The sequence below is a fragment of the Lissotriton helveticus genome, chromosome 1_1, assembly GCF_964261635.1.
Source record: "Lissotriton helveticus chromosome 1_1, aLisHel1.1, whole genome shotgun sequence".
NCBI lineage: Eukaryota > Metazoa > Chordata > Amphibia > Caudata > Salamandridae > Lissotriton > Lissotriton helveticus.
The window spans coordinates 115,745,511-115,867,406 of record NC_136057.1 but is presented as its reverse complement, the minus strand read 5'-3'; the positions used below and the strand labels follow the sequence as shown (position 1 = coordinate 115,867,406).

Below are 121,896 nucleotides of genomic sequence, written 5' to 3'. Positions count from 1 at the left end.
CTTCATCCATTCCCCCACTGCATCCACCCACCCCCTCCATCCATCCATCCATTCCCCCGACTCCATCCATCCATCCCTCCCCCGCCCCACATTCCATCCCTCTCCCACACTCCATCCCTCGCCCACCCTCTATCCCTCGCCCTCGCTCTATCTCTATCTCTCTTTGGCCCTCCCTCTATCTATCTTTCGCCCTCCCTCTATCTATTGCCCTCACTATGTATCGCATCACCACAGCATCACTAAGCACTACCACAGCATCACTCAGGGTCACCACAGAATCACTCAATGCCACAGCATCACTCAGAACCACCGAATGCCACAGCATCACTCAGCACCACTGAAGGCCACAGCATCACTCAGCACCACTGAAGGCCACAGCATCACTCAGCACCACTGAACGCCACAGTATTACTCTGTGCAACCATTCAACATCTGGTTCTAATATGTTCTCTCAATGTTTCAAGCTATATTACAAATGTCTCAAAAAGATGATAATATTTCACTGCTGTTGTTGGATTTTCATCACAATAAAATACAATGAACATAATCTTTGCAAAAGTTATTTACAAAAGTTTAAGCTATTCCCATTATAAATTACAATAACTTTTATTTAAGTATTAATTATTAAACAAAATAAAAGCCATTGTTATTTGAAATATGAATACATCTAAGTCATGTAAAAACAACCCATATTGCATTACAAATGCTATAGGTGTTACGTTTGCGAAAGTTAAAACTATTGGCATTGTAAATGACAAAGCTATTAATTTCGCAATTTTCAAAACCATCACATAAATAAAAAAATTGTCATTTACAATACCAATAGCTCAAACTTTCCTAATGCGAGACCTATTGCATTTCAAATGCTTGTTTAGGTTTGTGAGAATGCTAATGTTGTGATAGAGGGAAAAGGTAATGTGTCACTAGGAACGCAGGTGAAACAAAAGAGAAGACGTGAAGGGAAGGAACTTTAATCCATCCAGACTGTAGCACACATAAGAAGTAACGCGCTGACACTTCTAACTGTGTTTGAGGGACAATGAAAGGACTCAAGTAGACGCAAGGCGGGTGCACTGGTACAGACTGGAGAGGATCGACAGCATCACAAAGACAGCAGTGGGATGAGCTTCCCTGAGCCGGCACAGCAGAGCCCGCGCCGGATCCGGAGTCAGTCAGTGCAGTGAATCTGATCTGGGGGTGCGTGTCCTGGGGGGCAGGGGGGCACAGCAGGGATTCAAGCGCCCTTCATGAGCGAGGGGGGGGGTGCGGGGCTTTAACCACCAACAGAGGGGGCAGAGGAGGACACTGCAGGGATAGCAACGGGGGCACCGATGTAAATGTAAATGTAAATGTACAGGAATTTATATAGCGCAAATCACCAAGCGGTTTCTAAGCGCTTGCTTAGGGAACCCGTCCTGGTATTCCCCTGTGAGATAACCCCAGCAGGGTATCCGCAAGGTGAAAGCCAGGCATCCCGCTGCGATGTGAGGGGGGTGGAGGGGGGGGGTGAGAGGCAGGGGGGTGGGGAAACGCTCGTGAGGGAGGCTGGCTCTCGGTGCTGAGGCTCAGAGAGGGCTGCGTGGAGTCTATGACAGAGACCAAAGGGGGCGGGCCCTGGGAGAGCGGCACAGACAGGCGGTGATCCTCGGCAGCTAGCTGGGACAGTGTCCTCCCCCCCGCGGCAGGCGAGCTGCTCGGGCCCGGGGGTGTTCACATTGAAAGGAGGGCGGGGGTCGAGGGTCGGTCCGACCCGCTCTGGAGCAGGGAGCGGAGTTTGAATCTCGGCGCCTCAGCCTGCTGTGACCCTGGGCAGTCGGTGAGTCTCCCAGGGAGGGGGGAGTAGTACGGGCCGCAGAAGACATTTCAGTGTGGGGAGCGAGAGGGAGGCGCATGGAGGCCGCTGAAGATAAATACGGGTGTGATCACGAGGCTGAGGCCGGGCCAGGCTGCCCCGGTGGAGGGGTTAGAAGACCAGAAGAAATAAGAATGAAGAAAGTGCGTCGGAGGTGACGGGGCAGCGGCGGCCTGTGAGGCGACCCTGGGGCTGACCCTGACAGCTGCGTGGCCTGGATACCGCGTCATGACCGATGGACCTATCAAACGGGAGAACAAGTCCACGTCACAGGAAGGCGGAAGAGAAGAACCCGGAAGAAGCGGAGCACGAGGAAGCGCAGACAAGTCAGCTGTCCACCGCTGACCAGAGACGAGGGGCGCGCGAGGCCGACGCCACCAGCTGACCCCAGAGACAAGAGGCGCGCGAGGCGACGCCGCCATGCAGCGCTCCGCCACGTTCCTACAGGCGCGCGACTGACGCGGGTACGTGCGAGGCTGTCAGGGGGGGGCAGACTCCATCACCCTGGGGGGGGGGGAGGGGGGAGGGTGAGGGAGCATAGCGCCGGAGCCAACAGCGAGTCTTCAAATCTAGCCTTCCACCCAGGGTTAAGAGTCCTGGGTCGGGATGAGCCCCAGGCCCTGGATCCGAGCCCTGCTTTGGTATACTAACCATGCTTTAAATGGGAAAAAATAAGTGCAGGTGCTCTTACAATCAGGCTAGGAGTGTAGCAAGTGGGCGGGGCTAGGGGCGGGGCTAAGGACAAGACATATAAGACACTTCTACTACGTGGCCGATTATATATTCTTAAGTGCGCAATCACAGGAACAAGCAGCAATGCTCACACAAGCATTCATTCCCAGAATGTCCTTTAAAATACCTCCCTAGTGTCTGGATTCTCTCCCTCTTTCACTTGCTTTTTTCACTCACACACACACACACACAAACATGCAAACACCCAGACACAAGCAGATAGACACTCATTCAAAAGACTTTGGTGGGATAAAGGCCATTTTACACCCCTTATCTCCCACAGCTTTCTTAATTGCTGCTATTGCTGCTGTCAGCGGGATGCCTGGATTCGAGTGTGTACACACCATGGTGTGAATGTGATTGACAGCACAGGGCCTAAATGGACCCTGCTCTGTCAAACACAGCGTGGGGGGGAACACCGGACATTATGTGAATGAGCCCTGCCGAATAGTTTAGAGGTGGCTCCGCTTGGGTTACGGAGGTGCTTTGGCTGTCAGACAGCCTCGTTCGTGCTAGTGAGCACTAGCAAACATAAACGTCCTTTGATGAGTACCGGTACTCTCCTTGGCAGCAGAGAAGTGCCGGTACTCAAAGCGATAAAAATGAGAAGTGCCGGTACCCAGTACCGGTGAGTACCGGCCCATTTAAAGCACTGATAATAACTGAAATAAGAGCTTCACTCTGAGATGCAGTGAATCCCCCCTCCCCCTCAGACAGCCACATGTTTAAAATAGACACTAAACGTGCAGTGAGCTCAGAGTTAAATGTTTAGTCAAAGCTGTGCAGTCGCCCCTCTGGGCCGGGCCTGTATGAAGCTTAAGGGTCCCCATTGCTCCCTGAACCCCCTCCTCTGTAATAGGGCTCCCAGTGACCCTCTCTGCGCCTCCGTTACTTGAGGAGGAGTGACCTCATCCAGATATTCAACATGGGTCTGTCTCTTCGTCTCCTCTGTCGGGTATAAGGTCTCGCAAAAGTGACCAAATATGTGCGCCTTTTAGATGTCCGACACTGTAACACCTCTTGTATCCCCTCTAATTTCCACAATGTATTCCTTTTCCCTCTTAACCCTCAACTGCCATGCGAAGTGGGTGCGCACCTTTTTTTTTTTTTTTTTCCCGAAAGTGAAAAATTAATGGGAAAGTTAAATCCTCATGAAACCACTAGCTTTTTGCTGCGGTTTTCATGAAGTTCACGTGGCCACAGGCACGCGCTTTTGGGCCATAAACTTGCATTTCTCCTCCCCCCTCCCCAGCCAGCTTCCCCCAGGCCGTAGCAGCACTCCTCCCACACCAGCACCTCCCCTCTCTCTCCCCGCAAACACAGCCTTTACTTTCATTTCTCCTCCCCTCCACAGCCATGCCGAATTCTCCTCCCACCTACCACGGCCGTCCTTTCTGCCCGCACGAGCCTTCTCTTCTCTCTGCTCTCCCCTCAGGCGCCGTGACATACTTCAAAGTCTTATCACTTCACACGGCCGCAGGCCGTGCAACCAGAGCACTTCAGTTGGTGCGCAGCCCCCCTCCCAGCACTGCCTTGTTACTCTCGGCAGCCAACTTTCGTTTCATGGTGGAACAAACCTCACTGATAACTATCGTCTATTGTAGCGAACAACACCAGGTTCAATTTGTGACTTCAGGCGCTACACGCATCTTTGCAGGGTGTGTGCACAACCTAACGCCATTTTTTGTAGCTACCTTTACGAGTATTATTGGGTATTACGACCCTGTCTACGTGCCTTGAAGTAGCATCCTGATGGCATGAGGCGCTTGCTCACAAGTCCGCACTCGATGCACTCTCTTATCTTCTCCTTCCTGCTACCCAGGCTCCGCATTTCACCCATTGAAATAACTTTAGAGCAGCATAAAAGGGTATACAAACAAAGTAATGTAACTAAACAGAACATATATTCTTAACTAAATGTGGCATATACATGAATAATATATGGAACGTATGTAAGCATAACATACCATATGTAGAGTGCAGAGTGCAGATTCAGAGTGCAGTGTGCAGAGTGCAGATTGTGAGTGCAGATTCAGAGTGCAGATTCAGAGTGCAGAGTGCAGATTCAGAGTGCAGATTCAGAGTGCAGATTCAGAGTGCAGATTCAGAGTGCAGAGTGCAGATTCAGAGTGCAGAGTGCAGATTGTGAGTGCAGAGTGCAGATTGTGAGTGCAGAGTGCAGATTCAGAGTGCAGATTCAGAGTGCAGATTCAGAGTGCAGAGTGCAGATTCAGAGTGCAGAGTGCAGATTCAGAGTGCAGATTTCAGATTCAGAGTGCAGATTCAGAGTGCAGTTGCAGATTGTGAGTGCAGATTCAGAGTGCAGATTCAGAGTGCAGAGTGCAGATTGTGAGTGCAGAGTGCAGATTGTGAGTGCAGAGTGCAGATTCAGAGTGCAGATTCAGAGTGCAGATTCAGAGTGCAGAGTGCAGATTCAGAGTGCAGAGTGCAGATTCAGAGTGCAGAGTGCAGATTCAGAGTGCAGAGTGCAGATTCAGAGTGCAGAGTGCAGATTCAGAGTGCAGATTTCAGATTCAGAGTGCAGATTTCAGATTCAGAGTGCAGATTCAGAGTGCAGTTGCAGGTTGTGAGTGCAGATTGTGAGTGCAGAGTGCAGATTCAGAGTGCAGAGTGCAGATTCAGAGTGCAGAGTGCAGATTCAGAGTGCAGAGTGCAGATTCAGAGTGCAGATTTCAGATTCAGAGTGCAGATTCAGAGTGCAGTTGCAGAGAGAACTCAGCAGCACCACCACAGCATCACTCAGCACCACCACAGCATCACTCAGCACCACCACAGCATCACTCAGCACCACCACAGGATCACTCAGCACCACCACAGCACCACTCAGCACCACCACAGGATCACTCAGCACCACCACAGCACCACTCAGCGCAATCCCAGCATCACTCAGCGCCACCACAGCATCACTCAGCGCCACCACATCACTCAGCGCCACCACAACATCACTCAGCGCCACCACAACATCACTCAGCGCCACCACAGCATCACTCAGCGCCACCACAGCATCACTCAGCGCCACCACAACATCACTCAGCGCCACCACAACATCACTCAGCGCCACCACAACATCACTCAGCGCAATCCCAGCATCACTCAGCACCACCACAGCATCACTCAGCGCCACCACAACATCACTCAGCGCCACCACAACATCACTCAGCGCCACCACAACATCACTCCGTGCCATCACAACATCACTCCGCGACATCACAGCATCAATCTGTGCAACCATTCAACAACAACTGGTTCAATTATGTTCTCTCAATGTTTCAAGCTTTATTACAAATGTCACAAAAAGATGTTATTTCACTTCTGTTCTTGGATTTTCATCACAATAAAATACACTGAACATAATCTTCACAAACGTTATTTACAAAAGTTTAAGCTATTGCCAATATAAATTACAATCACTTTTATTTAAGTATTAATTATTTTAAAAAATTAAAAGCCGTTGCTATTTGTAATATCAATACATCTAAGTCACGTAAATACAAAACATGTTGCATTACAAATGCTATAGTCGTCACATGTGCGAAAGTTATAACTATTGGCATTGAAAATGACAAAGCTATTAATTTAGCTATTTTCAAAATCAACACATAAATAAAAAAATTGTCATTTACAAGACCAATAGCTCAAACTTTCATAATGCGAGACCTATTGCATTGCAAATGCTTGTTAAAATTTGCTTTTATTGCTAAAAGACTTAACAATATTGTTGACTATCATATCAATTTGTCTCTTCTGTTGTCTCTTCTGTTCCTATTGCATCTTCTCTTTTTTTAAGTGTCTGAGTATTTATTTAAAATATTTGTCTTTTTATTGGCATTTGAAATAATACTTACAATTTTACTGCCATGAACAATCATACAACCATTTGTGACTGAGTTTTACCCCAACAGTGTTCAAACAATACCAGTATTTGACTCATCAGCATTTGCTGTGACCAATTAAACATATCCTGTGGCAGCACATCATTTGATTATATTAGTAGTGACGCTAATCAAACTGTGTGTTAGTGGAAGCCAGACCTAGCAGGTATTGACATAGAGGTTCCCATATATCCCTGGGCCTTGACGCAGCCAGTAGCTCCTCTACATATAATACAAGATTTTCATTACAATAAATCATATCGTTTACCCAACACTTAGTCGTAGGAGCCAATGCACTTTCCCAGTGCAGCGCAACTCGGTGCTTGGCCAATAACAGCGCAGCGCGCACAAAATTTCCCATCGCACCCTTTAAGTGAGGTACATGGCATAGCAAACATACTGACGGAACACACTGCAATACAATCCCAGTCATTTCCTGTAGGTATTGCAATACCCCTTCCCAGAACAACATCTCTCGTCTGCACCCAGACACCAGATGTAAGAAGTCAGCTTCCGGCTGTCCGCATCTTTTACAGTTATTAGTTTCTCTAAGGCCACATCTGTGTAGTTTAACAGGCGTGTGGTAGACTTGGTGAATGTATTTGAAATGTTTGATGCGCAAGTTACCTTTGGGTGTGAGGGCACCGGTCAGCTTGCAAATATGGTCCCATTACGTTTCTGGTAGTGGTGGAGTTAAACTGCTATTCCCTCGGGTAAGACTCTTATCAGATCCAAGATCTATCCCATTTTACACCTCTGTCTAGAGTTTTGTTACTAGTTTACGACTAGTAGGTGCAACCAGTAGCGCTGGCAGCGCCGGCAGCACCGGGGGTTCAGTTCGGTACGTCGCATAGTGGGCTTTGATCGCTTGCCGCAGCCTATGAATGGTAAAATTAAACAACGGTGAGGGATTGGTTATGTAACTCAGGTCTTCTGTCATAAGGAAGTGCCCATCTGGGTATATGTCTCGCATAGTCATCATGCCCGTTTATCTCAATGCCCCTAGTGGACTTTTTCCCTCGTCACCGATAAGGCCGCATGATGTGCAAGGGGCAGTGCCCGGAGCATAAACCGGGAGCCTATTAGTTTTTTTGCCTATAGCTTGGCATGCTGCAATAGTCGTGTCTATAATATTGATTTCAGTTCATGGCGTACCTCTGTTTGTATGTGTGATGACCCCAGATAACAGGGTTGGGTGTACATCCCCATCTTCCACTGCGACACGTGGAGTGTAATTTTGCGGTCTAAACCAGTAGTACTGTGAAAATGGTCAGGTCAGGCGTGCCGTTCCCTGGTGAATGTGCACACTTTTTCTAGTAAACCAAAAAGGTTTTCCATCCAGATTTATACAGAACAATCATTCAATGAATTCAATATTCCAACCATGATTCTTCATTCTTTTCATGAATTTTATTTTTCAAGATCATTCATTTAATTTCTTCCAAAGCAACGATATAAATATCCAATGTATGGACCCAAAATGCATTGGGTTTGTGAAATCCATGGGTAAAATATTATTGGATATTTATATCGTTGCTTTGGAAGAAATTAAATGAATGATCTTGAAAAATAAAATTCATGAAAAGAATGAAGAATCATGGTTGGAATATTGCATTCATTGAATGATTGTTCTGTATAAATCTGGATGGAAAACCTTTTTGGTTTATGTTAGATTTGGGGGGTCTCTGGTTGGCACAGGTAGGTATTTGTGACACGCAGAGACCCTCTCCGCTAGTCAGGGAAAGGGGATTACACACCAAAAATAACCCCTGCTCACCCTCTAGGTTGCGTGGCGCGAGCAGTCCAGGCTTATTTCAGAGGCGTTGTAAGTTAAGCAGTTGTGACCACATACAGTAACAACACTACAAATGGACACCACACAAGTTTTATAAAAAAAATAAGTATACTTTATATAGAGTTACCACAAGACCATAAACAACAAAAATACACTCTGATTACTTTAAGTTGGTAGATTTAAGCTTAGTTCCGTTCAGTTCTTAGATGCGACACTCTGCGTCAATGTACCTTAAGTTGCGTTGCGCTTCCACGAAAGCAATGTCGCAGCGATGGGAAATGCGGCAAAGTTCAGATACAAAGAAATAAAGACGTGAAGATCTTCCAGATGTGGCACGCTTCTCGGGGATGCGAGAAGCTCTCGGTTCGATGCGTGGACTACAGCGGAGACATCCAAGATGCGACGGCAGCAGCTCCAGCGGCGACACTCTTCTCCCACGATGCGTGAAGCTTCCGCTCGATGCGACAACTACAGAGGCAAAATCCAAGATGCAACGGCAGCAGCTCCCACGGCGGCGCGCGTCTCGGGGGATGCGAGGTGCTCTTGATCGATGCGGTGCAATGCGGCAGTTCCAGTGGCGACACCCTCCTTCGGATTTGCGACGGCAGGCACATAGACGGCGACACGCTCCGACCTCGTTGCGAGATTCTTTTCCTGATGCCTTGCAGTGCGACAGATTCAGCGGCGACACCCTCCTTCGGAGTCGCGACGGCAGCAGCAGCGACGGCGACACGCTTCCTCTTCGTTGCAGCACGCTTCTCTCCGATGCGGTGTAGTGCGACAGTTCCTGCGGCGACACCCTCCTTTCTCTGGAGTTGCTACGGCAGGCACAGCGACGGCGACACGCTTCTTCTCGTTGAGTCGTGCTTCCAGCTCCTTGCGACACGCAGTTCCTCAGAAGGCCCAAAACAGCAGCAGGCACTTCCACAAGAACTCTGGTGAGCTGGGGGGTGAAGTCTGTTGTCCCTGAGACTTCAGCAGGAGGCAAGCTCTTTTCCAAGCCCTTGGAGATCCTTCACAAGTTGAAAGCAAAGTACACAAAGTTCCTTTCTCCTTCCTTTGGCAGTAAGGCCACCACTGCAGGCCAATCCCCCAAGCAGCACTTCAGCTTGGGAATAATCTCTCCTCAGTTTCTGCAGGTTCCTCTCCTCAGTAAAGGGTTTTTCTAGTAGTCCAAAGTGATCTAATTTCTTGGGAGCAGGGTCCCAATACTAATACCCCTAAATCCTTTGCTCTCTGAGGGGAGAGGGGCCTGTGCCTAGTCCAAACCAGTTCCAGAGCACTTTGTTTACCAGACTTCTCCTTTCCTTCCACAGTGCAGGGCAGAAACATCAGACGCCCCACAGGAGGTGGAGCCAGCATTGTGGAAGGCAAGTACAGTCCTGGAGCACTTTGTTGACAGGACTCCTTCTCTTCTTTCAGTGTGCAGGGCAGAGACATCAGCCGCTACCCATGGGGTGGAGCCAGCATTGTGGAAGGCAGGCACAGCCCTATTCAGAGTTCAGGTGCACTCCTCCCTCAAGATGCAGATCTCTCTATTCACCACTGGGTGACTCAGCCTGTCTCCTGGAATTCCCCAGCCCTGTCGCTTCATGAAACCAGACATAGGAATACACATCCTAGCAGAGGCAGGTTTGAATGGTTAGAAAAGCAAATACCTATTTTCTAAAAGTGTTATTTGCAAACACAGAATATTAAAATAAACTTCACTAAAAGGTGTATTTTATTATTCTGAGTTCAGGCATACTGATGGACGCAGTGCAACGAATGGAGCAGCACATGATATAATTTTGATAGTTTAAAAAACGAATTGAGGAATAAAAAAGTGTGCACAGAGTATCTACGTTTTTTCTAAACCAGTAGTAGGCATATTGTGCCTGGGCGGAAAAGTAATATACAAGGAGGTCCAGAGCACTGAAGCCTCCTCTAGCGTAGTCCAGTGTGAGTATAGTCCAGCTTACCCTGGCCTGCTTCCCCCCCCCATATCAAGCGAGTGAGAATAGAGCGGACATCCCTGAAAAAAACTTTTGTCAGCTTAATTGGGATGTTACAGAATAAATATAGAAAGCGTGGTAGCACAACCATTTTAATGATCGCTATTCGATCTACCAGAGAGAGTGGCAGCTTGTTCCATCTGTCTACCTGATGTTTGAGAGCGGCATTTGCTCTGCCATAGTTCTCCCTGATCACCAGTTAGGGGTCCCGGTGTATCCACACACCCAAGTATTTCACCGGGTCCGTAGTCCACACAAAAGGGTAGTCCATAGTTGCGGGGGGAGAGGGGGGGGGCGTGTTCACTCTTAGTGGTATAACTATCGATTTTCCCAATTTATTTGTTTTCCTGAGAAGAGTCCAAACCGAATATATTGCCTTTAACAACTGCGGCAGATACCGATCCGGCTCCCTTCAAAATAACACCGTATTATCTGTGTACAGTGATAACCTACCGGGCGATGTAAGAAATTCAGTGCAGATTCTCTGTGGCGCTGCCGTATGATGCAAGCCTGTGGCTCAAGTGCCAGTGAAAACAGTAGAGGTGAGAGGGGGCAACCCTTATGGGTACCCCTATATATTTGAAATGGGTGTGCTGTCAGTCTCCCCCACTCGCACCAGCGCCACAGGGCTGTTGTACAAAAGTACTATCCAACCCAGGAACAGTGGCGGGAATCCCATGCGGTGCAGTACATGGAACATGTCACTCCACTCAATGGAGTCAAAGGCTTTTGCTGCGTCAGGAGGACTACGGCGGCTGGCAGTTCATGGTTCAGTACAAGGAACATGGTAGAGATAGTTCTCAGATTATTAGACGTGGAGCGCTCCGGGATAAATCCCGATTGGTCCGGAGAACCAGGTTGGGCATGAGGGGCTGAAGCTTGGTAGCTAATATTTTCACCAGTATCTTAGCGTCAAGGTTTATCAGAGACAACTGCCTATATGATTCGCACCTGTCCGGAGCCTTTTCTTTTTTTTAACAGCGTAATTATCCGGGCTTGGCAGTACGTCAGTTTCATGTGCCTTTGCATACAATTCAAGCAGATAAGGCGCAAGCAGATCGATGTATTCTTTATAGAATCCAGCCGTAAGCCCGTCGGGCCATGGCGCCTTTTGGTTGGGCAACGTGCATACCACCGCCTTTATATCAGCTTCATCTATGGGTTGGCAATGATTGACGGTGGCCACCCGACAGCCACGCACAGGCAATGTCGGATAGATAGGCGTCCGCGTCCGTCGCACTCCCCCGTGCTGTGTGTAAATCAGAGTAAAATCTGCGGAATTGTTCCACTATCGCCTCAGGGGCGTAATGCTCCGTGCCCTGCTGGTCTGTGAGCTTAGTTATGTGGTGATAGTCCTCACAAATTCTTATTATAGTGGCCAAATTTCTGCCCGGGCACCCTCCATCATACAGATCTCTCCCTGTCTCATGGTGGGGGGTAAGATTCTATGGTCAAAGGCCTCCCAAAAAATCCACAGTAACGCCAGTGGCAGAGTACGGTCAATATAACTCAGGTGGAAGCCCATCTCCAGGGGCCTTAGCCCCCAGTAGCATCAGTTGGGGAGACATCGTTTACCGCGCATCCATTTCAACGTGGTACTATTACATCGTGGTTTTCACTAGGCAAGTCGTTACATCGGCTTGCACTGGAGGGTGTTGTAGACTAAGGAATAGTGTAAATTACTGTTTCCAACATCTTCCCTACAGTATGTAGACTGGAGTTGGAATAGTAATTCACACTATTCCTAAATCCAGCGCCCCTCCAGCGCAAGTCGATGTAACAACTTGCATTGTGAAAACCGCGATCTAACAGACCGCGTTGAAATGGCCCTCATTGTACCGTCATACATCCATCAGTAGTGCCTCCTGTACTTCCTCAAGAAACAGCTGTGAGTCCAGCTCTTTAGAGGCCAATGAGGGGAGGTGCATCAGGGTCAGTGTTTGCAGGAATGGTTTGTATCGGGTTCTCCCTGACCGCTGGGTCTGCTGCATAGACTGTCTGTCGGTGTCATTGGAACACCTCCAGGATTGAGGCCTTGGTGTATACGGTCTCACCTGTCGATGAGCAGTGTTCAGGGTAGGGGCCTGCTCCCTCTGGAGAATCCAAGCTAGAAGGTGTCCGGACCTGTGCCCCTCTCTATGCAGCTGGTGCTGTTAGTGACGGAGTGAATATTTAATCTAGTCTTTCCCACATGTCACTGATGCGTGTACGTACGACCCACTCCAGATCATCAGCAGCAGCTGGTTTGGTCAGATCTGCAGCACGTGCTTCCGCTAATGTCATCTCCTCTTCCCTGAGGACTTGTTGCAGCTGCCTGCGAACGCCGCATGTCAGTCTCATACAGGCCTCCCGTACCACCACTTTCAGTGCCTCCCATTCCGTTGCCCTAGTGGTGGTCGCACCCTCCCAGTAGATTGTCATTTAGTCTGTCAACACATGGGATGTGGTTTCCTTCCCAACCAGGTCTTCTAGAATGTCTGCTGGCATTTGCCATGTTCTGGGTAGGTGAGTGGGGGTGACCCAGCATGCCACACAACTGATCAGGGCATGATCAGACAGCAATCGAGCCAGATGGGTCACCTCCACGTTAGGAAGGCCTCCATCCCTGACACAAAGACCCTGTCCAACCTGCTGTGTGTGTTATGAGTAGGTATACAATTTCTGCGTTGGGTGCCTATCTCTCCCTATGTCCATTATTCCCAAGTCCTCCATTACCTCCCGGTGCCTCTTGGTCATCTGCGGCTTATTTCCCTGTCTAGGAGGGTGCCTGTCCAAGTTTGGATCCAACACTCAATTAAAATCCCCCATCCAGAGAAGAGGAGCGTCCAGGTCCGGGGCCAGTATGTTTTTTATGGACTGATAAAAGCCCAGATCGCCTATGTTTGGGGCATAGGTATTTAGGATAGTGATATCCCGTCTGTCAAGTATCGCCCTGAGTAGGACATAGCGGATGTTCACGTCGGCTTTCATGTACTGCAAGACAAACGGCGTCCCAAGAGCCACCCATATCAATACACCTCTCGCATAAGTAAAATAGGATGAGTGAAATATCTGGCCTCTTCATTTTTTTTTATCAACCTATTGGCTCCCACATCATCTAGGTGGGTTTCTTGCAAGCAGGCCACTCAGACGTGGTGTCGCTTAAGAAACCTAAGTACTCTGTTACGTTTTGTACCCAATCCCCTTACATCTCAACTAAGGAACTTAACCTCCATTGCCATAGCGATATCTAGCTTGGTGTTGTCCCAGTCCCCAGCTGTGCACTCCACCCACATTCCACATGTGCTGCATATAACAACTACTAACAAACAAAGAAAACTGTGCCATGCTCCCTCCACCCCCCAAGGACCGCTAACATGCAACAGCGCTATCGTCAATGCCCTCCCATGCTAGTTCCAGGATGTGCGCAGCTTCCCTCGCAGCCCAAAAGGGGCCACTGAACTTCCCAAATTAACCAGCCTCACAACCTAGCCCGCCCATCTCAATACCTACAAAATGCCCTTCAAGGGAAGTGTAGTCCAGCGGGGGTCCCCAATAAGGTTGCAGTACTCTCAATGTTAAATTTGGATTGTCGTTACCCTCTTGCCACTCCAGGCACCCCCCCCCAGTAGTAAATGTGTGGCCCACATGCACTTCATTCTTTAATTATTATAAATGTCAGAGCAGCCAACAGTAGTTCAGTTCCTGTGTGAATGTCCCCTTTTTCATGGAGCTTCCGTCGCTGGAACTGCTTTCAGGATGGTTTCAAGGACTATGTACATCGTCGGGTTCAGTGTTTCCGGAGTATCCCCTCTGTGTCAGGCCCAGATTCAGTGTTCGGTGAGGAGGAGGCACCCAGCTTGATGGTTTTCAATGCATGGTGCCGTCCTCGCCCATCTAATTCTCTGTTCATCTGGTGGGTCCCCGTCCGTCTCTCTTGCAGCCCAGAGGATACAGTCTCTATCTTGATAGATCAATATTTTGGCGATTATTGCCTGGGAGGGAGTCCGGGGGGAAGTACTGGTGGAGGGGGGGGGGAGGAGGGGGGGGGTGAAGGCACCATGGCTCTGTGTTCTCTGTCCACTGCAAAGAGTTCGGATAAGCCTCACGGACGCAACTGGCTGCATATCCATCGCTCCAGGAATTGCTTCTCCCTGTCCTCCTCAACTTGCTCAGGGAACCCTAGGACTCTTATGTTGCTGTGCCTTGCGCGCCTCTCCGCAACTTTGGCCCGGCACTCAAGGGCCTTTGTGACTGGACGTCTGGGCCACGTGCTGCTTAAATGCTGCCACCTCTCCATTTAAGTCCACTATATCTCTGTTGGACCTAGGGAATCCTAGACCACATAGGGTAGCCTGGCACAGTAGGGGGAACAGCTAATCTCCAAGGCGTTGGTTAAGTGCTTACAGAACCCACTCACAGTAACCCAATGACTTACCACTAAAAATAAAGGACACCACACCAATTTAGAAAAATACCAGTACCTTTTATAAAAGTTCTCTTTGGTCTTTTCTTGATCAAAAGCAGTATACATTCAGTTCAGCATAAGCTTCCATATACAATTCACAATCTTCAACACTTTTCTCAATTCAGCGAAGATTAATCAAAGGTACATTACATTTGAGGTAAATCACCATCAGTTACATCAGTATTGCTTCCTCAATTAGCTAATGTAGAAGGGAAAATTCACTGTATAAGTTCAATGTGCCACTTTACATAACCTGGCATGTACATTACCCATCTGCACTCAGGGTCCAAACAGCTCGAGCTCACAGCTCCACAGAATTCTACCCCCAGCAGCGTTCCTCACAAAGCTCGCAGCCAGCTATATGGCTAAAAGAAGACAAGGCAAATTAATTATGCTTCCTTATGTCTATTCTTTTACTCTACCCCTATTGGAGATGTTCTGACTCTTAGGGGTTAACTGCCTGGTGGGGTTTTCAGGGTGAACTCCGGTTGCTACTGACTCCCTGTAGCCTAGCTTCCAATACCCTTGCTTAAGGCTCATGTACTCGGTGCTCCGTTTCCCTTCTAACTCCCCCAATATCTTGGTGTTATTCTCTGAGCGTTAAAATCAAGTTCCTTAAGTTTCTGTTCCAAAACGGAATGTCAATAGACAGTTAATCTCTCTGCCGGTGATTCAGGGAACACCGTTCACCGGCTGTGCTGCCTCCCGCTTCCCCACAGTTCTCCCCCGCTTACTTCGTCTGAAGGGGCAATCCGACTTGAGTTGCCCACGTGCTCAGCTGACTCGTTCCAGCGCCGTCGATGAGGGCTCTGTGGGAGTCGGCGTCGGGGGGGGGAAAGGGGTTTACTCCCGTCTGTGTTGCTCCTCCGGCGAGTCCGTGGCGGCGCTTCTACCTCCTTCCGCGTTCCCTCAGGCCAAAGCTCCGCCTCTTCCGAACAGCTTACTCCGCCTCAGGCGCACCTCCTCTGACGCCGCCGGGTTCTTCCTGAATCCAGACTCCGCCTCTCCCGAACAGCTTACTCCTTCCGTCCACAACACGGGTCAGCTGGGCTCTTCCTTCACTACCGATCTCGCGTCAGGGATCGACTTGGCGGCAGCGTCTCCTATAGGTAGGATCAACAGCTGATTCTGCCGCTTTCCTCCTCAAGGTGTATAACGGTCTCGAGTGCTGTAGTGGCGGCTGGTTTTATTCCTTGCCCCCGGATTCCTGGGCCAGTCAGCGCGACACTGGGTCCAAATTCACCTGATCTGCACACGGCCTTCAGGGCGGGGCGGTCAGGTCACTCGAGAGCCACACTTCATAGAGTCGCACTGATTGATAACTTGCCACAGAGTCTCTGGTCACTGTTTATGGATGTCGTGACAGTGGAGTTTGGTCAGCCTAAAAGGGTGCACTTCCCAGTAGAGCGACAGCCGGCCCCACAGGTCGATCTTGTCACTACTAGTGCGCCAACCTCCTCTTCAAGTCGCCTCTCTCCACACTGGTCACTCCTATTAATGCACAAAATGGCTGCTGGTCACGGGCCTTTTATAGGCTGGCCTCAGACCCCTGGAAGCCACTAGATGGTTCTGGAACCTTCTTCATGTTAGCCTATGGATCTGCCTTCCTGGGATGTCCGTTATGGCAGTTGGTGGACACCATTTTAGGTTCCTGAGTGTCCCTAGATTTTCCAGAAGCTTAACTAGGCCTCACAGAGTATGAAGGGGGAAAATGGCGTCATAGTCAAGGAACACCTATCCCCTTGACCAACACCTAAAAAAAGTAGTAGACACAAAAATTATTAAGGGTATGAGGGGCAAAAAGGGGACAAAATAAATAATAATTGGGAGGGACTACGCAAAAAAATCCAGACAGGTCTAACACGCGTCCCCCCCAGCTGAAAGTGGGGAGAACTACCCAACCCCTTGGGAGTCCTCATCACTAAGGCGGAAATACCTGGAGAGACCGTCTGCATTGGCGTGGTCCACTCCAGGCCGATGTTCCACCCGGAAGTCCATTCCCTGTAGGGAGATGGACCACCTCAACAGCTTGGGATTTTCCCCCTTCATTTGCATCAGCCAACGAAGGGGGCGGTGGTCAGTCTGAACCAGGAAGTGCGAGCCAAAGAGGTATGGCCGCAGCTTCTTCAGAGCCCACACCACCGCAAAAGCTTCCCTCTCAATTGCACTCCACTTCTGTTCCCGGGGAAGCAGTCTCCTGGATAAGAAGACTACAGGCTGATCCAGGCCCTCTTCATTTAGTTGCGATAACACTGCCCCAATGCCATGCTCTGATGCATCTGTTTGGACAATGAACTCCTTGGAGAAGTCTGGGGCCCTCAGGACCGGTGCTTCACACATTGCCTGCTTCAACTTTTCAAAGGCTCGCTGACAAGCCTTCGTCCAAACTACCCGTCGAGGTTGTTTCTTGGAGGTGAGCTCTGTGAGGGGCGCTACAATAGTGCCATACCCCTTCACAAAGCGACGGTAGTAACCTGTGAGGCCCAGGAAAGCTCGGACCTCAGTCTGTGTCTTGAAGGGTTCCCAGGCCATGATTGCCTCAATCTTTGCCTGCAGGGGCTGCACTGACCCCCTACCCACCAAGTGTCCAAGGTACACAACCGACCCCTGCCCAATCTGGCATTTGCTGTCCTTGATTGTCAATCCAGCCTTTTTCAGAGCCTGGAGAACTGCTTGCAAATGTTGCAAATGGTCCTCCCAACTGCTACTGAAGACAGCAATGTCATCCAGGTAAGCAGCAGAGAAACTCTCCATTCCAGAGAGGACCTGGTTCACCAGTCGCTGAAATGTGGCAGGGGCGTTCTTGAGCCCAAAGGGCATCACACAGAACTGGAAGTGTCCCTCAGGCGTGGAGAAGGCTGACCTTTCCTTTGCTCCATCTGTCAAGGAGATCTGCCAGTACCCTGAAGTGAGGTCAAAGGTACTCAGATATTGGGCAGCTCCTAGCCGGTCAATTAACTCATCCGCCCTAGGGATCGGATGAGCATCAGTCCTTGTAACTGAGTTCAGTCCTCGGTAATCCACACAGAACCTCAGTTCTGGTGTGGTGCCTGGTGGGGCGGCTTTTGGCACTAGCACCACCGGACTGGACCAAGGGCTGTTGGAAGGTTCTATCACTCCTAGCTCCAGCATCTTGGCAACCTCGCCATGGATGCTAGCCTTCACCTTGTCCGACAGCCTATAGGTCTTGGACTTCACTGGGGGGTTGTCTCCTGTGTCCACATCATGGGTACACAGGTGGGTTCTTCCCGGGACAAGGGAGAACAGCGAAGAGTACTGCCCCAATACCTGGCGGCAATCCTCTCGTTGCTCAGGAGTTAGGGATGGGGAGAGAATCACTCCCTCCACCGACCCATCCTTCTCTTGGGATGAAAAGAGATCCGGGAGAGGCTCGCTTTCTGCTTCCTCAGCACCATCAGTCACCAACATCAGGATGACCTCTGGCCTCTCATGGTGGGGTTTGAGGCGATTGGCATGCAGCACCCGTAGGGGCTGTCGCGGGGTCTTAAGATCCACCAAGTAAGTGGCCTTACCCTTCTTCTCCAACACCTCAAATGGGCCTGTCCAACGATCTTGAAGAGCACTTAGCTCTCCAGGTTCCATCACCCATACTTTCTGGCCAGGCTCCAACTCCACCGGGTGAGCATTTTGGTCATACCATTCCTTCATTACTGCCTGACTGGCCTCCAAGTTGTCAGAAGCCTGCTTCCACAACTTGGCCATCTGGCTTCTGAAGGCCAACATGTAGCTCACCACATCCTGGGGAGGTTTTCTGGGAGACTTTTCCCATCCATCCTTCACCAGGCTGAGAGACCCACGCACAGGGTGCCCATACAACAATTCAAAAGGGCTGAAGCCCACTCCGTTCTGCGGCACCTCTCTGTAAGAGAACAGCAAGCAAGGCAGGAGGACGTCCCACTTCCTCCGTAAGCTCTCCGGCAGACTTCTTATCATGCCCTTCAGGGTCTTGTTAAACCTCTCAACCAGTCCATTGGACTGGGGGTGATAAGGAGTGGTGAACCGGTAGGTCACTCCACACTCCTTCCACATTGTCCGCATGTAAGCTGACAGGAAGTTGGTCCCCCTGTCGGACACAACCTCCTTGGGAAATCCTACACGGGTAAAGATTCCCATCAGGGCCCTAGCCACCACAGGTGCAGTAACAGTCCTCAGAGGGATGGCCTCTGGGTACCGTGTGGCCAGGATAAACCTGTGACCAGATGTTGTTGGTGGATCCAATGGCCCTAAAATGTCGATGCCCACCCTTTCAAAGGGGGTGCTAACGACTGGAAGTGGTTCCAGGGGAGCCTTTAGCTTCACCCCTGTTTTCCCACTGGCATGGCAGGATACACATGTCCGACAGTATGTGTTGGACGCCACTTTCATCTGAGGCCAGTAAAAGTGGAGGACAAGCCGTGCAAAGGTCTTGTCCTGGCCTAAGTGTCCTGCCAGTGGTATCGCATGAGCCAATTCCAGCAGAAAGGCTCGGTATTGCTGCGGGACCACCAAGGCCCTTGATGAGCCAGGTAGGGGTACCTTGGGTTCACTGTAGAGGAGGCCATCCTCCCAGTAAATATGGTGGTGTCCCGTAGCATCACCTGCTGCCTGGGCTTCAGCCTGACGCCTCAGTCCCTCAAGGGTAGGGCACTCCCTCTGCCCCTTACAGAATTCCTCTCTGGTAGGTCCTCCCTCCACATGCCACTCAGCAGGGATGGGTAAATCCTCCAGAGAGTCTACTTCCCCCTCCATGGACTCCTGGCCTACCACCGCAGGTGGCCGATCTGTCACATGGGGCGTGGAAGCCGAAGCAGGCTGTCCCTGTCTCCGAGTCTGTCCCGTTTTGGCAGCGGGTTGGGCCATTGTTCCAAGCTCCAACCCAGGCGAACTCCCTCTCCGGGCAGTCGCAGACCGTGTGCTTACACAGGCCCAGTCAGGTGTACCCAGCATCGCAGAATGCGTCCGGTATTCCACCTCTCTCCAAGTGTTGTGCTCCATGTCATTCCCCAACAGACAATCAACTGGCACGGCAGGGCTTACGGCAACTCGAAGGGAACCTGCAACCCCTTCCCACTCAAAGGGAACCTCAGCCACTGGATAGTGGCCCATTCTGCCGTCAGCCATCGCGGCGGGGTGGAGTACATTAGGAACAACCTGCTCTGGAGACACCAGTTGACTTCTCACCATAGTCATACTGGCTCCTGTATCTCTCAGAGCCTCCCCTCTTTGGCCATTGATGGTAACCCATTGCCCATACTTTGTAGTATTTGGGGGCACCTGGATCTTTGGAACCATCTCCCGCTCTCCCAGGGACACTAAGGTGACACCCGCCCACTCACCCCCCTTATCTAAGGGCAACTCCTCCCCGAGCGCTACACTAGCTACTCCCGGTGACTTTCCTCCGGTGGGAGGGGGTGGTCTCTTTGGGCATCTGACATCTCCCTTATAATGTCCAACACCACCACATTCAAAACAGTGGAGAACCCTTGGCTGCTGGCTTTGGCCAGGATTAGGGTTTCTGGGCGGGTTTGCCCTAGGGGTGAAACCTGCTCCCTTACCTTGGAAATTATTTTGGGGACCTTTGGAGAACTCCTTCTTTTTATCTCCCCCCTCCTTCTTCTGGGGGGCGCCCTGTCCGGCTTTTTGAGAATCCCCTCCAGTCCCCTTTGAGGACACCCGGGTACTTGCCCAAGTGTCCGCCTCCTCTGCAAGCTTCCGGGGATCGGTCAGCTTGCTGTCCACCAGGTGTTGGCGCAACTCGGGAAAACATTTCTCGAGGAGGTGTTCTTTCAAAAACAGATTGTACAGCCCCTCATAATCTTTCACCTCGCTGCCCTTGACCCAACCCTCCAAAGCTTTCTTGGCGTAGTCTAAAAAGTCTACCCAATTCTGGGTACTCAGTTTGTGACTTCCCCTGAATTTCTGTCTGTACCTTTCAGGGGTAAGTCCAAACTTCTTCACCAGTGCCACCTTCATTGCAGGGTAGTGGGTTTGCTCATCCTGCTCCAGAGCCAACAAGGTGTCTCTGCCAGCAGGTGGCATGTATTTATACAGCCCACCTCCCCAGTGAGTTTCTAAGATCCCGTGAGCCCTTAAAGAAACTTCGTAGGCGGCCAGCCATTTGGCAATGTCATCTCCTGGGGTGTAACTAGCGATGACATCTTTGGGTAAATAGGGTCTGGGTTCCCTGGTGTTCACTTTATTTTCGCTGCCACCATTATCTGGATTCGGAGGCCTTTGTATTAAGGCTTGTAGGTCCATCTCTTTGATGGTTCGCTCATGGGCTAACCTCCTTTCCTCCCTTTCCATCTCCATCCTAGCTAATTCCAACTTCATCCTCCTCTCCTCCCTCCTATCTTCTAGCTCGGCGTCAGTTAAACCCCTGTCTGAGACGCCCTCGAAGGTATCCTGGGACCTGTCAGCAGATTCCCCATTCCAGCTTGGTTCAACATTGCAGTCTCAAGGACAGTGTCCCCGTCACTCTCTTCAGTTTCTGGTTCCTCCCTTAAATGAGCTTCCACCCATGCCCTTATGCTTGTCAGCAACTCGCCTTTCTTGGCACCTTTATTAAAGAATACCCCTTGTTGCTGACACCATTCTCTGAGTTGGGCCACAGTATTGGCTTCTAGCTCTTTAAAATTCAATTCCATCTTTCACTATGGAATAAAATCAACACACAGGAGAAAACCAAGAAGTGACCTGAGGTTAACCTCCACCCACCACCAGAAATAAATTTGGAAAAACAAAGTTCAAATTAGGAGGGCCGCAAGGAGAAAAATCCTGGTGTAGGCCCGTGGTAAGCACTGCGTTACTACTAAGTGAGTGTAAGCACAAATCCGTTATCCCACCGCTGAAATACCAATATGTTGGACCTAGGGAATCCTAGACCACATAGGGTAGCCTGGCACAGTAGGGGGAACAGCTAATCTCCAAGGCGTTGGTTAAGTGCTTACAGAACCCACTCACAGTAACCCAATGACTTACCACTAAAAATAAAGGACACAACACCAATTTAGAAAAATACCAGTACCTTTTATAAAAGTTCTCTTTGGTCTTTTCTTGATCAAAAGCAGTATACATTCAGTTCAGCATAAGCTTCCATATACAATTCACAATCTTCAACACTTTTCTCAATTCAGCGAAGATTAATCAAAGGTACATTACATTTGAGGTAAATCACCATCAGTTACATCAGTATTGCTTCCTCAATTAGCTAATGTAGAAGGGAAAATTCACTGTATAAGTTCAATGTGCCACTTTACATAACCTGGCATGTACATTACCCATCTGCACTCAGGATCCAAACAGCTCGAGCTCACAGCTCCACAGAATTCTACCCCCAGCAGCGTTCCTCACAAAGCTCGCAGCCAGCTATATGGCTAAAAGAAGACAAGGCAAATTAATTATGCTTCCTTATGTCTATTCTTTTACTCTACCCCTATTGGAGATGTTCTGACTCTTAGGGGTTAACTGCCTGGTGGGGTTTTCAGGGTGAACTCCGGTTGCTACTGACTCCCTGTAGCCTAGCTTCCAATACCCTTGCTTAAGGCTCATGTACTCGGTGCTCCGTTTCCCTTCTAACTCCCCCAATATCTTGGTGTTATTCTCTGAGCGTTAAAATCAAGTTCCTTAAGTTTCTGTTCCAAAACGGAATGTCAATAGACAGTTAATCTCTCTGCCGGCGATTCAGGGAACACTGTTCACCGGCTGTGCTGCCTCCCGCTTCCCCACAGTTCTCCCCCGCTTACTTCGTCTGAAGGGGCAATCCGACTTGAGTTGCCCACGTGCTCAGCTGACTCGTTCCAGCGCCGTCGATGAGGGCTCTGTGGGAGTCGGCGTCGGGGGGGGGGAAAGGGGTTTACTCCCGTCTGTGTTGCTCCTCCGGCGAGTCCGTGGCGGCGCTTCTACCTCCTTCCGCGTTCCCTCAGGCCAAAGCTCCGCCTCTTCCGAACAGCTTACTCCGCCTCAGGCGCACCTCCTCTGACGCCGCCGGGTTCTTCCTGAATCCAGACTCCGCCTCTCCCGAACAGCTTACTCCTTCCGTCCACAACACGGGTCAGCTGGGCTCTTCCTTCACTACCGATCTTGCGTCAGGGATCGACTTGGCGGCAGCGTCTCCTATAGGTAGGATCAACAGCTGATTCTGCCGCTTTCCTCCTCAAGGTGTATAACGGTCTCGAGTGCTGTAGTGGCGGCTGGTTTTATTCCTTGCCCCCGGATTCCTGGGCCAGTCAGCGCGACACTGGGTCCAAATTCACCTGATCTGCACACGGCCTTCAGGGCGGGGCGGTCAGGTCACTCGAGAGCCACACTTCATAGAGTCGCACTGATTGATAACTTGCCACAGAGTCTCTGGTCACTGTTTATGGATGTCGTGACAGTGGGGTTTGGTCAGCCTAAAAGGGGGCACTTCCCAGTAGAGCGACAGCCGGCCCCACAGGTCGATCTTGTCACTACTAGTGCGCCAACCTCCTCTTCAAGTCGCCTCTCTCCACACTGGTCACTCCTATTAATGCACAAAATGGCTGCTGGTCACTGGCCTTTTATAGGCTGGCCTCAGACCCCTGGAAGCCACTAGATGGTTCTGGAACCTTCTTCATGTTAGCCTATGGATCTGCCTTCCTGGGATGTCCGTTATGGCAGTTGGTGGACACCATTTTAGGTTCCTGAGTGTCCCTAGATTTTCCAGAAGCTTAACTAGGCCTCACAGAGTATGAAGGGGGAAAATGGCGTCATAGTCAAGGAACACCTATCCCCTTGACCAACACCTAAAAAAAGTAGTAGACACAAAAATTATTAAGGGTATGAGGGGCAAAAAGGGGACAAAATAAATAATAATTGGGAGGGACTACGCAAAAAAATCCAGACAGGTCTAACAATCTCCCTCCGCCGTGGACACTTTATCTGCTACTTTACGTAAATCGGCTCTCAATATGTTCACATCAATAGACACGGTCTCAATTTGTCTTTTCAGGAGATTCCTGGAACCCTGGATGGCCGCCAGGAGCTCCACACATGAGGGTTTGCAAGTTGCGCCATCTTCCCCCTCATTGCCAGTGCCGGGTTGTCTTGTAATTCTTTACGGGGGTGTCGAGGGGTAGTATACTGTGTGATTGTGTTGGCCCTAGCAAAGCAGGCCGTTTAGTCCTTGTCCATCGTGTGCACACCAGGTGCCCCCGTGCTCTAGACCCGGGTTGCGTCAACCACCTCAATTCATCAGCCACCATAGGCTTCTGCGGGCACTGTAGTCACTGTATTATCCTCTATGGAGTGTGGTGGGGAGGAGAAAGACACAAGAAGAGGAGGCAGCTCTGTCTGACACCCCCCCAGGCCGACCTAAATGGCCTGCAGCAGTAGGACCAGACCACATGCAGCTCGACAGCAAACCCTTTGTGTCAAATGTGTTGTAATTGCCCGTGATATTGTGCAGCATCCCATGTGCCGCATACCACCCTCAAGGAGAAGTTCGGTCTCCAGCACCCCAGGAGATTTCCCCCTTGGCCTTGCTAGGCAGCAATCAAGGCCCCACCTCTCCTCCCACAGTCCAGGGGGCCACAGGGGTACAACGACAACTGTTCCTTGACTTCCACAGGGTCAAGAATGTGCAACTGCACAATCTGCAGCCACCGCTGAAAAGGGAAATCGCCCTCGAGCTACACGGAGAGCGATGTTTGGGACTAGACCGTCCGACTCACAAGCTCAAGAATTTGGGGACAAAATAGGATCCCTCAGATGCATGGACTGCCTTATTGACATCGTGCAAGATACTGAATCCCTTTGTGGGTTGGATAGATCACCACAAAAGAAAGGTCTTTATCAAAAAGGACATAGCCTTGGGAAAGTCGTGGGATGATTTCCCTTTGTAAGCAATGAAATACGTAATGGCTGTCTGAAACAAGACCAAAAGAATAAAAAAAATAATAATAATTGAAATAACTTGTGTATAATTTGTGCTTACATCGTGCACTTAACAAATTGTTGCTACACCTATGACTGTGTGCTGAGGATTTCTTTGTCTATTCAGTTTTTAGTATTTCACCCACAACTTGAACACCGAAAGACGTAATCTAAGATTAGCAGAAAGAGCCTGGAGATCCTCTCCATCCTTAGAACTTCTAAAATGATTAAGATCAACGAGGAACACATACAACAGAAGAGTAAGGCAAGTGAAAGCTAATTTCTTTAGAGCACAGTTTGACCAAGCCAGAAATGCAGTCAAAAACTATTTGAATTAGTCAAGCAGCAGTCACGCCGGAACCAGCACCCTCCCAAACTGTGAAGAACTGACTGCCTTGTTCATGGAAAATACCACAAAGATAGAGAATGAGCTACAACTAGTGAATGAACTACTACCGGTTTCCTCACTCAGTTTTTCACTCACCACCCAGTATACTGAAGGTAGTGATCCATCCAGGCACCCTTCCAAAAACAATGCCTCGTGCCACACCTTCTCCACAATCAACGAAAGTGACATTTACAAAATCCTTTCATTATTAAACCCATCTAATCACTTCACTGACCCTCTACCTCCATCTTTATTCAAAGAGATCAAAACCTTCATTCTCCCGATGGTCTAAGATAGTAAATGCCTCGCTACATCAAAACACTATCCCTGATTGCCTAAAAGCAGGACACCCCCACTTTTTTTTTTTTAAAACCAACGCAGACTGCTCTGATCCTAATAACTTTCAGCCTATCTCCAACATCCCTACTCTTGCGTATCTCTTAGAAAAATGTGTATAGATCCAACTCTGCAACCACATAGACAACTTTTAACTCCTTGACCAACACCAATCAGTTTTCCGTCAAGGTCAGAGCACTGAATCTGCACTTACCTATTTTGTGGATGACATATTAATGCTGGATCTAAATGAATCATCCCCCATGATACTGCTCAACTTTATGGCTGCCTTTGACAGTTAATCACGATAGACTACTGAAACTATTGGAACAAAGGATGGGCTTATTAGGGGTCGTATTGCAATGGTTTTCCTCATTCCACTAAAACAGATCTCAGAGAGTCCAAATGAATCCATCTCTGCGATCACTCTTGGCTTTCCACAGGGATCTTCTCTCTCACCCATTATCTTCAATCTATTCCTGGAACCACTGGCAAATCACTTACAATCCGCTACCATCCAGTATAATATGTACGCTGATGACATTCTGCTGTATCTCAAAATCACCTTCCCAGAGGACATTATATTCCTCAATTCCACCTTGCAAAATACACATCACTGGCTCACGGATAACAATCTTAAACTCACTACTGCCAAAACGGAATTCTTTCTCATCTCACCGCCGAATAACATCCCCAAGATCGATCTTTGGTTGAAACCTATTGTAGCCCTCAACTGCTCTCCTCACATCATACACTCTGCTAGATCCTTGGGTATTAGACAAACATCTGAATATGCAGGATCACATTAGCACAGTCACCAAAGGAGCAAATTAGGAGCTGAGCATTCTGCGGAAACTTAAACACTCCCTTCCACATGAAGACCTAAAACAAGCGATTGTAGAAGTAGACCTCAGCAAGGCCTACCAGTGCTAGGGGTTCGCCCTTCTCTGCACACAAGTCCTCAGACCAGCAAATAGAAGTTAGCACGGAAACTGAAACGTTAAGAAAACCATGTATTAAACCTCATGAGGTGAAACTTCATCCACATAACACCCTTCGACAGTGTAAGAAGGAGCACAAGGAGAAGGACCATGGGTCTTTTATACCCACACAGGAGCTCAAAAGGAGGCGGTACAAGTTCACATAGGAAGAGTTTCATTCGTAGGTGGTCATATAGAGAATGCACAGTCAACAAAGAAGGAGGGGCGATAAGTTGCTGATCTCGGTTAAAATAGCCTGACAGTAACAGAATAGAGCAGGTGCATGGGCAGCTACAGACTCTTCTGAGCATGTGCAGAGTAGCAAGGGCTAAGTATAGCCAGTTCTTGAGCAAAGCACAAGGGCAAGCAACAGCGAAGAAGGAAAGAGCACATGGTGAGCACATGCTCAGACAAGGTGGCTGCCGGAAACAAGATGGCTTCAGCTCAATGCTACTAAATGACGGGTTGAAGTGCACACCTTTAACTTGCTGTTTTCAAACTTGAATCATTTCATATTGCGTGCATCCCGGAAAAGTGGTCCGCCCATCGGCTAACAGCGATCTCTGCCAAATTTCCTCAGACGTCCCTTTTAGCAATAGCTGAAGACATCTATAATCTAGGAGAGTCTAAGTATACATCATGTACATCGATATGCATCATTTAATCAACTTCTTTGTCTAGTACACGTTGGGCATTCATTTGTTTAACATCACGTCTGGCAGGTGTACAAGCAGTGATACAGATGGAGTAAAGTATTGGACCACATTGTATACATAAACAGCATGTCATTAGAATTTCAAGCAATATATACAGAACTGTTAACAGTTTCCAGCCCCAGGTGACAAACAATGTCCATAGCCAACCGGTTAAAGTTCATGTTCCAGTATCGGGGTGAATCTCAGCAGCAATCTTATGTAGTTTAGAGATCGCATCAGAAACTGAAGGGGCATGATCTGGAATGTACACGCAGCAACTACTCCAGATGAAGCGACATGCACCACCTCGATCAGCCAGGACTACGTCCAGGACCATACGGTTTTGGAGCGCCACAATCCTCGCAATTGGTAGTTCCTCTGTGATGTTTCCAAGTGCCATAGCTGTCTGGTTGGTCACAGCCTCTACGACCCACGTCAAACGTGTGATTTTCCTACTGTTCTGGGCAGCACCAACAAAGAATAGCCTCAAATTAAAATCAACATATTGCTGTAGTGTGGTGTCAGTCTGATCCACCTCGTTGTGATTTGCGGTCCTCTTAAATCTGTTTTTGGAAATGTCATTAAACATTTTTGAGTCCTTGTGATATGATGCAGGAGCCAAAAATACAGGTGGCAATAAAAAGGACACATAGCAATCTCCAGACCATCCAGCAGGTAGATGGTAGTATCCCTTATTTCCACATATAAAATAGTTATTATGTGAAGACGTGAAGCTACTATTATTATTACCAGCAATGTTCATAACTAAAGTACATTCAGTTTTCCCCACTGGAATTTTCCCAACACTACTCACACATAAATCTGCTCGAGCTCCAGTTACAGCTATAACAAATGGTCCATTACCCTTAGCAGTTCGAGTATTTGGGTAAACATAATGTGTTGAAGCATTTCCTCGTCGGTACTCCTCCATCTCCCATTTAGTTCCTTTAGCTTGCGGATCACCTTATTCATCAGGATAACATGCTTTATTAAGATAATAGTTTAACCTCCCTACACCAATATCAGTAATATTAGTCACTTCAGAAGCCAATAAAAGTGCAAACCAGGCTTGACAAAAACCGTTATGAGAAAATGGAAGAGGAATAAAAGGTGTTCCTCCCTTTTTCTGATGAGCTGACATTCCATACACCGAGCAGTTAGTAATGTTCGTAGCATTGTGCGTGTGGTGCAACATCTGGATGAACGTGCTGTTCAAAGAGTGGTGTTCAATGGATGCTGAAGTAGTGGCAGTCAGCATTCGTCAAGCAGGAAACACTTCCTCTACAATCCAAGTTATCACTGCCATAGTGAATGTACCCAACAATACACATAATCCTCTTGTCGCAAATCCTCACAGCGGTTGATGTCTTCTCCATAGGCATATTCATCTTGTTGTTGAAATAACAAAGCAGTTGGAGCTCTAATGTCCTGGGCAGTCGTTGGTTTCTTCACTGAGGGTTAAGATGGGTGTCACTATGCAAAAGATCCCCCCTCTTCAGCGCAGTTTCTCACTAACCTAGGACGGTTGCTCAACCAGTCGTTTTCAACAATGAATTTTCTTTCCGGGGCCGCAGTTGATGTTGAGATGCACCAGGAATCGTATGGTCCAGGAAGACTTCCTCAGGGTCTTCAGGTGATATGGCTTGGCCTCTCTCTGTGTCCAGGATATCTTGATTGTCGATTAGGGCAGCAGGTTCCACCAGGGTAGACGGCACCTTCTTGCAGTGGGTAGAATGCACCCAGTTCCTTCTGTTGGTCACTCGGACTGCAGTTCTCGTCGCAAGGAGGACTTGCTCTGGGACGCGCCACCTAGGTTCCAAAATGCTCGATCTCTGGAAGGACCGGATCATCACATGATCGCTGGGCCGTAGTTTGTGGCCCTCACCTTTCGACCTGTCAGTAGGAAGAGCTTCTTGAACCTGTTGATGAATAGAAATCAAACTGTCAGTCAACTGTGACAGGTAGTCACTCATCAAGACACAAGGTACATCATGTATGGGGCGTGGCTTAGGAATCCCCCAAATATTCATAGGCCTTCCAAATACAACCTCCATATTGTGTAAGACCAGATTGTGAATGTGGCACTGATCTAATGGACAACAATGTCAAGGATAGTGCATCAGGTCATTTCAAGGGTGTGGAAGCCTTGATCTTAGCTAGCTTAAGCTTGAGTAGCATTGTACCGTTCCACTAGCCCTGCTGATTGTGGGTGGAAGGCAGTATGAAACTTCTGCTTAATCCCTAATCCTTTCAGGACATACTCAACAACTTGCCCAATAAAATGGAGTCCGTGGTTACTCCACAAAAGTTTGCAAACACCAAATCTGGGAAATTATTCCTTTAGAAGTACCTTTGCTGTAGTAAGAGCTGTATTATCTTTCGTAGGGTACGCCTCTATCCACTTACTGAAGGCACATACCACTACTAGAACATATTTTAGATTGTTGCAACGTTCAAGCTGGATGTAATCCTTTTCAAAACTTCAAGAGGTGCAGTTGGTGTGGCAAACCCTCCTGTAGGAGTTTGTGTCCCTTTTCCAGGATTGTACTGGAGACTATTCAAGCAGGACTGCACTATCTTTTTAGCTGTGCTGGCAATTTCTGGATGCTCACAAACTTGTGTAAGCAACTTCGTTATCGAGGCAGCTCCAACATGTGCTGGCCCATGTGCCACATGAATCATAGGCTGTGGGCAGTTTCCACTTGGTCATGTCTTTATTTCTCCAACAACCCTCATCATCCAATGTTCCTTCATTAAACCAGTGCCCAAGTTCTTCTGCAGAAGCAGATTGCTGCATGTCTAGCATTTCCTGCCTGGCATCATGCTAACCGTCAGCCTGTGACTTCACTACGTACATAGATGTGGTGCTTCGCTGCATTGCAGTCTCATGGGCTGTGTGATCTGCGGAGGCATTACCTTGTTCGATTTTATCAGTCACTTTCTTGTGTGCGCTACACTTAACAATCGCTATTTTCTTCGGGTATGTCAAGGCAGTCAGAAGATTGTGTACCAATTCTCCATGCATTATTTGCATCCCATGGGATGTAAGAAAGCCTCTTTCCTTCCAGAGCAACCCATAAACGGGAGCCACTCTAAAAGCATAGCGGCTATCCATACAGATGTTCACAGATAAGTCGGAACTAAGTTCACACGCTCTTGTCAATGCTATTAGCTCAGCTGCCTGAGCTGACTTCTGTGGGATACGAGCTGTCCCAACCACCGTCAGAAGTGTTGTGATTGCATATGCAGCTGATGTTGCGCCATCTGGTAATTTCAAACAGGACCCATCAACCCACAGTTCCCCATAAACATTTGAGAGGGGTGTATCTTGCAAGTCGACACGACCCTTTGTCTGTTCCTCAATAAGAAATATACAATCATGAGGTTCTTGTAACTGGGACTGAGTCGCTGGATATGGCAACAGAGTGGCTGGATTCAGGGTTGAACATCTTTGCAGAGTGATGTGAGAAGCCAAAAGTGTCAATTCATATCCTGTCAACCTAGCACTAGTTAAATGTTGTGTTTTGATTTGGTTCAAAAGGGCATCAACTGCATGGTCTATGTGACATGACTATCCCTTCACTCTGCCGTATGGTCACAGCTGCTGCTGCGACAGAACGGAAACACCCAGGCAATGCATGAGCAACTGGATTGAGAACAGCTGAAAAATATGCACAAGGACGCTGCTTGTCACAGTGTGTCTGTACTAAAACTGAAAGTGGACAACCATCTCTCTCGTGTACATAGAGTGTAAAAGCCTTAGCGTAATCTGGAGTTCCTAATACTGGTGCAGAACAAAGAGCTTTACGCAACTGGTGGAAAGCATTCTGGCATTCAGTCATCCATGGAAGGGGCATTGGAGTGTCTTTAGTCAGAAGAGTCAACAGAAGTTTAACAATGTGTGAGAAGCTTGGAATCCATTGCCTACAAAAAGAAGTAAGACCAATGAATGCACGAACATCTTTCTGAGTACGGGTTACAGGCGTGTCTAAAATAGCTTGAATGCGTTCTGGTGTAAGTGCACGTCCCTCCTTAAACAGGAGGTGACCCAAATGGATAACCTTCTGTCAACAATACTGATATTTCTTCCGAGAAACTTTATGATGGTGAGATGCAAGAATTTGAAAGCAATGACAGTGTTCCTTCTTCACACTGTTCAGGCATGTCAGCTGCCAATAAGATATCATCGACATATTGTATGAGAGCCACCCCATTTGGCACAGGGAAAGAATCAAGCTGTCTTTTCAATGCTTGGCTGTAAATACTAGGACTCTGTTTACCCTTGAGGAATTCTACAGTATCTAAAGGATCAATTATTCAAAGTGAAACCAAACAAATATCGGCTGTCAGGATGAATAGGGATGGAGAAGAAAGCATTCTTTAAATCAATCACAGTAAAGTTGGCCGCAGTCGGAGGAACCATGGTAAGGAGTGTTGTGATGTCAGAGACTACCGGGTATTGGGGCACTACAATCTTGTTAACCTCTCGCAAATCAATGATAAACCTGTAGATTTTAGTATCAGTGCCTTTCTTCAGAATGGGAAGGATAGGGCTATTGCAAATATTGTAAGGGACTTCTTCCACAACCCCCACTACAATCAGATCATGAACATTACGTATTAGTGCCCCTTCACCATCTCGAGAAATTTTGCATTGAGGTAATCGAGGTAATGAAGCACCCTCCTTCACCTGAATATGCACTGGTGGAATAACCATTTGCCCCACATCGGTATCTGATGTAGCCCACAGAGTACTAGGGCGTGAACCCAATGCAATGTCCTCTCTAAGAAGGTAGGTCTTCTCAACCAAGCAATAGTTATCATTGAATATAACACGCACACCTTCTGGGGGAACAACGTATCCTAGCCCTAAAATACTTGAGCATATCAAGACCCACAATATTGTCCGGTGTGAAGCAAAAATGGACATGGAGCAGTACATTTATCAACTTGAAATGCAAGTGGTTGTGACAGTGGGCTAAGGGAAGGTGGCCCATCGAAATCTATTGATGTAATGGTTAAGCCAGACAGGGGAGCCCTTGGAACCAATTGTTTAGACAGTGCACTACGAGTAGCTCCTGTGCCGATCAGAAATTGATCAATAGAACCCAAAACATGTGCGGTAAGATAGGGACCCTTCTGATCTACTGGGACTTCAACTGGTTCCTTACCCCATCCTAGGCATTCCTATGCATAAGCAGAATCCTTCAAATCAGATAAAAAGACTACTAGATCTATCCTATTGTCCAACATGTTTGGGATGAAGGCTTTAAGGCAATGAAGAATCCAGCGACGGTGGTCCCTGTACTACCGCGCCTCAAAAAAAATACAAAGCACCTGATGATGGTCCGGCGTCTTTGACGGGATACCCAAAACCGGACTCGGTAATTTCACAAGCGGCACAAAGGAAGTCACGCAACCCTTCAGCTCCTTTGACAACTCCTCCAGATAAGGAAGACAGGAGGTTAGACAACGTCGGGAAGAGGTTCTCTTCGATGGCTAGAACGAATGTCCTAGATAAATAATCGGACATTTGATATTGGTTTCGTCTATCAAAAGTACTAGAGGGATTCTGAGTATGCGCAACAGTTTCAAACCTAGTGCGATCATCCATGCCTCCCCTATGTCCTGAATACCCCAAGCTGCCTCACATTTGCCCCTGTCAACGCTGATATTGCTGAGCACGCAATTCTTGACAGTCAACAGCCCAATGTCCAATCTTCTTACAATAAGCGCTCTGATCAGAAGACAGAGTAGGCCGAGCATAAGAGGGTACGCTCGGGCAATACGACGCACGTCCGCCGCTGCCACCACCTCTATAGGATGGACCATAAGCCTGAGCTAACATAACCTTTGTTTTCAACTCCTTTTTTTTATCTTCATTGCCCTTAGCTTCCAATTCCTGACGTTCATAATACTGAGCCATATTCAAAAGAGAGACTGAGGAAGACGTGGTCGTGAACTTTTGCTGGCCTTTAGGCAACTAGCTATTCCTGGCAACATGTTCGCCACAAATTTATCGACAAACCGATGCCTGCCCGTACCATCTGTCAATGACTGGCCCCTAAAGTCGTGGAATGCCTCCTCAAAACATGTAAAGAAGTCAGAGACCGATTCATCTGCCTTTTGCTTACAGGATGCTAACACAGTCCAATCTATCTTTTTAGGAGGCATGAGAGTTTTCAATTTAACTAGTATATCCTTTGAAGGTCTAAAAGTTCTTGTTGTGGTTTCTATGCGGGTTCCCTTTCTGCATCTATCCTCTCTAGTGCCTTCCAAACATCCCCAAAAGTTGGATGATCATCGACTTTACGAATAGAACTCCACATATCGGGGGGTAGAATAAGCCCAAAAAACATATCAATATCAGATAAAGTCAAGGTACAAGACCTAATGGCTCCTTCAACTTCTTCATAGAAAGTGGACAGATTTTTCCGTGGGTCGGGCAAAGCAGCTTTAAGAGCCATGACATCTGCTCTACTCCAAGGAGTATAGACCCAATAATACATAAAATAACCCTTTGCATCAGTGAAATCTTTATTATCATCCGTTCTCGTACCCCAGGAGGGACATACAAAGGAGCGGTTTCCCGCTTGGGTTTCCCATGAACTACAATATTCTTATCTGTCCCTGGAGTGTCATCCTGTGGCACGGTGGTCTGAATTGTTTGTTCAGCTGCAGCAGCTGCCTTTTTCTCCTCTCTCAAATGGAATGCATCAGTTGGTAGTTTAACCACGTGTCTAATTAAGTCAGCCACCTGGAAAGGGAGAAAAAGACCGTCACGCAATTTTTTATAATCATCTGCGATATCAACAGGCTCTAATTCTGTGAAATGCTTTCTAAACCGTTCAATTACTTCTGTGGTAAACATCTCTACAAAATATAACTGCTCTATATCCAGCCATTGTTGTACATTGGCTATTAGATCTTAAGCAGGAGTGCTACCATGGGCTGCTTTGCGAGCAACAGATCTAAGAGTGGCTGCACAATCAGCAGTCAGAAAAGACCGAGTCTGACATTGAGAATTTGATCCTGACTGATCCTGATCTGAAGGAAAAATATCAGCATCAGAATCAACCTTAGGGGCAGAGGGAAAAGTATATGGAAGCGGGCAACGATCTAACAAAATGGAATCGTCCTGTGGTTTATTAAATAGAGGGTAAAGGGGGCGCCGGACAGGGTATTGGCCATTTACCTGTAAACGACGCTCCCTATCCTCGCTCTCTTTTATCTTCTTCATTTCTCTATTTTTCAGCTCCAGCGCTTTCGCATGGATATTTTTGTGTTGTTCCTTTTCAACCAAAGCTTGGTCTCTTCTCAATCGTTCACGCACTTCTTTCTCCCAAATTCATACACAGTCAAACCTATCTTGTCTACTTTTGTGCTTAAACATAGATTGTTACACATACTGAATTTTTCTAAGATCAAATGACCCATTTATAGGCCATCGCAACACAGAATCATTACTAGTATATTTATTCCATAGTGTGCTGTAGGTTATAGAAGGAGTATCATTTTTAATATACATGTCCCTATTTGGTGTACCCTCGGGGGGAGGGGAGACGGCTGATTCCGTTCTAGATCCATATTGGTACCTCCAAGAAAGCAACACATTCTACGAAGTGTGCTAGGAACAGGCATGCCAAGAATATTGCAGCATATACAATGTTATTTGCCAAGTGGCACTTACTCAATGTGTGCCGTTCAAGTTTTAAAAAAGTTAGAGAAAAATCTCCTCATTACCGGTCTATATAAATTGCAATTCATATATATCCAAGCAAGTTCCAAGATTTTGGCCAAACAAACAAGAAGTGTCGCATCAAATGACCTTACCAAGCAAGAGACTCCAGATTCCAAGTGCCAAGTTCTGAATCGACCAAATGGTCTCTGCACGGTGAACACCAGAAGGGATCTCAGTCGAGGACCGGCACCACCTGGAGGGTCAGATCACGAAGTGTCATATTGCTACTGATATTCTGAATACTGTGTTAAGTTAGCGTAGGCTCATTTAATGTTTAAACGCCATTTTTCCTTTTGCTGCTTCTGCACACGTTACATAATTGTTGATTTAGCTTTCACCCTAGTAGTTTACTTGAGAATAATATGTTATTGCTTTCAAATCAGCGTTGCTTAATAAATAATGTCTGTACAGTGAGTGCTGAAGCTACAAGGATAACAAGACACAGATTGTTGTGAGAACTGATCTCCGCACCTCCATAGACATAACATAAGTGCAGCTCCTGCCAAATTCTGGCTTTAGGCGGGTTTTATATTGCAATGTTCAGAGCACATACACACACTTGATGCGGTTCGCATGCAGAGAGCTGGTGAAGACAGATGTGATTCCTTCATACTAGGATCTTGAGGTATGGGCCCGTCCAGCTAAAACCCAAAGAGACCTTCTTATATATTAATATAATATACCAATTAGGGAGGGTGAGAATTATGTGTGTTTAGCACTTATTCATTTCAGCATAATAGCATGCTGTTACCGTTTGCTTTCTGTGGACTAGTAACTATGCTGATAACTTTGCTTCTGATAATATGTTTCCTTGTATTATCTAAGATACTGCGTATGAGACAACGGCATTAGTAAATAAATATTTCAAATGTGCACGTGTCCTCATTACTCCACGTTCTGATTGAAATGATTGTATAATGAAAGAGTGCTCATGTGTTCCACGTAACCTGAGGTATTGTGAGTTCATGTTCTGGTTTGTCTAAACATTGGATGTTCTATTATGTCCAATGAGACACTGTAGCTAGCTCGGTATGGGGTTTTTTGGGTACTGAGGTGAGTTTTGGGTAACCCTAATTCACCGAGTTTCCAATCCTCTGTGCACAGTTCTGTGGGAGAACAGAAACCCTGCGACATGGCGCCCAACGTTTCGGTGGTCTTATATCATGACACTTGAGTAGTCTTTCATTCGATCCTTAACCCCTTCACTGTCGTTTCCGGAAAACGGGGGTGTCGGAAAAACCTATCTATTATTTCTATAGGTCTTTTCAAGCTTGAATCTTTCTAAAACGGTTTCCTTGAATTACTACCCAGTTGTGCTACAAAGTTTACTTTTATTTTCTGTGGTGCCGGTGTAATCATGGCACAAGCTGTGGACATCCCGCAACATAGTCGCATCATGGTGCGTAACCATTTGCAGGCTTTCCAAGTCCCAGTGGATGGCTTAGCTGTGATTTTGGTGGTGTCTGCGGATCCGGCGTACCCGTTCGAACTGTTTTATTCATGGGTAACGTTTCCGGCTCTTGACGCAAATTCTGGTGTTTACCACACCTACACCCCCTCACCTGTACCAGCTGAATATACTCCGTACAGAGCACTGGAAATACCTATTGATCATTGGCAGCATCGCGTTTGGTTTGGTGGCGCCCTACTCCACTCTTTACCCGCTGCGAGGTTAGGTCCTTTGTCCATTCCAGGCACTAATTGGCCTGCTTTGGCTGGATTTACTCCTCATCCTCAACACGGCAATTGTACCTTGGCGGAGGTTCGCAGACTACATGTTGTCTCGATTGCTGTGATTCGTGCATTAGTGCAATACATAGGTCGACATCTCCCGGGTGGTCCCCCGGGGGGTCCGGCTGTCCGAACGGAACATGGCGGTTTGAAACTCAATCCGGTGATGGTCAATTGAGTTTTTGGTCAACGCCCAGATGATCGGGATGAGTTCCCATTCTGGCTTGCCGAGAAGTTTGACCAGCTGGAAGCTGTGTTTCCGAATTCTACTCCTGCTGATAAACATCGAATGTTGACGATTACTTTGCCTAAGGATTTAACTTGTTGACTGTGAAAGTTGGGGGAAAACTTTTGCGGCTGTTTATGCGAGGTGTTTCGGCACCCTAACAATGGCTGTACTGCCTACGATCATTAAACGTGTTCAGGATGATCACGGACCGGAAGCAGCGGTTGAATTGGGTATGCGCCTGTGTGGTTCATTTGAGATTGTTAGCGATCTCATTCTCTCCAATGTTAAAGGGGACGCTGTGAGCTTTCAGGTGTCTAATGCTTTGGCAGCTATACCCGAGGCCGAAAGACCCCGCCAGTTGGCGAAGATTGTTGTGGCCGCTTATAAAACGATTGGTCGCACAAGTAAGGGTCTGAAATATTTTGCAGTTAAGGAGAAGAAACAGCCTCAAGGACAGTCTGCTGCGGCAGATGTCCAGCCCAAGTCCAAGAATCAAAATTGGCCTAAAAAACAGAAACAGGGGAAGCAACAACAGCAGACTCAGGAGTCTTATCATACTTGTTCAAGCCAATAGTCTTGGGAAGTTAAGAACGCTAATATAATTTTCCCAAAAAAAAATGTAAAAGAAACGCTAGTTGTCAGCATGTCATTTCAGGTCGGAAGTTCTAAAAGTGTCTAGGGCATGACCGTGTATGCAAAATAAGCAGCAACAGCCTCCAACATGAAATCACCGTCTTCATCCGAAAACAGTTCAGCCATCCAATTTAAAAGTGGAAAAGAACATACGTGATCCTCTAGTACCGGAGCCTCTATCACCATCAGAGGACAACTCGGTGGGTTTTCCAGAAAGCTTAGTGCCAAGAAATCTTGAGCAGCTGCGAGTATATTCCAGGGACCCATTAGTCCATGCATCGCTGCTAAGGCCATAATCCTTTCGCCAGTACAAACCAACTCGTGAGTAACGACGGGACTCATCAGCTGATTAAAGTCAACGTCAGGAGAAACTGGTCGGCAGAGACACAAATCAATGGCCCAATCAAAGTCACAGCTTAGGCAGTGAAACACAGGCTGGACACAGGTGAAGTAGGAAAATCGAAACGATAATCCATATGCCGGGCTTAAAATCGCGAGCGGCAGTGTGCCATAATATTCAAGCATCCGGTTGCGAAACAGCGTCAGAAGGGGCTGGGCGGCGCCTTGCACAGGAAGGGCATCCATATTTAAAGAAACAGAAAATAACTAGAGCGCCTGCCGCTAATGCCAGTAAAACCGGGAATCCACCAAACAAACTCGAAAAAATGGAATGAAAGAAAGCAGGAATGACTCCAAAAATCTTTTCAAAGGAAGTCACTAGACCGCTGCTAACTATTTTAAAAAAATGCGCCAGGCCAGTTGTGGAGGACGCGTTAAAGATAGAATGAACCATCTCGCTGAAATGCAAAGGTAAATCAGTATTTGAAAGGGCCTGAACCTCTGTACGGGTCTTGGCTATGTGAAGCACGAAAGTTTCACGAGCCGAACTCAAGGCCACTTCTTTTTGGGACAATAGAGCCCTTATTCTGCTCATGCCGTTGAACTCAGCTCTCAAGGTTGGGATGCGCGGCAAGATGGAAGCCTCCCTATTTTCATGTGTGGGTGGGTATAGGACATTTCTGCAGCAAACTACACGTTCAGTTACAGTTACCAAATAAGGAACACCTTTTATTAACCCACAACAATCTTCATTATTCAAAAGTAAATAACTACCATTCCCCAATAAGGTAAATGTGGGGATGATTGCAGGAACCGGTGTGCCTTTTAAAACACAAGCTAAATTTGGTCGGTCTTGGTTACATGAACCGTGTAATTGTATGTGTCTACACATTAATGAATGATCTGGTGTCTCTGTACACTCCTCCCCATTCAGGTAAACCTCTTGATCATCTTTTAAACATCTGTAAGTATATGGAAGGGACCAGACTGCATGAAGGAAACCGCTACCTAATGGTTCATAACGACCAATGGGCACATCCCGCATACAGTTAGTGAATTTATACAAAGCAAAAGGCAGCGTTATTAAACCGTGGATAAACCACGTAGCAGCAGTGGCCTCTGCCACAGAAAAAGGCAAAGACTCCAACCTTTCAATATGTAACATAGAAAAAGATGCATCTCGCATGGAAAGCAAGCGCTGCTTGTCAGTTAAATTAAAAGGGGCAAAGAGAGATGAAACGTTCATGTACGTCCATGGCACCTTGCCAGCTTTCAAAGTTTGTAGGGTCCATGCAAATTGCATGATTGAACGCAATTGATTTTGGCCATGGTATAATACTGACACTTCATCATGTACAATATCCACAACTGAGGACACAATATTATCTAATGTGTAAATGCGGGAGGAAAGCATGTTAATACTATCATCAACTACTGCAAGCACTTTCTCAAGATTAGCCTGATCAATTGCTCTAAGGCGTGTTGCAGCCTCAATCTGTGATGTTTTCCAGATTTCATTGTAAATAGCATATATCCACCTTTTTGACCTACCGCTAGCCGGGCCTTTTATGAAATCATTCAAATCTACATCTTCATTCAGTTTAGAAAGGTGACTTTTAACTGCAGGTAAAGTAGAATGTTTCAGCCAATTCTGACATAACTTGCCCACAGAATAAGTTGTGACAGTGTTGACCATGTCAAAACGGGGATCCGATCTAACCTTTTAAAACCATCAGATAAACCCAAAAAACGGTGTTGGCAGGAATCAGCACTACGGTGCCAAAGCAGCCAACCCTTTGGATCCAAACTGGATATGTTAAAGGAAGAATTAAGGAAAAGGGCCTGTAATTCACTAATGGACAATTGAGTAAAATTATTCCAGCCATTATATTCCTCCAAATCTGGGATGGTAGGGGTATTTAATTTTTTAGAAGTAGCCAATCCAAAGCAAGTGGTCTGGGAAATTGTTTCATTCAAAAACAATAAATGATTCGGGATGAGACATGCACGGTGCAAAGCCTCTATGCCTTGTACCTGCCAGGCCCTGAACCCCAAACTGATTTAAGGTCAATTGTTTCCTTCCATAGTTCGTAGCCTCCAGTGACTAACTGATCAAGGAAGGACTTCGAATACAATAATTTGGTATCGGTAAGTCTAACCTTGGACATTGGCTTCTTTGTAATTTTGAAATAAAAAGACTCGGGACTGAACTGATTAAAGTCAGTAAAATAAGTGTACTTTTTAAAAAAAAGTTTCAGAACTTCCCTGTTTTGGTGCTGGGCAATGTTCCCACTGTGTAAAATTAACAGAATTCCTCCTGGAAGATGTTTTGTGTAAGAAGTGATTGCCAAAATGTTGGTAGCAAAACAAATCACCATAATTAGCGGATTCTAAATATAAATCCTCAGCATCAAAGGCCGCATAGTATTTCAAATCAGAAAACAAACTTTCTACTGCATGAACATCCCAGTCATCAGAACGTATGTTTTGTTTCACTACAACCCCCATATTCACTCTAAGGACATTAGGAACATTAACGACTTCTGTAGGACCATGAATTTGAAATCTAACTGCATCCCACACAATACAATCAAGCACTGGCCAGGCAGTGATGTTAACAAATGTCAAGTCTCTTTTCAGTCTGTGTGCAGAATGCGACGAAGAAAGTGGGGCCAAGGTTCCATTTAGATGTGTAATACATGTTCTTTCCTCGACATAGTGTCCATTGATGAGCCGAAAAAAATAAAACACAAAACCAATTGACATAAAAAGATAAACTGAAAAAAGACTCAGCCAAATGTATGTCCAAGGGGGAATTAAAAAATGTTTTTTAAACAACGTGGCATAAACAGCAAATCGTGAGGGTTTCTTTGAGGCAAGGGAAACAGAGTCAAATGAAAATCTTGATTCAGTGGCCAAACGGGCTTCCAGGTCAGGCATCGATAAGTCAGTGGGATAAGTGTAATCAATATCATCATGGTCTGTTCCAGGCAAATTACTCAATAAAGGGATGGAAAGGGCAGGTAATTCGACGGCCACTTCAGGCTCAGGATGTGATGTTGTAGCCAACACAGAATTTCTCACCATTGAGGGACAGGATACTGCTGGTGTCATACTAAGAAGAATCGGCCATTCTGTGTACCTTGACATTGTCAATGGAGATAAACCTGTTTTCTTTACGACCTGGAAGAGGGGGTAAAATGACTGTTCTTGTACCCTTCACGCCAAGTACTGGGACCGGAGCTCGATAGGAAGGACCAAATTCTTTCTTGTTGTCGATCTTCTCTCGAACCAGTTCTCCAACTTGGGGTAACCAGCCAACTACCGGGATCTGAAGCGCAACATCCGATGTGGAGGGCAAATGTTCCTTTGCAAGACTGTCTCTGGTCTTTTGTAGATTCTGTAAAACATTGCAATGTTCATCTGCGTCAAAGGAAGTGGCGCGAACCACACAGTCTAGACCGTCAAGGTCAGGGACGTACTTCTTGATGCCTAAGAGCATTTCGTATGGGGTCCGCCCACCCAGAGACCTTCTAGGGAGATTATTAAGAGCACGCTGCACGCCATTGAGGTGGACTAGCCAGTTTCTGCCAGTGCCTATAACTCGGGCTGTCAAAGATTGCTTTAAGTCGCGGTTCATCCGTTCCACTACACTATTACCCTCAGGTCTGTAGGGAGACGAAAACTTGACTTGGACCCCATCGAACTCATGGCGTCCTTGTACGCCTTAGAGGCGAAAGCCGGACCCTGATCCGAATGGAAGGTACCACAGGCAAAAATTCCCACAAAGACACGCAAATCTCAAATGACAGTCCGTGAATCAGCGCTGCGATGGGGCCAGACCCATACAAAGCGTGTGCATGAATCAACTGCTACTAAGATGTACTTATACGCAGTATCAGAGGAAAAAGGACCGCAGTGATCTAAATAAACACAACCTAGTGGTTTATTCGATATGTACAACTGTGTCTGTGGCGGACGCGCAGCAGTCGAAGGCTTAATCTGCTGGCAAATGTCACATTGAAGGACATATTAGCGCGTCTGTTTGTACAGTCCTCGCCACCAGAAACGCTGCTGTAATTGAGTTACAGTGGCCGAGACGCCCGCATGCGCAGACGCCACGCCCTCATGAGCCGCTGTAATCAAGGCAGACCTGCGATCCGAGTTGGGAATCAAGCGTTCACCAACATCAGGTATTGTCACAAAAGGAACCTTTTCGGACTTAAGTGGTATGTGTACTTCGAAGGGAACCCCGCAGGATGTTTACCTCCCTTCTCAGTGGCTGCCACTGCCGCCAAGATATCATTATCAATCTTACTTTTGGACCGTGTAACTGCTGCAACTAAATATTTAGACACTGCTAATTTCGCCGCCTCATCAGCAAGAGTTACCGACAGCGTGGACTCCTACACGCTGGTGGCCTAGAGTATGAATTACAAAAACAAGCGGCAGTTTAGCCTTCTGCTCAGCCACTCGAACCCAGATCATCTTGTGTTTTATTGTGCTACCCTTGGAATCACGAAAATCATTCTGAATCCAAAAGAACAAGTTCTCATTGTAAGACTGGACACAGTAGTAAGAATCACTCACGATAAGAGTTGTCACACTGGGATCAGCGTACTCTAACGCTAGTAATAGAGCACGAAGCTCTGCCAATTGTGCGGTGCAGTCCCCTAGAGTCTGCGATTGTACCACCCTGGACTTGAACTCATCGTTCACCATGGCACCGACCACAATAGCGCATGCGGAAACGTAGGCGTGTTTAGAGCCATGCGCAACCTGCGCTGAACCATCCGTGTAAATGATGCAATGGAAATCCTCCAAAGGTCGCATCGCAAGAGGAGCGGGATGAACGAATTCATACTGCAAGTACTCCTGCGACCGCAATGAGGCGTAAAAAATAAACGTGACATCCGTGGATGTCAAGGAAGCAGCCCATTGAATCCACCGAGGGTGCAAAGATTTGAATTCGGTACACTGGCTTTCGTAACTGCCTCTAAGTGAGGGCAGGGTGTAACAACCAACATGAGTTTTCCCTGTGACAGCGCACGTTCCTTCAGGATCGCCATCTGCACAGCTGTTAAAACCTTTTCCACAGTGGAAAACCGCATTTCAGCCGAAGTGTACAAGTGTGACTTGTAAGCAATAGGTACTGTGTCTCCTTCATTAAAAGTAAGGTACGTGGAGGAGGAGCTTGGCGGGCATCCGTGATGGCCGCGTGAGCACAGCGCTCTCCGGACCCCCGCCACTCCCGGCATGATATCCTGAACATATCCTGATTCTTCACGAGGATCTATGTAGAGGACGCTGGGCTGATCTTCCTGGGATTTTTGGAATTTGATTTGGACCCGGGGCGCCGAAGATACGGCGATTTGAACTTTCGGGGCCCGCCCTTGCAGTGCGCCCGGGACTGGGTGAGGCTCTCTGGCCGTCTCGGAGTTGAACAACAGCGGCAGGGGGATTGGACTTGTGGGTCCCCCTCTTAAGTTTCGGTTTCGATTCTGCCTCAGACTGAAACATTTGGCAGGGGAGTCTGGCCTGGGCTGGGTCCGGCGCACTAGACGGCTGTCGGGCCTTTGGCTGGCTTATTCTCCTTTCAGGCTGGACCTCTCCTAGTGGTACCCTTGCAGCTGCCTTTTGGTCCCGAAGACCTGCTTTCCCGTGGCTGTTCCCATCGGGTCGAGTGAGTCTCCTGGTGACGTGGTTTCCGACATGGCGGGCAGAGGGGACCGAGAGACACGAAAGACCAAGGAGCCCGGTCCAGTCTAACGTCATGGACCGCTACACCCATGCGAAGGGGTCCCCCGGAGCCGCCCCGCCTGGCCCAAGTGCGGTTGACCACATTGTGGACGCATCAATGGAACCGTCCTTGCAGGACATCATGGGTGCCATTTCTGGCATGAAGGAAACGATAGGCCAACAATATGAAGCCTTGGCCCACAAAATCGACACAGTGGCCATTGATGTGAACTTGATTCGGGCCGACCTATCTAAAACCAATGAGAAGGTGAAGTCATTGGATCTCAAATCATCCAGCCTCACGGCAGACGTCTCGTAGATACAGACGGAGTTTGGCAACCTCCGTAGGGTGAACGATTTCATGACCCGGCGCTTGGAGGACTTTGAGAACAGGGCACGTCGCTGTAATGTGCGTGTGGTTGGCGTTCCGGAGAATCCAGAACCGCACTCTGTTGATCTCCTGGTCGAGGACCTGATCCAGAACTACCTTTCTCCGTCTGGGCTGAGTAAATTCTTCGCAGTGGAGCGTGCCCATCGTGTTCCGGGAGGCCAGGGTAAGCCAGGCGCCCCGCCGAGGCCTATTGTTGCGAAACTCTTCCACTATGGGGATCGGGACGCTATCCTGCAGGCATCACGTGTGAAGGGCCCGGTGGCCTTTGAGAACGCCACGGTGAACTTTTATCCGGACTTTTCTCAACAGGTGCAGAAACAGCGTGTGGGCTTCCGTGGAGTCAAGAAGCGTCTCCGGGACATGGGATTGCGCTACGCTATGCTTTTTCCGACCAGGCTGCGAGTTGAGTACAATGACCGAACCTTTTTCTTTGATCGGCCTGACTCTGTGAATGACTGGCTGGACTCTCTGCCGGACCGACCTCCTGCGGCTGAGTCCGCCGCCCACCCGGGTGGTGCGGAGGGTGGTGTAGAGAGCTGAACTATTTGTCTATGCCCGGGTCCTCGTGTTAAGTAACCTCTTCTGGGATTCTATGCCTAAGTGCCTCTACTATCTGTGTGTTTTCCTTGTTATTAATCTTGTTGGGGTGGCGGGTGGGCCAGAGCCTTTCCTCCTCTGGGGTCTTTTTGTAGAATGGGGGTTCTTGGGCGACAGGCACACTGCATGTTGGGGTGGCTTTTTAGCTTCTTGCAGGGGTGCAGGGTGGGGGGTGTTTCCTTTATTGTTGGGGGGTGGGTGGATGGGAAGTTTGATGTTTATGTGTTGTGTCCTCAAGGCGATTCTATCTTGCTAATGATGTTTTTGATGTCATGCTCATTGGAGGGGGGTTGCGGCGTTGCTGTGTGGGATGGGGGGTAGCGGGTTGAGGTTTATTTCGTGGAATGTTAATGGTCTGGGGGATCGTATTAAGCGGGGTGTGGTGTTGCGATGTCTACGACGTTTGTCTCCGGATATTGTTTTTCTACAGGAGACTCATTTAGTGGGCAATACATGTCGTGCACTGAATAGGTGGGGCTATCGCCTCGCCGCACATTCGGGGTTTACTACGGGTTCCAGGGGGGTGGGTATCCTTGTTCGGGCTTCCCTCCCCCTAGCTATTGATGATGTGATCCTTGATGATCGGGGGCGTTATGCCGTCCTCGTGGGTCGCTATGAGGGTCGGACCCTTTCCTTGTTTGCCGTTTATGTGCCCCCCAGTCTACAGACCTCTACCTTTTCCGATTTGGGCCGTGTGTTGTTGAACCTCCCTGTTAGTACTCTCTTCATAGCGGGTGACTTTAATTCTGTGTTCTCCGGTCTACATGATCGTCACCCCCCTAGGGACACCCCTTTGGCCCAACAGTGGCTGGGTAGGTTTCTGGATACGTTCGGCTTGGTGGATTGCTGGAGGCTTATGCATCCTACTCAGCTTCAATACGCTTTCCACTCTGGGGCCCATGGGAGTCTGTCTAGACTGGATTATTTCCTGATGCCTGCGGCGCAGTCGCCGGCGGTTCGTGAGATTAGACACCTCCCCCGGGGCATCTCTGATCATTCTCCGCTCTGGCTTTGTTTTGAGGTGGGGGTGGAGGCGGCGGGCCGGGTGGCTCCTATCAACCCATGGTACCTCACCTCCCCCGAGACCCGCAATCTCTTGATTAAGTCTTTGGATAATTATTTTTTAGACAACGAGGGTTCCGTCTCCTCTGCGGTATCCCTGTGGGAGGCCTTTAAGACGGTGATTCGCGGGCAGGCCCTTTCACTTATTACTGAATCCAAAAAGGCGAGGAATCGGGAAGTGGTGGACCTTGAGAGGGAGATTGCTGAGATAGAGGCTGACCTAGAATCGGATGTTACATCTGATAAACTCCACGCCCTGGGTCTGAAACAATTTGCTTATAAGTCTTTGGTCACAGATGCGGCTAAACTGATGTTTCGGGAGCAACAGGGTCGTTTGTATGATGTGGGGGACAAAGCGGGTAAATTATTGGCATGGTTGGATAAGAAGGAGAGGGCGAGTCGTGTGGTGCCTGTGATTCAGATGTCGAACGGTGTGAGAGTGACGGACCCGGTTGGAATAGTTGAATGTTTTGCGGATTATTTTCGTGTAGTTTATACCCCTGTGTCTGAACGGGATGTTGATGACTCTCGCCTTTTGTTGCATGATATAGCTCTGCCCAGTGTTTCCGATTTAGACCGAGTCTCTTTGGAATCCCCTTTTACTGCGGACGAGATAGCGACGGCCATTCGCTCACTCCGTTCGGGCAAAGCTTTGGGCCCGAATGGATTGCCAATTGAATTGTACAAGCTAAGTCCTGACAGGGTGGCGCCCTATCTTCGTACCATGTTTTTGGAATCCCGCGAACGGGGTATTCTCCCTTATGATCAGCGTCTGGCTACGATAGTTGTTATTCCCAAAGAAGGTAAACCTCAGGACCTTTGTTCGTCTTACAGGCCCATTTCCCTGTTGAATGTTGAACCCAAAGTCCTGGCTAAGCTCCTGGCTACCCGCCTCTTGACGGTCATTAGTGGCTTGGTTCATCCGGATCAATCCGGATTTATCCCGCATCGCAACACGGCTCTTAACCTACGTCGTCTCCACGGAGCTGTTGCGAGGGCGGGGCTTCTGACGGAGCCGGCCATTTTGGCTTCGCTTGACGCCTCGATGGCCTTTGACACGGTAGAGTGGCCCTATCTTTGGGCAGCTCTTGAGAAATTTGGTTTTGGGCCTGAGTTTATTGGTTGGGTGAAGTTGTTATACGCCGAACCCTTGGCACAGGTAGTGGTGAACGGTCGGGTTTCGGTCCCCTTCTGTCTTGGTAGGGGGACCCGTCAGGGGTGCCCCTTGTCTCCGTTGCTTTTCGCGCTTGCTCTGGAACCGTTGGCTGCGTGGCTTCGATGGGAACCTTCACTCAAAGGGATCCGTTGGTCACCGGATTTTGAAGACCGCGTCTCGCTTTACGCGGATGACATTCTTCTGTATCTTACTTCCCCGCGTAAATCTTTAAATGTCTTATTTGACGTTCTTACTTCGTTTGGTGCTAACTCAGGTCTGGTTATTAATTGGGCTAAGTCCTGTGTGTATGTTCTCTCGGGTGTTTTGCCCCCATTACCGGACACAGATTTCCTATCCAGGTTGTCCAGTCTGGCTTCAAGTATTTGGGGATCTTTATTACGCTGGACTCTTCACTCCGGTTCGAGCGTAATCTCCTCCCCCCGCTTCTTAGACTGCGACTGGATGTGGCCCGTTGGCGTAAACTACCCCTGTCTCCTCTGGGCAGGGCTGCCCTTTTTAAAATGATGTCTTCGCCGCGATTCCTTTACGCGCTTCAAAATTCTTTTGACGACATTCCCGCTACCTATTTCCGAGAGATCGAGAGTCTTCAAAGGCAACTGATCTGGGACGGGCGTCCACGTATCGCCCTTGCGAAACTTACCATCCCTTGGTTTGACGGGGGCATGGCGCTCCCCGCTATCAAGAGATATTATTGGGCTTCCCAGCTGTCTGCCATTAACCACGCAATGTATTCCCCGGGTCGAGATCCGGCCTTTGAGATGGATAGACTCCAGCTGCCGGGAGGGGATTTTAATAGAGCGCTTTATTCCAGATCGGCCGGGCGCCATCTTGTGGGCCGTCCAGGACCGCAGTCAATGTGTGGCATGCCGCTAATGTGAGTTTGGGATGGGAGAACCGACTGACAATGGCGACTCCGCTTTATGCTTCTGAACGTTTGGGGTGTCTCTGGTCTACTAAGGGCTTTGACCGCTGGGATATGATTGGTATATGTAAAGTGGGTGATGTCTGTGTGAAAGGTAGAGTGAAGTCTTTCCAGGCCCTTAAGGCAGAATATGACTTGAGTGATAGAGAGTTTTTTCGGTATTTGCAGGTCCGGCATACCCTGACCTCTGTTCTGGCTCCTGATGTGACCCTGCCCGAGTCCTCCCCCCTTGAGGATCGCATACTGGATGGACACCTGCCCGATAGCACTATCTCCCTTATTTACAAGAAACTGATTAATAATCGCGTTGATTTATTGGTCCGACTTAGGGAGGTTTGGGTCGGTGACGGATTGGACTTGGATGACGAGGATTGGCAGTCGGCACTCTCTTCTCCGAAAGAGGTCGCCATCCCCGCCCGTCTCCGTTTGGTCCAACTTAAGATCCTCCACCGGGTATATGTAACTGGTCCGCGTCTGGTTGTGATGGGTTTTTCCCCAGATGGCTTATGCAAGCGTGGTTGTGGGATGAGTGCTACATTTCTGCATATTCTTTGGGAATGCCCGGTGGTAGCAGCCTACTGGATTGATGTGCTTGCGGTGATGACTGTTGTGACTGGTATTACCCTGCGGCCTGAGGCCCGACGATGCCTGTTGAACGTGTGGGAACCCACCGACTATTCTGTGGCCCAGACCAGATGGGCGACCTTGGGATACATGGTCGCGAAGCGGGACATTGCGCAACTCTGGGGCGCATCCAGACCGCCCGAAGTCTCGGTGTGGGAAGATAACATGGACTGGTCCATGTTCCGAGAGGACCGTCTATGTGGCCAGGGGCAGACCCAGGGCGTGGACGAAGATTTGGGGTCAGTGGAATGCATATCGTGGAGATATTTGTACCCCTCCCTTGGTTGACGCTCCCGATGTTACCTTATCTCCCTAGGCTGACGTTCCCGAAAATATTTTCATGTTATTATAGGATTTTCCTGCCCTCCCCGCTGGCCCCCCCCCCCGGCCTTGCCGAGTCCCATTGATTTGCTTTTGTTTTCCTGATTAGTGTCTCTCCCCTCCGCCTTCTGGGCTGACTTGATTAATGTGCATTCGCCTTGTTTAGAGTTCGTTGTTTTTATGATTAATACAGAAAATTGTTATGTCCTGTCCTATGTTTTGAGCAATAATTGGTCTATGCTTTGTGCCTGGCCACGAAAGTGATCGTTTGCTTCTTATGTTGTGCGTTGCTATTAGCGGCCAGCCCGTGTGGTTGTGGGCCCATCTTTGTAATTTTTATTTGATTGCTCAATAAAAGTCTTTAACCACAAAAAAAAAAAAAAAAAAAAGTAAGGTACGTGAAACCCACCGTCCCAGGGATGATTCTTATCACCAGGTTAGTGTGGTTATCACGAGTCAGTAAGAATTTAGAAGCCAGCAGATCAGCCTGCAAAGATTGCAAAATGGCTGAGTGCTCAGGCAGCCAGCATGATTTGGAAAAAGATGGTTGTATCAAAGCATACAAAGGCTTGATAAGCTGGGCATATTCCGGAATGTATGTCCTCCCGAAATTTAAAAAGCCCAGTAAAGACTGTAATTTTTTCAGTGTTGTTGGGGAGCGCAGCTGTGCGCATTTCTCCAAGAAGTGAGGAGCCAAACCTCTACCTTCATTGTTCAGCTCATAGCCGAGGAACAACACTGTGTACTCTGCAATGTGCGATTTTGCAAAGTTAAATTTGTAACCCATATCTGCAAAGGTACAAATTATCGAATTGACATGACACAGATGCTTCCAAATTTCGTCGTCAGTGAGATATATGTCATCCACATACGAACAAGCATCTGGGTCGATTCTCTCCAGAAGAGAGACAATTCGTTCGGTAAAAATACCTGGACTATTCTTATAGCCCATTGGGAGACGCCGGAATTGTTTTTGAACCCCGGCGCTTGTAAAACTAGTCCATTGGGAGCTAAAGCTATCCAATCTGTGGGCATAAAAAACGTTGGAAATGTCAAGCGTTGTTTTAAAACGCTTACGCACTAGACTATCCACTAAGGCAGAGCTGTGAGTATTCTGTACTGCACAGTTACGGCAATGCGAGTTTAAATGCCGGTAATCCAAAACCAAACGATAAGACCCGTCAGGCTTGGTTACCGTAAAAAGGGGGTTATTCATCGGAGACACACACGTTTCAATAACACCTTGATATTCCAATTGTTCAAGGATCGCTGCGACGGAAGCCTTCGCTTCTCGCCGAATGGGATATTGAGGTTGAGGCTGCGGCTGAGATCGCAACGGAATTTCGTGGCACGGGGACAATTTATCCCAACCACACTGATTGCGGTACAGAGCCGGTGCGAGAGCCAGAGCCCACTCTTCTGCAAAATGTTGCGCATGCTCCTTAGAGTCAGCGTTCGCGAAACTGGGGAGGATCACCTCCTCCCCTCGCGGCGCTGCGAGCACAAATGGTGGGGGCCAGTCAGCCTCCGAAAGCAAAATGTCATACGTAGACGAGAGGTTTTCCCAAAAAAAACCTTTAATAGTGCGTTGTATGTCTCCTTCTATTAACAGGACAATTTCAAAAAGTCTATCAGGGGGAGCTACTCTCGTGTCAGCCGTTTCTATCACAACATAAACGTCAGTCGCTGTCACCCTCAGTAGTGGACGCAGGGCCTCTTTCACTATGGTAATCTCCGCCGCGCTGTCCAGCAAGGTCAGAGCCTACGTCAGATTCTGAAGCCGCGTTCTCACTATTCGTGGATATCGTAGAGTCCTCCTGCTTGCCTGCGCCGTCTGACTGTCGGGGCTGGCCACGTCCCTGTTGGCCACCACGTCCTCTTCCAAGGATAACAAGATACAGATTGTTGTGAGAACTGATCTCCGCACCTCCATAGACATAACGTAAGTGCAGCTCCTGCCAAATTCTGGCTTTAGGCGGGTTTTATATTGCAATGTTCAGAGCACATACACACACTTGATGCGGTTCGCATGCAGAGAGTTGGTGAAGACAGATGTGATTCCTTCATACTAGGATCTTGAGGTATGGGCCCGTCCAGCTAAAACCCAAAGAGATCTTCTTATATATTAATATAATATACCAATTAGGGAGGGTGAGAATTATGTGTGTTTAGCACTTATTCATTTCAGCATAACAGCATGCTGTCACCGTTTGCTTTCTATGGACTAGTAACTATGCTGATAACTTTGCTTCTGATAATATGTTTCCTTGTATTATCTAAGATACTGCGTATGAGACAACGGCATTAGTAAATAAATATTTCAAATGTGCACGTGTCCTCATTACTCCACGTTCTGGATTGAAATGATTGTATAACGAAAGAGTGCTCATGTGTTCCACGTAACCTGAGGTATTGTGAGTTCATGTTCTGGTTTGTCTAAACATTGGATGTTCTATTATGTCCAATGAGACACTGTAGCTAGCTCGGTAAGGGGTTTTTTGGGTACTGAGGTGAGTTTTGGGTCACCCTAATTCGCCGAGGTTCCAATCCTCTGTGCACAGTTCTGTGGGAGAACAGAAACCCTGCGACAGAAGAGTAGAAAAACTCTGTGACTGCCAAGACACGGGCCTCCTTAGGCAGTGATCATCCGCAGCGAGATTCCAATCCTCCGTCAAGACCACTCCGTCAGGTATCCGAGTCGCCGATGAGCCACACGGGTGAGCGCCAATTTGTAGAAGTAGACCTCAGCAAGGCCTACCAGTGCTAGGGGTTCATCCGTCTCTGCACACAAGTCCTCTGACCAGCAAATAGAAGTGGCACGGAAACTGAAATGTCAAGTAAACAATTTATTAAACCTGATGAGGTGGAACAACACAAGGCAGTGTATGAAGTAGCACAAGGAATAGAAGAACCATGGGTCTTTTATACCCACACAGGAGCTCAAAAGGAGGTGGTACAAGTTCACATAGGAAGAGTTACATACATAGATGGTCATACAGAGAATGCACAGTCAACAAAGAAGGAGGGGCGATAAGTTGCTGCTCTCAATTAAAACAGCCTGACAGTAACAGACTAGAGCAGGTGCATGGGCAGCTACAGACTCTTCTGAGCATGTGCAGAGTAACAAGGGCTACGTATAGCCAGTTCTTGAGCAAAGCAGAAAGGCAAGCAACAGCGAAAAAGGAAAGAGCACATGGTGAGCACATGGTCTGACAAGATGGCTGCCGGAAACCAGATGGCTTCAGCTCAATGCTAACAGCGATCTCTACCAAATTTCCACACGGTCTAAGCTCTTGTATTGCCCAGACTGGAATATAGTAGTGCCACTCTATGTGGCTTACCTCAATACAAGTTGGCCTCTCAAAGGGCCTCCCTCAACACGGCAGCCAGACGTCTCCGGAATAACATAAAATACACACATCTCCCCAGCCCTAAAATCCCTGAATTGGCTACTGTACGAAGCAAGAATTCAACAAGTAATTGCATGCATGACTCATAAAGTGCTACACATCAATACCTCCAGATATCAGTCCCAAAAGCTAAACCATGAGGGGGCTGCAGACCTTTGCGTAGTGCGCACACCCTGCTTCTGAAACCCAAATGAACCCATAAAAAGAAAACGGGCGCTAGCACATTCTCCTTTGTCCCACCTAATATATGGAATTCTCTACCACCGGACGTTTGTCTAATCTCTTCTACCACCTCCTTCAAAAAAGAAGCAAAATCTTTTCTGCAGACTATTTTTTTACCCTAAGACAATATATTTATGCTTATTAAAATGTAACCATACTAACTACTCTTTATGATGCTTGACCATTGTAGCAGGGTTTCTGTTCTCCCACAGAACTGTGCACAGAGGATTGGAACCTCAGCGAATTAGGGTGACCCAAAACTCACCTTAGTACCCAACAAACCCCTTACCGAGCTAGCTACAGTGTCTCATTGGTCATAACAAACTCCCAATGTTTAGACAAACCAGAACATGAACTCACCAACCTCAGGTTACGTGGAACACATGAGCACTCTTTCGTTATACAATCATTACAAACCAGAACATGGAGTAAAGAAGAACACGTGAGCATTTGAAATGTTTATTTACTAATGCCGTCTTCTCAGGCGCAGTATCTTAGATAATACAAGTATACATATTATCAGCAACAAAGCTACAAGCATAGTTACTAGTCCATAGAAAGCGAATGGTGACAGCATGTTACCATGCTGTAAATCAATAAGGGTTAACAACACTTATTTCTCACCCTCCCTAACTCGCATATCATATTAATAGCTAAGAAGGTCTCTTTGGGTTGAATTAGGGCGGGCCCATACCTCAGTGTCCTAGAATGAAGGGATCACATCAGCATACACCAGCTCTCTCTGCATGCGAACCGCATCAAGTGTGTTTGTGTGCCTTAAGCAAAGCAATATGAAACCCGCCTCAAGCCCAAAGTTGGCAGAAGTGGCACTTATGTTATGTCTATGAAGTCGCGAAGATCAGACCTCATAACAAATCTGTATCGTGTTGTTCCTGAAGCTTCAGCACTCTCTGTACAGACATAGTTTATTAAGCAAAGCTGATATCAGAGCAATAACATATTATTCTCATGTAAACCACAACGAACTACTGGGTTGAAAGCTAAATCAACAACTAAGTGTCGTGTGCAGAAGCCGCAAAAGGAAAAATGGCGTTTAAACATTTAATGGGCCTATGCTAACTTAACTCAATATAAAGATATATAGCAGCTATATGACACCCCCCCCTTGATCCGAGGACGGATAAGACAAGATAAGGGCAACTTCATAAAAGCAGAGTTCAAGAACTGCGAGACTTGAAACTTCCTGTAAAAAATGTTTTAAAGCATTGCTCAAGTCAATAGGTCTGGGAAATCAATCAATGGTACTGAAACTCGCAAAAAAGGTGTAAGCTGATAGTCAAATGGCTTGACTGAAACCATGAAAAAGTTTTTAGGACAAGACCGTGTAAGCAAAATATGCAGCAACAGCCTCCAGCATGAAATCACCGTCTTCATCCAAAAACAGTTCAGCCATCCAATTCAAAAGTGGAAAAGAACATATGTGTTCCCCAAGTATCGGAGCCTCTATCACCATCAGAGGACAACTCGGTGGGTTCTCCAGAAAGCTCAGTTCCAAGAAATCCTGCGCCACCGTGAATAAATCCCAGGGACCCATTACTCCATGCACCGCTGCTATGGCCATAATCCTTTCGTCAGAACAAACCAACTCGTGAGTAGTGATAGGACTCATCAGCTGATTAAAATCGACGTCAGGAGAAACCGGTCCGCAGAGACACAAATCAATGGCCCAATCAAAATCACAGCTCAGGCAGTGAAACACAGGTTGGACACAGGTGAAGTAGGAAAATCAAAACGATAATCCATATGCCGTGCTTAAAATTGCAAGCGGCAGTGTGCCAAAATATTCAAGCATTCGGTTGCGAAACAGCGGCAGCAGGGGCTGGGCCGCTTCTTCCACATGTGGGGCATCCATATTTAAGGAAGCAGAGTACAACTAGGACGCCTGCTGCTAGTGCCAGTAAAACCGGGAATCCACCAAACAGACTCGAGAAAATGGAATGAAAGAAACTAGGGATTACTCCAAATATTTTTTCAAATGAAGTCACAAGGCCGCTGCTAACTGTTTTAAAAAAATGCGCTAGCCCAGATGTCGAGGACGCGTTAAAGATAGAATGTATCATTTCGCCAAAATGCAACGGTAAATCAGTATTTAAAAGGGCCTGAACCTCGGTCCGGGTCTTAGCTATGTGAAGCACGAAAGTTTCCCGAGCCGAACTCAAGGCCACTTCTTTCTGGGACAATAGAGCCCTCAGTCTAGTCATGCCGTTGAACTCTGCCTTCAAGGTTGGTATGCGTGGCCAAATGGAAACCTCCCTATTTTCATGTGTGGGTGGGTACAGGACATTTCTGCAGCAAACGACACGTTCACTTACTGTTACCACATAAGCTACACCTTTAATTAACCCGCAACAATCTTCATTATTCAAAAGTAAATAACTCCCGTTCCCTAACAAGGTAAAAGTCGGGGTAATTGCTGGTACAGGAGTGCCTTTTAAAACACAGGCCAAGTTTGGTCGGTCCTGGTTGCAAGAACCGTGTAATTGTATGTGTCTACACATTAACGAATGATCTGGAGTTTCTGTACATTCCTCCCCATTTAGATAAACTTCTTGGCCGTCCTTCAAACATCTATAAGTGAAAGGAAGGGACCATACTTCATGGAGAAAACCACTACCCAAAGGCTCATAGCGACCTATGGCAACATATTTCATACAGTTAGTAAATTTATACAAAGCAAAAGGTAATGTTATCAGACCGTGGATAAGCCACGTTGCAGCTGAGGCTTCTGCCACAGAAAAAGGCAAGGACTCCAATTTCTCAATATGTAACATAGAAAAAGAAGCATCTCGCATAGAAAGCAAGCGTTGTTTGTCAGTCAAATGAAAGGGTGCAAAGAGAGAGGACACGTTCATGTAGCCCCATGGCACCTTGCCAGATTTAAGCGTTTGCAGGGTCCATGCAAATTGCATGATAGAACGTAATTGATTCTGACCATGGTACAACACAGATACTTCATCATGCACAATATCCACTACAGAAGACACAATGTTATCTAAAGTGTAAATGCGTGAAGAAAGCATGTTAGTACTATTGTCTACCACTGCAAGCACTTTCTCTAGATTTGCTTGATCTATAGCTCTAAGTCGTGTTGCTGCCTCAATCTGCGATGTTTTCCAAATTTCATTGTAGACAGCATATATCCATCTTTTCGACCTACCAATAGCCGGGCCTTTTATGAAATCATTTAAATCTACATCATCACTCAGTTTTGCAAGATGTAATTTAACTGCAGATAATTTGGAATGTTTCAGCCAGGTTTGACATAATTTACCCACAGAGTAAGTTGTGACAGAATGCTCAGTTTCAAAACGTGAATCAGGTTTAACCTGAGCAAAGCCGTCAGACAAACCCAGAAAACGGCGCTGGCAAGAATCAGCACTCTTGTGCCACACTAGCCAACCTTTAGGGTCTATACTGGATATGTTAAAGGAAGAATTCAGCAATAGGGTATGTAAGTCTCTAATCGAAAATTGAGTATAATTACTCCAACCTGAATATTCCTCTAACTCGGGGATAGAAGGATAATTTAGTTTTTTAGCAGTAGCCAATCCAAAGCATGTCGTTTGTGAAATAGTAGAATTTAAAAACAAAATCTGATTCGGGATGAGACATGCACGGTGCAAAGCCTCAGTGCCCTGTACCTGCCAGTCCTTGGAACCCCAAACTGATTTAAGGTCAATTATTTCCTTCCATAATTCATAACCGCCAATAGCCAGCTGATCAAGAAAGGACTTCGAATACAAGAGTTTGGTATCGGTAAGTCTAACCTTGGACATAGGCTTCTGTGTCATTTTGAAATAAAAGGACTCGGGATTAGACTGATTGAAGTCAGTAAAATATGTGTACTTTTTCAAAAAAGTACTTGAACTGCCTTGTATAGGAGCCGGACAATGCTCCCATTGTGTATAATTTACAGTATTCCTTCTGGATGTTTTTTTATGTAAGAAGTGATTGCCAAAATGTTGAAAGCAAAATAAATCACCATAATTAGCAGATTCTAAATATAAATCTTCAGCATCAAAGGCAGCATAGTATTTCAAATCAGAAAATAAAGACTCTACGGCCTGAACATCCCAATCATCAGAACGTATGTTTTGTTTCACCACATCCCCCATATTAACTCTAAGCACGGTAGGCACAATAACAACTTCCGTAGGGCCATGAATTTGAAATCGAACGGCATCCCACACGATCCCATCAAGGACAGGCCAAGCAGTGATGTTAACAAATGTTAAGTCTCTTCTCAGTCTATGTGCAGAATGCGATGAGGAAAGGGGGGGCCAAAGTTCCATTGAGATGGCGAATGCATGTTCTTTCCTCGACATAGTGTCCATTTACCAACCGGAAAAAATAAAACACAAAACCAATTGACATAAAAAGATATATCGAAAAAAGCACCAGCCAAATATATGTCCAAGGGGGAATTAAAAAATGTTTTTTGAATAAGGTAGCATAAACTGCAAAACGAGAGGGTTTCTTCGAGGCAAGGGAAACAGAGTCAAATGAAAATCTGGATTCCGTGGCTAAACGTGCTGGCAGGTCAGGCATGGATAAATCAGTGGGATATGTATAGTCTATTTCATTTTGATCTGCACCTGGCAAAGTACTTAATAAAGGACTGGAAATCGCAGGTAATTCAATGGCCACTTCTGATTCATGATTAAAAGCAGTGGGTACAACTGAATTTCTCACAATGGAAGGACAGGAAACTGCTGGTGTCATACTAAGAAGAATCGGCCACTCTGTGTATCTTGACATTGTCAATTGAAATAAACCTGTTTTCCTTACGACCAGGAAGCGGTGGTAAAATGACTGTTCTTGTGCCCTTCACTCCAAGGACTGGAACCGGAGCTCGATAGGACGGACCAAATTCTTTTTTGTTATCGATCTTCTCACGAACCAGTTCTCCAACTTGGGGTAGCCAGCCGACTACCGGGATCGGCAACGCAACATCCGACGTGGAGGGCAAATGTTCCTTTGCAAGACTGTCTCTGGTCTTTTGTAGATTCTGTAAAACATTGCAATGTTCATCTGCGTCAAAGGAAGTGGCGCGAACCACACAGTCTAGACCGTCAAGGTCAGGGACGTACATCTTAATTCCAAAGAGCATTTCGTATGGGGTCCGCCCACCCAGAGACCTTCTAGGGAGATTATTAAGCGCACGCTGCACGCCATTGAGGTGGGTCAGCCAGTTTCTGCCAGTGCCTATAACTCGAGCTGTCAAAGATTGCTTTAAATCACGGTTCATTCGCTCCACTACACTGTTACCCTCAGGTCTGTAGGGAGACGAAAACTTGACTTGGACCCCCAAGGAAGTCATGGCATCCTTATACGCCGTAGAGGCGAAAGCCGGACCCTGATCCGAATGGAAGGTACCACAGGCAAAAATCCCTACAAAGACACGCAAATCTCTAATGACAGTCCGTGAATCAGCGCTGCGATGGGGCCATACCCACACAAAGCGTGTGCATGAGTCAACTGCTACTAAGATGTACTTGTACGCAGTATCAGATGAAAAAGGACCGCAGTGATCCAAATAAACACAACCTAGTGGTTTATTAGAAATGTACAACTGTGTCTGTGGCGGACGCGTGGCAGTCGAAGGTTTAATCTGTTGGCAAACGTCACAAAGAAGGACATAATCACGCGTCTGTTTGTACAGTCCCCGCCACCAGAAGCGTTGTTGTAATTGAGTTACAGTGGCCGAGACGCCCGCATGCGCAGACGCCACACCTTCATGTGCCGCTGTAATCAAGTCAGCCCTGCGGTCCGAGTTGGGAATCAAACGTTCACCAACATCAGGAATTTTCACAAAAGGAACCTTTTCGGGACTTAAGTGGTATGTGTACTTCGAAGGGAACCCCTTAGGATGTTTACCTCCCTTCTCAGTGGCAGCAACAGCCGCCAAGATGTCACTATCAATCTTAGTTTTGGACCTAGTAACTGCTGCAACCAAGTATGTAGATACTGCTGATTTCGCCGCCTCATCAGCAAGCGAGTTACCGACAGCGTGAACCCCAATACGCTGATGGCCAAGAGTATGAATTACATAAACAAGCGGCAACTTATCCTTAAGTTCCGCCACTCGAACCCAGATCAACTTGTGTTTTATTGTGCTACCCCTGGAATCACGAAATTCATTCTGAATCCAAAAGAACAAGTTTTCATTGTAAGACTGGACACAGTAGTAAGAATCACTTACAATAAGAGTAGTAACACTAGGATCAGCGTACTCCAACGCTAGTAAGAGAGCAGGAAGCCCTGCTAATTGTGCGGTGCAATCGCCCAGTGGCAACGTGTGCACTTCCCTGGAAATGAACTCATCGTCCAACATAGCACCGACCACAATGGCGCATGCGGAAACGTAAGCATGTTTAGAGCCATGCGCAACCTGCGCCGAACCATCGGTGTAAATGATGCAATGGAAGTCCTCCAAAGGTCGCATAGCCAGAGGAGCAGGATGAACGAACTCATACTGCAAGTACTCTTGCGACCGTAATGAGGCGTCAAAAATAAACGTGACATCCGTGGACGTCAAGGACGCAGCCCATTGAATCCACCGAGGGTGCAAAGCTTTTGAATTCGGTACACTGGCTTTCGTCACTGCCTCCAAATGAGGACAGGGTGTTACAACCAACATGCGTTTCCCCTGTGACAGAGCTTGTTCCGTAAGAATCGCCATCTGCACAGCTGTTAAAACCTTTTCCACAGTGGGAAACCGCATTTCAGCCGAAGTGTACAAGTGCGACTTGTAAGCAATAGGTACTGTGTCTCCTTCATTAAAAGTGAGGTACGTGAAACCAACTGTCCCAGGGACAATTCTTATCACCAGGTTTGTGTGGTTATCACGAGTCAGTAAGAATTTAGAAGCGAGCAGATCAGCCTGCAAGGACTGCAAGATGGCTGAATGCTCAGGCAGCCAGCATGATTTTGAAAAAGTAGGTTGTATCAGAGCATACAAAGGCTTGATACGCTGGGCATATTCCGGAATGTATGTCCTTCCGAAATTTAAAAAGCCCAGTAAAGACTGTAATTTTTTCAGTGTTGTAGGAGCGCGCAACTGAGCGCATTTCTCCAAGAAGTGAGGAGCTAAACCTCTACCTTCATTGTTGAGCTCATAGCCCAGGAACAACACTGTGTGCTCAGCAATGTGCGATTTCGCAAAGTTGAACTTGTAACCCATGTCTGCAAAGTTACAAATTATTGAATTTACTCGACACAGATGCATCCAAATTTCGTCGTCTGTGAGATAGATGTCATCCACATACGAGTAAGCATCCGGGTCGAGAGCCTCCAAAATAGAGACAATGCGTGCAGTAAATACACCAGGACTATTCTTATAGCCCATTGGGAGACGCCGGAATTGTTTTTGGACCCCAGCGCATGTAAAACTGGTCCATTGGGAGCTTAAGCTATCCAATCTGTGGGCATAGAAACCGTTGGAAATGTCAAGCGTTGTTTTAAAACGCTTACGCACTAGACTATCCACGAGGGCAGAGCCGTGAGTATTCTGTACTGCACAGTTACGGCAATGCGAGTTTAAATGCCGGTAATCCAATACCAAAAGATATGACCCGTCTGGCTTGGTCACAGTAAAAAGAGGGTTATTCATCGGTGACACACATGTTTCAATAACTCCATGATATTCTAATTGTTCAAGGATTTCCGCGACGGAAGATTTTGCTTCACGCCGAATGGGATATTGAGGTTGAGGCTGCGGCTGAGACCGCAACGGAATTTCGTGGCAAGGCGACAATTTATCCCAACCACATTGGTTACGGTACAGAGCCGGTGCGAGAGCCCGAGCCCACTCTTCTGCAAAATGCTGCGCATGCTCTTTCGAGACAGTGTTCGCGAAACTGGGAAGGATTACCTCCTCCCCTCGCGGCGCCGCGAGCACAAAAGGTGGGGGCCAGTCAGCCTCCGAAAGCAAAATATCATATGTAGACGAAAGATTTTCCCAAAACACCCCTTTTACAGTACGCTGTATGTCACCTTCAATTAACAGGACAATTTCATAAAGTCGCTCAGGGGGAGCAAGTCTCGTGTCTGCTGTTTCAATTACAACGTAGACATCAGTCGCTGTCACGCTCAGTAGTGGACGCAGCACCTCTCTGACTATGGTAATCTCCGCCGCGCTGTCCAGCAAGGTCAGAGCCCACGTCAGATTCCGAAGCCGCGTTCTCACTATCTGTGGCATATCGATGCGCTGTTAAGGCTGCGACTTTCTTTTTCGCAAACTGCGGTCTCTTTGGCGTAGAATCCTCCTGCTTCCCTGCGCCTTCTGTCTGGCGGGGCTGGCCACGTCCTTGTTGGCCACCACGTCCCCGTCCGCCTCCTCCTCCACCGGTCTTCGGGGCCGATGAGTCCTGAAAGGAACGAGGAGAGCGTTGATCAGAAACCTGAAATCGATCAGGTGATTTAATCATCGCGCGATCGCGCAAATCATAAACTTTCTCAGCCGGCGCAGTGACCTGTGACGCAGGATATGATTCCTGAGTCTGCTGTTGTTGCTTCTCCTGTTTCTGTTTCTGAGGCCAATTCTGTTTTTTGGACTTGGGTTGTACATCTGCCGCAGCAGATTGCACTTGTGGTTGTTTCTTCTCCTTAACTGCGAAGTACTTCAAACCCTTACTTGTGCGACCGATTGTTTTATAAGCGGCCACCACAATCTTCGCCAACTGGCGGGGCTTTTCGGCATCGGGTAATGCCGCCAAAGCATTAAAAACCTGGAAGTTCACTGCATCTCCTTTGATGTTGGAGAGTATGAGATCACTTACAATCTCAAAAGAACCACACAGGCGCATACCCAATTCAACCGCTGCCTCCGGACCGTGATCATCCTGAACACGTTTTATGATCGTAGGCAGTACAGCCATAGATGGAGTGCCGAAACACCTTGCATAAACAGCCGCAAAAGTTTTACCCCAACTTTCACAGTCAACGAGTTCGGGAGTGATATCCTTAGGTAAAGTAATCGTCAACATTCTATGTTTATCAGCAGGAGTAGAATTTGGAAACACGGCTTCCAGTTGGTCAAATTTCTCGGCCAGCCAAAAAGGAAAATCATCTTTATTATCGGGGCGTTGACCAAAAACCGAATTGACCATAACCGGATTGAGCCGTAAACCACCACGTTCCGTTTGAACGGCCGGACCCCCCGGGGGACCTCCCGGGAGATGTCGACCTATGTATTGCACTAAGGCACGAATCACGGCAATCGAGACAACATGTAGCCTGCGAACTTCCGCAAGGGTACAAGCTCCGTGATTCGGGTGCGGGGTGAAGCCACCCAATGCAGGCCAATTTGTACCTGGAATGGATAGTGGACCTAACCTCGCAGCGGACAAAGAGTGGGGGAGGGCGCCATCAAACCAAACGCGATGCTGCCAATGATCAATAGGTATCTCCAGTGCCCTGTACGGTGTATATTCAGCCGGTACAGGGGAGGGCGTGTAGTGGTGGAACACACCAGAAGTTGCGTCCACTGCCGGAAACGTTACCCATGAATAAAACAGTTCGAACGGGTACGCCGGATCTGCACACACCACTAAAATCACAGCCATGCCCTCCAACGGGACCTGATATGTCTGTAGATGGGTGCGTACCGCAATGCGACTATGCTGCGCAATGGCCACAGCCACAGCTATGATTCCACCGGAACTACTGAAAAACAAAGTGAACTTTGTAGCACAACTGGGTAGTAATTCAAGGAAACCGTTTAGAAAGAATCAAGCTTGAAAAAAGACCTATTTCAAAAAACAGGTAGGTTTCACCGACACCACCGTTTTCCGGAAACGACAGTGAAGGGGTTAAGGTTTGAATGATATACTACTCGAGTGCCATGATATACGACCACCAACGTACGGGCGCCATGTAGCAGGGTTTCTGTTCTCCCACAGAACTGTGCACAGAGGATTGGAACCTCAGCGAATTAGGGTGACCCAAAACTCACCTTAGTACCCAACAAACCCCTTACCGAGCTAGCTACAGTGTCTCATTGGTCATAACAAACTCCCAATGTTTAGACAAACCAGAACATGAACTCACCAACCTCAGGTTACGTGGAACACATGAGCACTCTTTCGTTATACAATCATTACAAACCAGAACATGGAGTAAAGAAGAACACGTGAGCATTTGAAATGTTTATTTACTAATGCCGTCTTCTCAGGCGCAGTATCTTAGATAATACATGTATACATATTATCAGCAACAAAGCTACAAGCATAGTTACTAGTCCATAGAAAGCGAATGGTGACAGGATGTTACCATGCTGTAAATCAATAAGGGTTAACAACACTTATTTCTCACCCTCCCTAACTCGCATATTATATTAATAGCTAAGAAGGTCTCTTTGGGTTGAATTAGGGCGGGCCCATACCTCAGTGTCCTAGAATGAAGGGATCACATCAGCATACACCAGCTCTCTCTGCATGCGAACCGCATCAAGTGTGTTTGTGTGCCTTAAGCAAAGCAATATAAAACCCGCCTCAAGCCCAAAGTTGGCAGAAGTGGTACTTATGTTATGTCTATGAAGTCGCGAAGATCAGACCTCATAACAAATCTGTATCGTGTTGTTCCTGAAGCTTCAGCACTCTCTGTACAGACATAGTTTATTAAGCAAAGCTGATATCAGAGCAATAACATATTATTCTCATGTAAACCACAACAAACTACTGGGTTGAAAGCTAAATCAACAACTAAGTGTCGTGTGCAGAAGCCGCAAAAGGAAAAATGGCGTTTAAACATTTAATGAGCCTATGCTAACTTAACACAATATAAAGATATATAGCAGCTATATGACACCATCTTATTGCTGACTATTATTGAGATCAAGCTTTTTACTCTATTTATTTTCATTGCTGTGTTTGTCATTCACTCATGTCTATTTTACCAGTCCAACTGATACCCTACCTCTCGTCATGTAAAGTGTTCTAATACCCACTAGGGTCATGTTCGCGCAATACAAAACTATAAATAAAAATAAATATACATTTTTATTTGAATTTCTCAGAGTTCTGAGTTGTTGTAGGTGTGTTGAGGGTGCTAGCCTCCTTCGTCTCTCTGCAAATCGGAGTCTGCTTCTTTCTTCATTTTGGTGACCATTATACCACGGTTGTGTTAATTTGTTTTTGGTCCTTTTTTGTTGTTGGGTGGGGGCAAGGGGGGGGGGGGCTACCGTCTCCATTTTGCCATTCATGGTTCTGTTGTATTGTACCATGAGTTTGTGAACATTGGAAATGCTTTCCTGGGGTTGAAGTTTTCTTTGGCATAGATCATACAGGTCATCTCTATTCTTATTTCTAGTATCTCTGACCCACCATCTAGGTCTAACCTCTTATCTCGTTGCCTTTGCTTCAGGAGCTGAGATGTGGAATGAGATGCTGTGATCTGACCAATCGCATGCCATTATGGACTCTATGCATAGTGCTTCTGCCATGGAGATATGGGTTAATGATGTTCCTTTGCCGTGTGTTCGACCTGTGCATGTTTTTTTTTTTTTACAGAGTTTTATATATCGCGACTTGAGCCGGATCGGGTATCAGAGCGCTTTACATAGCACCAGTTGCATTACATGAGGACACATTTTTTTATTTTTCATTTTTATTAGGCACAGGTAGATTAAGTGATTTGCCCAGAATCACAGTATGTTCAGCGTCATTGCCGAGACTCGAACCCAGTTCCCCAGATTCAAGGCAGACAGCCCTAGCCGTTAGGCCAACTCCTCTCCCCTGATTGCATGATTGCACCAGATTATGGTCTTTGAAAAAAGATTTAGTGCAGTCACATGTGGGTCCTCAATTTAAATGCAATTTAGGTTGAAGTCACCTAGAAAGATTGTATTCGGGTGTCGTAAGGTCTGTACTGTGATAATTAATTGCTCATGAGGGTCTGGTTGTCTCCAGGAGGGTGGTAGATAATATGTAATTTGGTCAGGGAATAAATCCCCCTAACCCATGAGGGCTTCAACTCCCATATATTCACAGGAGTATATCTTCTCCATTTGGAATCGTTTGATTTGTAAGGTTGATCTGTGAATGCACGCAACCCGCATGCCCCCAACTTGGTTGTAGTGTGTGGTTCAGTCTTATGATGTTGTAGTTAGGTGGAACTAAGATATCTAATAGTGGTGTGGAAGAGTTATTTAGTCAGGTCACTGGTAGGATTGTTGTGTCTAGCAGGGATGTGGAATTCATATAGGCCGACGCCCAGGACATATTGTTTGAGGCCAAGGGCAACAAGTTTTCATTTGTATTTTGTCGTTGGGACAAGTAGGCCCAACCCCCTGCAGCACACACCCTTTGGCTGCCAGTTTGCACTACCACATTATGGATCAGGAAAGGGCACTGTCTGCAGTTAAGGTAATATTTGTGTCCATATATTAATGCTGTTCAAGCTTGTATTTATGGTTCATTAATTGAAAGCATTTATTATTAGGGTGAGAGTAAATGTTGTAAGCTTCGACTGCACTACTGACCGTGGTTCCACTATAGAAACGTGTAGACACGTTTTCAAAGTTTAGCAATTTGAAGCTATGTATAATGCTCCCAGAATGCTCTCTTATTTGATGCAAATATTTGCAGAAAATGGAAAGCAAGATTGATGAGTCTTTGCTTTCAAAATAAAATGTTCATAAATAAATGAAAGCAAAAAAAAATAAAAAATTCGCTAAACTACTGTAACATTTCAGATACCATTTCTTCGCAGCTGCAGCATCATTTAGTAACATGTGTTGATGCACGCTAGTATTTCCCAATACTATTCACTATGGAAAATCAGTGTAACCAGTTTCCGTAAGATTATGGGAAACAAAAATAAACAAGCATCTGCAAAGCCAGTAGGTCTGAAATTGGTGGTCAGCTTTTTAGTTTTATCAATGTGTGAATTGTTATGGCATGGTTTTTGTAAAACCTTATTGGTGTGAGAACTGCCGGGCCCTCACCATTAAAACAAACCTTGGCAAAATCAACAATTGTTTTTGGTCTCAAATAGCATATTCTGCCACAGTAGTTACTGGCATTGAGCAAAACTACTGTGGCCGATATGCTCCTTGTGAAAGAGCAGATTACAGTCACTCACAGTGAAGCCAGCCGATACACAGAGAGAGAGAGATAACATTTTAATAAACGTCATGGTCAACGCCAGACCAAATTAGGGAACCAATTATTAAAGAAAGTCTAAAAAGTGCACCCATTGTATATGTCTTTGCATTAATTGCAGCTATACCGCTTTCGTGAATTCTCAAGAATTTACAGGAGTAGGACAAAAAATAGTACTCCTAGATAATATTTGTGAACTGCATTTTGGCATGAGCAAATATGGATGTGTATCTTTGTTCATGCGAACATCTGAGCTTTGCAAGTTAACTTTCCCTCCAACAACTCTTTTTCCCAACTCTGTAAGATTGTTTACGTCTGCCATTTTAAGGAGTACATTTCCAACATTTCTCAGTATGGGATAAGATCAGAGAAGAGTTGTTGAAAAACCTTAAAACATGCAAGTTAGTAGGTTTGCACAGACTCAAATGAATATTCTAACCCTGGAACTATTGTGTACCACTACCTTCAGCCCCAGTATGTAGATATATGCGGAAATGTGGCAACATAAGGGGATCACACATATTCAAACACTATCATGGTATGAGCCCTGGTATAATCCGAGAGGCTATATCAGAGCTATTATATAAGGAGATTGCTGCCATAATTTGTCGCCACACTACATGGCACTAAAGGGACAAGTGGATTTTGTTAAGGTACAAGTAGATTTCTGAAGCTACCTTCCTCATGGACAAGTAGATATTTTATTAAATTCCACACCCTTGGTCTAGATTATGTGACGGGATTGGGTCGGCTATATCTTTGGCATATTTAGCTGCTGATTGGAGTTGTGCAGTAAGCTTTTCAGTGTCTTTTTTAGGCTCTCTTTTTTCTGTCTTGATTACCTGTGATGAAGGTGACCTGTCTTACTTTTGAGAGGTTTATAGTAGAAGCTATGATTTGTTGCGCCAGAGAAGTATTTACAGCCATAGTGTGTATTTTATAAGTTGTTTCTGTGTGGTGAGGGTATGTTATGTAAGATTGACAAAGGTCATCAATGTCCACCACTTACATCTGGTTTGTTGTCCGGTTGAGGCGTATAGTTGTGTATGGCAAAGGCATAGAGATCCGTCTAGGTGTGCTTGATACTGTGTGTTTGTGGTGGGTGGAGATCTATGCGGTCTCCTAATTTTCTGAGCCGTAGTTATTTCAACTGCCAGCTTAAGGTTGGCCATGATATTCTATAATTCTTGTCTAGTGTCGACTCTAAGTTGTTAACACATGCTTGCACGGGAGAAGTAGCATTGGTTGTGGTGCTGGGAAGGGGAGACTCTTATGAGAGTAAGCATGCTTGTTCTTTGAAATATTGCTTGCCTGGTTTGGGGACTTGTGCGAAGAGGTATACCGCACAGTGAGTGGGAGGAATTTTGATCAGACACTTGAATAGCTTACTGATGATTACTGGTGTGCACAAAACTGTTCATCAGAATTTCTATCTTTAGACCTCTTCAACCTAGTGTTCCAGTGTTCTCAAGCTTTCTATCTCGAAAATGCCTAGAGCCCTCTCATCCCTCTCTCAAAATGAACTCAGACTCTGTATGTCTGTATTAGCTAATAAATGTTATTCCTTTGTTCCAGTTTGTATTCTTTAACAATCTCTGTTTTTAAATCCACAGGTGATTGAAGATTGGGCATGGAAGACAAAATGGTAGTCAGTAATAAGCAAATAATTGAAAACTATTAAAGGACCGATGCTAAAGAAGTAAAGTTGCTTCAGAGCTCCACAAGAGAAAAGTATCCAGGAAAAAGATGTAGTGAGAAACTTGGATTAGAGTAAAATAAAGAATATGAAAGCAGTTTCTCTAAATAGACTTCCTGCTGCTCTAATGGTATGTGAAGAATGCCCTGGAGATGCTAACCCAGTGCAGGAAGACCATCTGTCTGAACCAGTGAGGACACGCATCAGTCTAAAGCTCTATCCGATCCAAGAGAAGATAATACACACAGAACAAGTGGGACTTGAAGAGTTTTTAACAGACCTCAGCCAATGGAACAGTTGAGCACCATATCCAGTGAATTTTCTTTATATCAAAAACAAATATCTGTTTGTCACTTATACAGTGTAAACGAAGCAGCTTAAAAGACACGTAATCCGCTTAGAACTAAGATACCTGTTAGTTGTGAACTAGCGATGTGGGTATATCTGGGACAAAGGGAAGGAGAATTAGGGGAAAAAAAGGAACCTCTGTGACCAATGACCACCTTTTGCTTGTAGTCCGGGTCCACGTGTCCACTATCATTCTTGCCCATTAGATGTGACCTCGGGTACTTGTTACCGGGCAAGACCTGCAAAATCCTTAACATCCTCATTGTAGTCTTATATACAGACATAGAGGGCATCCGTAAGAAGGGTGACCAGAAACAATGTGCTGCTACTGATGCACAATAGTATTCTGAATGTTCATGGCAATACATTATGTGAATATGTACCTAGCTTTGAAATACTGAACACCAACCATAGACCTTATTAGTGCTTCATTAACTCATAAATAAATAAGTATGAGAAAAGGGTTAGAGAATCCACATGGATGTAATGAAGAGGCAATAATCCCATGAGAGGCTTCCCCATAAGTACCAGGGGCTGCTGATTAAGGTTGTAGGGTGAATTAGGTTGCCTATAGAGGTTATAAACTGTGAACTCCACAGAGAAGTGATCTGTGGCTAAATAAATGTCCAGGTGTTTAGTTGAACAATTGCAGCACATTTGAGTGGGTGATGCTAAACACATACTGAATAAGATTTAGTATTGTCTTATTGTGTGTCTGCTACAAAAATCCCAACTTGGAGATATTAACTTCAGAAAGAAATCTTATCTCATAATGGAATGTACACAAGACAAAACCGAACTTGGAGATATTAGCACCGAAAAGAAGTCTCATACCTGCTCTGAATGTGAGAAGAGCTTTAGTTGTCAATCCAGACTCAGTCAGCATGAGAAAATTCACACTGGGGAAAAACCTCATCAGTGCTCTGAATGCCTGAAACGATTCACTCACAAACACCAGCTGACTCAACATGTGAGAACTCACACTGGGGAAAAGCCTCATAGGTGCTCTGAATGCCACAAAGGTTTCCGTTGTAAATCCAGCCTTACTCAACATGAGAGAATACATACTGGAGAAAAACCTTTTCATTGCTCTGAATGTCTGAGAAGCTTCAATTGTAAAACCCTTCTCAGTCAACATGAGAGAACTCACACTGGAGAGAAACCTTATCAGTGCTCTGAATGCCTAAATTGTTACCAATGTAAATCAGATCTCACTCGACATGAGAGAACGCATACTGGGCAAAAACCTCATAAGTGCTCTGAATGCCAGAAAACCTTCAGTCGGAAAACCATTCTCACCCGGCATGAGTTAACCCATTCTGGGCAGAAATCCCATCCGTGCTCTGAATGCCCAAAAAACTTTAGTCGTAAATACCTTCTGACTCAACATGAGAGAACCCACACCGAGAAAAACCATATCACTGCTCTGAATGCCAGAAAAGATATTGTCTGAAAAGTGGTCTTAAATTCCATGAGAGAACTCACACTGGGGAGAAATCATATAAATGCTCTGAATGTCACAAAAACGTTACAGATAGAGCTAGTCTCACTCACCATGAACAAACCCACACTGGGCAAAAACCTTATCAGTGCTCTGAATGCCTAAAAAAGTTCAGTTATAAAACCAGTCTTATTGTACATCAGAGAACTCACACTGGGGAAAAACCTTATCAGTGCCTTGAATGCCTAAAAAAGTTCAGTTATAAAACCAGTCTTATTGTACATCAGAGAACTCACACTGGGGAAAAACCTTATCAGTGCCTTGAATGCCAGAAAAGCTTCAGTTATAAACTCAGACTAACTTTACATGAGAGAACTCACTCTGGGGAAAAACCTCATCAGTGCTCTGAATGCCAGAAAACCTTTAGTCTGAAAAGTCAAGTCAAGTCAAAACCACTTTACTCGCTTAATTAAAATCATAAAAGTATACTATACACTCTACAGAACGTTATAAAATGTGTTATACAATATAAAATACAATTAAAAACAATAAAAAGACAAATTCATAGTTAAAGACCAATATTCAAAGTACATAAGCTTATGTTATATGACTTAGCATTTCCAGTTGAGCTGCCTGTCTAACCCTCCTACTTCTGACAGACGCAACAAGAAAGTTGGCAACACTAAACATGATTTCAGGGGATTCCATCAGTTGTAAAAACAGTAGTGCAGGTTTACATTGTATAAAGTCCATCTTTTTCAATAGTGGAAGAATAAACCTTTTTCTGGCTTCATGAAAAAAAGGGCAAAAGAACATAAAATGCATGGTATCTTGGGGGGAGAAATCATCGCATTTACACGGGATCGCATCTTCTAGCCTAGTCCAACCCTGCAGATCCCATAGTACCAGGTGAATTTGGTTAAAACGAAATTTTGTCAAAAGCCATCTGTGAAAAGGGTTATTAACGATAGACAGATATGATGGCATTGCTAGTGACAAAATTACCAAAAAGTTGGTCCTGACAGATGTTTTGGATAGCTCCAATGCTTCCCGCTCTGCATCGCTTTGCCTAATAAAATTTTTCTTGACCCACTCTAAGTCAGCTTTACATAAGGATTTGGGATGAAGGAAAATCTCAGGGCGCCCCAATTTCTCAGATGACATTTTTACATACGACAGCCACTGGATATCCTTCATTCTATCTAGTTTAATACAATCTTTTAGAATCCTATGATTTTAAAGTAAGATTCGGATTCGACCAGATTCTAATCCATAACAAGATTGGGGCTATTTTAATTATGTCGTAAATATATCCTAAGCCAAACTCGAGATGGACAGAATGGGTCGCAGTAGATTGTGGGAGACCAAGGAGGGCACGTAAAAATGTATTTTCTTCTGATTGTATACAGTCAGGTTTAATGTACCCCCATATAGCCGCCCCGTACTTTGCAATTGCGATAGTTTTGGCTTTATATATAGCTAAAATAGCCTCAAAGGGTTTCCCCCCAATCTTTTAGCAAATCCTAATATTGCGGCTGAAGAATTTCTCACGGCATTCACCTTTATAGAGAGCTGAGGTGACCACGTTCCCCTGTCGTCAAAGACAACTCCCAGGTAGGTGAACACTTTCACCCTAGTGATTTCTTCTTCGCTGCAATGAAAAGATCTGGCAGTACTTTTACCAACCCCTAGTGACATAATGTGAGATTTACCATTATTGACCACTAGGTCCAGAGAGTTCATAAAGTTCCCAAAGGAATCCAACAGTCTTTGTAAACCCAAAGGAGTCCTTGCCAATAAAACAGCATCATCCGCATAGAGTAGCACCGGAACCGGTGATCCTCCCATAGGCAGAATGTCGAGTGTAGCTGTTAACAAATTAGCTTCCAGCGAGTTTATGTACAGGGTGAACAGCATGGGGGCCAGGATACAGCCCTGACGCAACCCCCGTCTGGACACTAGCCGTACGTTTCCCCTCTTGCGTCATCCTTATTGAGGCATTCAAATCTTTGTGTAATTCGGCCAAAAAATGCACACGGGGCTGGTCAAGGCCCATTTCCAACAGCATCGTCCACAGCCTAGATCTATTGACTAGATCAACGGCTGTGGACAAATCCATAAATCCCAAGAAAATGGAGCCCTTTGCTGCCCTCGTGTATTTGGATATTATTAAGTGTAAATTAAGGCATTGGTCCTCCGTGCTCCTCCCGACTCTAAAACCATATTGGGCGTCGGACAGTATGTCTTTTTCCAGGGCCCAATCTGTTATCTTTGCTAATATGACCTTTCCCAATATTTTAAAAGAGGAATCAAGTAATGATTTAGGCCTATAGCATCTGGGATCTCCCCTTTGGCCCTTCTTAAACACGGGAATTATAGTTGATCGAGACCATGACTTTGGGAATCCTGAAGTGGACGAAGTATTGAAGACATTAGTCAAAATCTTTCCCCAATAAGTGGGATTAGCCTTGTACATATCTGAGGGAACCCCGTCAGGGCCTGGAGCCTTACGCCCTGCAGTGCCCTCTATTGCTTTAACAACTTCTGCTGTATTAAAATTTACAGGTATAATGAGTGGGTCAGAGATGGGAACCGCAAAAGTTTCCGACTCTAAATCACTTCCATAAATTTTTTTAAAACGACGTAACCAATCCTCCTCTGCAGTATTTAATTCCAATGCAGAGTTCTGATTGCCAGAGAACAGGGGAGTATTAATTATAGACCAAAACTTGGCACTATCTTTCAGTGTCGCTTTATCCGTTAGATCAGCCCACGCATCTTGTTTTAATTCATTTTTCCGTGCCTGGACTACTCTTGAGTACTCCTTCCTAAGCTGAGCAACTAAACTTTTATTCCTTGGCCGATCGTTTAGAGCCTTTTTTAATAAATTATGTGCTTTGGTACACTTATGATTGAACCAGCCCAGTACAGGTTTGTTTTTCCCTTCTTTACTATTTGTTGTAAGTTCTTTGGCCACTTGAGAACAAATGGCTTCATATGAGGTAATTACATCCCCCCATAAGAATGTGGGTCCGCACATATGTTTAGTTCCTGAGCGGCCTTTGTCGTAATGATATGGAAGAAGTCTTCTGGTATAACCTTACTCCAATTTAATCTTCTACCCTGATCTATGGCTTTTACCTCAGCTACAACCTGCGGAAAATCAGTTTTATTTAGTAAGGAAAATCCATTTAACAATTCAATCACCACCGGGTTGTGGTCACTGAGCGGGAAGGGTATAGCATTATAAAAAAGTACATATTTTAAAAGTCTGAAAAGTCATCTTACTGTTCATGAGAGAACACACAATGGAGAAGAACCTTTTCGGTGCTCTGAATTCCAGAGAAGCTTTAGTTATAAAATAATTCTCACTCCACATATAAAAGCCCATCCTAGCTAAAATAATGTATGAGTGTTATGAAGGCATGTAAAGATTCAGTTGGAAGGTCAAAGTTGTAAAGGAAAAGTGTTTATTAGTGTTTTGAATACCAGAAAAGCTTTATTCAAAAAATTAATTTCAATGAACATGAAAGAATGCGTCTGGTGCCAAATCCTTATCACTGTTCTGAATGTCAGAAACACTTGAGTTGTAAAATGGACGCCCGTCGACATGAGAGAACCCCCACTGAGCGAAAAACCTTAAACATATACCCTTTGCCAGAGCACTTGTCACACCCATTGCAATGGTTGTAAACCATCTATACTAAGAGCAAAATTGGTTTACTTCCAATCTCAAAAAGCTGACACTGATAATTCCTGAAATAGATCTTTGGTTCTACCATGCACAGTTCACAGGCCCCTCTTCTAAGATTCATGGGTTACCTTCGCTACAGCTTTTAGAATGACTTGATGTTTTCCTATTTTCTTTTAAACATATCTTTATTGCACATTTTATAGCTTATGTTTTAACGCACCCCTCCAAGTGGACAGTCCATTCTTAAGATTAATTCATGTCACCTCTTATACACAGATCAAACATGTATACATATATTGCTATCTTTCCCACGTAGAAGACATCCAATTGACCCCCATTCCCACATCTTATAGTGAATAGAAAGGTGCTCTACTATCCCTCTTCTAGTATAGCCCCCCACCCATCAGAGGAGCCCACACCCTTGACCCTTTCCTCCTTGCCCCCTCTCCTTTTTTTGCATATACTGCCACTTCCGTATGATAAATAGCCATTAGACGAGCGAGCCATTGTTGGACCGATGGTGCTGAGAGGTCTTGCCATGCGGTAGCCAAACTTAGCCGAAAATCCATCATTACAATAAACACAAATGCCTGTGCCTGGCTAGGGATTGATTCATTACTAATAAGTTGCGGGCTCTGTACTATACTTAGTCCCAGGCTTCCCTCCAGGAACTCAGTAATGTCCCCAATCAGGCCACCTAGGGCTGGGCAGGTTGCAAACAGCGTATCAAATGCGCATGGCATTGGGTACAATGCTCGTTTCTGGTTCCACCCCATTTAGCTATTTCCCCCAGAGTGTAGTACAACTTGTAATCTGTTTTAAAATGCTGTACTTGAGAAAGGCAAAACTTAAGATTGTCTGTGGCAGAGTTCTGGAATTCGCAAGGACGTCTGTTCCTGTTTGAAACCTTCTCTTCCCACAACATTATCTGCTTTTCTATATCATCTGGCATGAGCTTATTCAACAACTGATAAAGCTTCCCGATGGGGATTTGCTAATTGACTCTATCCACCAGTTCAACCGTATAAATAACTTTGCCCCTCCTGCTTTTTTCAGTAAAAAAAAATCACAGAGCTGAAGATATTTTAAAAAACTTGTGATGCCCTAGATTAAACCTGTGCCGTAGGATCTCAAACAATTCATATAAGAGTCCCCAAAAATTACCAGGAGATTAAAATCTTTGTGTAATGCAGTGTAGAAGTTTAGCCAACCCAGGCCTACTTTCTTCTGGACCTCAGCCCATATTTTGAACAAACAATGGAGGGTCTTAAATCGAACTCTTTTATAGTATCCATACTAAAGCTGTCTCCAAAATACACCCCATGCCACATCCCCTATCAGAAGCTTGTACGGGATTAGAACTTTGATAAGCCTCTCATTTTATCCCCAATAAAATAGATCTCTGTTGCAGGGCAGTGGCCCAGTAGTAGAGTGTTATATTAGGTACCGGTAAACCCCTGCGCTCTCTCAGGAAGGTCAGATATTTCAGCACCATTATAGGCCTAGTATAAGCCCACAAAAATCGAGAGCTTGTCCCATCAATAACCGTAAACCATTGGTTCTCTACTTCAAGAGGGATGGCCCTAAAAAGTAGAGTATTTTAGGGATCTTGATCAAATTGATTCTTCTACCTATTAAAGACATTTGTAAGTTGTTTACTCTGCCAAATTCTATCCTTGTACTTTTTTATTAATGGATCCAAATTTGTCTGTATAATTGTTTTCTACCTTAACTATGTTTTTTACCTCTAAATAGGTAGCCCCCTCTACCACTCGCCAATCCTCCTATTCCACTTCTGTGTTTTTAACAATTTGGTTCTTTTTTTTAATTCAAATAATTTTTATTGGGTGTTTCAGTATCAAGTAAATGCAAACGATACATGAATTGGAAACATACAATATTACAAAAGAAACAGTACAGTACAATAAAGCCAAGGGGTAATAGGCAACATACAGTGGGGTGGAAAATAATATACATTACAGTAGACAGTGTCCATGGTGATTTATAGTGGAGTCGCATGCAACAGTTTTCAGCAATGGAATTTGAAGGGGTACAGAATAAAGAGCAGCAAAGATGTGAGGTTGGGTTGCAGGGTTCCTGAGTGAACAGACCTAGTAGTGAAACTCACACAACCGGTTTGTGGTGTTGTCAGATCGGGTCAATGCGAAGGGGGGAGTGGATACCTAAGGTGGTTTATGGGTGGTAAAATAACTGTCGAGGGTAGACCACATCCTTCTTATAGGAGGGCGCCAAGGTGACTGTTGCAGAGCTATGTTATCCGCTCCCCGGAGGCTAATCACCCAATTGAGCCAGCATGCAAAGGTAGCTTTGCTCGAGTCTTTCCAATTACTAAGGACTACTTTAACAGCTGCTGTGAGCAGGAGATCTAGTAGTGCTCTGTCGTCGGCGTGTAGGGAGGGTTCTTGGGTGAAACTAAAGGCCAGGTACGGTAATTCTCTGGACGGGGAAATGGGGACAATTTTACTAATAAAGTCAAATATCTTGTCCCAGAAGGGGGTTACACAGTCGCAATGTAGGATAATGTGTGATAAGTCGCCTTCCGCCCTTTTACAGTTCCAGCAAAAGGCGTCTGAGCTGATGTTATGAGCGTAGAGACGCGCCGGAGTCCAATAGGATTTGTGGAGGAACCAATATTTGGTCTGGGATAGAGTAGGGCTAATTTTGTGTTGCATGCAAGATTCCCAGGTATTGGTCCAATCCGCTTCTGAGATCGGTCTAGAAGACAGTTCAGACCAGAACTGTGTAAGTGGTGCGGTCAGCTTGGTTTGTTGAGGGTGAATGAGTTTGTAGAGATAGGACACCTGATGGCCTAATCTGTTCAACCAAGTGAGGTAAGATGGGAGGGAGGGGGGTATAAAAGAGAGTTTCGCCTTAGAGAGTGCAGCTTTTATATTTAAGAAGGTTTAGAATTCTAGTGGCGCAAGACTGTAAGTAGTTTGTATGTCTCTGAACGGGATGGAGTATGACCTCTCGAATAGTTGGTGCGGGAAAAAGATGCCTTTTTTAACCCACTGCGAGTTATACAGTGGTTTGCCTTTACATAATATAGATCGATGATTCCATAATGATTCCCAACCTGAGCGGCAAATGCTATGATCTAGAAATTTATCGACTTTAAGAAGTGCCGCTTTTGTATTACGGAAGATAGATTTTGCGTAGGATAACAAGTTTAGGTTGAGTGAAAGGGCTGCAACAGGTGTGATGCCGTCTAGGATCGCTTGTTTGACTTCCAGCCAAACCGGGGTGTAGTCTATTGCGGGGGCTAGCCAGTGTGCACCTTGTCTCGCTAGGAAAGCAGTTTCGTAGCGCCTAAAGTCTGGTAGGTTTACCCCTCCTAGTGATTTGTCCAAGCGTAGCTTTTTAATGCTGATCCTTGCTTTTTTCCCTTTCCAAAGGAAGTTGGTGAGTGCCTGGTCGAGCTTGTGGTAGAAATCCTGGGTGAGTGTTAGAGGAAGCATGGAGATGAGATAGTTCACCAGGGGCGAGATCATCATTTTAATGGTCTCAACTGTGCCCCACCAAGTAATGAAGCAAGGGGACCATCCTTCCAGTTGGCTTTTTATTTTAGTTAAGGTAGCTTTCTCGTTCTGTTGAAGGGTTTCCATAAGGGAGTCCCCAAACTCTATCCCCAGGTACTTACCAAAATCTGATTGCCAGCAGAGACCCGAATCCCCCAGCACGTCTTTTGTGGTTAGGATGTTCAATGGCTTGACCTCCGACTTGTCCTGATTTAGTTTATACCCTGAATGGGTGGAGTATGTGTCAATGGTGGACATTAAGGCGGCGATGGAGGGTCCTGCGGATTCAGATACTATCAGGATGTCATCCGCGTAGGCGGCTAATTTGACACAGGTATCTCCAAAACTCACTCCGTTAATTTTATCGTTTTGTTTAATGTCGGCGATGAGGGGTTCCATCGCTAGGAGGAAAAGGGATGGGGAGAGGGGGCAGCCCTGTCTGGTTCCCTGTTCCAGGGCGAACGGATCCGACAATGAGCCATTTATGGCAATGCGAGCGGATGGGGAGAGGTATAAAGCCATCACCATATCTATGAAGGTGTTTCCTAGGTTGAAGCTGGACATACAATGCTTAAGGAAGAGCCAGAAAACTCTTGGCTCTTTTGAGCGCTTTCTCCGCCTCTAGCGTAATAGCCATGGAGGGAGCATCAAACGCTTTGGCCTTTTCTATAACATGGCAAAGAAGTCTCGTGTTGTCGTTAGACATGCGATGTTTTAGGAAACCAACCTGCGATGTACTAATTAATTTAGGGAGGAGCGAGTTCAGTCTTGGTCGCAAGAGTTTTGGCGTAGATCTTGCAGTCCAGATTTATTAATGATATAGGCCGATAGTTTTTTGTCAGAAGTGGGTCTTTTCCATCTTTGGGTATGATAATAATGGTGGCCTTACTCATTGATTTAGTCACCCCTTTTGTAGAGGCGAAGGATTGGAATAATTTTAGTAGGGTTGGGCTAATAGAAGTCTTGAGTTCCTTGTAGAAACCAGCTGAGAAGCCATCGGGGCCAGGAGCTTTATTGCATTTGAGGGTTTTAATAGACGCTAAGACTTCCTGTAGGGTGAGCGGGGAATTCAGCTTCGAATTGTGTGGGACTTGTAAAGCAGTCAGTGTCATCGAGTTTTGGGAGGCGTAAGGAGTTTAGGTAATCAGAGCATGCCTGTGAGTCAAAGTCTAATTTGTTCTTGTAAAGGTCTTCATAAAAAGACTTGAAGGTGTGGAGAATGTGGTTTTGTTTAGTTTGGACAATATTGTTTTGATCTTTGATTGAGGCAATGTTAAATTGCCTATGTTTATGTTTTAGGTAGGATGCTAATAGCTTCCCAGCTTTGTTGCCTTCGCATGTCTTCAAGGACTTGATTTATTAACCCAAACCCCCGCTCTTCTGCTAAGAATCGCGTTGTAATCGTACTTCTTTTTAGTGAGGTCGTTTAAGATCGACCCGTTGTGGAGGTCCGCCGCATGAGATAATTCTAGAGTCTTGATATCTCTCTCCAAAGCCACGAGCTCTAGATTTAGTTTTTTGTTAGTTTGTGCTCGGATGCCAATAATCACACCCCTTATAGTGGCCTTAAGTGCGTCCCAGACATTCGCTATGTCCGAGCCCAGAGTATCGTTTAAGGTAAGATAATTCTGTATGGCGGACTCAATCTTTTTTTTGTTCTCTGGATCGGAGAAAATATCGTCATTGAAGCGCCATCTCTTCGGGGGAAGAATGGATCTGGAGCCTACTAGTTTGGTTTGTATGCTGGAATGGTCAGAGACCAATTTGGGGGCAATATTCGTTTCGTCTATAAGGTGTGTGAAAGGGCTATTGACAAGGATATAATCGATTCTGGAATAGGAATTATGTGGAGCCGAATAAAACGTATAGTCACGACCGTCAGGGTGTTGTAGTCGCCACGAATCCTGTAGGTCAAATTTGGAGCAGAGGCGTTTTAAACTTTTGTGTGAGTGGGTGGGGTGATAAGTACAATTTGATTGACGATCAATCACCCGGTCTAGAGGTTAGTTGAAGTCCCTCCCCAGCGATTAGTAGTTCATCCTGGGGGATGTTTTCAAGTAAGGGTGAGATTCCCAAAAGATCGGGTCATCACCATTTGGGCTGTAATTATTCAGAACATGGATGTGGTCATCATTCTTTAAAAGGTGTGCCATGATGAATCTACCATCGGAATCCTGAGTGTGGGATATTATGGAAATGTTGGACTTTTTTGCAATGAGGGTAAGGACTCCTCTCTTTTTGTGTACAGCTGAGGAGCATAAAGTGTGCGAGATCCAGTGTTGTTTGATGAATTCCGCGTCCTCGTTCGACAATTTGGTCTCCTGGAGTAGGATCAATCAATCAATCAATCAATCAATCAATCATAGACATTTATAGAGCGCTCTACTTACCCGGAGGGTCTCAAGGCGCTAGGGGGAGGGGGGTGCTGCTACTGCCCGAACAGCCAGGTCTTGAGCCTCTTCCTGAAGGCGAGGTGGTCTTGGGTCAGGCGCAGGTCGGTCGGGAGGGAGTTCCAGGTCTTGGCGGCCAGGTAGGAGAAGGACCTTCCTCCTGTTGTCGTTCTTCGGATGCGGGGGACGGTGGCGAGGGCGTGACTGGCTGATCGGAGGTGTCGTTTGGGATCGTAGAAGTTGATGCGGGTGTTGAGGTAGCTCGGGCCTTGATCGTGGAGGGCTTTGTGTGTGTGGGTGAGGAGACGGAAGGTGATTCTCTTGTTGACCGGGAGCCAGTGCAGGTCTCTTAGGTGTCCGGAGATGTGGCTGTGTCGTGGGACGTCGAGGATGAGTCTGGCTGAGGCGTTCTGGATCCGTTGGAGTCTCTTCTGGAGCTTGGCGGTGGTTCCGGCGTAGAGGGCGTTGCCGTAGTCCAGTCGGCTGGTGACGAGTGCCTGGGTGACAGTCTTCCTGGTCTCGGTGGGGATCCACCGGAAGATCTTCCGTAGCATGCGCAGGATGTTGAAGCACGACGAGGAGACGGCGTTGACTTGCCTGGTCATGGAGAATGAGGAGTCCAGGATGAAGTCCAGGTTGCGTGCGTGGTTTGTCGGTTTGGGTGCGGTTCCCAGGGCGGGGGGCCACCAGGAGTCGTCCCAGGCGGAGGGCGAGGATCCCAGGATGAGGACTTCCGTCTTGTCCGAGTTCAGCTTCAGGCGGCTGGTCGACATCCACTCGGCTACCTCTTTCATTCCTTCGTGAAGGTTGGCTCTGGCGGCGGCGGGGTCGTTGGTCAGGGAGAGGATCAGCTGGGTGTCGTCGGCGTAGGAGATGATGTTCAGGTTGTGTTGGCGTGCGATGGCCGCGAGGGGGCTCATGTAGACGTTGAAGAGGGTTGGGCTCAGTGAGGATGCTTGGGGTACGCCGCAGATGACTTCGGTGGCCTTTGATTTGTGCGGTGGTAGGCGGACTCTCTGGGTCCTTCCGTCGAGGAAGGAGATGATCCATTCCAGTGCCTTCTCCTGGATTCCGACGTTGTAGAGGCGCTGCACTAGGGTGCGGTGGCAGACGGTGTCGAAGGCCGCGGAGAGGTCTAGGAGGATGAGGGCCGCTGTTTCTCCGTTGTCCATCAGGGTTCGGATGTCATCGGTGGCAGCGATGAGAGCGGTCTCGGTGCTGTGATTGGCTCGGAAGCCAGACTGTGAGGGGTCGAGGGATCCGTTCGTCTCGAGGAATGCGGCCAGTTGCTTGTTGACGGTCTTCTCGATGACTTTGGCCGGAAACGGGAGCAGCGAGATGGGGCGGTAATTCTTGAGTTCGGTGGGGTCCGCTGTTGGTTTCTTGAGTAGAGCGCTGAGTTCGGCGTGCTTCCAGCTCTCCGGGAAGGTGGCGGTGGTGAAGGAGGTGTTGATGATGTCCCATAGGTGGGGTGCGATGACAGCGTCGGCTTTGTTGAAGACGTGGTGAGGGCAGGGGTCGGTCGGTGATCCGGAGTGGATGGAGTTCATCATGCGGACGGTGTCTTCGGTGCTGATCGGGGTCCAGGCGCGGAGGGTGGTGGTGGGGGGCGTTGGTTCGGTCGTGTCGGACGTGGCGTTCGTCGGTTGGGTGTTGAAGCTGTTGTGTATGTCCGCGATCTTGTTGTGGAAGTAGGAGGCGAGGGAGTTGCAGAGTTCTTGCGATGGGGTGATGTCGTTGTTTCCGGCGTTGGGGTTGGAGAGCTCTTTCACGATGTTGAAGAGTTCCTTGCTGTTGTGTGCGTTGTTGTCCAACCTAGGATAATGTCACCCTTGGACTTGGCTAGATATTCTAGGACTTTCCTCCGTTTAAGCGGGTGATTGAGCCCTTTGAGGTTTAGGGAGACAATGTTAAGGCCTTCCGCTATGGATTTGGTGCGGGTCATGAGGCTGCAGTTTGGAAACCTACTGCAGTGAGAGTTACTGTAATGTTGCATTTGAGAATTGGTCTGATTTGGCGATAAGGTTTATGAAATTCAGGAAAGGGCTGTGAGATTATGGGACGAGCAACCAGCCATGAACATTTCACCATGATAAAAGTCTGTACTGTTGTAATTAAGAGGGCATCACAGAATGTGAAAAAAAGAACAAAAGGCATACTGAAACAATCCAAGAAAAGTCCCCCCCCTCAACCCCCTCATCTCCCCCTTCCCCTCCCGCCTCCTCCCCAGCCCACCCCCCTCCCTTCCCTCCCATAACTAGAACATAGGAACAGCGACGGCAGTACCGTCCAAGCTTAACGTAGGAATAATTAAAAGCTCACAGCATAACAGGAGGATCAACAAATCTAGTTACTATGTTGTAACATATCATAACTAAGCAATACTGAGCAATTTGTGAAAAGGCAGTACAGGCAAAAATTAGACAGAGTTATAAGACTAACAATTTACAGAACTATAGGATTATAGGAATTAATGCGTAACTCGATGGCCATGCGAGGGCCACAGGTGTGAACAATTTCCACTCCAGAGTAGGTATAACATCAGCGTCATTAGGTGACTCTTTGAACTTAGTCCTTCCTGCACCAACAAATAACAGAGAGGTAATAGTTCTAAGCCGTAGCGTGATGCACAGATGAAGGTAAAGTTAGGTCCTACCTGGTGTTGAAGATCAATTCGTATTTTACGAACCATCTAGTACAGCAGAGACTTGACTAACATGAAATAGGCAGGTAAGCAGATATATGTAGGCGACTTATGAGAATGGACAGACAAGAAGCGTTGGTAAGTCTCAGATAGATCAGTGGACAATTCATCCTTGTCCCGTGATTGTGCTATCAGACTCATGGATGTCTGTCTTGCGTTTATTAGATGCGCTGTTAGAGGAGTCCATTGCTTGCGAAGGTGAGTCTTCCAGAAACTACGCTAAGTCTTTAGGATCAGAGAAGAAGCGAGGTTTGCCGTGGATGATGGTTTTAAATTTTGCCGGGGCCTGCAAAGGAGAACTGTATACCTTTTGATCTCAATTTTTCCCTTTGGGCCAGGAATCCTTTCCGAACTTCCATCGTGTCCTTTGAGTAATCCTGAGTGAAGGTGATTTTGTGGCCTCCCCAGGTGACGGAGCGGTTGTGTCTAGTGAATTGCAAGATGGCTTCAGTGTGCTGGAAGCGTAGAGGTTTGCAGATCAGCGGACGAGGGCCTTTGTATCCATGAGGGATGAAGGTTGGAATTCTGTGAGCCCGGTCGAGCTCAAGCCCATGAATAAACGAAATACCTGTTATCGTTGGGATCCATGCCTCCAAGAAAGCAACGCAGGAATCATCATCTTTCTCTGCGTTCTCAGGAACTCCAAAGATGCGAACGTTTCCCCTCCTATTTCTGTCTTCCAATTCTGCATTCTGGCGTTTGAGGCAGTTGGTCGATCTTTGAAGCTGTAGAATAGTTTTGGCTGAGAGGTTGGATTTGTCTTCAACGTCGCTTATCCTTTGTTCTGCCTCGTCTAGGCTTTTGTGGACAGAGTTCATGTCCGCCCTAATCGCCGTAAGTTCAAGCTGCATGGTGTCTGTGTTGCTCTTCGTCGATTTGGCGAGGTCGTGTACTTCTGCAAGTTTTTTGAGGATCATGTCCAGAGTGCTATTAAGGTCCGCTCTTGCTTTGATGGGTGAATCCGATAGGGGCGATTCCGGTCTCACCTTTTTGTTATTCTTTTTGTCGTCTCTCTCCGACATTTTGTTGGATTTCCTTTGCGGGCTGAAGGTGGGGCAGAGATCTTCCAGTTTGACAGACGGGTCAGCACCAGAGGAAGCAGTAGAGCTGAAGCAAGGCTGGCTTTAAACACAAACCTGGGCAACGTGATTTGGATGAAGGCCAGCATCATCAAGAGCTGCGTCGCTTGTGAATGTAGCGCTATATTGAAGCAGTGCAGATTAGAGTGAAAGCAGAGTCCATGAACGGAAGGCTACCCGTCTCTCCACTACAGTGGCAATGGCAATGGGGATGAACGTGGCGTCACCTCTTGAAGCAAGTTTGCGTGTCGTGACGTCACCTAGGCCTCCTCAGGGTGCCCTGGGATGGTAGAACACTGGACGGTAACTGATTCGGCGGCGGTGAGGGACACTCAGCAACACTACAGTGTACAGGGGCAAAAGTTGGGCTTTTAAGGCAGTATTGCAGTATCCCTGGTGCTAGGTTGCAGTGCGTGTGGAGGCTGTAGCAGCATCACTGGTGCATTGTGCAACTTAAGCCCACTGGTAACATTGACTCTGGCAATGGTTTCATTGGTGGTAATTGCAAAGCCTTCCATGTAAAGGTGAGCATGGCTGGTGTTCTTCTGCTTGATTTAGCGTTTTGTGCGCCGTTTTTGTGTCCCAAAACGTCACCATTTTAAGGTCAGGCAAGCCTCAGAGGCATGAACGATCGGTGCAGGAAACGTGGCGCCAGCGATCAGTGTTAGCATCTATTTGGGCCGTATAAGTAGTGATGAGCCTGGAGGAGACATGGCCATTTAGTGTTTGGTGAGCATTCACGGACAAGTCTATCAGTTGCGGTGATTACAGGCCGCCATTTTAGTGGCAGGCATGGCGATGACACGGGGACCGATTAGGATGGTGAAAACTCGGTGAGAACATGCAGCGGGGCACTAGCGGCAGACTCGTGGTGGGCTGCGCTGCGAGCGGCTCACCTCTGGAGGCATCTGTGGTGCTTACGGCATTTGTAGACTGGAGCAGCCGGTCTAGGGAAGAGACTCCCAGGCTTCACTACCCGTGAACAAGGACGGGCGCTGAGATGCAGGAGCTAAAAGGTGCACTTCCCGATCCCGAATTACGCCGCTTCTTCGCACCGAGTGTACTCCTTGGCATCAGGGGTCCGAATCCGGCGAGTGTTACCCTGTGGCTTTGGTGTATCACTCCTGTGGCGGCATAAGGCGCTCTCCTATGCGGCAGAGGAACAGATTAGGCGGCCATTACCACCGCCGTCCAAGCCATGCCCCCAACAATTTGGTTCTTATCCTGATTTAATGGATATCCAGAAAATCTGCCGAACTGCTCAGCCTCTTCATTTATTTCTCTTAATGCTTCCCTGGGATCTGTAGTAACTACTGCCAAGTCATCGGCCAGTATTTTTCTTTCACAATCATGCAACCTAATATGCTGAATAAAACATTTTTTTCCATCCTCCTTATCATAGGATCAATATACAAGGCAAATAACAAGGGAGAGCAGGGACATTCTGTCTAGTACCTCACTGTATTTTTATGAGTTCCGACGGGCCTTCCATAATGGAAATCCTAGCCTTGAGATGCTGATACAATGCTTTCAAGGCCATTTAAAGCCTGGCCCCTAAACCAATCTGCTTGATCAGAGACCGGGCCAGGAGACCCTGTCAAATGCTTTTTCAACATCCAAGTGTATTTGCACCATTGAGTCTCCCTTCACTGCTTTTGCCATTGCCTGCCAAGGTTCCTGAGAATACTATGAACTCAGAGTTAACAACTTATTTAGAGACCAATGATATTCTGGACTCTACTCAACATAGTTTTAGATCATTACACTCTACTGAGTCAGCCTTAATTATGGCAGCAGAAGAAATACATACGTTGATGGATGGTGAAGGAAGGGCTTCACTGGTCCTGCTTAATTTAACAGCAGCCGTCAACACCATAAATCGTATGGTACTAGTTCGTGGGCTACAGGAAATAGGTATCAGTGGTTCAGCTCTCGCCCTCCTCACCTCTTTCCTTTCGTCCAGGGAACAGATGATTCTTTGGGATGGCTATCCATCTGAGGAATTCACACTCCCTGGTGGAGTGGCACAGGGTTCGGCCTTGTCCCCTTCGCTGTTCAATATATATGTAGCCCCCTTGGCCAGATTAACCATAACCAATTATGGTGGCCTACTGCGGCTGGCATCTGTCTGACTCCGGTCAATAAGGCTAGGAACGTCTGTCTTGTGTTTTTTTTTTTTTTGTTTTTTAAAAACCTTTATTGTTCCACAATACAGTTACAGGCATTGGCCTACAGACCATCACGGTCGGCCATCAAAGTAGGGGCGGTCAATCAAGTCAATTAAGTCCAAAAAGTACGAAAACCCGCCTCCCCAAAGATACCCCACAGCTCAAGGATGCAGTTGGTGCACAATAATTACAGGATTAGAGAAGGTTTCTTTTTTTTCGAAAATAAAGAATAAGCAGGATCCAACGCCGCACAATTAAGCCCAAACAAAACAAGGGATAATCATAATATCGAACATGCACAGGCAGGACTATGGTAGATAGGAGTTTAGCACGAGAACATCTGATCAGGATAAACAATAAACAACACAGCTAGCCCGTCAGAATCACCACATGCCCACTGCACCAAGAAATACTGGAAAAACCTCGAACCTTAGTATCTAAATGAGCAGAGCACAACGAGAGTACAGCAATTCGGATCCCGGAAAAGAGAGGAAAAGAAAAAGGTACAGAGAAACTAAAAACGACAGAAACAAAAGGCCATAGAAACAAAAAAGGGACACAAACAGTAACACTACCCCCCCACCCTGCACCTCTGCTGACGGCTACGGCCCACCCCCCTAGCAGTGTGCCTGTCGCCCAATGTCAAAAACCCGAAATATAGAAAGAAAAAGATGAAAGGAAGGACAATAATCCACATAGATACAAAAGAAAAGGCGGAAAGAAGAAAAAACATTGGAGGGTCCCCAGAACGGGCTCCCGCCCCCCCCCCCCGCCGCGTAGCAATGCAAATACGCCAGTAACATTGACAAAGTCTCAGGATGGTTACAAAAACAGGATAAAAGTCACTGCTCGGCCGCTCAACAGACACAACCATAATGAAAATCCCCCTGTGTAACACCAATAAAGAACAGAGTATCATCATTCACGAAACCCATACAGCCCGTACCATCAGCCCATCCCAATCCATGCGGTGTAGGGCCCCGCAATCAAAGCACCAGAGGAAACCAACATGTCAATTCAAAGGTAGCCGAGAATCTCACAGTATACCAGTGTACGTCACACTCGAAGATCATCCACGCCACTCAATCGGTCACGTTTCTAAGAGCAAAGGTAAGTTCAAGCAGAATAGTCAAGGCTCGGTTTCAAGGTCTCAGGATGAAGCCAGCCATCGGAAGAGGAGCTGGAAAGGAAAAGCCAGGAACACATGTCCGATGGTATCACCAAAGAAACCAAGCATCCACGGGAGTAGGCGCTTCAGCGTCGCACCACTTGGAATTAACTGGGAACCCTCCGGGTACAAGTCCAGCCTATCCACCATCAAGAAAGTCGTTTCCGTACCGCGCAGCAAAGTCAACGCGGGAAATTGTAGAAGGGCCCATACACACAAAGGAGCACCAGGATAGTATCAGCATCGGGCATTCGTTTCCAGTCCACATAATCCGGGGCGTTCCGGAACGGTCCAGGTCAGATGTCGTCCTTCGAACACACAGGGGGCAGACGGTCCCAACCCCTCGATCGTCAATGTAGATTGCCACCGCCATTATCAGGCGTGTCCCCTCGATGCGCCACCTCCAAGAGGGACACACAGCATGGACGCCGTCCAAACCAACACCAGTACCGCCAGTCCATGACACAGAGAGGTGCATAATAACCTCGCGCCCTCTGCGTTTCACAAAGTATGGTTGCCATGTCCACTTCCCCGCGGACGGCCACAGTTGAGCTCCTCCCCAAAGCCAGAAAACACCACAGCCGCTTTGTGCATCAAGCGGCTACGACGGCTGGAAATACAGGCCAAAATCGATTCGCCTGGGCAAATCTGGGTCCCATCCGGGAACAAAGAACAACGTCCAGGCCGCCATAGCGTCAATCAGCCGCCTGAGGGGGGTGGGGGGAGCATAATCGGCAGAAGGGGGCAGCGGGGAGTGTGTTCACCAGGTTCCACGAGGCCAGCGCTGGAGGCACACTCACAGAGATGAACAGGCCTCCGCAGCGGTAGACCGGCACCTCCTGGGTCATCGAGGCCGTTGTTATTGCACTCGCGGGCGGCAGCAGCATCACGCGGGGTCCCGGCTTCCGGCCCCGGGAAGGCCGCAAAATACGAGGGGTCGCATCTTCGTAATCAGGGCTCAGAAAAACCCCGGAGTCGGACGCAGCAGCTCAGCCCGCCGTCCGACATCCGGGAACACCGTGACAGCGGAGGATAGTCGACAGGAGCAGGCGGTGGGGGATGAAGGCCGACAGAGCCGGGAGCCCGGGCGACCATCTTGGCCGCCGGTCTGGCTCCGCCCCCCCTCTGTCTTGTGTTTGACAAGGATCTTACTTCGGCTCCTCAGATTAACCAAGTCTCATCAGCCTGCTTTTTCATGTTAAAGGGCTTGCGGAAAATTCTTCCATTTAACCCTTTTTCTATGAGAAAAACAGTGGTAGGAGCCATGGTCCTAGCTAGAATGAACTACTGCAATGCCCTTTATCTGGGATCAGGTGCAGCTCAACTCTCCAAACTCCAGCCAATTCAAAACGCGGCAGCAAGAGTCCTGCTTAAAGTACCTAAGCATCATCCTACTTCCACCAGTATAAAACAGCGTCACTGGCTTTCAGTGAGACGGCGCATCGATTTTAAAACACGCTGTCTTATGCATAAAGTCCTGTTTGGTGGTGGAGCGAAGGATGTGCAATCCTTGTTTGCTAGATATGTACCATCACAATCTTTAAAATCGTCTTCCCTTGGTTTAGTACAACTTTCAAGGATAAAGAAAGCAAGGTGTGGGGAGGAAATGTTTTTCCTTCCTAGCTTCCAACCTATGGACCTCAGTGCCCACACATTTGAGACTCCAACCTAGCAGATCTGTGTTCAGAAAGGAAATTAAAACATGGCTCTGCTCCCAACCCTGAACATGTTGGTCATTGTCTCTGCACTTTCACTCAGCGCCAAGATGCCTCGACAGTAGTGCGCTCTATAAATACTTTCAGTCAGCCAGTCAGAGAAGTTTGGAGGAAGAAATGTACCTCAGATCCTGATTTTACATATTTGACTTGACGTTTTCCAATGGCAAGATCATTAATATGTTTGCATATATAAATGTCCCATATCCGCCAGAATTAGATCATTGTCCTTGCAGACGGAAGCCCCTTCTGAGATTCCTTTGCCACACTGGTTGAAAGCATTTGTAAATAAAATCATTACCAAACTAAAACCTGTTACCACCTGCTCAAAAGCCTGCAGTGCCAAAACAATTAAACATGACCTATATGCCTCAGTGACAATCATCTCCATATTTGTCTAAACACCTCTGTTGGTAGGAAACATTCCCGACGTACATGCTAATATAATTACACATCTTGTAAAGACACCTGCCAGTGACCTGAATGTCCTTGCCAAATATAGACTGATTTCTGGCCTACAGCAGTATTACTAAAATCCTGGAAGTGTCTTAGTGACATCTAGCCAGTCATCAGGCACCAATGAAGTATTAAAACTATCCTATTGAACCTCAGGTAAGCACCCCTCTCTGGCAGGGACTACAGTAAAAGCTGCATATTGATCCTCTTAGTCCTGTTCGCAGCTTTATATACAGACAACCACATAATTCTCTCTTCTCAGCTTTAGACCTCTTTTGGGCTCAAATGTGTTTGACTCCAGTTGCTCAGATCACATTTAACCAACTGCAATGACCATTGATGTTTCTGAGGGTTCATCTCTCAGACCAGCTCTATTCACCACCTACAATGGCTCCACTCACTTCTATCCTCGACAACACCAGCAGTGGCTACCACCATGCTGACAATACCATAATACACATTAAAATCCCAAAAGAACTAAAGAAAAAAGGTAACTGCATCATTGCCTCCAACACCTACAGAAATGGTTAACAACAATTCCTTGGAATATTTTTCAACGATGAACTGTACGTCTCCACTTGCATTGTCTCTTTTCTTCCTCTTCTGCTGCCTTTGTGGACATCCACCCTAATGTATGAACGGTCCAAACTCATGAATATCATGCCAAACTCAACAAAAGGATGGATATATATATGTTCACTGAAAAAAACATCGGTTTTAGGGGTGTTATAGTTAGTTGGACATTTCACTCGTAAAAAACCATTAAAATTCCTCCATTATAGTTAGTTGTACTAAGTATAACTTGCGCACCCGCATTCCACTACTGATGATGTCACATATTACATCATTCATGACATGGTCAGTGACATCACTGATGACATCTCAAATGACATTACTGATGACATCATCCACGTGACAATGAGATACACCTCATCATATACTAATATAACCTTTCATCACTCACTATAAAATATAAACTACCATTTTTGAAAAAATAAATGCCACAAAGGTTACGTGCAAGATTTGCAAGGCGGTGCTCTCCAGAGGAGACCCAAACAAGAAGTACTCATGTGGGACTGCTAGCATGAGAAAACACCTGCCGTCACTGCATCCGGTAAACTTTTCACGTGAGGAATGCAGAAGACTGCATGCAAATGCTCCTGGAACCAGCTGTACATAGCACCTCTGGGGCATCACCATCTACATCAGCACCAGATATACGTCCCCAATTTGGGAAAGTGAAGATGCATTGCGTGCAATACAATCGTTTAATTTGTTACGTGGAGCAGTCAGTGGACCTTGTTTGTCGTGCCATCGATAATCATCGATGCTAGTTTCTTTTCTTTTTCTCCTCAAAGTTTTTGGTTTTGTTAGTCCTGTCGACTTTTTCTTCCGGATATAAAAAAAATGTTAAAAAAAGCAAAAATATATATATAAAACCACAAAAAGAAAAAAAGTTCAGAATTAACTACTCTGGTTAAAAAAAGAGCTACATTTGTATGCTAGTGTGTGAAAGTTTACATGAATATATATCTAGTGGATAATTGACTGAAAGAATGCATTTGTGGTGTATGGTGAATGTATAAGTGCAGAACTATAAGGAAGTGCTGCAGCATGACACTGTAAAGTGTTTAGCTACAGCGTGCTGTGGTACTTCCGAAGCACAGGGATGTAACATATATGTACATAACTATGTTGCAAGTCTGTGCTTCCCTCTGCACTGCTGTTTAAACTGCAGCCATGTGGTGACACAGGCACCCTTGCACCATGGTGCAAGGGTATCTGTCATAAGGAGTTTGTTTTTTTGCAAAAAGACACACCTTTCTGCACAAAAACAATTTGTGAAGGTATTTTTCTCCTTCAATGTATACTGTACATTTTAGCATATATTAAAAGAGAAAAAATATGAGGAGAAATGAAAATAATTTTCCTTGTTGTGCCGTGCTACACCAATTGCAGGACGCTGCAGCATTCATACACATGTCCAGATTTATTATTTCTGATACATCTAGAGATGTGTCTTGTTCTATGAGTGTTCTGTGCCAACACGCACAGCAACACCCATAGAACTCCCTTTCAATGCAAGTGGTATGTATAATAAGGTTGTATTTACATCGAGAAGAAAAGGTACACCGACTGCTTTTTCCTCTCTTTGTAAATATGAAAGAGTGTCTTGCGCTATAAGTATGATGTACATGCATAGTATATAAAGAAATTAATTTGTACTATGGTTAATGGCTAGGCAAATTCTTATTATATGAGTAATAAGTAGAAAATGTTCAGTACTACAAACAGAGAACAAGATACATTTATAAGTACTTACGTTTTGGCAAACATATAGGACACGTTTATAGATTACTGAAGGGAAGGGATGGGGCCTGATGTGACATGTGCAAACACACTCAGTGATGTGTTTTAAATTAAGGAATTATGTCTCTTTTAATCCTGAAATTCCCTGGGCTGTACTAGTCCACCATATCTCTCTATTGAATACCCTACCATGTGTGTTGCAGACAGGTGCTCTGAAGCTGTGTCTTATTTGATACCTGTCTGCAATAGGATTCTCTGGCACATATCTACTCCATCCAAATTCCCTTTTTTCAACTGTGTGCAAACACATGCCATTGTGCATTTTAAGACTTACTTAAACTTACCTCAACAGTAATACACCTAAAAAATGCTACACGTTTTATTCAGTTGTTTTTTTATAATCTAAATTGTGGTAAATTGCATATTTTAGAATTAGGATCTGTGAAAGAAAAGAAAAATATTTATAACGTGATATATTTTTAACAGCCCAGCATCATTTTAGCATTTTACATACCGTTTTCTTTGTCTTTTTTGCTGTTCTCAGAATATATCAAATTTCACTAGAAACAGTGATTTCAATCGTACTCATCACATAACAGCGGGCAAAAAAAAAAACAATCAATAAGTTTGTTTAAAAAACCCAAGAATCCATCCTCAATAAAATAACCGTATAATACAAATCACACATATAAAATGCTTACTGCTAAGAAAATTTTATAACTTACATTTATAAATACTGTAAATGTTGTCGCTTAAAACTATACCCCGAGACAATGTGCAAGAAAAAGTCCATAATTCAAACATATGCCTTTCCTTGATGCCAAATGGTATTATTGCAATCCTTTTTATTTAAATGGTCCAATAGTAATCATATTAAATCATAATAATAAATTCCTCAGAGGCTGAATTATCTTCCTAAAACTTTGATTTTAAAAATATTAGGTAGGAATTTGGTAATTCGCTAGGCAAACGTTTGAAAACCAACTCAGCATCATTACAAAGTTTCCAGCCTTTTTCACATTTTAGATAGGCAGTGTAATGTCCAGATGTTGTGGAAGGACCATCATGGAAAATTATTGCTACTGCTACAAAAGTCCTTCCTGATATTGATAGTTGAGTTGCTAAAAAATGTTTTATTAAAGTGTCTAATTTTCTCCCATCAGTTGTACAACGTTGCATCATTAAAATTATATATTGTCCATATCTTTGTATAAATAACGTTGATAACATTTCTGATTTGCATTGGCTACACTCCATGTTTTGATTGGCTGCTTTAACTAATTTATTGAAAGACACTGATTTACTGTCCGGTAATGTCAAATATAGAAATCTTTCAGTGTCTACATTAGTGCTACATGTATACATACAATTTTCACAATGATGTTCCCATTTATAACAAAGGCCAAAAATATTTCTTATTACTACGCCTTCATTTTCCAATACGGTAAGCATATACATTAGAAATTCCTGAGCAACTTGTTGGATATTCTGCGTAAATTGTGTAGAACCAGAATATACATCCAAAAGATTACGAACATCACAAACGCTTTGTATTTTAGTTATATCAGTTCTCAATTTTTCATAAATGGAATGCAACAAGGAACAAATCTTTTTCCCCGATTCTCTATAATTTGCTGTTGCAAACCTTCAAGATAAAAAACAACATTGACCACTACATTAGCATAGCAGTTGACACCTGAACTATTTTCAAACTGATAACCATTGCCTTTTTTCTTTTTGCTTGCAATGACATTAACTTGTTTGTTTTTTCCTTCTGTATACCTTCACTACAGATATTCTCATACCTTCTTTTTCGACCTACTTCACGCTTATCAAATTCAGGATATTGACCTAAATTTGGGAGCATATGTTCTTCTTAACCTATTATACTTTCTTACACAGTTTGCATCTGCAATAACCTTTGTGTCATCAAAATCAATCAAAAACTAACCAGATAATGTTTTGACTCGCGACAAAGCAACATATGCCATACCCTCTTTAAACACAGTACTTCCAATGTTCACCAAAGCACTATCTACACTTAAACCTTGAGATTTATGAATAGTCACTGCATATGCGAGAGAAACTGGAAACTGGTTTCTACGGACATATAAATCTTTAACAAGCAAAAAACAAACTGAACAACGACCAATTTGTTTCACTTCTTCAGTCTGATCAAATTTAATTTTTAAAAATTCAATACCATCTTTATTCGAATAATTAACAAAATCCACAACTTTGCCCATTGCTCCATTAACTAAACCTTTTTTCTACATTGAATTTGTATGCCTTAAAATTATCCGACAGTTTCTACATGCATATAGATTCTTTTCTAAACCAGCAGTTTTAGATATCAATTTTTCTAAAGAATCCAATTTTGTCTTCAATTTTTCTGTCAAAATAATAGTGATTCCTTCATGCTCTATTTTATCGATGGCTTCCATTTTTAATATTTCTTCATTTTCCAGCTTCAAAAGTTGTATATAGAACACCCACGCAGTGTTGGCATTAAGCAGATTACAGATTTGTTTTCTGCAATTTTCATGTATATTTTCTCAGGAACTATATTTTCATTTGGAAACAAATTGGAAAGTAACCTACTCTGCAAAGCTTGTTTGCCATGTTCTATCAGTACTCCAATTCTTATATATTGAAGAATAGTTCCAAAATCAACATCATTTGCCTGTCGCATATTTGTAATGAGTTCTTTGTATTCAAAATATGACCAAATGTTAATGTTTCCAACACTACCCAGAGACTTTCTGGTGTCTTCATGCGCAAGTGTTTTAAATACTGGTTGTCCTTTTACGGGAGTAAGTTGCAATAGATCTCCGAAAACTGACAAATGTGACTCAGTTGTTTTCTGTAGATAACTAGTAATTACTTTAATTAAGAAACTTTTTCCTGTTCCAGCATGTCCACTCACATACATTCGGATAGGTTGAAATGATGTGCATGTGCATTCTTTCTTTTCATATAGAAATCAATGGTCAATCTGTTGTCTCACTTGCTGATATATTTGTTTCTGTTCAACATTAAGTTGTTCTTCCAAGTTTGCTCAGTTCGTTACATCTTCTTGAGCCTGATGCATTCATGACATGTTCTGTAACATAATTTGAGACAATACTGATGACCTCAAATGACATAATTGATGACATCACTGATGACGGCTCACAAAGTATGTTAGTTTGTTTTATTGTCTACACAGTGGTGAGTAGTTACCATATTAATTTTCTACCCAGTTTTATACAGGCTGTATCTAGCTAATGAGTATGTTTACAAAACTTGTGCTCTTAATACATATAGGTATGTAGAGTATTGAACACCTTATAAATCTTTCCACTGAAGAGTAATTCTGTGTGCAGATGACAGTTGACTGCATGTGTCCATTATGATCCTCTCATTTTTTGGTTCTACAGAGAAAGTTTCCAACAGGGTAAAGATTCTACTTAGTAAATACTACATATTGTAAGCACGTCACAGTTGGCAGCAAGGCATGCACACCATGCTGCAGAGAGTCAGTTTCTTCCGGCGCACACGATGATCAGTCAATCACCTCCACAGTCCCAGGTTGCACCAAAGCACGCACCTCTTCACTGAGACTTACTCCAACTTCGGTGCCCTAATATCCAGGCGCTCTTCACCAAGCCTTCAGCTGCACCACGACATGCTCACTGTGCCCGAGCCTCACTTCGCCTCTGGTGCACTAGATGACCAGGCACTCTTCACCAGCACCACTGGTGCACCCCGACACACCCCCTGCGTGTCCGAGACTCACTCCACTTCCAGTGCAAATGTTGCCCAGGTGCTCCTCACCAACGCCTCCTGTGCACCAGGACACGCACCCTGCGCGTCCGAGACTACCTTCACCACGATGCACACGCTGACCAGGCAAACTCACCAGTGCCTGCAGTGCACCACGACACCCACCCTGCGTGTCGGAGTCTCAAGTCTTCGATGCACACGCTGACCAGGCGCTCTTCTCCAATGCCTGTAGTGCACCACGACACGCACCCAGCGCGTTCGAGACTCAATTCACCTTTGATGCACATGTTGACCAAGCGCTCTTCACCAGGGCCTCCTGTGCACCACGACATGCACCCTCGCTTCTTTGTGTGCCCAAGATCACAGAGCACACCTTCCGAGGGTCTCAAGCTGCCACAACACGCACCCACCACGTTGCTTGAAACTTCTCGTGTTTCCAAAGAGGGAGCAAGCTCACCTCGGGCCCTTTGGGAAACAAGACACAGCACAAAGCACAGTCTTCTTCATGCAGGGGGGCCCAGGCACACAAAACACAGTCCCAACAGCCTCTTCCTTGGTTAAAACAGCAAACTGCAGACCAGCCCCAGATCACAGAGCAGGGGTCGGTCCTTCCCAGCGGTCTCTTCAGTTGTTCCTTCCTTCGGAGAGGTTCCTTTTGACCCCTAAATGTGTCCAAGCCTTTTCAGTCTCAATCCATTTCTATTCCAACCTTCAGGGGTCTGAGCTCTCATAGTTATACCCTTAAATGTCTTTGAAGTTTGGTGTGCTCAGGGGTCCCTGACCCCTGCCTAAATCAGATCTGGGTATCTCCTTCCCAGTGTCACCTTTCTCCCTTTGATACTGGGGTCTGGATCCTTAATCACTCAGCAGGAGATGGGTCAATTGTTTTATAGCAGCAACCCAGGCCTTTTCACTTCCCGGTCTTCTCCTCCCCCCTACTCCCCAGATGCAGGGCAGCTTGTGCCATCTCAACCCCTCCCTGAGTCAAGACCTCTACCAGCTCCTCTCACCTCAGATCCAGTCAATCAATCCACATTCAGCAGAGACACACAGAAATGCTTAAAGCACAAAACTCAGCCACTTTCTAATAGAGTGGCTTCTGAACACAACGTGACACAACCACTTTCATAGAAAGATGTATTATGACATTGTGAGTTTGTACATACTAAACTTCACCTCTCCATTTTAAACCTATGGGAAACTAGGCTAACAATCACAATACACAGCCTCCCCCATTCTGTCCTATGGGCAGGATGGCCTTTCACCAGTGAAAAACGAAATGGAGTGTTTTCCTTGTCAGGACATAGCACACACCTCAGTATATGTCCTGCCTTTTACTTACACTGCACCCTGCTCAGGAGTTACCCGGGACCTACCACAGGGGTGCCCACTGTGTACACAAAAGGGAAAATGAGGCTTGACAAGTGGTTGCACTTGTCAGTAGAACATGCTAACTTAGCAAACTACGTGCAGGCCCTACACTGCCGGCCTGAGTTCCTTTCTCCGCGCACTTTGCATTACTAGCCCTGGCACACACAGTGCACATCACTAGGGTCTTTACTGGTAAGGCAAACATACCAATCATGGCCAACCAATTACCATTACACTTTACACAGGGAACACTTGTACTTTGACACTGATCAGCAGTGCCAAAGTACCGAAAGCATCTAAATTGGCAACTCTATGCAGAAAAAAAAACATTTAGCTAAACTACGGTAAAATTTCAGGCACCATTTCTTTGCAGCTGCAGCATCATTTAGTAACGTGTTCATGCATGCTATTATTTCCCCAAACTATTCATTATGGGAAATCAGTGTAACCAGTTTCAGTAAGAATATGGGAAACCAAAATAAACTAGCATCGGCAAAGCCAGTAGGTCTGAAATTCCTGGTCAGCTTTTTAGTTTTGTCAATGTGCGAATTGCTTTGGCATGGTTTTTGTAAAACCTTATTGGTGTGGGAGCTGCCGGGCCCCTCACCATTATAACAAACTTTGGCAAAAGCAACAATTGTTTTTGGTCTCAAATAGCATAGACTGCCACAGTAGTTACTGGCATTGAGCAAAACTACTGTGTGCTGATATGCTCCTTGTGAAAGCAGAAAGCTGTCACTCACAGTGAAGCCAGCCGATTCAGAGAGAGAGACAACATTTCTTTTTTTTAACAGATTTTATTAGTCAAATAGCACATATCAAGCAGCCCCCTGCAGCCCAGAGGCAACTACAAAAACATTGCATCAATTCACGTTTGCCATTGACTGTTCAATTCAGAAACTTTATAAACAAAAAAAAAAGGAACCCAAGCCTCCCCACTCCTACCCCAACTCCCCCTTTGCCCAACACCCCCTAAAACCCCCACCTCCCGGTCACACAAGTCCACAGGTCCATATGCACAGTTATACATAAAAATAAAGGGAAGAAAAAGGAAAATACAATAAAGCACTTACGGTCCACCCCACCACCCCCCGGGCCACAAAAATAGGTTGCTCCAGACCCATGCAGAAATCAAGCCCATTTTTCCAGACCGCCACCGTGGGGGCCCTCGTCGCTTTCCATGCCTGTGCAATATCTCGCTTTGCTAAGGTGAGCCCTAATAATAAAAGGTGTTGTTTATATCTGTTGCCCCCCACCCCATCCATCACGTGTAAAAGGGCCAGCTGTGGAGTGCGGGCCTGCTCCCAACCCAGGACCTCCGCAAGACAGGCAAAGATCCCCCCCCCCCCCGAAACGCTCTAAGATTGTACAGTGCCATATTGTGTGGATGAATGTACCTTCTGCCTGATCGCAGCGCAAGCATGTCGGTGAGACAATCATCCCCGCCCGCTAAAGGCACGTCCTAGTATAATACACCCTATGAAGGTATTTAAATTGGACTAGACGGAGTCGCATTGCAATGGCGGCCCCGCACGCGGCCTCCCAGTCCATCCGAAGCTTCTGAAGTGTGGGGGAACAGTATCTCACTAGGGTTCGGTATATGGGCGAGATCTTCCTGTCTCCCAGATCTCCAATGAAGAGTTTGGCCTCTATCGGACTGAACTCAGGGATGTCCTCCAGACCACGCTAGCTTGGGGATAGCGCATGCCTCAGCTGTAGGTATTGATAAAACTGTGCCGCTGCAACTGGTATTCTTCCTGTAGGTCCCGAAAGGACTTAATGACGGTATCGGCCACCACGTCACCCAAGGTTGATATGCCGATGGCATCCCACCCCCTGAGTCTTGGTAGAACCGCCAGCTGAGGCAACTGCCCGTTATTCCACAGGGGGGTCTCCCGTGTCAGGACACCCCAGAGAGACAACATTTTAATAAACGCAAAGCATCATGGTCAACACCAGACCAAATTAAGGGCTCAATTATTAAAGGAAGTCTATGTCCTTTGCATTAAGTGCAGCTATACAGCTTTTGTAAATGCCCAAGAATTTACAGAAGTAGGACAAAAATAGTACTCCTAGAAAATACTTGTGAACTGCATTTTGTCATGAGCAAATATGCATGTGTATCTTTGCTCATGCAAACCTCTGAGTGTTTGCAAGTTCACTTTCCCGCCAACTACTTTTTTCCCCAACTCTGGAAGAAGGTTTACGTCTGCCATTGTAAGGAGTACATTTCCAATATTTCTCAGTATGGGAAAAGATCAGAGAAGAGTTGTTGAAAACCCTTAAAATATGCAAGTCAGTAGGTTTGCACTGACTCAAAAGGGCATTCTAACCCTAGAACTATTGCTTACCACTAACTTCAGCCCCAGTATGTAGATCTGCAGAAACGTTGAAACATAAGGGGACCCCAACTATTAAAACACTACTATGGTATGAGCCTTGGCATAATCTGAGCAGCTCTATCAGAGCTCTTATATAAGGAGATTGCTGCCATAATTTGTCGCCACACCTCATGGCACTAAAGGGACAAGTGGATTTTGTTACAAGACAAGTAGATTGATGAAGCAACCTGCCCCTTGGACAAGTAGATATTTTATTAAATTCCACACACTTGGTCTAGATTATTTGACAGGATGGGGTTGGCTATGTCTTTGGCATATTTCGCTGCTGATTGCAGTTGTGCAGTAAGCTTTTAAGTGTCTTTTTATGCTCTCTTTTTCTGTCTTGATTACCTGGAATGAAGGTGACCTGTCTTACTTTTGAGAGGCTATGATTCTTTGCTCCAGAGAAGTATTTATAGCTATAGTGTGTATTTTATAAGTTGTTTCTGTGTGGTGAGGGTATGTTATGTAGGATTGGCAAAGGTCATCAATGTCCACCTCTAACATCTGGTTTGTTGTCCTGTTGAGGCGAATAGTTGTGTTTGGCAGAGGCATAGAGATCCATCTAGGTGTGCTTGATACTGTGTGTTTGATTGTGGTGGTTGGAGATCTAGGCGGTCTCCTAGTTTCCTGAGCCATAGTTATTTCAACTGCCAGCTTAAGGTTAGCCATGATATTCCATATGAGGGTGTGCATGCTTGTTCTTTGAGATATTGCTTGCCTGGTTTAGGGAGTTGTGCGTAGAGGTATACCGCACAGTGAGTGGGAGGAAGTTTTGATCAGACACTTGAATAGCTTACTGATGATTACTGATGTGCACAAAACTGTTCATCAGAATTTCCATCTTTAGACCTCCTCAACCTAGTATTCCAGTGTTCTCAAGCTTTCTATCTCGAAAATGCATAGAGCCCTCTCATCCCTGTCTCAAAATTAACTCAGTTGTGTGTATTAGCTAATAAATGATATTCTTTTGTGCCAGTTTGCATTCTTTAACAATCTCTGGTTTTAAATCCACAGACGATTGAAGTGTTGGCGTAGAAGACACAATGGTGATCAGTAATAAGCAAATAATTGAAAGCTAATAAAGGACCGATGCTAAAGAAGTAAAGTTGCTTCAGAGCTCCAAGAGGAAAGTATCCAGGAAAAAGATGTGGTGAGGAACTTGGATTAGAGTAAAATAAAGAACGTGAAAGCAGTTTCTCTAAATAGATTTCCTGCTGCTCTAATGGTATATGAAGAATGCCCTGGAGATGCCAACCCAGGGCAGGAAGACCATCTGTCTGAACCAGTGAGGACACGCATCAGTCTAAAGCTCTATCTGATCCAAGAGAAGAGAATACACACAGAACAAGTGGGACTTGAAGAATTTTCAACAGACCTCAGCAAATCGAACACTTGAGCACCATATGCAGTGAATTGTCGTTAAATCAAAAACAAAAATCTGTTAGTCACTTATACATTGTAAACAAAGCTGCTTAAAAGACAGGTAGTCAAGTTAGGACTAAGATATCTGCTAGTTACGAACTAGCGATGTGGGTATATCTGGGACCAAGGGAAGGAGAATGAGGGAAAATAAATGCACCTCTGTGACCAATGACCACATTTTGCTTGTAGTCCAGGTCCACATGTCCACTACCATTCTTACCCATTAAAAGTGACCTCAGGTATTTGTTACCGGGCAAGACCTTCAAAATCACTAAAATCCTTATTGTAGTCTTATATACAAATATAGACGACATCCGTAGAAGGGTGACAAGAAACAATGTGCTGCTACTGATAAACAATAGTATTCTGAATCTTCATGCCCATACATTATGTGAATATGTACCTAGCTTTGAAATACTGAACACCAACCAAAGACCTGTTAAGGGCTTCATAAACTCATAAATGAGTACGTTCGAGAAAAGGGTTAGAGAATCTACATGGATGTAATGAAGAGGCAATAATCCCATGAGAGGCTTCCCCATAAGTACCAGGGGCTGCTGATATTAAAGTTGTAGGGTGAATTAGGTTGCCAACAGAGGTTATAAACTGTGAACTCTACAGAGAAGTGATCTTTGGCTAAATAAATGTCCAAGTGTTAAGTTGAACAAGTGCAGCACATTTGCACATTTTGGTGTGTGATGCTAATCACATGCTGAATAAGATTTAGTCTTGTCTTATGGCAAATCCCAACTTGGCGATATTAAATTCAGAAATAAATTTTTATCTCATAATGGAATGTATACAAGACAAAACTGAACTTGGAGATATTAGCACCAAAAAGAAGTCTCATACATGCTCTGAATGTGACAAGAGCTTTAGGTGTCGATCAAGTCTCAGTCAGCATGAGAAAACTCACACTGGGGAAAAACTTTATCAGTGCTCTGAATGCCATAAACGCTTCACTCGAAAACAGCATCTGACTCGACACGTGAGAACTCACACTGGGGAAAAACCTCATAAGTGCTCTGAATGCCACAAAGGTTTCCTAAGTAAATTCAGCCTTACTCGACATGAGAGAATACATACTGGAGAAAAACCTTTTCAGTGCTCTGAATGTCAGAGAAGCTTCATTTGTAAAACCCTTCTCAGTCAACATGAGAGAACTCACACTGGAGAGAAACCGTATCAGTGCTCTGAATGCCTAAATAGTTACCAATGTAAAGCAGATCTAACTCAACATGAGAGAACGCATACTGGGCAAAAACCTTATAAGTGCACTGAATGCCGGAAAACCTTCAGTCGGAAAAAAGTTCTCACCCGGCATGAGTTAACCCATACTGGACAGAAATCCCATCAGTGCTCTGAATGCCCAAAAAACTTTAGTCGTAAATACCTTCTCACTCAACATGAGAGAACCCACACCGGGGAAAAACCATATCACTGCTCTGAATGCCACTAAAAAGCTATTGGTTGCAAACTGGTCTTATTTTCCATGAGAGAACTCACACTGGGGAGAAACCATATGAGTGCTCTGAATGTCACAAAAACGTTAGTGAACGAGATAGTCTCACTCACCATGAACAAACACATACTGGGCAAAAACCTTATCAGTGCTCTGAATGCCTAAAACATTTCAGTTATAAAACCAGTCTTATTGTACATCAGAGAACTCACACTGAGGAAAAACCTGATCAGTGCCTTGAATTCCAGAAAACCTTCAGTCATAAACTCAGTCTAACATTACATGAGAGAACTCACACTGGGGAAAAACCTCATCAGTGCCTTCAGTGCCAGAAAAGCTTCAGTCATAAACTCAGTCTAACTTTACATGAGAGAACTCACACTGGGGGAAAACCTCACCAGTGCTCTGAATGCCAGAAAACCTTCAGTGTGAAAATCACCTTACTGTTCATGAGAAAACACATAATTGAAACTTAACGGTGACAAGACCGAGGTTGTGATACTTGGCAGGGGTAAAGATCTCTGGGGCCCCCACCATTGGCCCAATGATATGGGACCTACCCCTCAGCCTGTAACAGTAGTACGCAATCTCAGGTTCCTCATTGATGAGAAACTCACAATGAGACAGCAGGCTGTAAAGGTAGCCTCTATTTGTTTCGCCACCTTGAGATGTCTTCAAAAAATCCTGTGGATGCTGCCCCCCTCCACACAAAGAACGGTAGTTCAGGCGTTGGTTGTATCCCGCCTGGACTACGGTAACATTCTATACCTTGGAGCTGATCTGACAACCATAAAAAAACTTCAGGTTGTTCAGAACGCAGCTGCTCGGCTGCTTCGCAACGTCCCCAGGAGAATATCTGCCTCTCCAGCTCTCCACGACCTGCATTGGCTCAAAGTCCCGAATAGAATCAAATTCAAGGCCCTTTGTCATGTTTTTAAAATTAATAAACAACAAGATCCCTATACCTGGGGCGATTAATACATTTCAAAGACATGAGTACACATCACTCAGGTTGTATTTTTTGTTTACATACCGAGGTAGACCCCTGCTATCTATCGCAGTGCGGTATCACTCCTCTAATGTCTGATTGTCCCCACTCATTCTATTGTTCCCAAAAATTAATTACTACGGTCTCAATTCAAACAGTATCCAGAGTGATGTCCAACAAATGTCTGCCTTCTTTACTGACAGTACATCTATCCACACTTAACCACATGTGTACACACCTTAAGAGGAAAAAATGTGTGGTGGAGAGGAAGGCACCTCACGGGCGAACAACCCTCGGGGATGTTGGCAGATGTTACCAACTCAATGCCCCTTTCTCATCATCGGTTGCCTTCCAATCCGAAAAGAAAACAAAATAGGTGCAACACATAAACTGAAATGCGTGTGAAGGTGCAACATAAAGAGTATCACAACATTAACTCATAACGGACAGAGTGACATAAAATCAACAGCCACACCCACTCAATCACTTTATTCTTCGTTTCAGTGTGAGCTGAAGAATTAAAAAAGAGGTTGGTAGCTTAATATCGCCTACCAGTACCTGATACCGACATGTTTCACTGCCCCACTAGTTTCGGCAGATTCATCAGGGTATTCAACACTCGGTCACTGCACCAATTTTTAGAACATCCTTTCTGGACACTGTTGCATTGAGACACAAATAAAAACCAGAGACATGCCCTGTAGTCAATATAGATTCAAAGGTTTCCACATTAGAGTAATGGTTGAAAGCATATAATTATACACTTATAATTATAATTACCCCAGGCCAGCATGGGCAACGCATACCGGCTGACCGAATCACACTTTGACTCGTTTAAAAACGATTGAAGTAGCAATCTATAGGAAATGAAAGAGGACATTGTAGAACTGCCAAGCCTTATACAACGAAATTGCACATCAGCGTCAATTTCTATCGTTTTGAGGGCATGAGAGCCGTGACAACCCTACTCGCGCGTTTTAACAAATAAGCGAGGGCGCGTTTCAACCCCACGACCACATATATCATAATGCCAGGGTTCCCTTTATCAATGCGTGGGGCACAGGACACCCAAAACATCGTGCACGTCGTTATGTACAGTTGGCCCCAGCTGCGTAGTAGCGTTTTACTTAAAGTGACTGCTCGTTTGTAATTACAACTTAATGCAGCCGCCTACTAGCCCCCACTCCTCACCGTACGATTAGGAACCTGGACAGTGTCTCATCCCAGGAACACCGCGCTCAAGATGGCGTTTGTTTTTAAGCTTACCGGCGGAGTCCGGTCACATGGTAGATAGCGCATGCGCATATACAGGCGTTCCAGTGTGGGACAGTGGCGCCATCTTAGAACGGCAAAATCCAATGCCTAATGCTTAAATTCAATGGCCCTGATACCAGCAACTACCTCCAAAAGGCCGGACTGTAAATACTTGCAAACAGTCACAGCACTGAATAACATACGTGTATATATCGGAGATATATTTTATATTTTATATTTTTGCCAGAGATTCCACGAGGTGGTCGTCTGTGGATCCATCAATAAATAATAGCGCAACCTTAGAATAGAAACAATTCTCATTTTGCATTTAGTGTGTAGACTAACATGTTGCGCTCTCTCATCAACGTGTCTCCTATGTAGCACTCGTTACACCCGCGCCCGCGGCAAGCATTGGCACTAGGCACGCAGCGCACAGCATCAGGCAATTGAGCCAAAAACTGAGACTTATGGCGGGGATATATATATATAAGCAATTACCGCAAATTACCACCTTGGTTGCAGCCAGGCACGTCAAGGCACATGTATTAGCCAATTGGCTGTGATTTGGATGTTATAACTAGAACTCATCGGGTGAGAGGTATGGATACCTCATGAGGCAGGGTCTAGGTGGTATCCCACTGTCTCTCATTATCCCATAACGTGATCAATTACCGTGCAAGTCCATCCATGACAGAGCACACCAGACACATTTCTGGGCAGAATCAACAGCCCTCAAGATTGACGGTTGATCAACAAGGAGCACTTACCAAAAAATGGGTTGGAATTGTTTACAGCTAACTCACCCTTAGAGGTCTATTTCACTCGGTTCCACTCAAGGATTTCATTCAGGCCTACACTGTCACTGCGTTCTCTGTATATCCATCTGGCTTCTTTACTGAGCAACGCTGTTTCCATGTTCTGTGGATTGCCTTTTATTACCTCCAACACAGTCCATGTGAAATCGTGTTTTTCTTTGTGGCAATGTTGTACCAACTTTGTGGTCAGTTTGCCCGCCTTGATAGTACTAAGGTGTTCCTGAATGCGCACCTTGATTTTTCTCGTGGTCAGGCCAAAGTATTGGAGACCACAGCAGCATAGCAGTCTATATACCACATGCGTGGTGTTGCAGTTGCTAAAGTGGTTAAAAAACCATACTTTCCCTGTGCTCAAGGTCACACTGTTGCTTTTTTTAGTAAGGGGGCAAACCGAACATGTCCCACAGGGATAATGTCCCTTGGGCAAAGTAGACAGATCTCTTTTGTGTGGTACCGGGGTACGGGTATGGACTAGTTTGTCTTTAAGGTTAGTTGCTCTCTTAAAGGCAAACCTTGGTGGTGGCATACGGAAGTCTTTTGTGGATAGTAAGTCCCAGTGTTTTCTGATAGACTGCCTAATTTTTGTTGCCATGGGGTCAAATGTCATAACCACCGGGAGGCAGTCTCTTTTTTCTTTCCTTGTGTGTTCCAGCAGGGCACTCCTGGGTGTATTCAGTGCCCTTTTTCTAGCGTTCTTCACGACTTTACTGGGGTAACTGCGCTGCACGAGTTTTTTTGTAAGATCTTGTGATTGCTCCAGGAAACCACTCGTACTGGAGCAGTTCCTCCTGTACCTTAGGAATTGGCCCACAGGGAGGTTGTCACGAAGGGCTCTGGGATGATACGAATTATACAAGAGGAGTGAATTCCTATCAGTTGGCTTTTGGTGTACCCTGGTGCTCAGGCCACCCTCCAATCCCGTCTCAATGTCAAGGTCCAAATAGACCGCACTGGTGCGGCTGTAGGTCCACGTGAATTTGAGGCTCTCATCTTGCAAGTTGAGCCATCTCAGGAAATCCCCTAGGGATTCTTCAGTGCCCGCCCAGATGCAGAGCACATCGTCTATATATCGCTTCCAGAGGCCATTGTGCCATAGGAAGGGGTTGGTATCAGGATAAACGATGTGCTCCTCAAATCTACCCACATAGATGCATGCCAGGCTGGGGGCCATTGTGGCCCCCATCGATGTTCCAGAGGTTTGTAGGTAGATCTGGTCCTTGTATCCGAAATAGTTCCTTGTAAGTGCGAGCTCAACGCATTCCATGATGAATGATTGGGGCGCATCATAGGGCCACTCGAGGTCCCCCAGTGCACGTGCTGCTGCCACCAGCGTTGCGTCCTGGGGGATACTCGTATACAAGGACTCAATATCGATAGTTACAAGGAACTGATTGTTTGAGTCATAAGGGGTATTTTCTAGAATGTTCAACACGTCGGTGGTATCCTTAACAAAGGACCGTTGGTTGATCACCGACTCCCGCAGGAAGTAGTCCGCAAATTGTGAAAGCGGCTCCAGCACAGATAGAATCCCCGACACGATGGGCCTGCCGGGCGGGGGGCGGGTCGGCTTATGAATCTTTGGTAAGATATAGAAAGCTGGAGTCCTGGGGGTGTTGTTCACCAGGAACTCCGCTTCTTTTACCGAGATCCATTTGTTGGTTTTGGCTTTATTGACCATTTCTCTTATGGTATCAAGCAATTGATCCACCGGGTCTTTACTCAGGGGTTTGTAATTGGTGCGGACACTCAACAGACGGAGCACCTCTGTCTCGTAATCCTGGGTATTAAGTACCACCACCGCACCCCCTTTGTCAGCTGACTTGATTGTCAACGAGAGGTTTTTTTCTAGGCCTCTTGTTGCCTCCCAGTCCTCCTTAGTCATATTTGAATGATGAGAGTGTTCCTGGGATTTCTCAAAGTTCTCAATATCATTCAGGACTCTTTCCTCGAAGACAGACACTTCAGGGCCCACGGCGGATCCAGCCGGACAAAAAGTAGACGGTTTCTTCAGATTGGTACCTCGGAACGAATTGATGTCTTGTTCGTTCTCCTTTTGAGCGAAGAATTTCTTGAGCTTAATTTTTCTCAACGTTTCGTGAAATTCCACGCGACATTTAAACGAGTCATGTTTCGGGGTGGGTACAAACCCCAGCCCTTTATTTAGTACCCTTTCTTCACTAGGTGTCAAGATGTGGTCTGATAAATTGACTACAATGCTCTCGTTTAATTGTCCGTTCGTCCCCGGCTGCGGGTCACTCTGGGTGAGAATGTCTGCCATTGGGGTGTCAAGCTGCCTCTCCCTCGGCCTCGCCCTGTGGCACCCCTCCCCCTGTTGTGGTTGGATCTCTGGCCCTGCTCTAAAAAAGCACGTAATAATGCACCCAAATCTTCGGTCTGGCGGTTTTGCTGGTTGAACCGCACCCTACTGTTTTGCTGGGGTTCCTCCTCTTCCTCACTCGAGGTGTTATCAAATGTCCAGTTGTTTGGTGTACGTCTCTGCTGTTGTCTCCCTCCCCTACCTCTGTATCTGCTATTTGTGTTCTGTGGGGCAGGTGCTTGTTGATAGTATTCTTCCTTCACATAAGGGAAAGCCCACTCGTGAGTGTATCTTTCTAAGTTCTTTGTCAACCCTTTTATCTTCTGGTTGACCATATAATTTTTATAATCAACAAGGTCGTCCTGGATTTTTTGCAAGTGCTCCTTGCTGTCCACTAACGTGGTATCTTTTGAGATTTTCTCTTCCAAGTCGAGGATCTCCTTCAGGAGCTCCTCGCTCAGTCGCTGGGCAGTGCTAATGATGAGGATGAGCCAGTCCCTGGTACACTTATTGGCAATGAAACTCCAATCCGTGCGGAATTTTTCGTCATCCAGGAAAATATGTGGCTCAATCCTAACTATGAGGCTATGTGGTGCTACCTCCGCCGTGTAATACTCTGTCATCAATGCACCATGCAATGCTATTCGGACCTGTTTTTTCTTTAGTGTGGATAATTTTTCCCACTCTTCTCTCACAGATACGGATCCCCGTAATGGAGCCCCTAACATCAACGAAGGGCCTGACAAAATAGCCGAGATCTGCTCTTCCGAGAAGGCCAGGCAGTTCTTATCCATTTGTACCGATACTATCAAGCAACAAAGAGGGTTTGGAAAAACACACCAGTATTTCCTATAGGTGGGGATAGGAAAGTAATTCTACCCCTGGAGGTATGAAGAGGTAATTCTATATATATGCAACCAAACCCAATTAAGGGAAACGGCAAGGCCACAAGGACCGAGCTAATGACTATCTTGTGGGCACGTCTCTTAAGATAAAAAGTTTTAATTTTAAGACTCTCACGGCTGAGCCGCCGTCCTACACATACAATAGCAAAAAGGAGCCAAGAGGGATATGGAAAGGTATATAAGGGATCGCCCTCCACTCTAAACAGTCAATAAACAACAAGATCCCTATACCTGGGGCGATTAATACATTTCAAAGACATGAGTACACATCACTCAGGTTGTATTTTTTGTTTACATACCGAGGTAGACCCCTGCTATCTATCGCAGTGCGGTATCACTCCTCTAATGTCTGATTGTCCCCACTCATTCTATTGTTCCAAAAAATTAATTACTACGGTCTCAATTCAAACAGTATCCAGAGTGATGTCCAACAAATGTCTGCCTTCTTTACTGACAGTACATCTATCCACACTTAACCACATGTGTACACACCTTAAGAGGAAAAAATGTGTGGTGGAGAGGAAGGCACCTCACGGGCGAACAACCCTCGGGGATGTTGGCAGATGTTACCAACTCAATGCCCCTTTCTCATCATCGGTTGCCTTCCAATCCGAAAAGAAAACAAAATAGGTACAACACATAAACTGAAATGCGTGTGAAGGTGCAACATAAAGAGTATCACAACATTAACTCATAACGGACAGAGTGACATAAAATCAACAGCCACACCCACTCAATCACTTTATTCTTCGTTTCAGTGTGAGCTGAAGAATTAAAAAAGAGGTTGGTAGCTTAATATCGCCTACCAGTACCTGATACCGACATGTTTCACTGCCCCACTAGTTTCGGCAGATTCATCAGGGTATTCAACACTCGGTCACTGCACCAATTTTTAGAACATCCTTTCTGGACACTGTTGCATTGAGACACAAATAAAAACCAGAGACATGCCCTGTAGTCAATATAGATTCATAGGTTTCCACATTAGAGTAATGGTTGAAAGCATATAATTATACACTTATAATTATAATTACCCCAGGCCAGCATGGGCAACGCATACCGGCTGACCGAATCACACTTTGACTCATTTAAAAACGATTGAAGTAGCAATCTATAGGAAATGAAAGAGGACATTGTAGAACTGCCAAGCCTTATACAACGAAATTGCACATCAGCGTCAATTTCTATTGTTTTGAGGGCATGAGAGCCGTGACAACCCTACTCGCGCGTTTTAACAAATAAGCGAGGGCGCGTTTCAACCCCACGACCACATATATCATAATGCCAGGGTTCCCTTTATCAATGCGTGGGGCACAGGACACCCAAAACATCGTGCACGTCGTTATGTACAGTTGGCCCCAGCTGCGTAGTAGCGTTTTACTTAAAGTGACTGCTTGTTTGTAATTACAGCTTAATGCAGCCGCCTACTAGCCCCCACTCCTCACCGTACGATTAGGAACCAGGACAGTGTCTCATCACAGGAACACCGCGCTCAAGACGGCGTTTGTTTTTAAGCTTACCGGCGGAGTCCGGTCACATGGTAGATAGCGCATGCGCATATACAGGCGTTCCAGTGTGGGACAGTGGCGCCATCTTAGAACGGCAAAATCCAATGCCTAATGCTTAAACTCAATGGCCCTGATACCAGCAACTACCTCCAAAAGGCCGGACTGTAAATACTTGTAAACAGTCACAGCACTGAATAACATACGTGTATATATCGGAGATATATTTTATATTTAATATTTTTGTCTAAGATGGCGCCACTGTCCCACACTGGAACGCCTGTATATGCGCATGCGCTATCTACCATGTGACCGGACTCCGCCGGTAAGCTTAAAAACAAACGCCGTCTTGAGCGCGGTGTTCCTGGGATTCGACACTGTCCTGGTTCCTAATCGTACGGTGAGGAGTGGGGGCTAGTAGGCGGCTGCATTAAGCTGTCATTACAAACAAGCAGTCACTTTAAGTAAAACGCTACTACGCAGCTGGGGCCAACTGTACATAACGACGTGCACGATGTTTTGGGTGTCCTGTGCCCCACGCATTGATAAAGGGAACCCTGGCATTATGATATATGTGGTCGTGGGGTTAAAACGCGCCCTCGCTTATTTGTTAAAACGCGCGAGTAGGGTTGTCACGGCTCTCATGCCCTCAAAACGATAGAAATTGACGCTGATGTGCAATTTCGTTGTATAAGGCTTGGCAGTTCTACAATGTCCTCTTTCATTTCCTATAGATTGCTACTTCAATCGTTTTTAAACGAGTCAAAGTGTGATTCGGTCAGCCGGTATGCGTTGCCCATGCTGGCCTGGGGTAATTATAATTATAAGTGTATAATTATATGCTTTCAACCATTACTCTAATGTGGAAACCTATGAATCTATATTGACTACAGGGCATGTCTCTGGTTTTTATTTGTGTCTCAATGCAACAGTGTCCAGAAAGGATGTTCTAAAAATTGGTGCAGTGACCGAGTGTTGAATACCCTGATGAATCTGCCGAAACTAGTGGGGCAGTGAAACATGTCGGTATCAGGTACTGGTAGGCGATATTAAGCTACCAACCTCTTTTTTAATTCTTCAGCTCACACTGAAACGAAGAATAAAGTGATTGAGTGGGTGTGGCTGTTGATTTTATGTCACTCTGTCCGTTATGAGTTAATGTTGTGATACTCTTTATGTTGCACCTTCACACGCATTTCAGTTTATGTGTTGTACCTATTTTGTTTTCTTTTCGGATTGGAAGGCAACCGATGATGAGAAAGGGGCATTGAGTTGGTAACATCTGCCAACATCCCCGAGGGTTGTTCGCCCGTGAGGTGCCTTCCTCTCCACCACACATTTTTTCCTCTTAAGGTGTGTACACATGTGGTTAAGTGTGGATAGATGTACTGTCAGTAAAGAAGGCAGACATTTGTTGGACATCACTCTGGATACTGTTTGAATTGAGACCGTAGTAATTAATTTTTTGGAACAATAGAATGAGTGGGGACAATCAGACATTAGAGGAGTGATACCGCACTGCGATAGATAGCAGGGGTCTACCTCGGTATGTAAACAAAAAATACAACCTGAGTGATGTGTACTCATGTCTTTGAAATGTATTAATCGCCCCAGGTATAGGGATCTTGTTGTTTATTGACTGTTTAGAGTGGAGGGCGATCCCTTATATACCTTTCCATATCCCTCTTGGCTCCTTTTTGCTATTGTATGTTTTTAAAATTAAACAAGGCTCAGCTCCTAAATACCTCCAGGGCCTTATTCAGGCCTATAAGCCAAATCGTATCCTGAGATCTTCAGGGAATGGTGACTTTTCCGTCCCCAGATTTAGGCTAGCAAAAATGGGAGGCCGCTCCTTTGCCTATCTGGGTCCCAAATTTTGGAATGCTCTTCCCATGACCCTAAAGACAGAAACTAATCTTTTTCTCTTCCGTAAAGGACTTAAAACTTGGCTCTTTCAACAGTAAATTGGAGCTTCCTCTTAGCACAATCAGCATGCATGTTCTTCTTCTTTAGTCTGTCCCTCAGCGCCGGGAAACCCACTGTGGGTAGCTGTGCGCTTTATAAGCTTAAATAAATAAATAAATAATGGAGGAAGAAACTCTTCGGTGCTTTCAATTCCAGACAAGCTATAGTTTTAAAATAATTCTCACTCTGCATGTAAAAGCCCATACTAGCTAAAATAAATGTATGAGTGTTATGAAGGCATGCAAAGATTCAGTTGGAAGACCCATGTTATAAAGGAAAAGTGTTTATTAGTGTTCTGAATGCCAGAAAAGCTTTATTCATAAAATTAATTTAAATGAAAATGAAAGAACGCGTCCTGTGCCAAATCCTTATCACTGTTCTGAATTTCAGGAACACAAGTTGTAAAATGGATGCCTTTCGACATGAGAGAACCCACACAGAGTGAAAAACCCTAAATATATACCCTTTGCCAAAAGCACTTGTCATATCCATTGCATTGGTTGTAAACCACTTATACTAAGAGCAAAACTAGTATACTTCAAATCTCATAAAGCGGACGCTGATAATTCCTCAAATAGATCTTTGGTTCTACCAAGCACAGTTCACAGCCCCTCTTTTTAAGATTCATGGGTTACCTTTGCAACAGTTTTGAGAAAGACTTGATGTTTTCCTTTTTTCTTTTAAACATATCTTTATTGCACATTTTATAGCTTACGTTTTAATGTATCTCTCCGAGTGGACAGTCCATTCTTAAGATTAATTCATGTCACTTCTTATACACTGATCAAACATTTATACATATATTCCTATCTTTCCCACGTAGGAGGCACCTGCGGAAAAATGTACCCAATGACCCCCATTCCCACATCTTATAGAGAATAGAAACATGCTCTACTATCCCTCTTCAAGTGTAGCCACCCACCCGTCAGAGGTGCCCACACCTTTCACCCTTTCCTCCTAGCCCCCTCGCCTCTTTTTTTGCATATACTGCCACTTCCGTATGATAAATAGCCATTAGACGAGTGAGCCATTGTTGGACCGATGGTGCTGAGAGGTCTTGCCATGCCGTAGCCAAGCTTAGCCGAAAATCTGTCATTACAATATAAACAAATGCCTGTGCCTGGCTAGGGATTGATTCATTACTAATCCCCAGTAATATAAGTTGCGGGCTCTGTACTATAATTAGTCCCAGTCCTCCCTCCAGGAACTCAGTATTGTCCCCAATGAGGCCACCTTGGTCTCGGCAGGTTGCAAACAGCGTATCAAATGCGCCCCGTATGAATGGCATCTGGAACAGTGCTGGTTTCTGGTTCCACCCCATTTAGCTATTTTCCCCAGAGTGTAGTACAACTTGTAATCTGTTTTAAAATGCTGTACTTGCAGAGAGGCAGAAATTAAGATTATCTGTGCCAGATTTCTGGACTCCGAGAGTCCTGGTATTATGATAGAGAGGCACTGTTACAGGTTAAAGAAGGACAGAATTATTATCATAATGCGATTACGCGTGTGATGACTTTTGGCACAGAATCCAATGATATCAGAAAGATTGTTCTTAAGAACTGGCATTTGATTAGCAAGGTTGACTCACAATTAGAGAAACCGCGTTTTGCGTTCAAATGTGGGGGAAATCTTAGAGATCTTCTAGTTAGGGCATACAGTGAACCTAAAACTACCACGTTACAGGATATGTGGGGCCTTATGCCAGTGGTGGGTCATTACCCATGTGGGCACTGTGCCACCTGTGCTACCATTTTAGTGGTAAAATCATGCATTCTGAACGATAAGCAGTGGGTATTGAAACAACATTCTAACTGTTTGTCGAGAAATGTAATTTACTGTATCCAATGCTCATGCCTATTATTTTACATTGGGAAATCTACACAAGAGGTGAAAAAACATATTTAGTTTTGGTTGAATCGAGCCACTGACTAATTTATATCCTAAATGCTGATCTGTCCTTAAGGGGGGTGGCTTATTCTCCCTTTGTATTTGACTGATTATGTAATCCATGACTTTTTACTGTCCCGATCCTCTGCACTTATGAGTGCAATGCTTCAGTCATCTGCCGTAATAGTCTATTAATACTTCCAAGATGGCGATCATGCTGCGCCGTCTCTCACGTAAACAGGGTTAAAGTTCAGTGTGAAGCCTGGAGATTGATTCTTCATGCATAATACGAAATGTGAGTACAGTATTAGTTGTCTGGTTTGTAAGAGAGTATAAGGATAGATGAAGTCGGCAGTGATTAGATTCGTTTGATTTTTCTTTTCTTCCCTTTCTACAGCTACGAAATGGTTGTTGTTGACCCAGGTAAGAGTGACTGCTGCGTTGGCCTTTGATTGATTTTGGCGTCCTACGATGATGAGTTACCATTCTGAATTTTAATATTGACTTTATTCATTGCTTTAGAGACCTGTTTGAGAAGTCAGGATGGAAATGCAATTGGATATATAGAGTAAGGATTCTATGTTGCGGTGTTGGTCACAGGTTTGTGCACTGTGGGCACATTGGGTGTTTTCAATTGGTTTTCTCTCCCACACATATTGGTGGAGTTTTAGTTGTAGTATCTGGAGGCTTGTCTATCTAATTAGGCATGATTGGTGGGTCAGTCACCGAAGTTGGACTGCGGTGTGAGCAGACAATACTTTTAGAACCCTGGGGATATTCATTGTTGTGTGTATTGTTTTTATTCTGTACAAGAATGGTTGGATACTAAGCAATGCTGTGTCTTGAGGATGGTCTTATGGATCTGTGTGGCCTACTAAAGACCGAAACGTCGACTTCCTTTCACCCGTTTTGTATATGTTTGTCAGATTTTCTGACACCCGTTTTGTATATATTTGTCAAAACTATAGAAAGGTTTCTGATTGAAAAATACTTGTGAAATGTGAGTTAGCTATTTTTGCAACATGGTGTTACACTAAGTAAACTGTGACATGGATTTAGTAGTGACAGTGTTGCTAGGTAGTCGATTGATTTAAATTCATTCTATAAATACAACTTTTTTGAATATGACCCTGTTGTGATACATTTCTTTGTTCATATTTATGACTTGATTAAAAAATTGAATAAGTATTTGAATACACCCTTAAGGTACATTTGTATAGAGATACTTGCAGAAAGGCAAAAATTAGGATTGCCTGTGCCAGATTTCGGGACTACGAGAGGACGACTGTTCCTGCTTGAACCTTCTCTTCCCACCACTTTAACTGCTTTTCTATATCATCTGGCATGAGCTTATTCAACAACTGATGAAGCTTCCCGATGGGGGGGTTTGCTAATCAAGACTCTATCAATCAGTTCAACCCTAGAAATGCCTTTGCCCCTCCTGCTTATTTCAGTAACAAATCACGGAGCTGAAGATATTTTTAAAAGCTTGTGATGCCCTAGGTTAAACATGTGCAGTAGGGTCTCAAACAATTCATATAGGAGTCCCACAAAATGACCAGGTAAATAGAGTTTTTATGTAATACAGTGTAAATGTTAAGCCAACCCAGCCCTACTTTCTTCCGGACCACGGCCCATATTTTGAACAAACAACTGAGGGTCTTAAATCAAACTCTTTTATAGTATCCATACTAAAGCTGCTCCAAAGTACACCCCATGCCGCAACTCCTATCAGAAGCTTGTTCAGGATTAGGACTTTTTATCCCCAACAAAATAGACATCTGTTGCAGGGCAGTGGCCCAGTAGTAGATTGTTATATTAGGTACCGCTAACCCCCTGAGCTCTCTCAGGAGTGTCAGATATTTCAGCACCCTTCTAGGCCAAGTATAAGGCCAGAAAAAGCCACATCAATAACCTTAAACAATTGGTTCCCCACTTCAAGAGGGATGGCAAAAAAAATCTTGATCACATTTATTCTACCTAATAAAGACATTTGTAAGTTGTTTATTCAGCACATTTCTACCAGTGTACTTTTTATGAATGTATCCAGAGTTGTATGTATAATTATATCTACATCAACTATGATTACTTGCTAATCCTCCCAGTCCACTTCTGTGTTTTTAACAATTTGGTTCTTATCCTGATTTAATGGATAAACTGAAAATCTGCTTAACTGCACAGCCTCTTTTATTTCTCTTAATGCTTCCCTGGGATCTGTAGTAACTGCTGCAAAGTCATCGGCATATGCCAGTATTTTTGTTTCCCAATCACGTGACCTAATACGCTGAATAAACCTATTTTTTTTACTATCCTCCTTATCATAGGATCAATATAGAAGGCAAATAACAAGGGAGAAAAGGGACATCCCTGTCCAGTACCTCACTGTATTTTTATAAGTTCCGACTTGCCTTCCATCATGGAAATCCTAGCTTTGAGCTGCTGATACAATGCTTGCAAGACCAATTAAAACCTGGCCCCTATCCAATCTGCTTAATCAAAAACCCGAGACAGTGCCAGGAGACTTTGTCAAATGCTTTTTCAACATCCAAGAGTATTGAAGCCATAGAGTCTCCCTTCACTGCTGCTGTGTCGAAGTGTGATTACCCGCCTGACCTGGTCAGTTGTTCCTCGACCCGGAACAAAGCTGTGTTGCTAAGAAGACACGATTTTGCTGATTGTTCCAGACAGCCTTGTAGCCAGTATCTTGGAGTAGATTTTAGAGTCACTGTTCATTAGGGTAATCGGCTGGTATGTTCTAATGGAGACTTCCCTTATTTTGGGAATACCACAATTTTTATTAAGGCCCAAGATCCATGTGGCATAAACTTTATGGGGAGCTGAAAGATTAGGGACTGAGACTCAGCAGTTAGCCCTGGGGGTAGTCCCTGACAAAATCGCTACTCAAAAATGGAGAAAGAAGACCAGAACAAGCTGAACCGGCCAAGATATGGATACCAGTACTGCAGGCAAAATAAGATGGGACTATTCTACTACCCAGCAGGTTTACAGTGAGGACGGGGGAGGAAAAAGCTTAACTCAAGTCGGCTCTGGCAACTTCCCTGATCCAAAAGACCTCCCTCTATTGAACTTATTTACTCAACCTTAAAGCAAATGCAAGAGTAGGCCTGGTTGGAAAATCGTTGGGCTCACTAGGGCACAAAAAATCACAAGGGTCAATCTGGAAAATCCGTAAAACTTGCTCAGAAATCAAGGATAGAGTGGCCCTCTTGGAGGTAAGGGCCGGAGTAACAGAGGGGGAAGGAAGGAAACTGTAAAAGCATAAGGAAGCACATTTATTCGCAAATGACAGATGTAATATGGAAACTTGAGGAATTTGAGAGCCAACAGCACCGAAACAATCTTAGGTTTCTGGGTCTATCAGAAAACATTGAGGGGAGTGATATCAGATGTATTACGGTGGGACTTCTAAGGGAGTATTTCCTGACTTACCTCAGTGGAACTGGGACGCTGAGGTGCAGCGAGCTCATCGTTTTCCGATGACGCGAAGAAAAAACCAAGTGGCAGGACAACCTGAATGGCCTCAGGCAGTTTTATTTTTCTTGGGTAACTTCCTACTCCGGTAAGCCATATTCAACAAGCAGAAGGCAAGGGCACCTATGAGGTACATACGTTCTTTGTCCACCCAGACTTTTGCCACACTATTGAGGAAAGGCGATGGCGACTACGCCAGCTGATTTCATCCTTTCAGGGACTAGGTGGTGAGGCATGTCTATTAAATTCAGCCCATCCTAAAGTCATCTCCAATGGGAGGGTGCAGATTTTTACATCTGAAATGAAGGCTCAAGAGAATCTGAAGGAGATCAAAGGAGAGTCCAGGGTGCCAAGATTTGAATGAAACTTTTCCCATAATATTAACTCTGAAAGGATTTCTGCAGCCGGCAATCTATGGACTTTAAGAAGGGGGCTCATTTTTTTTTCTTCTTCTTACTTATATGATCTTCACCATTGAATTTTTCTTTTCCTTCGTTTGTCTTTTTTTCTGCCCTGGTTTTTACATGTGGGTTGGAGCCTGGGGGCACTTCGGGGAGGGTGGAGTGGGTGGCATCAACAGGGTCAGATCTGACCTATTTGCTTGTTTGTGGTGGAGGTTGTCAGGGGATGAGTGCCGTAGGGTGGGTTGGGGGAGGGGTCGGGTGGGGTGGGGTAGGTGCAGGGAAGGTGATCAGAGTAGACAGGGACAATCATGCACAAGGTGGGGGTGACTATTGGCTTTTCACACATTATGAATGAGTAATTTGCAGATTGCAACTATTAACATTCATGGGTTAAATTACCCCATGAAAAGGCTTAGGGTAGCCCTTGATATGCTTTATCTCAAGGCAAACATCATGTGTGCAAGAGACACCCATTGAGGGGCCTAGAAAGACACTGTTAAAGTCTTTAGGGTACCAAGTAGTACGTAGTACTTCACAAGGAGCACGTACATGGGGTGGCAATTTTGGAGTGTAAATGCGTGGGCATGTTCCCAAAGGTTTGGGGAGACAAATATGGACGCTGGGTCATCGCTCAGTGTCAGTTCCTCAAAGTGGGTTTTACACTTTGTTCAGTATATGGGTCAGTCTTAGATGACCCAGCGCTGTTTGTGTGGTTAAACGCAGAGTTATCCTTGTGGCCACTCTCGCTTATCATGTGTGGGGATTTCTATATAAATTTGAATGTGGATTTGGTAGGTACAGGTCCTTGAAAGTATAAAGGTCGTACCTCTAAGGTCTCTGCTGGATCTAGGCTCCACCCATGTTCTGAGAGATCGTGCAGTTACATAATGCTAATAGTGTGTGGTGGGTTCATGCTCACATGTTGTTTTAAAAATTGAAGTTGTGAATTTTAATAATTGAAGCTGAATTGAATCTTTAAAAGCAGAAGCTGAATTGAATTGTTTTAAACTGAATTTGAACTCGTATTATCATCTTTTCAAAAACTGCTTAGCTAATTTGTGTGGGGTGACTAACTGTTGCACCTTCAAACCAACTTTGAATTTGACTTATTCAAACGCTACCAGCGGTACCCGCCTGTAAGAGGGGACTCGCATAAAGGTTAGCGCACTCGTTTTTGTTCCACTTAAGCACTCCCTCTTCCTATTTAAAGCCGGATGCAGCGATTGCTCAGCGGTGATCTTCAGTCACATAGAGCGAATTGAATCTTTAAAAGCGGAAGCTGAATTGAATTGTTTTAAACTGAATTTGAACTTGTGTTATCTTCTTTTCAAAAACTGCTTACCTAATTTGTGTGGGGTTACTAACTGTTGCACAGTAAAACCAACTACTTATTTGACATAGTCAAACGCTACCAGCGGTGCCCGCCTGTAAGTGCGGACTCGCATAAAGGTTAGCGCACTCGTTTTTCTTCCACTTAAGCACTCTCACTTCCTATTTAGAGCCGGATGCAGCGACCGCGCCGCCGGCGTGCCAAAGGCAAGCCCGTCTGTGCCCAGAACGTGACCAGCGCCAGAACCCCTGCCCGTTTTGCAATGTATACGTATTCGCACAGCCAACTTATGTGTCTTAATTTTGGTTAATGTGTGTTACATAAACTACAGCTGGAACAATCCCCCTTAAACTCCCTACGCTGCAATATCTGTGGCTGGGTGGGCCCTAATCACATCATTAACTCTCAGACATCTGATTTTGACAACAAGAACCTTCGATCTATTAGTTGTAGTCTACTTAACACCAAGTCAATGGTCAAGCACAAATATGACTTCGAGTGCCTGATCCAAGTAGAGAATCCGGGCCTGGTTTTTCTCACAGAAACCTGGGTAAATGAAAATTATGATCTAGATTGGAACATGGCAATCCCAGTCGGCTGTTTTGTCACTAACCTTGATAGAATGGGGGCAAGGTGTGGTGGAATAGTGATAATCTCTCGCTCTCAGTATACGGTGAGAATCATTCCAGATACTACCCTAAACGCTGAAGCTATGTCTTTTAGTATAACATCCAATAACATAGAGCTGTTTCCAGATCTCTTGATCTATAGACCCCCCCAGGTCCTAGATCCTCTTTTACGATGTCTCTCCAAACATATATGGAATCATGCCTAGACACTGAATCGTTTACGATACTAGGCGATTTTAACTTTTATTTGGAAGCCAATAATAATCCTGACACATTCGCCTTACTAGACAAACTGGCTAGCTTTGGATTGAACCAGATCGTTTGCGAGCCAACACACCATGCAGGACACACACTAGATGGCATTTTCACTAATAATTCACTCATAGAAGTCAAGACTGTCTGTCCTTTACCCTGGTCTGACCACTCTGCGGTACATTTCACCATCACACCAGCAACCTCAAACGGTGGTCGCAGGAACAGACCCTCAGCCGTCCAATATCGCACCTGGAAGTCAGTTAGTAAAAAAGATCTCACATCAGCACTATGTGAAAGGCCCACAAATCCTGCTGTTTCCAACAAAGCTGTGACAGTTCATACGTGGCTTAATAGAGCAGCTAATACTGTGGCACCAGAAGTGATTAAGCACTCTCGAAGGAAATTAGCTTTGCCCCCTTGGTACTCTGCAGAACTTAAACAAGCTAAAATTAAATGCCGGTAAAAGGAACGCATGTGGAGATTGGAATATAGTAGTGTACAAAGGAAAGCTTATTGTGTAGCCTTAGATGAGTTTAAAACGGTGATTACACTAGCTAAAACAGCTTACTTTACCACCAAAATCCAGGAGGCCACAAATTCCCCAAAAGAATTATTTCCAACTCTCTTGGCGCTGATGAAGTGCCGGCGGGAAGCAATGTTTTTACCAGACCAAAACTTTATAGACAAGCTGGCAGGTTTCTTTCAAAACAAGGTTCAGTCTGTATATAACGACCTTCTAAAATCACCCAAGGAGGTAGGGCGCAATAATCCAGGCCAGCCTGAGAACAAGGTCTCTCACTGTGGCCTACTGCAATTTCCTCTATTGGGAGAGAAGGAAGTGGCTGACCTGTTGTTGAAGATCAAATCAGGCTCCCCCTTAGATCCCTGTCCACCGCATATATTGCATTTGCTTTCAGGTGAGATAAGTATACCACTGTCTTCCTTACTAAACCAAATTATAGCTTCAGGGGTCTTTGCTATATCTTGAAAAAAGCTTGTATTCCCCCTCTGCTAAAAATACCCAAGCTGGATCCCGCAGATGAGAAAAACTACCGTCCCATCTCCTGCTTGCCATTACCTGCCAAGGTTTTTGAGTAGGCTATGAACTCTGAGTTAACTTATTTAGAGACCAATGATATTCTAGACTCTACTCAACATGGTTTTAGGTCATTGCACTCTACTGAGTCAGCCTTAATTATGGCAGCAGTGGAAATACATAAGGTGATTGATGGTGGAGGAAGGGCTGCACTGGTCCTGCTTAATTTAACAGCAGCCTTCAACACCATAAATCATATGGTACTAGTTCGTAGGCTACAGGAAATAGGTATCAGTGGTTCAGCTGTCGCCCTCCTCACCCCTTTCCTTTCATCCAGGGAACAGGTTATTCTTTGGGATGGCTATCAAACTTAGGAATTCACACTCCCTGGTGGAGTGCCACAGGGTTCGGCCTTGTTCCCTACGCTGTTCAATATATATGTAGTCCCCTTGGCCAGATTAACCATAACCAATTATGGTGGCCTACTGCGGCTGGCATCTGTCTGACTCCGGTCAATAAGGCAAGGAACCTCGGTCTCGTGTTTGACAAGGATCTTACTTGGGCTCCTCAGATTAACCAAGTCTCATCAGCCTGCTTTTTCATGTTAAAGGGCTTGCGGAATTTTCTTCCATTTATCCCTTTTTCTATGAGAAAAACAGTGGTAGGAGCCATGGTCCTAGCTAGAATTAACTACTGCAATGCCCTTTATCTGGGAGCAGGTTCAGCAGCTCAACTCTCTAAACTCCAGTCAATTTAAAAAGCGGCAGCAAGAGTCCTGCTTAAAGTACCTAAACATCATCCTACTTCCACCAGTATAAAACAGCTTCACTGGCTTCCAGTGAGACGACTCATCGATTTTAAAACACTCTGTCTTGTGCATAACACCCTGTTTAGTGGTGGAGCGAAGGATGTCTAATCCTTGTTTGCTAGATATGTACCATCACGATCTTTAAGATCGTCTTCCCTTGGTTTAGTACAGTTTCCAAAGATAAAGAAAGCACGGTGTGGGAAGGAAATGTTTTTCCTTCCTAGCTTCCAAACTATGGAACTCACTGCCCACACATTTGATACACCAACCTAGCAGATCTGTGTTCAGAAAGGAAATTCATTCATGGCTCTTCTGCCAACCCTGAACATGTTGGTCAAGACGCCTCGGCAGTAGTGAGCTCTATAAATACTTTCAGTCAGTCAGAGAAGTTTGGAGGAAGAAATGTACCTCAGATCCTGGTTTTACATATTTGACTTGACGTTTTCCAATGGCAAGATTATTAATATGCTCGCATATATAAATGTCCCATATCCGCCAGAATTAGATCATTGTCCTTGCAGACGGAAGCCCCTTCTGAGATTCCTTTGCCACACTGGTTGAAAGCATTTGTAAATAAAATCATTAACAAACTAAAACCTGTTACCACCTGCTCAAAAGCCTGCAGTGCCAAAACAATTAAAAATGACCTATATGCCTCAGTGACAATCATCACCATATTTGTCTAAACATCTCTGTTGGTAGGAAACATCCCAGACGTACATGCTAATATAATTACACATCTTGTAAAGACACCTGCCAGTGACCTGAATGTCCTTGCCAAATATAGACTGATATATGGCCTACAGCAGTATTACTAAAATCCTGGAAATGTCTTAGTGACATCTAGCCAGTCATCAGGCACCAAAGAAGTATTAAAACTATCCTATTGAACCTCAGGTAAGCATCCCTCTCTGGCAGGGACTACAGTACAAGCTGCATATCGATCCTCCTAGTCCTGCTCGCAGCTTTGTATACAGACAACCACATCATTCTCTCTTCTCAGCTTTAGACCTCTTTTGGGCTCCAGTTGCTCAGATATCATTTAACTAACTACAATGACCATTGATGTTTCTGAGGGTTCATCTCTCAGACCAACTCTATTCACCACCTACAGTGGCTCCACTCACTTCTATCCTCGACAACACCAGTAGTGGTTACCACCATGCTGACAATACCATAATACACATTAAAATCCCTAAAGAACTAAAGAAAAAAGGTAACTGCATCATTGCCTCCAACACCTACAGAAATGGTTAACAAACAATTCCTTGGAATCTTTTTCAACGATGAACCGTACGTCTCCACTTGCATTGTCCCTTTTCTTCCTCTTCTGCTGCCTTAGTGGACATCCACACTGCTGTATGGAGGGTCCAAACTCTTGAATATCACGTCAAACTCAATAAAAGGATGGATATATATATATATGTTCACTGAAAAAACCATATGTTTTAGGGGTGTTATAGTTAGTTGGACATTTCACTCGTACAAAACCATTGAAATTCCTCCGTTATAGTTAGTTGTACTAAGTATAACTTGCGCGCCCGCATTTCACTACTGATGATGTCACATATTACATCATTCATGACATGGTCAGTGACATCACTGATGACATCCCAAATGACATCACTGATGACATCACTGATGACATCATCCACGTGACGATGAGATAAACCTCATCATACACTAGTATAACCTTTCATCACTCACTATAAAATATAAACTACCTCTTTTGAAAAAATAAATGCCATGAAGGTTACGTGCAAGATCTGCAAGGTGGTGCTCTCCAGAGGAGACTCAAACAAGAAGTACTCATGTGGGACTGCTAGCATGAGAAAACACCTGCCGTCACTGCTCCAGTAAACTTTTCACGTGAGGAATGCAGAAGACTGCGTGTAAATGCTCCTGCACCACCAGCTGTACCTAACA

At 45.5% G+C, this 121,896-nt stretch overlaps 2 pseudogenes across 1 annotated transcript; both read left to right on the top strand.

Moving 5' to 3' along the window:
• Positions 1-1,716: 1,716 nt before the first annotated feature.
• LOC144763588 (uncharacterized) lies at positions 1,717-74,118 on the top strand (annotated as a pseudogene). The gene is made up of 2 exons (XR_013596238.1): positions 1,717-2,316; positions 66,882-74,118. The product of XR_013596238.1 is annotated as an uncharacterized LOC144763588 (transcript).
• Positions 74,119-99,708: 25,590 nt separating this feature from the next.
• On the top strand, positions 99,709-100,856 carry LOC144759406 (uncharacterized; annotated as a pseudogene).
• Positions 100,857-121,896: the final 21,040 nt, after the last annotated feature.